The sequence below is a fragment of the Schistocerca piceifrons genome, chromosome 3 (assembly GCF_021461385.2).
Source record: "Schistocerca piceifrons isolate TAMUIC-IGC-003096 chromosome 3, iqSchPice1.1, whole genome shotgun sequence".
NCBI lineage: Eukaryota > Metazoa > Arthropoda > Insecta > Orthoptera > Acrididae > Schistocerca > Schistocerca piceifrons.
Genome location: NC_060140.1, coordinates 830,459,903 through 830,604,081, shown reverse-complemented (window position 1 = coordinate 830,604,081; position 144,179 = coordinate 830,459,903). Strand labels below are relative to the sequence as shown.

Sequence of the window (144,179 nt, the reverse complement as noted above, 5' to 3'; positions counted from 1 at the left end):
CTGCAACCTACGTTCCACTGAATCTCCTTACTGTATTCCTCTCTTGGTCTTCCTTTACGATTATTCCTCCCACGCTTCCCTCTAGCACTAAATTCGTGATCCCTTGATACCTCAGAATGTGTCATACCAACCGATCCCTTCTTCTAGTCAGGTTGTGCCACAAATTTCTCTTCTCCCCTATTCTATTCAGTACCTCCTCATTAGTTACGTTATTTACCCATCTAATCTTCAGCATTCTTCTGTAACACCACATTTCGAAAGCGTCTGTTCTCTTCTTGTCTAAACTATTTATCGTCCATGTTTCACTTCCATACATGGCTACACCCCATACAAATACTTCCAGAAAGGACTTCCTGACACTTAAATCTATACTCGATGTTAGCAAATTTCTCTTCTTCAGAAACGCTTTTCTACCATTGCCGGACTACATTGTATATCCTCCCAACTTCGGCCATCATCAGCAGTTTTCCTTCCCAAATAGCAAAACTCCTTTACTACTTTAAGTGTCTCATTTCCTAATCTAATTCCCTCAGCATCACCCGACTTAATTAGACTACATTCCATTATTCTCGTTTTGCTTTTGTTGATGTTCGTCTTATATCCTCCTTTAAAGACACTGTCCATCCCGTTCAACTGCTCTTCCAGGTCCTTTGATGTCTCTGACAGAATTACAATGTCGTCGGCGAACCTCAAAGTTTTTATTTCTTCTCCCTGGACTTTAATTCCTACTCCAATGTTTCTTTTTGTTTCCTTCACTCCTTCCTCAATATACAAATTGAATAATATCGAGCATAGGCTACAACCCTGTCCCACTCCCTTTCTCAACCACTACTTCCCTTTCGTGCCCCTCGACTCTTATAACTGTCATCTGGTTTCTGTACAAATTGTAAATAGCCTTTTGCTCCCTGTATTTTACCCATGCCACCTTTAGAATTTGAAAGAGAGTATTCCACACGACATTGTCAAAAGCTTAGTTCTACAAATGCTATAAACGTAGGTTTTCCCTCCCTTAACCTATCTTCTATGAGAAGTCGTAGGGTCAGTATCGCCTCGCGTAGTCCTACACTTATCCGGAATCCAAACTGATCTCCCCCGAGGTCGGCTTCTACCTGTTCTTCCATTCTTCTGTAAGGAATTCGTGTCATTATTTTGCTGCCGTGACTTATTAAACTGATAGTTCGGTAATTTTCACAGATGTCAGCGCCTGCTTTCTTTGTAATTGGGATTATTATATTCGTCTCAGGGTATTTCGCCTGTCTTGTAAATCTTGCTCACCAGATGGAGGAGTTTTGTCATGGCTGGCTCTCCCAAGGCTATCAGTGACTCTAACGAAATGTTGACTACTCCCAGGGTCTTGTTTCGACTTAAGTCTTTCAGTGCTTTGTCAGATTCTGCACGCAGTATCAGATCTCCCATTTCATCTTCATCTACGTCCTCTTCAATTTCCATAATATGCCCTCAAGTACATCTTCCTTGTATAAATCCTCTAGATACTCCTTCCACCTTTCTGTTTTCCCATCTTTGCTTAGGACTGGTTTTCCATTTGAGGTCTTGACATCCATGCAGGTGGTTCTCTTTTCTCCAAAGGTCTCTTTAATTTTCCTGTTGGCAGTATCTATCTTACCCCTAGTGATATATGCCTCTACATCCTTACATTTATCCTCTAGCCATCACTGCTTAGCAATTTTGGACTTCCTGTCGATCTCATTTTTAGACGTTCGTATTCCCTTTCGCCTGTTTCATTTATTGCGTTTTTATAATTCCTTCTTTCGTCTATTAAATTCAATATATTTTGTGTTACCCAAGGATTTCTAATAGCCCAAGACTTCTTTCCTACTTGATCCTCTGCTGCCTTCACTATTTCATCATTCAAAGCTATCCATTCGTCTTCTACCGTATTACTTTCCCCTGTTCTTGATAATCATCCCCAATGCTCTTACTGAAATGAAATTCATCCACGAAAGGTTTGCAAAATACTTATTCGCCCGATTCTTGAATACTGTTCTTCGATCTGGGACCCTTACCAAGTACTATTAACAAAAGAAACAGAGGAGGTCCAACGAGCAGCGACATCTTTCTTCACGAAATCATTCAGAAATCGCGAGAGGTTTACGGAGAGGCTCAATGAACGCAAATGGCATTGACGAGAGGGCTTGGGCTGTGATCACGGAGAAGGCTACTGTTGAATTACGTGAGCATATGTTCGGAGAAGAGTAAAGCAACACATTATTTCCTCTCAAATACTTCTCGCGAAATGACAACGACGTAAAAATCAGAGAAATTGGAGTTCATACCGAATTTTATCAACAGTCCTTCTTCCCACGCACCATTCGCGAATGGAACATAGAAGGAGAAAAATTATAGTATTGCTAGGGGTACCCTCCGATACACACCGTAAGGTGGCTATCAGAGTATAGACGTAGATGTAGAATCTCGATGTAAAACTCAGTACTCATTCTGACCGGAGAGCCGGCCGATGTGGCCAAGCGGTTCTAGGCGCTTCAGTCCGGAACCACGCTGCTGCTACGGTCGCAGGTTCGGAACCTGCCTCGGGCATGGATGTGTGCGATGTCCTTAGGTTAGTTAGGTTTAAGTAATTCTAAGTCTAGGGGACTGATGACCTCAGATGTTAAGTTCCGTAGTGCTTAGATCCATTTGAACCATTTCTGACCGGAGAATATAATGTGCGACTGAGGGTCCGTTTAAATCGAAGATTCCCATGCAGAATGTCGTAAACCGCTACCAAGTCTATGCCGTGGGTGCACGCAATTTGTTGACTGGTGCAGTTAACGTACTATCATCTGCAGTGGAATCTCATTGTTTTACCGTCTGCCGACTGGCTTTCATTCTCAAGTAAGGTTGCCATATCTAGCTCGGACCTCGTCGCGGCAGAGGTGTAGAAATGAAGTTCAAATGGCTCTGAGCACTATGGGACTCAACTGCTGAGGTCATTAGTCCCCTAGAACTTAGAACTAGTTAAACCTAACTAACCTAAGGACATCACAAACATCCATGCCCGAGGCAGGATTCGAACCTGCGACCGTAGCGGTCTTGCGGTTCCAGACTGCAGCGCCTTTAACCGCACGGCCACTTCGGCCGGCAGAAATGAAGTAAAAAATTTATTTAATGTAATCAATTTTTATTTAGGACACAATTACATGGAACTTGGTACGGCAGAAGTAGCTGGTACACCAAATTTTTTTGAAGATGTCACCTTTTTCAGCAAGTCTTTTTTCCCTTTTACGTATTTTTAAAACTCCATGCAAGTCAGCTTGTAGCAATCTGGCAGTGTAAGACTGATTCCACAGTCCCTGGCAGCACTCTATTTCTGCACCAGTCCACTGGGCCGACATCAGCGGAAATACTCTTCCCACAGTGGCGTTGTGTGCGGGAATAGAAAACAAATACTGATGTAATTTTAGCAGTTAGCATTTTCGTTCAGGATTTTCGATTTCATTAAGAAAGTAAATCCACCTCCAAACTGAGGCTGCATTTACATGTTGCGCCAACAGATCGCATTACCTCAATACTTCAGCCAAGCTTGCAATAGTATTTTGCAAATTAGGAACAAAATTGGGTCTTGCCGGGATGTCGGTTGGTTCAAATGGCTCTCAGCACTATGGGACTTAACTTCTGAGGTCATCAATCCCCTAGAACTTAGAACTACTTAAACCTAACTAACCTAAGGACATCACAAACATCCATGCCCGAGGCAGGATTCGAACCTGCGACCGCAACGGTCGCGCGGCTCCAGACTGTAGCGCCTAGAACTGCTCGGCCACTCGGGCCGGCCCGGGATGTCGGGACAGGAACGTCCATGACGGCGACAGTCCCGATATATCGGGACTGATGGCAAGTCTGTTCTCAAGAGAGTTTCTCTGAACTCACTGAACCAGCGGTAAACGGGTGCTTTGGAAGGCAAAGCGTTCTCATAAACCTCTTGCAGTTGATACGAAGAATCGGTCATATTCAGTCCTACTTTGAAATCGTAAAAGATCGACACGCGAAAATCCGCCCGTTTCAGCTCCATTGCCGCCTCAGCCTGAAGCACGTCGTAAATGAAACTAAGGACCTAAGCGGCCAAACCAGCGGGCGGGGAAGCCCGAAGCATGCTACCAATGGATAACGCGGCTACAGCCTTCCTCGAAAATTAAACAATCTGCTCTAATCTAAGAAGTTCAAATCTCTGAGAGTAACTGACGTATGCGAATGCTGGCACTTTCAGAACGCTTGCAGTATCGCCATAGTAACGGTTAAAAGCGACGGCTGTTGATCTTTCTCCTGTTACGTGCGAGGTAACGGGTGTGATAAGAGTTTTGAGAGCACATGAAGTGCCGGCGATTGAAATTCAACCTCAGCTCTGTCTGGTATATGGGCTAACAGATGCTGCGTTGTTGGTTTAGGCATATTTTCAAATTCGTCGAGGTCTCTGGCGATGAGGGCAGTGGGCAATTGTGCATCATCAACATCGGCTACGTCAGCTGTATGCTAAGATTAAGGAGAGATTGAATGCCGTCTTTGGTTTAGGTTGAGAAGCACTATGAAATGAAAAGTTCGTGTGCGCTCTCTCAGAACGGTTAAGCATTAAAAACAGTTTTGTGTGTAGCAAGAAACAAACTAAATTCACCAAAATAGGCCTATTGAACGATAATTCCACTGACACTGTGCGTCACATGAATTATCCGAATGAGTAGCCTCTCTTTTGGTCGATTCATCCATCGCATTACAATACCGTAATTGGTAATGTTTGCTAATATTTCAGAGGAATATCACCATATAGTTCTCAGGAGATATGTCCGTTGTTATTTAATATGAATGGAAATTCGGATCGCTGGCTAATCGCTCTTCAGTACACATTTAAATGGTTACGACAGAAACTGCAACAGGGGACCATAAGTGTTGTGGATGTACAAAAATTTTGAGATAACAGTGAATAAAATTTACATTTTCGGGGTCAGTGCGTGACTTTACCTACGCTTGGGATCGATAAATTGAAATCTGAGCCGTTGTTCGGTACATTTCATCGACTAATGTGATGAATTTGATGGCTAAAATCGATTCGAAGTCTCTGGTTCCGAAGTTCGCTTGTACTACCAGATTTTGTAACAATTTACTGTGTAAATACTGATAAAGGAAAACATTTCTTCATAGCTCAGCATTTATATTGTAAATAGCAAGTAAAAGACGCTCATGACTGACATCCGACATGTTTATGCACTTTTGCCAACCTGCATTTCAGTGTCATTCACAAAAATTAAAAAATATTGCAGGGCCACATGACCGATCACAACATCAACTCGCTTCAGGGGACAATTGGCGTCTATGCGATGTGTTTCGAAGAGGTCCCTCCTCTCACCGGATATGATGTTACAATACGCAGTATAAAAATGTATTTAATAATAGAATTAAGCTATTTTAAAAGTGTTTTCTGTGGCATGTTAAATTTATTTGAATATACAGAATTTGAGCAAAAATATGGAAACACCGAGAGAAATACACGCTTAAACATAAGTGGATATGGTAGGGAAGGCTGCAGGTCACGCCGTTGCGTCTGACAGCGAACGGCATACGTTCCAATGTCAGTCGTGGTCAGAGCAGAGTTCTGTGTAATTGGGAGTACATTATATGGTTGCCGTATCTAGTTGGGACCTCGTTGGGACACTATAAAAAGGGGGTGTAGAAATAACAAGTCATCGAAGTACTTGTCGCTATACACTTCACGCCCCATATACCCACAGTAAACACTTCAAACGCTGCTAACTAGCACTCGTTTTTCGTATTACGTTTAGAAAGAATCGTCTTATCAGATTGCTATTCAAATGGGAATGCCCGCTTCTTCCGCGTGGCGTTGCGTAAATACACTGAAGAGCTCAAGGGCTCATCACGCAGATGTATTAATAACTGTTTTCTTTCTGTGAAATTATTACAATTAAATACAATGAAGGTTAAAAAACGTGTTGCTACCTCGGTCTACTGTAACACCGAGATCCACCCTAGACCACACCTAAAGGAAAAGAATCAACCGATTTGCTCAGTTTGTCTGGGCAGGAGAAAGCGTGTAATATTTAAATTTTGGCCCTTTACTGTACATAACTCTGTAGTTCTCCCAACAACCATACAAATGGTGGCTAGATCGAGAGTTATCCAAAACAGTTGACCCCTTATCTCTGTGATCAATAGAACTCGTGATATGACATCTTGAAAAACCACATTTTCGCATGAGGCTTTTTAGTACAACATATTGGTTTCGTGCACTGTTGTGCACGGAGTGATTGCATTTGTGAAAATATGTTCAGTGTTTAATAATAGATTATATTTATTTAATATTTCATACCAGTTAGGATTTTTTGTGTTTCTCCAATACTGCTCGAACTGCATTAAGTTTAAATTATCAGGCTTTCTTTAAGATAACGATAAAATTGGACTGCTATATTTGGAGATGGATCCCACACACACACCTTGCCCTGGGCCCAGTCCTGGCTTTCTGCGGCCCTGCCCTTTGGCCCTGCACAGAGCCAGGCATTCGTGAAGTGTGGCGGACAAACCGACTAGTGTGATGTTACAAGTTCGTTGCGTGAGCCCGTATTTCTCGTGGGCCCTGCCTCGGGCTCTGTGAGGTCACTTAGTCTTTCAACATGTCACACCTGCTATTCATTGATTCTTTAGCAGCAGCGACCATGGCAGCCGTGCAGTGTTACTGCAGAAAATCTAGAGGCGCTGCTTGAAAGCCTACAGAGTTTTATTCATTTTCACTTTGCTTACTGTTAGAAAAGCAGATATACATACCATTTCATACCTCTTGACCATACTAGTCACATAAATGAAAACAGTGTGGGCATTAATGACCCATCTGTGTGCTCTAAGCACAAATTTGCAGTCATCGTTGCAGTAATTAAGTGAAGCTGTTCAGTGGTTAAAGTATTGGAGTCATTCAATTGAGGAATGGACTTCAAATTCCCATCAGGCCATTTGTTGGTTTCTAACCATTTTACATTACTTTCCCAGGTTTTCAATTGGCTCTTAGTCTGGTTCACAAAACGAAGGGGCTACAATGAACCACACATTTCCGTTGGAGCATTGTAAGGTGGCGTGGTCTCCTGACCTTCATTTCCTACATATTCCGACCTCACCACCGTATTCTGTGTATCAAGACATTTCATTAGAGCCCAAACTCGACAGGGTAGAGTCAACTTTACATTCCATTTAATCGATATGCAGATCTAATAAATAAATTGCAAGTGCGCACCGAGATTAAAAAGTCGAGGCTGGTACACAAACATTCAATACACGATGGTCGCAGGAGATTTTGTTCAGCGGAGGCAACCAGCCCGCTGGAAAGTCCGTAGGAGGGTGGGTTAGCAAGCAGCTGCACCGGCCAGCCAACCGCACAGGGACCAGAACAGTTTTTGCCAGAGAAAAGGGATAATGGCCTGCGTGTTCACCTTAAAAGCAAAACCCTCTGTGTTGTTTGGGAGAGCCCCAGTATATGCATTTTTGATGGGCCTAGTGCGCACTTTCAGAGTTCTCACAAGTGGTCAGTAAACGCCTAACGCAGATACTATATATTTCTGGATTTGTCGGCTTAAATGGAGCGCCATTCCCCCGTTTGTAAGAGTAAAACTGATTGGTGGACTATTTCTGACACAATGAGCCGAAGGAGTGAGGGAAATACAGGGGATGATATACCCTTTCGCTTTTTGCATGGAGAGAGGTCGTTCTGGTGATGCTCTTGAAGTGGGAACACACAGCGAGAGCGAGTGCACTTGTGCGTGTACGCAGAGCACGAGGAACAAAGTCTCTACTCAGTACTGCACTGAGAGAGCACTTCTGTCGCTAGCGAAACGGAGTGATACTCTATATTAAGTCGCTCGCGATTAAGCGTATGTTCACTGTGTTGGCCGCAACAACATGCGGTGTGAACACAGAGTATTAGTTAGCACCTGCGAGTGAACATTGAGTGGCATTGTGGTGGTCTGGTTATCTGACTGGTGTACCACACCAGTAATTAGACTAGGGCCAGGTAGGAGTCCTTGACTTCATCAAGGCTTAGTGAGAGTTCGATTGGCGAAGGTCAGTCCAGATAGAAAGAGATAGTTTTGTTATTTTTCAGCTGCGAATGATGCAGGCAGCAGTCATTGCATCTCACAGTATTGTATTCTACAGTGTAGGTGAGCCCCATCTTTTCTCCATTAGAAACAACTTACTTCATTCTGTAACACTCCGGTTTATTCTATTTACTTATCCCGCTCAATCGGGATCTGATAGCAGCCCAAATAGATAATAATAAATGTGACCGTGTACCTAATGGGGCTGGCAATCGGATTGGACTGCTACGGAGTTGTTACATTCCATTTTGTCCTTCTCAAATACTGTAATAATGTACTGTTTGGTGGCAAGAAGAACAACAAACACAGCTTCACTAAACAAAACCTATATTCTTATCAAAAACCACAAAGATAAGGAGACAGCCACTGCCTTCGTCAATACACTGTTAATAACGGCTAATCTCAGCACAGGCTTCCTCGCTATTCATAATCGTCACACGCAACATACAATCACTGTAATCCAACACTGTAATCCAAATAATGCCGGCGCGGTAGACGCGGAATCTCAATAACGGCACATAAATATCACTGAATCACTTTGTTAATTATACTTTCTCACTTTCCCGTATAATACTAACACAAAGGGGTTGAACCGCGGCGATGGCCACTCCCTTTGTCGGTAGTTTCTATCAATTGCTGGCTTCTGCTCAGCTCTGCCCGCCTCGCGGGAACCTACAACACGCAACTCACTTGACTCAACTCTCGCTCTCGCGACCCGACACACTAATCGATAGTTGCCCTGTCGACCTGTGTGAGTGCAAACCTAGTAGTAAGGGCCTGCGGACCCCTTACAATTCGCATCACTCCATTACATTTCTCACTCTACAACCTCGACCATACTTAGAAAAATTCAGTTGGATAATTATTCAAGTTGAGTAGGCATGGCTCTCAGCCATTCTGCTGAGTAAATAACATTCTTAAAGAAAATGGATGAAAGAGCTTTCCCACACTTTGTATATAAATTTCATTAACTGGATACCTATCCATAAGAGATAACCTCCTATTCTGAAAAGAACCGGGAAATTCGTGTATCAGTTTATGAATAAAAGTTTCGCTTGATTTTCTCAGATTTTGCAATAAATAATATTTTCCTTTCGTTTAGTGTTTTTCTTACACTAACTAACAATGCTCCAGTACCCAAGTATCCCACTAGTTACGTAAGAAAATAGAATTTTTTGTGTCTTTTCCTTATAGCGGAAGACTCCAGAAGATATTTATTGCTGAAAGTTTTTCAGGCATTTCTTTTTGGTACGTTAGGAACGTCTGTCTGACTTCTGTAGTCGTGTGGGATGGAAATCGCTTCTTGCAGGAGCCAAAGGGTACTTGTCAGATCAATCCGTTGCACAACTCGGCAACATAACACCTACACACATACAGCATTACAGTTCGACTATCAGATGCCTCCGTTTCCACATCTGTGCTGATAATGAACGGAAGGTGTTCGTTCCAAATCGTATGTGGGATAGCAAGAAGGCTGTTGTATTAGACAGCTTGGTACATGTTGACATCGCAAGGGGGACACTCCGTTATTCCCGCTCCAATACCCTAAAAGTACTTGTTTGATAAGTCTGGTGAAAATGCAAGAAAAATGTTTGTTTCGTAAACAACTCACTCGACACAGTCTCCTTTGAGATATATACTCGTACACTTTCGACAGCGATCTGTCAACTTTTTCTCCCCACCAGAAACATACAGTCTGTCTAACACAACTCACTCGACACAGTCTCCTTTGAGAGATATACTCGTACACTTTCTACAGCGATCTGTCAACTTTTTCACCCTACCGGAAACATAGAGTCTGTCAAACACTGCAAAATGCTCGTTGACTGCAACTATCACTTCCTTAACCAGTTATGGTTGTACCTTTTTCGAAGTAATCTATGAGGTTTATTCCTTGGGAAGCCACGAAAACTGAGCATCACCTTACTGGCTGCCAAAATCGTATTTACCTTTTCCGGTGCACTTTCACTAGCCTTTGTCCTTTGCTTTGACTGCGGTTTTGAGTCTGGTGTGGAAAGGTGGATCTAAGTTTCATTAATAGTCACAGATCGGAGCAAAAAGTCTTGCGGATTGCTTTTAAACATCGCCAGACAAAAGTTGTGCCAGATGCACTTTAGATCGAATGTGAGCAATTGCGGCGCCCACTTCGCATACAGCTTCTTCATAGCCAATTCTCAAGCAGAATATAACACACTCGGTCAGTTGAGATGCCTACAGTCTCGGCAATCTTATGAATTTAACATATCATGGATTTTGTCAATGATTTCCTTCAGGGTGACCTCAGTTGGACAGCTGGAGCACGTTTCGTCTTCAGTGCTCATGCGACCACGTTTAAATTCATTACTCCAAAATTAAATGGTATTCAGTAACGGTGCAGAGTCTTCGTGGACTTCATGCAATTCAGTTTTGATTTGTGTGGCAGTACAAAAATTAATTACAGAACCAAACTCGGTTTTCTCCATCTACAGTCGCATCTATTGACCAATTCAGACAGCTGTCAACAATGAACTGTACACCGAACATTGTTGAAATTCTTTGTACGTTCCTTGGCATAATTAAGCTTACCAACCGTGAAGACACAACAAAAATGTTCCATTCTTTCATAAAAATTAACATACTTATCAGTTCGCTCTCATAATACTGAATGCTGCAGTTCTTTTGGTACAATTGAGCTACAGTGCTGAGCCAAAACATTATGACCATCTGGTTAATAACGTGTTTGTCAATATTTGGAAGGCAGTACAGCAGCACCTGTTGGCACACTGTGCTCGCATTCGAGAGGACGACGATTCAAACCCGAGTCCAGCCATGCTGATTTAGGTTTTCGTTGATTTCTCTAAATCGCTTCAGGCAAATGAGGGGATTGTCCCCACCCTTCCCTAATCCAATGGGACTGATGACCTCGCTGTTTGGTTCCCTCCCTCCACCCTCCAAATCAACCAACCTATCAGTACAGGAACGAATCTGCATGGCATGGATTCTACCAATCCTTGGTACCTTTTCGGAGGTATCTGGTACCAGTTGTCTACGCTCAGGTCAATCAGTTTCCGTAAATTACAAGCCTGGGGGGGGGGGTTTCCCCTCAGTAATGCTCCACATATGTTCCATCGGGTTCAGGTGAGCCGAATTTGGTGGTCAAGACGATTCTGGTCCTGCGACATGTACAGTTATCCTACTGGAAGAGCCATCGTGGAAGATATCGAGCACGAAAGGGTACTGCTAGTTCGCAATGATGTTCAGGAAGTCAACAGCCGTTGTAGTACCTTCGATTACTTCTACAAGTTCCTTGGAAGCCGAAGTGAATATTCCCCATAATATAACACTCTCCGCCATTGGCCTGCGGCCGTGGCATGGTGAATGTTTCGAGGAGCCGTTTGCTAGGATTACAGTGTATCAGGAGACGCTTATCAAACTGGTGTAATATTCATCTGACCAGGCAACACATTTACGTCGGTCCACCGTCCAATATCGATAATCCCTTACCAAATACAGTCCTATTGGACAATGTCTTTGGGTTAGCCTGCCCACTTACAGGTCATCTGCTGCAAAACTCCAAGTTCAACAACGTGCGTTGAATGGTGTGCTCCGAAATACTTGCGGCTGCATCAGCAGTGTACTCTTGTCATCAGGTTTGCCACAGACAGCCACCTGTCCTTCTTTGCAGAATGGTAAAGCCTCAGACCTTCTCGTTCTTTGATAAGGCATAGACTTCGACATCTTGTCCCGTATCTGTGGTTTCACCGTCCTTCACTCGCAGCTGTAACACGCCAACAGCTGACTAGCTCCAACGTTTCAGTGACGCTTTTTCTCAGTCGCCGGGCGCTAACAATCTGCCCTTTGTCGAAGTCAGTGGCCTAGTGCCCTTTAGGAAGCACTAGAACTTTACATTACCAACAACATAACTTCCTTCTCTCCATTACGAGAGTTGTGTCACTAAGGGTAGCAACATTGCGGTGACCAAAGTCATTAGGTACCTCCTAATATAGTGTCGGACCTATCTTTACCCGGCCTAGTGCAGCATCCCGATGTGGCATGGACTCGACAAGTCGTTGCAAGTCCCTTGCAGAAATATTGACTCATGCTGCCCCTATAGCTGTCCATAATTGCGGAAATGTTGCTGGTGCAGTATTTTGTGCGCAAACCTACCTCTCGATTATGTCCCATAAATGTTCGATGAGGTTCATGTTGGGCGATCTGGTTGGCCAGACTATTCGCTCAAATTGTCCAGAATGTTCAGCTAACGAAACGTGAACAATTGCGGCCTGGTGACACGACACCATTGTTAGGGAACATGAAGTCCATTGACGGCTGCAAATGGTTTCCAAGTAGCCGAAAATAACCATCTACGGTTAGTGATCGGTTCAGTTGTACCAGAAGACCCACTACATACCACGTAAATAGAGTCCCACAATTATGCAGTTACCACCAGCTTGCAAAGTTCCTTGTTGACTACTTGCGTCCATGGCCTCGACGGTGTACGCCATACTCGAATCCTACCATGACCTCTTACCAACTGAAATTGGTACTCATCTGACCAGGCCACGGTCTTCCAGTCGCTTATGGTCCAACCGATGTGGTCACGAGCCCAGGAGAGGCGCAGCAGTCGATATGCTGTTAGCAAAGGCATTCACCTCGGTTGTCTGCTGCCACAGACCGTTAACGCCAAATTTCGCAGCACTGTCCTAACGGATACGTTCGCCGTACGTCCCACCTTGATCTCTGCGGTTATTTCACGCAGGGTTGCTTGTCTGTTAGCGCTGACAACTCTGCGCACACGACGCTGCTCTCGGTCGTTAAGTGAAGGCCGTCGAGCGCTGCGCCGTCCATGGTGAGAGGTAATGCCTGAAATTTGGTATCCTCTGCACACCCTCGACGCTGTGGATTGAATTCCCTAGCGATTTCCGAAATGGAATGTCCCAAGCATCTAGCTGCAACTCTGTTATTTCCCACTGTGTGGCCATAATCATATCAGAAATCTTTCCATATGAATCCCTCGAGTACAAATGACATCTCCGCCAAAACACTGCCCTTTTTATATCTTGTGTACGTCATACTACAACCACCTGCGTTTGTGCATGTTGCTATCCCGTGATTTTAGTGACGTCAGTGTATACCACGACGAAGAGACAGCCGTTAGAAGGTGGTACCAGCCGGTTATCCCGGTAGCCTTCTCAGAAAATGCTCGTCGAATCGTACGCGTAACTGATATATCGTAACAGAAGATATCTTTGATCTTATATCTCTTATCTCACGCAATGTTTGCGCTCTTAGGTGTTGGCTCCCTCCGATATCAGAGTTGACTATCTTGCCGAAGGACAGTGAAACGCTTTCTGTTCTGTAATGCGAAGATTTAATGGAATCAACTACCTAAACTTATTTCTACATTTACCTGTGTTTGAACTTTACAGTTCCTAGTGAATAGCGTTTAGCTTTAGTTACCCTCCGACCTGTCCCAATAACTTATGGGGCGAGATAAAAATATTCTTCTCTTTACGACTAAATTCCTCTCATCTCCCTACGTGAGGTACAGAACGTTTAAAAGAAATGTCATGTATTCCTATGTCAGGTATTCCCACAAGAGTTAGTATCGGTCAAAACTAGAATTAAAGTGCCTAAAATGGTATATCCAGAAACCAATACCTGTTGAAATACGGGCCAATCTGTTCTCTTATTCCCATCTATCTTTTACGTATAAGCACACACTATAGGCTGTGTTGCCACGTATCCTTCTTCGCCCTTCTTCCCAGTGAATCACGCGTTCTTTAAAATACACCTGGCTCCATTCGGATTGCGTCCCATGTATCGGTCACACGTTCCTGCACATTGGCGATAGGTTGGGCGTATATCCATGCTATTTAAATGTCTCCCTATCCTGAAATCCAACGAATTGTGGTCTTATGAACGGGCAGGCCATGCTACCAGAGCTGCACAGCCAAGACATCGTCCACGAAACGTTGCGGTGAGGGCCTGTCGCACTATCCGCAGAAAATTGGGTGGTGTACCGTTGCTCATAAACGACAATCGTTGTCAGAATCGACAATCGTTGACAATCGTTGTGTTTCTGGAGCGGTAAGGTTCTCCAATAGCGCTGGTAACTGATAGCTCAGTAATCGTTGGTACACAGCACCTGCTAGTCAGTTTGGTAAAGTACGCTGCCCTATGAGTCTGTCACCGACATTTCCTGCCCAGACATTCATACTTCAGCGAACCTGGTGACTCATCTCTATGACTGTTGAAGGGTTTGCACGTGTCCACACTTGCGCATTGTTGTAATCTACTGTACCGTCTCATGTGAATCCCGCCTACACCACCGAATACTTCACGTTGCTCGTCACAAGAAAAACGATCCAAATCTCAACATGCGTTGGTTTCTGGACGTATAATTATAGAAACGTTTATTCTAGTTGTGGCGAATACTGCCTCCTGCAGGAATATGTGACACTTCTTTTTACATCATGTATATAGTGGACCCCGTTAGCTTAGCCCTAATACCACCTCTGTAAATTTACATCTAGATCTACAAAGAGACTTCGCAACTCACCGCACTGTGCGTGGCGGAGGGTACCCTGCCCCACTATTTGTCATTTCCTTTCCTGTTCCACTCTCAAACAGAGCGAGGGAAAAACGACTGTCTGTATGACTCAGTATCAGCCATAATGTCTTGTATGTTATCTTCGTGGTTCTTACGCGCAATGTATGTTGGCGACAGTAGCATCGTTCGCCAGTCAGTTTCAAATGCCCGTTCCCTAAATTTTCTCAGTAGTGTTTCTCGGAAAGAAAGTCGCCTTCCCTTCAGGGATTCTCATTTGAGTTCCCGAGGGATCTCCGTAACACGTATTGTTCGAACCTAACAAATCTAGCAGCCCGCCTCTGAATTGCTTCGATGTCCTCCTTCAATCCCACCTAGTACGGACCCCAAACACTCGAGCACTACTCAAGAACAGGTCGCACTAGCGTCCTAACTGCTGTCTCCTTTACAGTTGAACCACTCTTTCCTAAAATTCTCCCAATAAATCGAAGTCGACCATTCGCCTTCCCTACCACTGTTCTCACATGCTCGTTCCACCTCATGTCACTTTTACAACGTTATGCCCAGAAATTTAACCGACTTAACTGTGTCATGCAGGACAGTAGTAATATTGCATCCGAATATTACAGATTTGATCTTCCTACTCATCCGCAATAACTTACATTTTTCCACATTTAGGGCTGGCTGCTATTCGTCACGCCAAATGGAAATTTTGTCTAAGCCGTCTTGTACCTTCTTACAGTCACTTCGACACCATACCATACACATTTATGTATGTAGAGAACAACAGCCGTTCTGCTACACTTACTAATAAAATTTCGCGAGACCGTTAAATTTGAAAACGAACTAATTCGCGGAATAATGTAGGTAGAGACGTAAAACTTGGCACACACGCTTGAAATGATATGAAGTTTTGTTGAAACAAAAAAGTGCCCCAAATGACCGACAAATGTCATTTCGTATGATACAAAAGGAATAATGAACATAATTGATTTTTGCAAAGATGATGCCAATTATAACAAATGCCCACCATGTCGGCAGTAGGTATGGTGAGAAACTGTCGTCTGAATTTGTCCTTTAGCATCCCTAATGAGGTCGGACGATCGCGGAAGAGCTGCGACTTCAGGTAATCCCACAACCAATAACCACATGGACTGAGATCTGGGGGACCTGGAAGGGCTAGCATGACGGACGTGGCGGCTCAGGACACGATACCCACCAAAAGATGTGCGCTAGGGAACTGTCACATGTGTGGCAATATGTGGTGGAGCGCCATTGTGCACAGAAGTCGTACCTCCCCCTGCTTAGCTGGGTGGTAACGTGCTCGTCTCCCATGCAAGCGGGCACGGGTTCCATTGCCGGCTGGGTTGGAGATTTTCTCCGCTCAGGGACTGGGGTGTTGTGTTGTCCTCTTTATCATTTCATCCTCATCACCGGCGCGTAAGTCGCCCAATGTGGTGCCGAACGACGTAAGACTTGCACTTGGCGGCCGAACTTCCCCGAATGGGGGCCTCCCGGCTAATGATGCGATACATTCATTTTCATTTTTTTTTTGTCGTACCTCCCAGCAGGTGTTTGTCAGCCAGGCTAGGGATGATCTGACTCATTCTTCTTTTTTTCTTTATTGTTATTTTAACACCTTTACGGGAAAGATAGGCCGGTAGCTACCTATCTATGCCGCTCTTTGACCACAGATAACACACACAGCATAATGAGAGACAAAAAAACAAAAAAAACATGGTGGATGAAAAACGGTAGTCAGACATATTAAAATACATGTAGCTGTTCACAAGCGCAGTGAGACATATTAAAATACATGTAGCCGTTCACAAGCGCAATGTCAGAATAAGAAAACGTTCAGCACTTGTACACAAACAGAGAAGACAGAAATTACACATGTGAACAATGGAGCACAAACGGAGGGACACTTGGCCACGATATTGGCGACGATCTCCGGCGCACGAAGATTCACTGCTCATGCACAAAGCCGGGGACCTGCCAAAAGGATAAGGTGTGGCTAGGAGGGAGAGGAGGAGGATGTAGATGCCATTGACAGAGGAGAAGGGAGGGGGAGGGAAGAAGGTAGGGGGGTAGGGGAAGCCCAGCGTGAGAGGAGGGAGGGAGGAAGAGAGAAGGGAGAGAGGGTGCCCTGGGGGAAAAACACAGGGGGAGGAGGGGGAGGATGAAGTTGGTAGGAAGGGTAGATGGAGGGGATGAGGGCATCATCAGGGAGGGGGAGTTGACGGAAGCCACCTTGGGCAAGGGTATGGAGTGTGGAGAGACAGAGAGCAGGTGGGATGTGGGAGTACAGGCACAGCAGCCGACTGGGGCGGGAAAGGATGGGAGAGACAAACGGGTGAGGGGGATCAAGTTTGCAGGAGGTGTAGAGGATCCGTATCCAGTCAAGGAAAAGGAGGACGTGTGGGAACAGAATTAGGTCATACAGTATCTGCGTGGGGGAGGGAGGTGGATGTGATGGGTGAGGCGGAGCGCATGGCATTGCAGGATTTGAAGGGATTTGTAGAAGGTAGGAGGGGCGGGATCCAGGTGGGATGGGCATAGCAGAGGATAGGGCGGATGAGGGATTTATAGGTGTGGAGAATGGTGGAGAGGTCTAGACCCCATGTGCAGTCAGAAAGGAGCTTGAGGAAGTGGAGGCGGGAGCATGCCTTGGCTTGGATTGTCCAGAGATGGGGGGTCCAGGAGAGGCGACGGTCAAGGGTGGCGCCAAGGTACTTGGTGGGGGTGAGGTTGCTAGGACGGCTGTAGGTGGTGAGATAGAAATCGAGGAGACGGAAGGAAGGGGTGGTTTTACCTACAATGATCGCCTGGGTCTTTGAAGGATTGACCTTGAGTAACCACTGGGTACACCAAGCGGTGAACCGGTCAAGATGGGATTGGAGAAGGTGTTGGAAGCGTTGCAGGGTGGGGGCGAGGGCAAGGAAGGCGGTGTCATCGGCGTACTGGAGAAGGTGGACTGGGGGTGAAGGCGGCGGCATATCCGCCGTATATAGAAGATAGAGAAGATGGGAGAGTACGGAACCTTGGGCCACACTGGCGGAGGGGTAGAAGGTGTAGGAATCCATGTTATGGATGGTGACATAGGAAGGACGTTTATTCCGCGAATCAGGGCATTTTCAAATTTTAAAGGACTTTTGTGTCACCCAGTACACTGAGCAATTCTATTATACTTTCCAACGAGCTATACCGACTTGTTACAATCTGGCTACGCGTCTGTGACTTCCTCACATGCCTCATGTTTGTGGTTGCCACATTTAGCTGAGACCTCGTCGGGACACAGTGAGATGGGGGTGGCATTTATTCAATATAATTACTTTTTATTTAGAGCACAATTACATGGAACTTGTTGCGGCAGAAGCAGTTGGTACATCACATTTTTCGGAAGATTTAACCTTTTTCAACAAGTCTTTCTTCCCTTTGACGTATTTATAAAACTCCACCCAAGTCAGCTTTTAGTTAAACTGGCATTGTAAGATTGATTCCACTGTCCCTGGTAACAGTCGATTTCTTTCGTCAGTCCACTGGGCCGACATCAGCGAAAATAATCTTTCCACACTGGCGTTGTGTGCGGGAATAAACAACAAACACTCGCATAATTTTGACAGTTGCCATCTGCGTTCAAGATTTTCTCTTCCGTTAGGAAAGTAAATCCACCTTTCTTCTATGGAGTGTTTAGACTTCCATTCTTCCGAGGCAGTTTTGCTTGTAAAAGCTCTTCTCTTACATACAGGTATATTCCTGAAAACAATTGTAGCCTGAAATCTTCGCACCATTTTTAGTCAGGTACGTCATAGTGTTTTCAATCATCACCCAATCTGGGGTTTCAGATAGTGTCATCGAGTCAAGCATATTTACTAAAGAAAACAACAAATTTCCCTAAATAATCAAATGTTATGGTATAGACCCATTGTCTCTTCCTCAAATGCAACGCCATTTGCGAGACGACCTTGTCAACATAAACTTGTTGACATAAATAAAACTAACTGAGGCTACTTTTACATGTTGCGCTAACAGACGGCGTTACTTCAGTACTTGAGCCAAGCCCGCAACAGCATTTTGCAAAATCAGGACAAAATTGGATCTTGTCGGCGATGTCGGAAAAAGAAGGTTGACAACGGTGACGGTCCCGATATATCGCGACAGATGGCAACCTTACTCCAGTCGGGCATTCTTTGAATTCCCAACACTGGGTGAACAATCCAGAATAGCTCGCATGCGCTTTTCCTGTCATATGTGCCGCGCTTTTAGAGCATTCACTATGCGGCTGGTCCCGGCGGAGGTTCGAGTCCTCCCTCGGGCATGGGTGTGTGTGTGTTTGTCCTTATGATAAGTTAGGTTAAGTAGTGTGTAAGCTTAGGGACTGGTGACCTTGGCAGTTAAGTCCCATAAGATTTCACACACATTTTTTTAGAGCATTCATTCAACAAACTAACACCTTTCATCCGTTTTCGCTGGTGTTGTTTTCAAGTAATCGTTCCACACCATCTTGCTTCATAGAATTGTTTCCAGATATTTAAGCTTGAGCTGGGATTGATATATCCTTAATATTGTTCGCAGATCCATAACTATTCCCGACATTGAATGTCTTTTTATAAGTACATGCTACCCTCTGTCTTTTGTTGCATTCCCTGTTCAGTTTGTAATTGGGACATGACATACTGTTAATAATCTACTGCTTGTCTTCATGTTGTCAAGCCCTACCTCGGCCATCAAAGTCACCGGATCTCTCCCCAGTTGTGGATGTTTGGTGTGTTACGGGCAGGGTTGTCCAGCCAGCTCGGGATATTGACGGTCCAACGCGCCAATTGGGCAGAATTTTGCCACGATATCCTTCAGGTAGACATACAAACCGAATAACTGCTTGCATAAGGGCCAGATGTGGACCAACGTCTTATTGACTTGCTCAATTTGTGAATCTATTTCTGTTTAAAGAATCATCCATTTTTTTAAGAAATTCTAACCATTTGTTTGTCTGTACATGTACATCATATTTAGCGATTGATGTCCTGTTACGATAATTCCTTCGTGGCGCGCTTCTTTTGTCTTAGAGTGCATTTCCAGGTGTTTTAGCTATGTGATAAACTCTGTAAGTTTATCACTAAACTTATAATGTGATGCTGTCGTTCAGTACACAAAGGAGAAGTAGACCGAGCGGTTCTAGGCGCTTCAGTCCGCAACCGAGCTGCTGCTACGATAGCATGCCTCGGCCATGGATGTGTGTGATGTCCTTAGGTTTAAGTAGTTCTAAGTCTAGGGGCCTGGTGACCTCAGATGTTAAGTCCCATAGTGCTTGGAGCCATTTGAACCATTTGAAAGGAGAAATACTGTTCGAACTGCTCTGCGTTTCCTTACAATCATCAGAAATAACAGTCTCAATGGACAAATTATTCGCACAGTCGTCGCTTTGGAGAGCAGCAGGTTGTGCAAATCTGCTACCAGGCTATCATGTAATTCTTCACCAGTGACGTAATAACGTAATAAGTCATCGCCATGAAGTATTCTGTGTGTGCCATTCGCTTGCATGGAATTAGCGTAGAAGTATGGATCGGCGTGGAGACGTGACAACATGTTGTGTTTGGACGTGTCCACAACCACACTTTGACTGAAGTTGCCCCATTTGATGGTGTATCAGTACCGACCGTGCACTGTGTCTACAATGAATGTCGTACTACTCGTAGTCATCTTACACATCGTAAGAACAGTGTTGGTAAATAAACTCATGTTCAAAAGAAAAACAGAACACCTTGAACGACTGGAGATAGGAGTTCATATTCAAAGGAGATGTGCATTAGTATGTTCTGCAGAAATGATTAGCATTTCAGTCACCTCGTTTCAGTACGTGTTCTGTTACCTTGTAGGCATGGGGTCCGCCATGGAGCCCTGATAATTTGTTCCATGCGCGACGACATCGACGCGTGTAAGTTGCGAATGGTGTCGTGTGATATAGCCTCCCACGCTGCATTCACCTGGTTTCAAAGTTCGTCTGTGATGGTCGGCATTGGGTCACAGTGCTGCACCCGTCGTTTCACCATATCCCACTCATTTTCGATTGGCGACAAGTCTGGTGATCTGGCGAACCAGGGCGAAAGGCTGACTCCTGTTACACCAAGAAGGCACGCGTTCGTGCAGCAACATGAGCTCGTTCATTGTCTTACTGAAAGTTGGCGTCTGGGGTGTTGTGCAGAGAGGGTATGACTACCGGCGGCAGGATGCCATTCAAGTAGATCACAGTGGTCACAGTGCCCTGGACACGCACCTGCTGTGATTTGTGGTTGTACCCAATAGCATCCCACACCATAAGGTTCCGAGTTGGCGCTGTATGTCTTGTGCAAGTGCAGTCACTATTTTCAAACAAACAGAACCTGGATTCGTCCGAAAACACTATCGATGCTATTTCTGACACCACTGACGTCGCTCCGTGCACCATTCCCGTCTAGCATGTTTCGTTAAAGTTAGGCGGAGAAGCAGACGACGCGCACGTAACTCATGACGTAATAAAAGGCGACATACTGTCACCCATGATAGTGTAAGATGTGTTAGACTGTTGCTCCAGAGTCGAGGAGGACGCAGATCTGTCTTGAAATACCATTCGGATGAGGTGTCGATCTTCTCGGAGGGGGGGGGGGGGGGGGGGGCGGTTGGTGCAACCTGATCCATCTCGTCGTGTTCTACCGCCTCTGCCTTCCGCGAACCATTCTGCACACAGCCTTTGCACTGCCGAAACACTTCGTCCTACAGGAGCAGCAATTACCTGGACGGATGCATCACTCTCTCGTATGCCAAAAATGCGCCGTCTTTCAAACTCACTGATTTGATGATGCGGTTCGCCCATACGTCTGCGAAGCACCTGCACATCTGGTCAAGTCAGACTGATGCGTTACCTTCGGGTTACAGCGATAACGAGAGCCGCAGTCGCATTTTACTGGTAGGTGGTGTTGCGCCACGATATCTACATCTGTATCTACATCTACATCTATACTCCGCAAGCCACACGACGGTGTGTGGCAGAGGGCACAATTGAGTACTTCTATCGGTTCTTCCTTCTGTTCCAGTCTCGTATTGTTCGTGGAAAGAAAGATTGTCGGTATGCCTCTGTGTGGGCTCTAATCTCTCTGATTTTATCCTCATGGTCTCTTCGCGAGATATACGTACGAGGGAACAATATACTACTTGACTCCTCGGTGAAGGTATGTTCTCGAAACTTCAACAAAAGCCCGTACCGAGCTACTGAGCGTCTCTCTTGCAGAGGCTTCCACTGGAGTCTATCTATCATCTCCGTAACGCTTTTGCGATTACTACGAAGCGCGCTGCTCTCCGTTGGATCTTCTCTGTCTCTTCTATCAACCCTATCTGGTACAGATCCCACAACGGTGAGCAGTATTCAAGCAGTGGGCGAACAAGTGTACTGTAACCTATTTTCTTTGTTTTCAGAATGCATTTCCTTAGGATTCTTCCAATGAATCTCAGTCTGGCATCTGCTCTACCGACGATTAATTTTATATGGTCATTCCATTTTAGATCACTCCTAATGCCTACTCCCAGATAATTTATGGAATTAACTGCTTCCAGTTGCTGACCTGCTATATTGTAGCTAAATGATAAAGGATCTTTCTTTCTATGTATTCGCAGCACATTGCACTTGTCTACATTGAGATTCAATTGCCATTCCCTGCACCATGCGTCAATTCGTTGCAGATCCTCCTGCATCTCAGTACAATTTTGCATTGTTACAACCTCTCGATATACTACAGCCTCATCCGCAAAAGGCCTCAGTGAACTTCTAATGTTATCCACAAGGTCATTTATATATATTGTGAATAGCAACGGCCCTACGACACTCCCCTGCGGCACACCTGGAATCACTCTTACTTCGGAAGACTTCTGTCCATTGCGAAAGACATGTTGCGTTCTGTTATCTAAGAACTCTTCAATCCAATCGCACAATTGGTCTGATAGTCTATATACTCTTACTTTGTTCATTAAACGACTATGGGGAACTGTATCAAACGCCTTGCGGAAGTCAAGAAACACGGCATCTACTTGGGAATGCGTGTCTATGGCCCTCTGAGTCTCGTGGACTTTGAATACGCGGGCCGACATGGTGCAAATGCTAATCATTTCTGCAGAACATACTAATGTACATGTCGTGTGAATATGAATGCCCTATCTTCAATCGTTCAAGGTGCTCTGGTTTTTCTAAACATGAATGTAGATTCCAAGAAGCAGGGCCGAAGATTAGTTTAGGGCGTGGTCAATCACAGTCGGTTTCAGACCTGACAGGAAATGCTACTGTCCGTGAATCTAAGTCCATCTCTACCAGCTTCGAGCGAACACTTCAAAGAGAAATGCGTGCAATGGAATTTGGTGTTGGGTGTATCGCAAATGGCCATTGCTCGTAAGAACAGGCAAAACTGTGGGCAAAAAATGTAGGGACCGGAAAGAAGCTGATTACAGTGATGTAATGTGATACGACTAGTGGAGATTTTGCCTCAGTTTACATTATGCGAGGCACCGACGACCAAATGTATTTAAACCCAATTCGCACTTTTGTCACGTGGTATCCTGAAAGCCGTGTATAGAGGCAGTCAGGTAGATGCAGTATATCCCGATTTTCGAAAGGCAGTTGACACCTACGACACAAGTACGATTGCACGGGGTGTCAGACTAAATACGTGACTGGACTGAGTATATCTTGGAAGAGACGACGCAATGTGTTACCTTGAATGGAGAATCACCGACAGATGTAGAATTAACTTCGATTGTACCGCAGGGAAGTGTGTTGAGTCCCCTGCTTATCATATTGTATATTAATGATCTTGCGGTCATTATTATTAGTAACCTCAGACTGTTCGCGAATACTGCAGTTATCTACAATGAATTACAGTCTGAACGAAACTGTACTGTTCAGTCAGATCTTGATAAGATTTCTGAGTAGTGCAATGATTGGCAGCTTGTTTTAAATGTTCAGAAATGTAAAATTGTGCACATCACAAAACGAAAAAAACATAGTGTCCTATCAGTATAATATTCGTGAGTCACAGTTCGAATCTGTAAACTCTTTCAAATACTTGGGTGTAACGGTAGCGACACGAATTGCAACGGTCACGCAGGCTCAGTCGTAGGCACAGGCTTCGGTTTGTTGGTAGAATACTAAGGAAATGCAGTCTACAAAGGAGATTGCTTACAAACCACTAGTGCAACCCTTCCTAGAATAGTGCTCAAGTGTGTGCGATACGTACCAAGTAGGATTAGCAAGGGATATTGAACGTATACAGAGACGGGCAGTACGAATGGACACAGGTTTGTTTGACCCATGGGAGAGTATCACCGAGATTTTGAAAGAACTGAACCGGCAGACTCTTGAAGATAGACCTAAACTATCCTGAGAAAGTCTACTGACAGAATTTCAAGAACAGGCTTTAAATGATGACTCTAGGAATATATTATCCCTACATATCGCTACCATAGGGGTCGTGAGCATTAGATTAGATTAATTACAGCCTGCACAGGGGCGTTTGAACAATCAGTCTTACTGCGCTCCTTACGTGAATGGAACGGCGAAAAGCCATAATAATCGGTACAGCGGAACGTACCCTGTAATTACAGTGGTTCCTATGGTACAGATGTAGATGTTTGCATTTTATGGAGGTGTAGTTCAGGCCGGGGGTGGTTCTGTGATGTTTTCTGTGCCATGACTTGGCCTATTCATTCAGTATATCGTGAACGTAAATCAGAATCCTTATTTCAGCATTATTTGTGACAACGTGTTGTCCTAACTTCTAAATCTTCGTTATGTGTATGCCGTTATCCAAGGATTCACACATATATTTCTGCCTTTCGAAGGCATCCTGTCGCATATCGACTAGTTCGGTAAATCGCTATGCCACAGAAAATGTCTGCACCTTCACAGACTGAAAAAAAGGAGCAGCTAGAAGTGGAGGAGGAAATGAAATGAAACTTCATGGACTGAGAAGTTGTGTAATGTTATTTCAATCATTCCAAAATCGAGTCAAATTTATAAACAAGTTGACAGTTCTCTGGCCTCGATGCACGCATTAGTGTCGTAAAGCTGAACAATCCTCACCTGAGGCAAACTGGTATAGAATGCATCTTGGATAATAATATACCGCTTCAGCTGTATTTAGTCCTTTGTTATTGGAGCACTTCAGGTGAACATCTGCATAACATTAAATCGAGAAGGAATGACAACCCTGAGATAGACAAAGGTGTGTTAAATTATTTCAAGATTTTAAAAATATTAAACATATTAAAAACATCAAAAATATCAACATGTTAGTAATCACATCACTAAAACATTAGAGCGGAGATACTCGGAACCTTTTCACCCAACATTCGTTGCCCGTTAGAGCAAAACACTGCTAAAAGACGGTATGCCATAGAATAAAACAGCCCAATTCCTGTATAGTGGATGGGTCCCAAACAAATCATATCATAGTGATCTATTGGTGAGGAGAAAATAAATAAAAACTATTAAGACCTAAATTTGGGCCATAATGAAAGATCAAGAAGTGAGTGAGACAAAATGGCGGGACGTTCTACCCGGACAAAATCATCAAGTAACCAGCTATTGACAGAAATGCAGAAGATCCCTCCATTTTGTGGCTACCGCAGGTTTTTCACTATAGCCCAAAACGAGGTCTTAATAGTTTTCAGTTATTGTCTCCTTACCGATGGATCACTACGATACGTCTTGTTTAGGATGCATCTATTATTTGGCATCCGGCTGTTTTATTTTATGACATACCATCATTTAGCGGTGTTTTTTCTGACGGACAACGAATGTTGGGTGAAAAAGTTCCGAGCTTTTCCGCTCTAATTTTTCAGTCGTGTGAGTACTGACATTCTCATATCCTCATGTTAAAGTTTTTAACGTTTTTTTAAACCTTAAAATAATTTACCATGCCAGTATATATCTCACGGTTGTCATTCCTACTGAATTTATTGTTAGACAGATGTTCACCTGAATACGTGGCTTTTAGTGCCACGAAACTGGTAGTGATCCAATAATAATGGATTAAAACAGGTGAAGCGGTTTATTAATACCCAAGATGACTACCCATAGCCGTCAATGTCAATTAAATTCACCCACAGCCGTGCAGTTTAAAATGTTATTTTATTTTATTTTGAAGGCTACTAATTTCAGCATTTCACTATGTCATCTTCAGGCCCCAGATGGATCTCTCCAAACAATCGAAAACGTCATATAGAGCCATAAATTTCAGTCCTTAAGTTACACAGCTGCTGGTGAGTTTCATTGTCATTGACAATTGCTCAACCAGCCGATGTTCCCTGTCCATGATGGACCAACAGAGACTCATAGTTGCGGTTGCCCTACCTACAAGATTGTCTGGTACAGAACTGTTGTAACTGGTCCTTGATATCCTGAAGATTGCCACTGGCATAGTGTTGACGTCTGAGCTGATTTCACACATGTTCTATCGAGGATAGATCGTGGGATCTTAATGGTCTTGCGAGTACCTCAACATCACGCACACTGTTAGCAGAGAGACACATGCAATGTGTGGACGAGCATTATCCTGTTGAAAGAATGCACCGTGATGCAGTGGCATGACAGGTAACACCTGAGGATGCAGGATGACCGTGGCGTACTGTTACTCAGTCAGAGTTCCCTCAATCGCTACCAACCGTGACCTGAAGTCATGCCCGACGGCTCCCCATACCGTGACGCCAGGAATAATACAACTGAGTCTCTCCAAAACATTGGAAGTGTGGGACTGCTCCCCAGGCCGCTGCCATGCTCGCTGACGATGGTCATCTGATGTGCAGAACCGCGATTTCTCGAGGAGCACAATGGGACACCATTCAACAACAATCCATCCTCTCCGGTGACAGCACCACTCTACATGTAGACTTCTGTGTTGTGGTGTCAATGGCAACCTATTAGTGGGACTGCAATCCCTAATCTAGCTATTGCTACTCTCCGACCAATGGTGCGGCAAGTCATAGAATGTTGCAGGGAGTCCATTACTTGTTCTTGGGTGGCGGGCATAGAAGTGAAGGGGTTACAGAAAAAACTGGAAATTTGTGGGACGTTCCTATGGGACCAAACTGCTGACGTCATCGGTCCCTACTTAATCTGCACTCGTGCTCATAAATTAAAGATGTGGTGCCACACAACGTGGCACTACAGGAAATTGGCGCTAATAGCAGAGCCACATAGAGAGCACACACGACACAGATATTTAAATCCACGGTATTGATGGTAAGTTGAGAAAACCGTCCCGAAACACATGTGCTATAAAACGGCACTGTTTCCTGTGCATGTACCCCGACACCAATATGGGATATGATCACCATGCACACGTACACAGGCTGCACAATGAGTTGGCATACTCTGGATCAGGTGGTCGAGCAGCTGCCTCCCATTCTTGCACCAGTGCCTGTCGGAGCTCCCGAAGTGTCGTAGGGGTTTGAAGACGTGCAGCGATACGTTGACCGGAGCATCCCAGATGTGCTCGATAGGGTTTTGGTCTGGAGAACAGGCAGGCCACTCAATTGGCCTGATATCTTCCGTATCAAGGTACTCCTCCACGATGGCAGCTCAGTGGGGCCGTGCGTTATCATCCATCAGGAGGAAGGTGGGACCCACTGCACCCCTGAAAAGGCGGACATACTGGTGCAAAATGACATCCCGATACACCTGACCTATTACAGTTCCTCTGCCAAAGACATGCAGGGGTGTACGTGCACCAATCATAATCCCACCCCACACCATCAAACCACGACCTCCATGAAGGTCACTTTCAAGGACATTAAGGTGTTGGTATCTGGTTCCTGGTTCACGCCATATGAAAACCCGGCGAGAATCACTGTCCATACTATACCGAGACTCGTCCGTGAAGATAAACTGGGAGCACAGTTCCAATGACCATGTACTGTGTTCTTGACACCAGGCTTTACGGGCTCTCCTGTGACCAGGGGTCAGTGGAATGCACCTTGCAGGACTCCGGGCGAATAAGCCATGTCTTTTCAGTCCTGTGTAGACAGTGTGTCTGGAGACAACTGTTCCAGTGGCTGCGGTAAGGCCCCGAGCAAGGCAACCTGCAGTACTCCGTGGCCATCTGCAGGAACTGATGGTGACATATCGGTCTTCTTGTGGTGTTGTACACTGTGAACGTCCCGTACTATAGCGCCTACACACGTTTCCTGTCTGCTGGAATCGTTGCCATAATCTTGAGATCACACTTTGTGGCACACGGAGTGACCGTGCTATGACCTGCTATGTTTAACCAGCCTCCAGTCGCCCTAGTATTTTACCCCTCATAACGTCATCAATATGTGTTCTTTGGGCCATTTTCAACACACAGTCACCATTAGCACGTCTGAAAACGTCTGCATACTTACTCGCTGCACCGGACTCTGACAAGCACCAACACACCGCTGTGTATGTGGACTGCTGCTAGCGCCACCGTGCGACGACCGCCGGTCAAATGCACTGCATGGTTATTTGTCATATTGAGATACGGTACAAGTGCTATAGATAATCGAATATTTTACATCATAATTATTTCATATATCCTCTCGGAGAGCATTAGAATACAATAAAGTTAGTATCATACAATAAAAATAAAAATACAATACAGTAAGGCACAGTGCCTAAAATACAATGCAGTAGTTTACTGTTTATGCTTTGAGGCGACTAATGTGTGTGTTTTTATTTAGTTTTTGTGGTGGTGCTTCATTTTATGTGTGTGAGTGGTGGTGTTGTTGTTTTATGTTACTACTTACCCGATTTATTTATTACATGTATATATAGACAGATATACTTTAACATTAATAGTGCCACTTTTCTTTATATTGTCCACTATAGGTGGGAGGCGAGGATAATTTGAAGATATACAGTTGATTTGATTGTTGAACTGAGTTTAGAGAGCAGTTGTCAATTTGGTGTTTAGGGTGCTCTCCTGTTTACATCAGGTCCTCCAATTACCTTAGGGGAATGACTTTCGTGGCAGTGGTGAACAGTTACATAATTTTTATGTCTATGCTACGTTTTATGTCTAGCTTAGTCCTATTTTTCGTGTGTGCGTGTTTATTTTATGGGGTTCTGATGCTGTTCAAACCATTTTTACACTCTAGCACACCTGATAATGAACAACAGTAATGCAGTCTGGTAGCTTCTCTAGCAGACGCGAAGACTTGCAATTCTACCAGGTGTAGAAATACGAAACCACAATTTGGTTGCAGTAATTACACGTCTGTTATTTGAAATTGATAGTCCGCAGCTCGTGGTCGTGCGTTCTCGCTTCCCGCGCCTAGGTTCGATTCCCGGCGGGGTCAGGGATTTTCTCTGCCTCGTGATGACTGGGTGTTGTGTGACGTCCTTAGGTTAGTTAGGTTTAAGTAGTTCTAAGTTCTAGGGGACTGATGACCATAGATGTTAAGTCCCATAGTGCTCAGAGCCAACCATTTGAAATTGATAAACAATATTTAGTTCAAAGTAATCTCCATTGCCGTTTATACGTTTCTCCCTATGATTGCCACGCCAAAAAGACATTTTTTCTTTTGAAACGAACCAGTCAGCGAGCCGTTTTCGTACGTTTTCATACGAATTGAAGCGTTGTCCAGCGAGAGCGTATCCCAGTGATGCAAATACATGATAATCGGACGGAGCCAAGTCTGGAGAATAAGCCCAAGTATTTCCCCACTGAACGCCTCGATCGTTTCCCTGACCCGTTTTGCTGTGTGTGATGGAGCGCTATTATGTGTGGCTTAAAAATGGTTCAAATGGCTCTGAGCACTATGGGACTCGACATCTGAGGTCATCAGTCCCCTAGAACGTAGAACTACTTAAATCTAACTAACCTAAGGACATCGCACACATCCATGCCCGAGGCAGGATACGAACCTGCGACCGTAGCAGCAGCGCGGTTCCGGACTGAAGCGTCGAGAACCGCTCGGCCACTCCGGCCGGCTATTATGTGTGTGATGGGGCGTTATCATGGATCAATATGACTTTGCGTTGCCTTTTCCTATATTCCGGTCGTTTTTCACGTAATGCTCGATTTAAATCGACTATTTGCTGTTGGTAGCGATCAGTGTTAACCTTTTTCCAACAGGTTTTAGCAGCTCATAGTAGATGACACCTTCCTGATCCCACCAAACACAGAGCAGTGTGTTCTTTCCAAAGTGATTTGGTCTTACAGTGGATGTCGATGGCTTGCCTGGATTCACCCATGATTTACGACGCTAAGGATTCTCAAAATATACCCACTTTTCATCACCTGTCACTATTCGACGGAAAATCCACTTTCTTTTGTATAAGGCGAGCGCCATTTCACAAGTGATCTTTCGATTTGCTTGCTGTTTTTCATCCAGTTCTTGCGGAACCCATTTTCCCACTTTCTGTACCTTTCCCATAGCTTTCAACCGAAGAGAAACGGGTTTCTGCGTCACACTTAATTGTTCCGCGAGTTCCTGTTGAGTTTTAGTATCATCTTCATCCAATAACAATTCGTTGTCTTTGAACTTTTTCGGAGGTTTCCCGCGCTCGTCGTTTCTCACGTCAAAATCACCACTTTTGAACTTTTGAACTACCCGAAAAATGGTATTTTCGCAAGAGCATGGTCGCCAAAAGCTTCGACAAACATTCGCTCAGATTCTGCAGCTGTTTTCTTCAAATGATTTCAGAAAACCAATGCTGTCCGCAAATCGTAGTTCGTAGGCACAAAACTCGGCATCTTTACGACTTTGAAACAGATACTTATGTATGGAACTTGGGTTAATGTGTGCTGACACTCATCGCCAGCCATTACAGGATGCAGCAGATGGCGCTGCAGACGCGGTCTCACGGGCCCTACACTGACGGCTAGCGCCATCTATAGGAAGTTCCAGTTTCATATCTGTACACCTGATATAGTGCGTCTAAAATTTGTTATCGCTTTTGACGTTTGGATCACTGTAGGGGACGTGACGCCGTTGTCCAGGTAACACCAATGGCTATCCGGCTTTCCCTACCTCGTCGTTGGAAGTTCGGCTGGTATATATATACATATGACCTAGTAGATAGTGTCGGAAGTTCCATGCGACTTTTCGCGGATGATGCTGTAGTATAGAAAGAAGGATCCTTTATTGTATGACTATATGATAGCGGAACAAAACTGGTAGCAGTTACTTCTGTAAAATATCTGGGAGAATGCGAGCGGAACGATTTGAAGTGGAAAGATCATATAAAATTAATTGTTGGTAAGGCGGGTACCAGGTTGAGATTCATTGGGAGAGTCCTTAGAAAGTGTAGTCCATCAACAAAGGAGGTGGCTTACAAAACACTCGTTCGACCTATACTTGAGTATTGCTCATCAGTGTGGGATCCGTACCAGATAGGGTTGACGGAGGAGATAGAGAAGATCCAAAGAAGAGCGGCGCGTTTCGTCACAGGGTTATTTGGTAACCGTGATAGCGTCACAGAGATGTTTAGCAAACTCAAGTGGCAGACTCTGCAAGAGAGGCGCTCTGCATCGCGGTGTAGCTTGCTCGCCAGGTTACGAGAGGGTGCGTTTCTGGATGAGGTATCGAATATATTGCTTCCCTCTACTTATACCTCCCGAGGAGATCACGAATGTAAAATTAGAGAGATTCGAGCGCGCACGGAGGCTTTCAGACAGTCGTTCTTCCCGCGAACCATACGCGACTGGAACAGTGGCACGTAAAGTTCCCTCCGCCACACACCGTTGGGTGGCTTGCGGATTATAAATGTAGATGTAGATGCTGCCACACGGTGGATAAACAGTACCACACAGCGTCGCGCATTAGGTACTTTACATCTACGTTCATTAGCTCTCGTAGTAATGTGGTATTCTCTGGCGTTGGTCGTTCAAGAACACGTTCACCGGCTGTGAAGATTATGTTCTGCTGCAAAATATTCCTTCGAATTGAGCGACTGTAACGGACGATGCTCCATACCATTCCACTGTGATGGATAATCCTCCGACAACGCTGTGGAGGAAAGCGGATATTTTGCTCTGGGTACATAGAAATGTTCCATTGTATAAAATTGAACCTAACATGTATAAGGCAGAGTTAGTGGAGCCTGCAGGTACGACGAACTGGGTAACGCTAAAGGGCAAGTTTAATCAGCCTTCCTGCGTATCATGCTCATTTAAATCTGACTGAAAATATATGGGCCTAGATGAAAACCAAAAACGCTAAAAACAATAAAAAATTTGCGCTCAGTGAGGTTGAAATGCTGACAAAAGAAGCCACTGCAAATGTTACGCCACAGGATCCGAGTTGTCAGCCATACCAAGAAGGAAGCTGAGGAGACAAGGATTCATGAAGGACTGTGACGAGTTTTGAGTAATACATAACTTCTCTTGTTGCCATGTTAAAATCTGTTTCTTTTCCCAAAACGCAGGAGAATTTACAAATATTCATCTTACTAACATTCTAACGCAGTAGAAATTGTGACAGAGTACTGAAACAGTAGTTTATTAAACTAGCAACAGAGGACAAGATAGGTCAACAGTTACGAAAAAGCCTATTCTCAGTATAAAAATAAACATGTACCTTCCCGCCTTATGTTGTTGCAAAACCCATAACAAATCTCGTTTCATCAGCAATTGATGATCGTAAAAAATTACATTTTTTTCATTTAATAAACCTGTAGTTGCTTGAATATCGCCATAGATATGGAAGTTTCGCATAATAATCATATGGCAAAATAATCTCCTCTTTTCATGCTATCATTTTCCAAAATCTTGTTTCGATATTTCAGCCCGTTTATAAGATAAGAGGGATTTATGAATATTTCATTCTGACTTTTTCGTTGGCGCGTGCGTTGGTGACAGAGCACTTTGCTTACATTACATTTTCTCGATATTGGAGACAGATAGCGATGTCCTTTCAAGTTTAAAGAAAAAGTCAATATGTTTTCTAAATTTCATATGCAACATGACCTAGCACGCACTAAATGTAAATTCGTAACGATCCCTATTTTTCACTGCAAACTTTAAGAATTCCTGCAGTAGTTACGTAATATGGAAATATCACAGTAACTATGGCCATTAACGAAATGATAGGCTTTCGTCATGAAGCTAACAAATTAAGCTATAAGATGTGCGGGAATCAGAGTTTATTACCGAATAGTTTCTTTCACATCGTTTGAGGAAGATTGCAGATCGGCCAGCTTGCATTTCACGCCGTCCATCGAGCCTGCCCGGTTTCGTGCCGAGAAGGTCTGGCATAATTCTATCTACTGGCGCGTTCAACACTCGCTGGTAACAACGATTCCCTCCACTCGTTGAGTACTGAACTGTCAAAAGTCGCAACTAATTTTAAACGCACTATAATCGTTTACATACTTGCTGGTGGTGTGTACGTGTACGAAGCTACATTGACATCCACCAATGTCATTTTAGTGCTTCACTTTTTTGACAGGCGTCGTATTTGCAACAGCAGGTGGAACGTAGCTGGTAACATACCAGAACTCTGAAGGATTCAGTAATCAATTAGTGGCTGCAACTGGATGTGGCATTCCTGAAGAACCTTGTGCATTTTCTTCCTCACTGAACTGACATCATTATCAACGCCTGTATTTGACGATATTAACGTGACGTCTCCTGGGGTAACCACTTTTTTGCCCGGTGAACTTTACACAAGAGCATCACCAGCGATCAGTTATAAACTGCTGCTGATCCTAACTGCACGTCGTTCACCTACACATTGAAAACACTTGCGGTCCTGCTACGCTACGCATCGTCTTATCCCCCCCCCCCCCCCTCTGCCGGCTGGAGTGGCCGATCGGTTCTAGGCGCTACAGTTTGGAGCCGCGCGACCGCTACGGTCGCAGGTTCGAAACCTGCCTCGGGCATGGATATGTGTGATGTCCTTAGGTTATTTAGGTTTAAGTAGTTCTAAGTTGTAGGGGACTGATGACCTCAGAAGTAAAGTCCCATAGTGCTCAGAGCCGTTTGTACACCCCCCTCCCCCCCCCCCCCCCCCCCCCGTTTTCACCTTCATCCCTCAGACCCGCCTTCATCACGTGATGTTGGAGGTCGACATTATCCTAGCCCAATACTAGTTATTAAGAAAAGAAACAATTAATTTTTAGAGAAAAGGTTTTCTTATCAAATACTAGCTTAGTGCCTACTGCTTCGCTCGCGTAGACTGTATAGTTTGCGCAGATTTTTTTCTTTTGCTTTTCTTTAACCGATTTGTTTATCGAGGAAACATGCAGCTTGATATCGTATTTTTTATATAAGCTTATAACGACTTTATTGCCTTTATCAGTACATGTTATGACGTTGAAAACTGACATACAACTATGAGTAAACTGCTGCTGTCCGCATTCGTTGAATGTAATATTTTTTCAGTAAAGATTTAAAGTTGTCCGATGATTTCATGTTGGACTTATTATAATATGTTTTTATAACTTTGACAGTCATAGATATTCAAGTTTGACGACTGTCAAAATTATATATATACATATATATTGAGGCACCGAGCTAGGTAGTACAGTGGTTAGAACACTGGACTCGCTATTCGGGAGGACGACGGTTCAACCGCGCGTCCACCCATCCTGCTGTACTGTAGGATTTCATTGATTTCCCTAAATCGCTTCAGGCAAATGCCGGGATGGTTCCTTTGGGACACGGCCGACTTCTTTCCCTAATCCGATAGGACCGGTGCCGTCGCTGTTTGGTCCCTTCCTCCACATCAACCAACCAACGTCTTGAGGCAGCGTAAGTGATGGCACGCATGTATCCCCCTACGTTTTTCATCTAGTATTTGAGAAGTAGGGCACTCAGCGACTTCCAACAGACTTTACACGTGATTTCAAACTTTACGAAACTTTTGTTCGCTGACTCCCCGTCCCCCTCGCGCTCAAAATGGCGAAAGGAAAAGTTTGTCGCTTATTACATTTTAGCTGTTAATGCAGTAAAACTTCGGCATCAGCCGTGAAATTTTAATTTATTGCTTGTTTACTACAGACTCTACTCGAAACACAGTTTGTAGACAGTAGCCACATCACCGAATGTACGTGCAGAATTACATCAGCGCACGGCATATAGTTTAGGAGATATCGCGTCATAAACATTGAGACGCGTGGAAAACATTATATTTATCCAGTGCTTCATAATGAGAACACTTAGCGACTTTCAAAAAACTTGAAGCATACTTTCAAACCTTTTCCAAACTTTTTTTCGCTTACATGCTTAAAGTATAACTCATTTGTGAAGTAAACCGACGTCTGAAGCTATTGTATACATGGGAGTTCGATTCTTTAAAGAATCAGCTATTTACTGTATGATTACTAACGCATCTCTGATTTAAATTCACTCTCTGGTATTAACTGTCGGCCACCGGCTTGCCTTCTCAAGCCAAACATCAACCATACAGGATGCGGGAACTCAGTCGTATAGCTTTCATAGGATACACGTACCAATGCTGACGTACTTGGCTCTATTGTTGACAAAGTAACGAGTGACAGATAATTCTCAGCTTAATGAGGTGTAATGTAATGAACATTAAGCGAAAAGATCTGGTATATTTGATTGCATCGTCGCCGGTTAGTCATTGAAATTAGTTGAATTAACAGAAGAAACAAACAATTTTCGATGAAGACCACCGCGTTTCGTAGTAGGTTGGTTTACTCAGTGCCAGAGGGCCACAAGAATTACCAACGCTCTTCGATAAGATACGCTACAGGAAATCCGTTGTGCATTATGTGAAGTCTTACCCGTAATTTTTCGGAAGTATACGGGTCAAAGTTTGTGTCTACAAACGTATTACGTCCGCTCACATGAACCTCGCGTATAATAATTATGCCAATAAATTTAGACAAATTTACTTACGTGCAGCAGTCTTTCGACACCCTACATGCCATAGGCCAAATATCGTATATCGGCCTGTAAATTCAGGCGTAGACGCAGACTCTACCAGTTCATTAACTTCTGTTATAATATAGAAGCGCATATTGAGGCACTGCAACACTGTCGTACTTCCGGAGGCACTGTATGCATCTGAAACAACACAAATAGGTGGGCAAACTAAAATCAAAGAAATAGAGAAACAAGAAAGGAAAATTCTCAGGAAAATTTTTGGCCCAATACAAGAGCAAGGAATCTGGAAGAAGAGACCAACATCAGAATTGTATAAATACACAGACAAGATTACGGATACAATAAGGAAAAGAAGAATGCAGTTCTATGGACATATCCACAGGATGAATGAAAACAGAATTTCAAAGCGAATTCTTAAAGTCATCAACTCAGGCAGGGGAAAAACAAAATGGATAAAAGAAGTTTAAGAGGACGTCAGACAAGCACACATAACAGTAAACGATGCAGAAAATAGAACTGAATTCAGGAACACCATCAAAAAACATAAATTTGACACCACAACACAGAAGAGATCAGGATGCAAATGGAAGCGGAGCGAAAGAAACAACACAGTTAACACATGAAGAAAATCTAGGCTCAGAAGAAACATAAACAATCATCATAAAGGAATTCAAGTTCAAACGATCTCTTAAATGGGAATAATCGAAAATAATAATAATAATAATAGAAGCGCATAGAGCAGAAAGTTAGTCTCTTTCCAAAAATGTCCCGCCAAATCCGTGTAACACCGCCTGTCGCTCGATAAAGTCCTGAATTCGGTAGGAAAAATATTCCACAAGTTTCTTTAGGTATACAATAACCAGCTGAAGCTACCACAATCTTGAGCTAGACAATGAAGCTACTTACTGATGCATGGATGGCAATGTAGACGTAGAACACTTACAACAAAAAAACAACAAAAAAAGTGTGTGTGTGTGTGTGTGTGTGTGTGTGTGTGTGTCGTATTTTATATTGGCGTGAGGGGGGTGAACGGGGTGGCCTCAGTAAATAAAAACGAGGCTATCTAAATATACTTTGCATCATCCAACTGCAGTACATCGCAGGCAGCATAGTGAATCACGTTCGAAACGGAATAGAGTTCAAACCCCTGTCCAGGCATCGTAATTTTTCTCAAATAGCTTCTATGAATCTGCCTTTAGTTGGCATGGAACACATAATATTTATATCTGCACTACAAAACATACCTTGTTAAGAACTTATCAGTTAGTGTGGCATACATGTAGGGCGCAATTGTCGCTTTTCCATGTGAATGCTGCCGTATGTTTTCGTAACTGACGTGGCTGACAGTTACTTTCTCAATGAAGGGTCGTACAAGAAATTCAGTCTCCGGTACACTAACATTTTTAGTCTTGTAACATACACGATTTGTAATAGAATACGAATAAATATTTAAGTCTCAACTCGTATCGATAGTAAAATAGCTGTGGTCTTAATTAATAAAGAAGCGGCAAAAACGGTCGTTCAGAGGCGACAAAAGAAACTGACCCGTTACATCAATAAAATTCGTATGTATTCTGCGCAAGTGACAATTCTTTCTCAATTACACGTCTCTGCTTCACCCGCAGATTCTCCTGCATACGTCGGCAAGTCTTCGAAAGAGGCGGTGAATGGTTATGAAGCTGTTTCATCAATTTCGTCTGCTGGCGCAGCTGCGCTGCACAGGGTTCCAAAGCCCATGTAACAAAGATGACCCATAGTGCAACACTTTAGAGCTTCTTCATCTTAATCGACATTGTTTGTTGCTATAATTATAAACATTAGCGACGTATCAATTAGTTTACCAGTGTTCTTTCAATGTCTGACACTCAGTGGAGTGAAGATGTGCAGTAAATTTTTTATCAGCCGTTATGGGGTGTGTGGTTCATCTTTATGTCGAAGTGCCGTACAGAAGCCCGTCGAAGTTTAGTTGGTGTGTAGCTGTGTTGCGGTGGAGGTCTTGTCATGTAAAAGCTAAACGCAGGTAGTGTGGTGAAGCCGTATCACTGAAAATGAAACATAGTAATAATACGAAGTATGAGAAACTGTCGCAGGCACGTGCCGACAAGTGCTATGAAGACTCGGTAGGAAGCCCAGAAAGTGGAAGTATAAATTTAAGTGAAGTGAGTGGTCTGGCAGAAGTAGGACTCAACGATATTGATTAGTGCATGTGAAAGTTTTTGCCACACTTATTGAAAATAATACTTCGTGCTTACATAATTTTCGTTTTATTGTTCGTTGACAAAAGTATCAGCTAGGGAAGCAGCGAAAAAGTGTGTCGCAAAAGTTATTGGTCTACATGCATTTGTAGTTAATCAATAACAATGCTGATTTATGTGTTGCATATGATTGACAGTAAAAATTAGTAGGAAGAGCACGAATCTAGGTTAATTTATCGAGCACATGCATGAAGTAAGTCTGTGTGCGGCATATGTAGCATTTTTGCCGAAGAGTAGTTAGCTTTGTTTTTAGCAATTTTTTTCCTAACTTTATAAGAAGTTTTCCCTTTGAGTACATGAATTTTTCAGTGCCGCACTCCGCAGCCAAAAGAAATGTAGAAGATGAAATTGCGCCTGAATCGTATTTTCTGGTAAATTCGTGCCGCTCCATGAATAAACGCGCCCCTCTGCTGCATATATTGTAGCTATTAGCATGAATTGGAACGTTACACTTACTGCGTTGACAGTATCTCATTCAGCCATGCCGTATGTCATCAACCGATTATCGAGAAGAATAAAATGTATGTATGTCATACGTACTCCTGTGTTTACAGTTTTCCGTCCTTTTCTGCTCTTCTCGAAAAAAGAAAAGAAAACGGACAGTAACAACAGACTTGCAACTGTTAGCTTTAGATACATTTGGATGTATCGATGAATTTTAGTAGTTAGTGCTATTCTTTCCTTGTCTCTTACGAATACTCGCCAAACTTGTACTGTTAGTTCCATTCAGTAACCATATTTATGTGACAGCTTTCTACTTCACACTGAATTTGAAAATGTATCATTGTGTGGCGAATATGAAGAATCTCATCTCTCCCATGTGTCAGCTTCATTCAGTTCTTACGTGATCCGGAAAATTTGCAGCTATGAGCGCTTTGGAAGTATGGCTTTCCAGCATATGCAGACAGGCATTTACTTCTGAGCTGTCCACAAACGTATAAATGTTTATTTCTGTTTTCATATTCCATCAATAGCGTCATCCTGGTATATTCATTATCATTTTACCAATGTATATTGAACTCTTCATTATTGCGAGACAAAACTAGATGTCTGGAAACTGCCACTTAATGGTAATCCAAGTATAAACAGCTTTGAATGTATGTGTAGAATAAATATTTTCATTTAGCAGATTCTATGTTATTTGAAAAATCATTTGTTGCTGTCTTTGTATGTGATATTAGGCCTATGTGGTTTACAGTAGGACAGTTGGATGCACAACGTAATTTTTTTTACTTTGTTTTTATGTAGGGGCCTAAACTCATTTGTGAATTGCAAAACATACATACCACTATGCTGTTGTTTCGTAGACTAGAAGAAATTGAAGGCAGTATCGTCTGTTTTTCATTCAGGAACTGTCAGTCTGTTTTGTGTCATTGGCAATGAGTCATACATTGTGCATTTTTGTGTTTTGAAACTTGAGTCTTATGGTGTTAGTAATTTCTTGTGTTTTCTTGCTCATTTGGTTGCTTCAACATGAGAAGGCAGACTTTCAGAGATGATGAATTTGTTTTTAATGACAATATTAGATAAGCAAACTGCATCCCAAATTACTCAAATTTAGTTATGGTGAAGATACTTGCAACTTGGCTGGAAATTGAGAGAGCAACCAGTGAAAGTTACACACAAGATAAAACACTCAGTACATAAGCTCTATAAGATATATGCATCGAAATTATCATTCTTATGCATTAACTCATCAGCATAAAAACAAAAGATGTTATAAGGTCTGTGAAGTGTACACTCTTCAGCGTCGTGGTTTTTGCTGTGAATGTCGCCTGCTCTTTATAATTTCATGTGTAATATGTTGTACTTATTCACCTAGGTTGTGTTTTTTAAAGTGTATATCAAGCTAATGTGTGGCTCTTGTTTTGGCATTTTTTGTCAACCTTATGAACATCTCTGCATGTTTCTCTCTTTTTGTAGTTTGTCTTGCCCGCACTTTTCACTATTTATTTCACATTGATCACCATTAATTGATATTAAATATGTAATGTTTGAGTTTTACCATTCCCAGTTTTCTTTTATGAATGGGAACTCTAGCTTCCTTGGCAATTGTAATTTTAAAGGGAGGTGAGCAGTTGAGCCTGAATATGAAGCTTGTGACTCATTTAATTGGTTTACTTGTTATTTCATTTAATTTCTTTGCATGAATAGTTCTTAATTCTTCTGGTGACAATGATGCTATTATTACCCCACTGCTCAGGTGGATGAGCACTACATGTGGCTCATAACAAATGAGGCGAGCACTCTCGGCACTGAGGAGGTGGCAGCACGGCTGCGCACCGACCTTCGGACTGGCCTCCGATGGCGGGAGGCAGAGCTTCGGAGGCAGCTGACTGGCTATAATGAACTGACTGTCAAAGAAGAGGAGCCTACATGGAAGAAATACATTGAACAGGTATGTTGTATTGCTTACTTCTTTATTTCCAGTCTTTATCTACTTGTACCTGGATAGTATTTTTATGCTGTGTATCGATTTTCCTCACCACCTTTCTATTCTTGCTTCTAACTTGGTACACTCTGAAGAGAGCACCAGCACTAAATCACTAAACAGTGACAGTGAAACTGAACCTGAAAGAGACAAAATAGGCTACTCAATTCGAGTTCATTTAGAGAAGTTTGGAGTGTTTCCATTTACCAGTTACAGCATCATTGTGGTACTAAAAGACCTAGAAAGAATAGAAATAATAGAATGAGGGAAAAGTAACCAATCATTGTACAATGGAAATGTTGTTGTACGTATACTGTATCTTCTAACTATGACCCAATAAGGTTCTGTGAGTTGTGTGATTGGGTCTCTCTCTATTAATTTCATACATATTAAAAGGAGTTATTGCAAGTAACCAGTGTGACACATCTTAGAGTATGCATTATGTCACTTCAATTATTGTCCAAAAATATAAAATGAATAGATATAAAATTTACTCAGCCAGCAAAGGGAGGAAAAAATACGGGTCGATAGAAGCGTCCGATCCCACATGTCGGCTTTGACCCGTGACGTAAGGGTGCTGTCGTGTGTGACGTCATGGCGGCGCGGAGTTTGGTTTGAGTGTGGCTGTCTCCAGTTCTGTTTTATCTTATTTTATTTACTTTTCTGATCTGTTCGTTCTATCTCGTGAGATTTTTTTTTTAATTTAAAAACACTTATTACTTATTTTAATTATCTGTTTCCTCCAATTTCTGTTTTAGTTTATTATATTTATCTTTCTGATCTGTTCATTCTATCCCGTGAGATATTTAAAAAAAAAAAGACAAAAAACACTAATCAGCTACTGAAGCATCTTTATCTTCTATGGGTTGCAGGGGTTACGACCCCTGGGGAGGTGGGTGGGTACTCATGCATGGCTGTCTTCACTTACACGTTGTAGTTACGCAAGGCATCTAAATTTGTTTATATTTAGTTTGCCCCCCACCCAAAACACCCCATTTCCCGTGCTTGTCCCGTTAGTGTCATTAGGCTTCTTGTGGAAAGTGTGTGTGTTTGTTTTTGTTTCCGCCATATTTCTGACGTCATGGGTCAAAGCAGACGGGCGGGATCGGACGCTTCCATATTTCCAAAAATACATATGAAAGGTATTGAAATATACAACGTTTTTGAGGCAGTGCCTCTTTCTGGCTGCAGGGTTGAAGGGAAAGGACTGGCAAGGTTTAAGAAATCTGGAGAGTTATGGAAAAGTTGCCCAGAACCCCAGCTCAGGGAAGACTTACTGGATGAGATGAGAAGGAAAGAATGATAGTTTGTCACTTCACTGGACAGTATTTGAAAAACTGAGAACATAAAGGTAAAAGGTAGGGTAATGAGTAAGACGTATTACTGAAAGAAACAGTGTGCAAGAGTGGAAAGTTACGTTCATTATACAAGGTAGACAGACGAGGGGGGGGGAGGGGGGAGAAAGGTATAGAAAAAGAAAGGGGAGCAAAGAAGAGGAATTGTTACTGAAAAGAAATGCTGTGACCACAGAAACTAATGTAAATCTAGACCAGTGACTGTCATGTTCTTGAATATGCTCTCGGACAGCATATTGTGTGTTACCAATATACACCCCTGTCTGTGTTCATTCATCCTAATTGATAAGTTGGTGATACTCATACCCGTGTAGAAGGGCAAACAGTGTTTACATAACAGCTGGTATATGATGTCATTTCACAGAAGGCTCTTCCTTTTATAATATGTTTTGCAGTACAAGGATGGTATAGAAGGCATTGGACAAGTTTTACAGTGGGGTCATAACAGGGATAGAAGCTACAGAGTAGGGTAACTGGTGGAGAAGGGACCACAGGGTCTGACCAGGATAGTGTGGTGATTGGGGGGGATCCAGGTGATGTGGGCAAAAATCACAAAGACTGGGCCTCATTTGAAGGCAACTGAGTAATGCATTCAAGACCAGGATATTACTGAGTACTCGTATGTTTTTTTTTTTTTTTTTTGGGGGGGGGGGGGAGGATCAGAAATACCAGGAAATCTCATTTTGAACCAGGCTGACAGTATAATTACATAGTGAGAATGGGGGTGTATTGCATAAAGAATCTGCATCTGAAAAAGTACATTGCCTTCAATGCCAAGGCTGTGTGGGAGGGAATGTTTGACTGAAAAGGATGACAACTGTCAAATGTAAGTACTGTTGTCTGTGGGTTTACTGTAAAGGTAAGTGCTAGCTGACCCTCAGTGGGGATGAGGTCAACATTAAGGACAGTGGCATGAGATTTGGAATAGGACCAGTGAAATTTAACTGTGAGAATGTAATTTATTCAGAGATTTCAAAAATTTCAACAGGTCAGTCTCACGAGCCCATATGGCACAAATGCCATCGGCATATCTAAACCAAACCAGAGGTTTATGGATGCCAGTAAAGCCCCCACCAAGTGAGCTATGAAAAGAGTGGCATAAGAAGGAACCATCGTGGTTCCCATGGCTGTTCACGCAATCAGTTTGCATGTCTACCCCTCAAAGGTAAAAGTAGTTGTTAGTATGTATGAAGTTGATAAAATTGAGCAGGTAGGACATCATAGGTTTAGAAGCAGGTGGACACTGACTAAGGTAATGTTCAACAGCAGACCATGTACATTGGGAATGTCGGCATAGCAGGAGGTAGCATCAGTGGTGAGAAGTAAAGTGTATGGTGGGAGTGGGCAGACGCAGATTTCGTATGATCTAGGCCAGTGGTTTCCAACCTGAGAGGTTAGAGAGATTTATGGGGGACGAGGGGGGAGGGGTGGTCCAGACAACACAGAAGAAGGCAGAAATGTGCTGTCAGACAGGTCAAAACTTTTATATTCTTATTACACTATGTGAATCTATTTTTTGTGGAGTTGGCAGAATCAGTTTTGCCTGACATGTTGCTGACGCAACAGTCTTCAATCTGTATTCTCCATTCTTAAGTCAATGTTAGACCTGTTGGGCTGTGTAGAAGTAAATTGTATTTTATTGGTTCTGGATGTTGATTGAAAATCACTGCTAAAAGAAGATTGTGTAATGAAGAATATAATAATATGGATTTGGGTTTATTGGAAGAGACATATCAAACTACCACAGTGTGTTGTGTGTCATAATGTCCTCAGTAACAACGCATTGTGGCCTGTGTCTGGAATGTCTCATAACATCTCACCCAGTGTTGAAAAATAGACCAAAAGACTCTTTAGTTGGAAAAAGAAATTTTTTATGTTGCGTGAAACAGGACTCTACTGAGATCTTTCAGCAGGAAAACAAGAATGTTATTGAAGCATTATATGAAATTTCTCTCTTAATACTATTGGTGAGATGTTAATGAAATCTTCCATTCTTAAAGCGACCAAAATTGTTTTTGGAGAAGGTAATCAGTGAAAGATGGACAAAACGTCACTTTCAAACACCAGGGTGCGTAGGACCAAAGAAGTGACCCTGAATGTGAAAGAACATCTAGTTGAAAGACTGAAACATTACAATTTTTTACCTTACAGTGTAATGACTCTACTGATGTAGCTTAACAGTATCACTTAATACTATACTACTGATTTGCAGTTGAGAAGAAAATAATGGAAGTACTATTGTTTTCTAAAAACATAGAAACGGCATCAAGAGGTTATTATGTATTTTCTGCTTTTAATGAATTTCTGGTTGAAAATCATTTGTTTTGGGACATTTACAGAAATTTGTTCATATCTTGGCTTCCTAAGTATTGCCAAAGAAAACCATTCTAACATTTGTGACTCTCATTGTGTGATCCATGGACAAGCCTTAGCTTTACGTGAAAAACTGAACACAGCACATAAAGTTGCTATTGGCATAGATAATAAAATTTAGTCAAGTGATATGATGTTATTGTTGTACACCAATCTTTTAATCTTTCATACACAAAGTCAGTGTCTTTTAAAGGGCAATATTATGGAAATGGAAGAGGATGTAGATGAAGATGAAATGGGAGGTATGATACTGCGCGAAGAGTTTGACAGAGCACTGAAAGACCTGAGTCGAAACAAGGCCCCCGGAGTAGACAATATTCCATTGGAACTACTGACGGCCGTGGGAGAGCCAGTCCTGACAAAACTCTACCATCTGGTGAGCAAGATGTATGAAACAGGCGAAATACCCTCAGACTTCAAGAAGAATATAATTATTCCAATCCCAAAGAAAGCAGGTGTTGACAGATGTGAAAATTACCGAACAATCAGTTTAATAAGTCACAGCTGCAAAATACTAACACGAATTCTTTACAGACGAATGGAAAAACTAGTAGAAGCCGACCTTGGGGAAGATCAGTTTGGATTCCGTAGAAACACTGGAACACGTGAGGCAATACTGACCTTACGACTTATCTTAGAAGAAAGATTAAGGAAAGGCAAACCTACGTTCCTAGCATTTGTAGACTTAGAGAAAGCTTTTGACAATGTTGACTGGAATACTCTCTTTCAAATTCTAAAGGTGGCAGGGGTAAAATACAGGGAGCGAAAGGCTGTTTACAACTTGTACAGAAACCAGATGGCAGTTATAAGAGTTGAGGGACATGAAAGGGAAGCAGTGGTTGGGAAAGGCGTGAGACAGGGTTGTAGCCTCTCCCCGATGTTATTCAATCTCTATATTGAGCAAGCAGTAAAGGAAACAAAAGAAAAATTTGGAGTAGGTATTAAAATCCATGGAGAAGAAATAAAAACTTTGAGGTTCGCCGATGACATTGTAATTCTGGCAGAGACAGCAAAGGACTTGGAAGAGCAGTTGAACGGAATGGATGGTGTCTTGAAGGGAGGATATAAGATGAACATCAACAAAAGCAAAACGAGGATAATGGAATGTAGTCGAGTTAAGTCGGGTGATGCTGAGGGTATTAGATTAGGAAATGAGACACTTAAAGTAGTAAAGGAGTTTTGCTATTTGGGGAGCAAAATAACTGATGATGGACGAAGTAGAGAGGATATAAAATGTAGACTGGCAATGGCAAGGAAAGCGTTTCTGAAGAAGAGAAATTTGTTAACATCGAGTATAGATTTAAGTGTCAGGAAGTTATTTCTGAAAGTATTTGTATGGAGTGTAGCCATGTATGGAAGTGAAACATGGACGGTAAATAGTTTGGACAAGAAGAGAATAGAAACTTTTGAAATGTGGTGCTACAGAAGAATGCTGAAGATTAGATGGGTAGATCACATAACTAATGAGGAAGTATTGAATAGGATTGGGGAGAAGAGAAGTTTGTGGCACAACTTGACCAGAAGAAGGGATCGGTTGGTAGGACATGTTCTGAGGCATCAAGGGATCACCAATTTAGTATTGGAGGGCAGCGTGCAGGGTAAAAATCATAGGGGGAGCCCAAGAGATGAATACACTAAGCAGATTCAGAAGGATGTAGGTTGCAGTAGGTACTGGGAGATGAAGAAACTTGCACAGGATAGAGTAGCATGGAGAGCTGCATCAAATCAGTCTCAGGACTGAAGACCACAACAACAACAACAACATGCTTAGCAGGCTGTATGAATTGAAATCAGACATAGAACTATTTCTTTTGAGTCAAGGGAACGATGAGCTTCATCATTCATTCACTTACGACAGCTTTATATTTTCCCAAGCATACCTTGCAGACCTATCTGAAACCCTGAATAATCTGAATTTGAAAGTACAAAGTAGAAATAACACCGTAATAGATGCCAATGATGCCATAAGTGCCTTCTTGGAAAAGACACAACTATTGAAGTGTCGCCTGGATGCTCCCATTACTAACTTTTCGTCATTCCTAATTCCGTGAACTTCTAGATAGGCAACAGTGATTCCAATGAGTGGAGAGTTATCATCAACGAACATCTGGAAAGACTTGAAACCTAAATTTCTCACTTGCCTTCAGTGGAGTGGCAGTGCAAATGAGCAAGGTCACCCGCCACCATTGATATGCATGGACTTTCTGATGAAATACAAGAGTTGAATTGAAATGTGGGTAGAGGTTTAGATAACAGTGTCAACAAATGGGGTTGGAAGAATTTTGGGCCCATTTCATTCTTATTTATCCAGGAATGGCGAGGCATTCGTAAAAGTCCTCATACAGTTCTCATCTATGTACCTATGTGAGACTGGATTCTCGATACTAACCATCATGAAAACAAAACACTGTAGTTGCCTGAATGTGGAGAGTGCTGTTAGATGTGTGTTAACTAGTTTTAAACCAAACATTCAGGAGCTGCATAGAGAGAAACAATGTCAACCATCTCACTGATGTTCTGAACTTTTGTGATTCCCATCACATAAAAAAATGTTTCATGTGCAAAGTGTATAGGTATTTAAGTAAGACATAAAGACATTTCTGCTGTATTTCAACTGCCAAGTCCTTTCAAACACTACGGTTTTGTATTATTCTACATTTGATAATCTTCTGTTACTAAAGTGAGGATTGCAGATTATTGTCAAATAAAGTTTTCAAAAGAAGCGATAAATAAAACTAAATAAATAAACAGACAAACATAGGGACATGAGATATTCTGAGATTGCAAAAAGGGACGCCCGGTAGAAAATGTTGGGAACCACTGATTTAGGAAATGGTTGGTCTCTTCAACATAGGAAGGGAAGTATTTGTACTATAGGTTGCATGTTTTGATCAACCCAGGTAGACAGAGACCTACAGTGAGTGCTTTGAAGCCAGCATCTATGGGATGGTCAAGGTTGTTCAGTTTGTGGATCTTAGGAAGAAGGTAAAAATTGTGTGTGTGGTTTGAGTAGGGTAAGAACTTATATGGATTGTGTTATTAATCCCTGTGATGGGCCTAAGGTTTTAAGGGGGGACTCTAGTTCAGTTTTCAGCTGAGGGATGGAATTTTGGTGGCAGGTGCTGTATGTGGAAGTGCCAGAAAACTGGTTTAGAGCCATGGTTACATACTCTTATTGGTCAGGTCCACAATGGTAGATCTCATCTGCCAGTTTAGAATAATGATGGTCATCAATTTTTAAGGAACAAAATGCCTGCATAGGACAGGTTAAGATCATACTGCAGGGACGTGAGAAAGGGTGGCGAAGCACCGTTGGATGTTTGAAATTCTCAGATAACTTGCACGGAGTGTTGTTGAGGTAATTGTGGTGGATCAAGTTGGGATCTTGAATGAAACTGTTCAAAGTAGGGTTCAGTGTCAGGTCTGCTGTTAGAAAGGTTTGAGATTGGGCTGCAAAGTGATAATTTCAGTTAATGTGACATGTGAAGGAAAGTGGGTTCTTAACTAAAGCAACAAATTAAATGCGGGTTTTGGGCTGAAAGTGGAACCTTTGGAGAATATGAATAATTCAGGAGGGGCTTAGATGAGAACTCACTACTATTGTGGCTGGTTAATGTGATTGTGGGTTGCCATTACTCTGCGAGGCAGTGGTGAAGGCTGGGGGATGTTCAGCGAGTTGGCCAAGCTCAGTTTGTAGGAGACAAGTGATGATTGATGATGTGGCTGTTTATGGCACTGGAGTGAGAACTGGGATGGAAACATCACTGTTGAAGTAGTTTAGGAAAAGACAGGATAGTTTTCTGAGGTGGTGTCAGGCCTGTTGTTGCAGTTTGTAGTTGGCTTGGCTGATGATCAAAGTAAACATGAGGGACAGATAACTGCAATATTTTATAGGAGGACAGAACTCTGGAGGAGGAAATTGACAGATGAGATATATAGCTCACAATTAGTTGGGTAAGTGCAAGAGATTGCTATATTTGAAACTGTAAAATGGGATATGAAGAGTGGGATTACATCCAGAAATAAGGACATTCTAAGGTAGACCTCACAATGTCCCTGTCAGACACTATGCTCCTTCTGCATCCATTTCCCCACCCTGTGACTCATAGATTTTACCCCTGTGACCATCCCCACTGTAAGACTTGCCCAACGCACCCACCTGCCACCGCCTACACCAGTCCTCTAACTGGCAAAACATACTACAAAAGGAAGAGCCACTTGTGAAATCACCTATCTCATGTACCAGCTGATATGTAAATACTGTTCACCCTTCTACATTGGTTTGACTGTCACCAAGTTATCAGTTAGGATGAATAGGGACGGGAGGGGGCGGGGGGGGTATACTGGCAACACAAGAGCACGCTCAAAACCACGACAGTCATACCCTCAATGCCTGTTTCACCACACGTGCCATCTCGATTCTCTGGTATCGCAGAACTGTGCAGGTGGCATTAAGACATGCTTGGTTCTCACCACCCACCTGGCCTAGATTTACATTACTTTTGTGTGGTCGCAGCATTTCTTTTCAGTAACAGTTCCTTTTCTTTGTTCCCTAGTATTTTACAATATCTTTATTGTGTTACCTGTCTGGTTTTTTTCTGTTCTCCTCGCCTGTCTACATTGTGTAATGCACATAGCTGTCCACTCACACTGACTCTTGCACACTATTTTTCAGTAATCTGTCTTACTTATTACCCTGCATTTTACCTTTAAGTTCTTAGGTTCTCAAATATTGTCCGATTCGGGCACAATCAGTCTGTCTTTATTTCTCATCCTGTCCAGTAACTCTTTCCACACCTGAATTCTGGGAAACTTTTCCATATGTCTCCCCATTTCCTAAATGTTGCCAGTCTTTCTTGTTCATCTGTCTTTCTTTCCCTTCAGCCCTTCTGCCAAAAGGAGCTATTTTCTCTGAAACTTGCACATTTTCATATCTTTTATAATTGCGTGTTTTTTCATGACACCTCTTGGTGAGTAGGTTGTGTGTCTGTCTAAATTATATTACTTTCAACATTTTTTGTATATTGCTGGATCCAATAATTGAAGTTCCACAATATTTCAGTGAATAACCACTCTGCCATCACTAGGTGGTGCTGTTGGAATGATATGTGTACTATGTTCTGACGATTGATGGTATTTATGCCTGCTGGTCCAGAGGTTGGGCCTTGATTGGCTTCTTGCTGTGCTCGGTGGGGGGAAGGGGGGGGGGTGCAGCTGCAGTGATGGGTGGAAAACTCGGTTGCCTTCCGCCCATAATCCCTGTGACATTTTGCTTCCAGATGTCGCATTTTGATGGAGTTTTGTATTGGCTTGCGTGCCTTGCTCATTTGGAAGCCCAGGTCCCTGTTGATAAAATTATCAGGTATTTGGCTTCTTTGGGAAAGGAGTCCCAAAATTTATCAGCGGTAGCATACATAGGGGCAGAAATCCATTCCAGTACGATTATGCCATAGGTGGTAAATCATTGGAAGCGGTAACGACCGTAAAATACTTAGGAGTTACTATCCGGAGCGATATGAAGTGGAATGATCACATAAAACAAATAGTGGGAAAAGCAGGCGCCAGGTTGAGATTCATAGGAAGAATTCTAAGAAAATGTGACTCATCGACGAAAGAAGTAGCTTACAAAACGCTTGTTCGTCCGATTCTTGAGTATTGCTCATCAGTATGGGACCCTTACCAGGTTGGATTAATAGAAGAGATAGACGTGATCCAGCGAAAAGCAGCGCGATTCGTCATGGGGACATTTACTCAGCGCGAGAGCGTTACGGAGATGTTGAACAAGCTCCAGTGGCGGACACTTCAAGAAAGGCGTTACGCAATACGGAGAGGTTTATTATCGAAATTACGAGAGAGCACATTCCGGGAAGAGATGGGCAACATATTACTACCGCCCACATATATCTCGCGTAATGATCACAACGAAAAGATCCGAGAAATTAGAGCAAATACGGAGACTTACAAGCAGTCGTTCTTCCCACGCACAATTCGTGAATGGAACAGGAAAGGGGGGATCAGATAGTGGTACAATAAGTACCCTCCGCCACACACCGTAAGGTGGCTCGCGGAGTATAGATGTAGATGTAGATGTAGCAGAATGTGGCATCTGGATGTGAGATGTGACAGAGACAACAGGCGCAAGGCTACTGAGACTCTCGCCACCATAACCCTCACCACAGCCACACGACCTCCCACCATTGAGCCTGGCATGGGGCCAGCGAGGCCCAAATTTGGGACCAACAGGAATACATAATGCTAGCACACAGTGGTCGCACTATTTTATCAGAACCGCGTGTTGATGGTGTAATGGTTATTTGCTGAAATGTCACGGAACTTTGGTGATAGGATGTAGCAGCACAGCTGAGAATCTTGGCAGCAGCATGTACATGGGGAAAGCCTAAAATCACATACAACCATTGTATAATTCAATTGTTGTGTGGTATAAATGTGGTAAGGGAAGTTCTGGCAGAATGTAAATAATTTGGAGTAAAGGAGACCTCTCACTGAATAGTAGCAGTGCTGAGTTGCTGACAGGCACACACAAAAAAGTGAATACTTTTCTAGTTCTCATGTGAATCCTTTAATGAGCTACAGCACATGTGCTAGTGAAGTTTTAATTCTTGTTTTTATTTGCCTATTGACAGCTCAAAGCTTCTACTATTTTGTGAGTGGTCTTATTTACTCCCAAATTATTAACATTCATTGGCTGAGGAGTTACGTAGGTAGAAATCGTCCATGCCTTAACTTCCAAGTGTGTCTTCTGCAGCAAGAGATGACATGTAAGGCAGAAAAATAGTCTCTTAAGCCACAGACTAAATCCCAAGAAACAGAAATCACCTAGCCAATAGAAATTGTCAAGAAAGCTTCAATTTTATGACATCTAATAATTGTTTACAAAATAATTTAATATTTGTAATCCAGCTTAAAATTGGAGGCATTGGGTTGTAGGATAGAAACACACAAAGTAAAGGTGACTGTTCCTGAACGTTCTTGGGTGGTTGCTATTCAGAAAATATTGAACACACATGCTTTTTATGCTGTAATGCCTGGTACTGACAACTTTGACAGTTGGAAGACCAGAAATCTGGAGGAAGAAATGTGATGGAAGTTAGTTTTTTCTTTCTTCTTCACCTTCTTCGTCTCCTGTGGATCATATTCATGACAGTTCATATTCATGACCATGATATGTGAAGTAGATATTAATTTAATTTGTTTTTACAACTGTCTGTTAACACCTTTAATTTACTAGGGAGGTGGTCAAATATGTTTATTGCTTCATACTTTTGCTCCTTTCTATGCAGGGTAAGGTTAAGTTGTGACTAGTGGAGGCTGAAATTGTTCCTAGTGTTATATTTTTAAATTCTAGTACTATTTTCAAATGATGCCTTATTCTGCACAACAAACTTCGTGAGTTAATGCATTGGGGGGCTGCTGTTAGTATGCCTAAGTTTTTAAACAACAGTCTTAAGAAAAGTATAGATTGCAACTCAGCATAAAGATAGCACATTGAGTTGCATACAAGCACCCCGCTCGAGCTGCTGTACTTTTGCACCATGTGAGTGTGTGTTTCTTCTTTTCTTTTCTAAAGAACACGATGATGAAAACTAAATACATAAGTCTTTTCGTTATGCCTGTCTGCAACTCATTGTGTCATCTTTATGGTGAGTAGCAGTCTATTCAATTACTAATATTGCTGATATTTCAGCCTGTAGTTTTCCATTTTTTAATTTTTTAAACAGTAGTCTACCTAAAGTTCAGGGATGGACACAAGGTATTACCATTACAGCACATTTTCAAGTGCAATGAGTACTTTGTGTCTTTAATAGAATTGCCCCAGAAAATTATTCCATATGACATAAAACAATGCAAGTATACAAAGAAAGCTAATATTCCAATGCTTTCGCTGCCAACATTAGAAATGATACACAGATGAAATGTTGCTGAACTAAAGCTTTTGATTACATTTACAACATGTGATTAAGTCTGTAGGCCTATACTTTCTGAGTTGGTAGCTGGCCATATAATTTACACTTCTGGAACTCCATAAAATTGCCGGACACATTCTTTTGCAGCCACATACAAAGTCATATGCTAGGCTGAACTGTAAACTTGCACACAACGATTTTATTCTCTCTTATTGTTTTTATTTTTGCTTTAGGACACATTGACTATACATCCAGAAGTGGTTATAGCTGTATGTTGTTGGCATAAAAACGTTGAGTAAAGCAAAATGACAGATTACACTTAGCTTTGTGAATAATCACAGTGCATTATTCTGACCAGGTTGTCGCCATAAAATCACTTGAGCCCTGTGGACCTATAGTACTAAGTTTAAATTTGTGCTGTATATCAGCTTCTTTTAAGTATGCTGTTATCAAATTGTACTTGTGTACATGGAATCTATAGATGAAAGATGTAACACCTGTAAGTAAGGGAAAAACCCCTTGCAACCAGTTTCCTATATGGTAATTCTTGTGCTTCCCTTGAACGAAGTGGCACTGTGGTTAGCACACTGGACTTGCATTAAAGAGGGTGATCGGGTTCAAATCCGGGTCTGACCATACAGACTCAAGTTTTCTGTTATTTCCCTAAATCACTGCTGGCAAAAGCCATGATTGTGCCTTTGAAAGGACACAGCCGGTTTCCTTCCCCCGTCATTGAAATCATCCTAGCTTGTGCTCCATGTCTAATGATCTCAATATCAACAGGATGGTAAACCCTAACCTTCATTTCTTCTTTCTTGTGCTTTCTTGTACTTAGTGCATGCCAGTAGTACATGATTCACATTGGCCACGTCTGATCCTGATCACAGCTTACAGAAATTATAATTTTTATACAATGCGATTATGTGGGGTAACATTCTTGTCTGAGTCTTATATGAATGAGGTACCACTTGTGTCATTTACTTAACTTCACATACTTGAACCACAGCTGAGGAGAGATGTCTGAGTAGCTGCTAAGTGTCTGCTCTTATGTTGCTGACACCATAACCTCCAGATGTCAAACACTCATATCAGTACCAAATGTTTGTGTGTGTGTGTGTGTGTGTGTGTGTGTGTGTGTGTGTGTGTGTGTGTGTTGATAAAGTATCAACAAAAACACCAATTTAGTTCATATTGTGTGCTGTTGTCCAGTAGAACGTGTGTAAATTGTAATTAAAAGTAAAACCAGAACTACGGAGTAGAGGAAAAGTGTGTATGTGAGGTGTTGATACGAAGATCTCTGGTAGATGAATTGGTAGTGTGTCAGATCATCATACTAAAAGTCCCGGGTTCGAAACCGCCTGCTGGCAAATTTTTTTTTTTAACGGTTTACGTGTGAAATTGTTACATGGGAGAAATTTTTTTCTGATGTGTAAAAGGGCATTCCGTAGTTCGTAGCAGTGTTCTTTTGGCAGTCTGCTTTTGTTTCATTAATTGAAAGTAGCAAACCTATTGCATACATTTGTATAGATAACACCACACCTACCTATGTAAATGTACCCAATAGGTTTGCTACTTTCAACTAACGAAGTGAAAACCTACTGCCAAAAGAACATTGCTACAAACTACGAAACATCCTTTTACACATCCGAAAGAATTTCTCCCATATAACAATTTCACGCGGAAGCTGTTAAAGATTGCCAGCTGGCAGTTTCAAACTTGGGACTTTTAGTATGATGATCTAATGATCTACCACAGATGTTCATCATCCTAGCTCACAGATAAGGTTTCATACTCCATAGTTCTGATGTTACTTTTAATTACCACTTACACGTTCTACTGGACGATAACACTCAGCATGAACTAAATCAATGTTATGGTTGATACTCTATCGACACACATCGTTTGGTGCCAATCTGAATGTCTGATGTCTGAAGGTTCGGGTGTGTGAGACACTTGCTATTCGTGGTTCCAGTCATGGTAAGCAGATATCTTGATATTAAGTTTGAAATCACTATGAACAATTGGTGGTAGACGGAATTGTCCTTCAGTAATCCGCTTCTTTGCTAAGTGGTAGACTATTTCATTTCTTAAAATTCTGTATTGTCCTTTTGTCTAGCATGTGGAGGTATGGGTCATCCGTAAAACATTGTGGTTTTTTGCTGGAGTGTTGTAGTGGCGAAAAAGAGGTGGAAAAAATTTTATGAGCAACCACTGGAAGTAATGAACGCTGATTTACTTCTGCAGGCAATGTAGAATATACTTTTGTAACTATCTGTGCATGTCCCTGTTTTCCTAAATTTAATACTTGATTGGAAAGAAAACCATTTGTAATAGACAGCGTTACGTATTTGAGGGTGGCTGGATAAAGAATCATCTGGGACATGGTTAATTGTAGTTTTTCTGCTGGTGTGATGGAGAACAACTGTTTACCCCTGCGGGTCCGGGGTAAGAATAGGCCCGAGGTATTCCTGCCTGTCGTAAGAGGCGACTAAAAGGAGTCCATCCCCCTCACGGGGGTAGTTAGCGCCTGCGTCCGGAGACGGACGGTTTCACGACCTATAATCGTGGTCTTTTTGGTTTTTCTCTTCTCGTTTCTTCCTTCCTTTTGTTGGTTCCTTTCTTTGCTCTTCTCTACTTCACTGTCTTCCTTACTCTTTCCCTTGACTTCTCCTTGCCTTCTCATTGCCTTCTTCTCCTTGCCTTCTCATTGCCTTCTTCTCCTTGCCTTCTCATTGCCTCCTTCTCCTTGCTTTCTCATTGCCTTCTTCTCCTTGCCTTCTCTGGTCTCCGCCTCGGCGTTTGAGACAGTCTGTCCTCTTTCTCCCTCTCTCTTCTTTTTCCTCTTCTTCCTTCCTCCCTGTGCGTGTCTGAAGGCCGACCCACGCGTTCGCACGCGTAGCCGGTGACGGGGTAACGCGTAAGTCCCCGCCCTGGGTAGACATGTAAGGCACGCGCGTACCCCCTGGTAAAGGCCAGGCCCGGGGAGGGGTGATTGCCTGAGCTAATACCTTCTGACCATGCCGATTGGTCCCTCCGTCTGTTTCTCGGGAGGTGTGACCTGAGGTGTAAACATTCACCTAAGGCGGGAGTGCCCTCTGAGAGGGTCCCCACAAGGAAGGAGCGCGCCATCGGAGACGCTGGCAATCATGGGGGATTCCTCCGCAATGGATTCTACTCCATCGCTTTCGACTTCGACCCACAAACGGAAACGTGACCAGCCAACAGTGACAAAAGTACTACCGCCTGCCCCACAGTTCCTCGTAGTTTCTCGATCTGAGGACGGAAAGGATTTTTCCTCTGTCAACCCTTTCGTTATCCAGAAGGGCGTAGATGCCATAGCCGGATCTGTCAAATCTTGTACCAGGTTGCGTAACGGTACCTTATTACTAGAAACTGAGAGTGCCTTTCAGGCACAAAAACTGCTTCGGGCCACACTCTTGTACACGTTCCCTGTCCGGGTGGAGGCCCATCGCACTTTGAATTCGTCTCGTGGTGTAGTCTATAGTAGCTCTCTCGACGGATTGACTGACGAGGAGCTTCAATCTTTCCTCGCTGAGCAGGGCGTGACGGCTGTCCATCGGGTCATGAAAAAGGTCAACAATGACCTTGTACCGACCCGGACACTTTTCTTAACCTTCGATAGTGTTAAGCTGCCATCGCGCATCAAGGCGGGCTACGAGGTTATTTCTGTTCGCCCCTATGTCCCGACACCTACGCGCTGCTACCAGTGTCAGCGTTTCAATCACACTCGACAGTCTTGCTCCAATGCGGCTAAATGTGTCACTTGTGGCAGGGATGCCCATGAGGGTGACTGTCCACCTCCGTCTCCTCGTTGTGTGAACTGTCAGGGTGACCATGCCGCATCCTCCCGCGACTGTCCTGTCTATAAGGAAGAACGCTGTATCCAGGAAATTCGAGTCAAAGAGAAAGTGTCCACCTCGGCTGCTCGCAAGCTATTGGCTAGTAGGAAGCCCACGCTGCTCCCAGCGGGGAAATACAGCACTGTCCTCGCCTCTCCTCGGACTACCCGGGAGGTAGCAACCCAGACATGCGATCTGACCTTCAGCACCACGGTCGTCCGTTCGGCCAGTGCTAAGATCGCGCGGTCGACGTCTCCCCTTCCTCCCATCACCCCACAGACACCAGCCACTTCCTCAGCTTCTGTTCAGTCGAAGACCCCGAAGTCAGATGCACGGGCCTTCAAGAAGGAACCATCCCGTGCAGACTTCCTCCGTCCCTCGACCTCCCAGCCTTCGACTGGTACTTCCACCAAACGTCCTTCTAAAAAGGCGCATAGGAAGCACAGTTCTCCTTCTCCGCCGCGGCGCCTTTCTTCTCCTGCGCCACCCAGCGGTTGCCGCCCCAGGCCGTCATCCGTTTCGCCTGGCCGCACCGCTGGTAGCCGTACATCTGGCCATTCACCGGCGGAGGAAGCTCCCCCTCCCGGCCATCCTCCCGAGATGGCCGATGACCCTATAGACCCCATGGACGATGACTGTCCGCCTCCTGCTAGCGGCGGCAGTGCTCGCTCGAAGCAAGGCCCTAAGCGGCCTTTGAGGTGACCCCTTCTCTCATCTTCCTTTTCTTACGATGGCACTTATTCACTGGAATATTCGCAGCATTCGCTCCAACCGAGAGGACTTGAAGTTGCTGCTCCGCTTGCATCGTCCGCTCGTCGTAGCCCTCCAAGAAACGAAGCTACGCCCATGCGATCAAATTGCCTTGGCACACTACACCTCTGTGCGTTTCGACCTACCCCCTGTGGTAGGTATCCCAGCTCATGGAGGGGTTATGTTGCTGGTCCGGGATGATATTTACTATGATCCCATCACGTTGCACACCGGCCTGCAGGCAGTTGCCATCCGCATTACTCTCCCCACTTTTACGTTTTCCTTTTGTACCGTTTACACTCCATCGTCATCTGCCGTTACCAGGGCAGACGTGATGCAACTTATTGCTCAGCTACCTGCACCATTTTTGTTAACTGGAGACTTCAATGCCCACCATCCCCTTTGGGGCTCTCCAGCATCCTGCCCGAGGGGCTCCTTGTTAGCAGACCTTTTCAACCAGCTCGGTCTTGTCTGCCTCAATACTGGCGCCCCTACTTTTCTTTCGGACACATCTCACACCTATTCCCATTTAGACCTCTCTATATGTACTCCCCAACTTGCACGCCGGTTTGAGTGGTATGCACTTTCTGATACATATTCGAGCGACCACTTCCCGTGTGTTATCCATCTCCTGCAGCATACCCCCTCTCCATGCTTCTCTAATTGGACCATCTCCAAGGCAGACTGGGGGCTCTTCTCTTCCAGGGCGACCTTTCAGGATCAAACCTTTACAAGCTGCGATCGTCAGGTCGCACACCTCACGGAAGTCATTCTCGCTGCTGCTGAATATTCCATCCCTCACCCTCCTTCTTCTCCACGTCGCGTACCGGTCCCCTGGTGGACCGCAGCATGTAGAGACGCTTTACGTGCTCGTCGTCGTGCTTTACGCACATTTAAACGCCACCCTACAGTGGCGAATTGTATCAATTATAAACGATTACGTGCTCAGTGTCGTCGTATTATCAAAGAAAGCAAGAAAGCCAGCTGGGCTGCTTTCACGAGCACCTTCAACAGTTTTACTCCTTCTTCTGTTGTCTGGGGTAGCCTGCGCCGGCTATCTGGCACTAAGGTCCACACACCAGTTTCTGGCTTGAAGGTCGCGAATGACGTCCTTGTGGCCCCTGAGGCTGTCTCCAATGCCTTCGGCCGCTTTTTCGCAGAGGTTTCGAGCTCCGCTCATTACCACCCTGCCTTCCTCCCCCGCAAACAGGCAGAGGAGGCTAGGCCACCTAACTTCCGCTCCTCGAATTGTGAAAGTTATAATGCCCCATTCACCATGCGGGAACTCGAAAACGCACTTGGCCGGTCACGGTCCTCTGCTCCAGGGCCAGATTCTATTCATATTCAGATGCTGAAGAACCTTTCTCCTGCGGGTAAAGGTTTTCTTCTTCGTACATACAATCGCATCTGGATTGAGGGACATGTTCCCGCATGCTGGCGCGAGTCTATTGTTGTCCCGATTCCTAAGCCGGGGAAGGACAAGCACTTGCCCTCCAGTTACCGACCTATCTCGCTTACCAGCTGTGTCTGTAAAGTGATGGAGCGAATGGTTAACTCTCGATTGGTTTGGCTGCTCGAGTCTCGACGCCTACTTACCAATGTACAATGTGGATTTCGTAGGCGCCGCTCTGCTGTTGACCATCTGGTTACCTTGTCGACCTTCATTATGAATAACTTCTTGCGGAAGCGCCCGACCGCGGCTGTGTTCTTTGATTTGGAGAAGGCTTACGACACCTGTTGGAAGGCGGGCATTCTCCGCACCATGCATACATGGGGCCTTCGCGGTCGCCTCCCTCTTTTTATTCGTTCCTTTTTAATGGATCGACAGTTCAGGGTACGTGTGGGTTCTGTCCTGTCCGACACCTTTCGCCAGGAGAATGGGGTGCCACAGGGCTCAGTTTTAAGCGTCGCTCTCTTCGCCATTGCGATCAATCCAATAATGGATTGCCTCCCAGCTGATGTATCAGGCTCCCTTTTCGTGGACGATTTTACCATCTATTGCAGCGCCCAGTGTACACGTGTCCTGGAGCGCTGTCTTCAGCGTTCTCTTGACCGTCTTTACTCCTGGAGTGTCGCCAATGGCTTCCGTTTTTCTGCCGAGAAGACGGTCTGTATTAACTTCTGGCGCTACAAAGAGTTTCTCCCACCGTCCTTACGACTCGGTCCCGTTGCTCTCCCAATCGTGGAGACAACCAAATTTTTAGGCCTTACATTTGACAGGAAACTTAGCTGGTCTCCACATGTGTCATATTTGGCCGCCCGTTGTACCCGTTCTTTAAATGTCCTCCGTGTTCTCAGCGGTCTGTCGTGGGGAGCGGATTGAACCGTCCTACTTCGTCTATATCGGTCGATCGTCCGCTCCAAGCTGGATTATGGGAGCTTCGTATACTCCTCTGCACGGCCATCCATCTTACGCCGCCTCAACTCCATACAACATCGGGGTTTACGACTTGCGATCGGAGCATTTTATACCAGTCCCATAGAGAGTCTTCATGCTGACGCTGGCGAATTGCCACTCACCTACCGGCGCGATATACTGCTTTGTCGGTATGCCTGTCGGCTACTGTCAATGCCCGACCATCCGTCTTATCGTTCCTTTTTTGACGACTCTCTTGACCGTCAATACGGGTTGTATGTCTCTGCCCTGCTACCCCCTGGAGTTCGCTTTCGTCGCCTCCTTCAACACCTTAATTTTTCACTCCCTGCAACCTTTCGAGTGGGCGAGAGCCGCACGCCACCTTGGCTCCAGGCTCAGGTCCGCGTTCACCTCGACCTCAGCTCGCTCCCAAAAGAGGTCACCCCCGGTTCGGTCTACCACTCCCGTTTTTTGGAACTTCGTTCGAAGTTCATCGACATGACTTTCATTTATACAGATGGCTCTAAGACCAATGACGGGGTCGGGTGTTCCTTTATTGTCGGGGCACAAAGTTTCAAATACCGGCTCCATGGCCATTGTTCGGTCTTCACAGCTGAGCTCTTTGCCCTCTACCAGGCTGTTCTTTACATCTGCCGCCACCGACATTCTGCTTATGTCATCTGCTCAGATTCCCTGAGCGCCATCCAGAGCCTCAGTGATCCGTACCCGGTTCACCCTTTCGTACACTGGATCCAACGCTCTCTTCAGCAGCTGGTGGACGTCGGTACGCCGGTTAGCTTTATGTGGGTTCCTGGCCATGTTGGTATCCCTGGGAACGAAGCTGCAGATGCCGCGGCCAAGGCTGCGGTCCTCCAGCCTCGGACAGCTTCTTGTTGTGTCCCTTCGTCCGATTTTAGCAGGGTCATTTGTCGGCGCGTTGTGTCGCTGTGGCATGCCGATTGGGCTGCACTTACCGACAACAAGCTTCGGGCCTTAAAACCTCTTCCTGTGGCTTGGACGTCCTCCTCACGCCCTTCTCGGCGGGAGGAGGTCGTTTTAGCAAGGTTAAGAATTGGACACTGCCGGTTCAGCCATCGCCATCTGCTGACGGCTGCGCCGGCACCGTTCTGCCCATGTGGGCACTTGCTGACGGTTAGACACATTTTAATGTCCTGTCCAGATCTTACCACACTGCGCCTCGATCTTAACCTGCCTAATACTTTAGATGCCATTTTAGCGGATGACCCACGAGCAGCTGCTCGTGTTCTTTGTTTTATCAATTTGACAAACCTCGCTAAGGACATTTGATGATGTTTTTTAATCCTATGCCTGTCAGTCTGTCTTTTATTGTGTTTTCCCTTTTAGTTGTTGTTGTCAACTTGTGCCTCGCAGTGCATTCTTAGAGTAGTCAGGGCGCTAATGACCATTGAAGTTGTGCGCCCGAAAACCACAAAAAAAAAAAAGAAAAAAGAAAAAAAAAAAGAGCAACTGTTGAACAGTGAAATTGTAATAAGTAGTGTAGGTTATATACTATTTTTTGACGTAATGCCGCGCAGTGTGGCCGCACAGTTTTGAGGTGCCATCTCACGGATTGTGCGGCCCCTCCTACAGGAGGCTCGGGTCCTCCCTCGGGCTTGGGTGTGTGTGTTGTTCTTAGCATAAGTTATTTTAAGTAGTGTGTAAGTCTAGGGACCAATGACCTCAGCAGTTTGGTCCCTTAGGAATTCACACGCATTTTATGACTTAATACAGTTGCAAAAAAATTATATGAAACCTGTATTTACTTCTATAACTGTGATCACATGAAAATGAGCCCTAAAAGCAAAAAAGGCAGCTGTTGGCATGCAAAGCAGCTTCCAGCCACAAATACAGGACCACTAGGGTTTTCAAGGTAATCTTATACCATTTTTTGTGCAAAATAGTGGCATGTTCAGATGCCGATAATTGAGGTGGACGCGGTCATGTACCCTTCTCTTCAAAGTAGACCACAAAGCCTCAGTAATATTGAGGTCTGGTGATTGGTGGCCAGCGGAGAAATGCAAGCTGTGCATATGGTGGTCCTATTGCCTCGGAGCACAATGTCACAATTGGGGAACTGGGAAGGTCATACATGGATTATGTACCATGGGATCGACCTGATCAGCCAAATTGGTAAGTCCTAGCAGTAATGTCACATTGCAGAGGAACCATGAGGCCCATCAAATGCCGCAGTATGCTTGCCCAAATTATCAATGAATCCCTGCCATGTTTGACATTCTCCATGTAAACTCGGCCAGAAGAACAGTGTGAAACAAGACTCAACACACTATGAGTAAATGACTTTCTTCCTATTCCTGCTAGTCAATGTTTTATAGCTTTGGCATGATGGTTTCCTGTTACGGGCATTTGCATCACTGATGTGTGGTTTTGGAATTCTAGCTTGCCGTACAGTACCCAACCCCTGGAGCTCTCTTCATATTGTTTTAGTGCTGACAGGATTCACGAGTGCGACATTCAGTTCTGCAGTGACCTTTGCAGCTCTCATCCTGTTACTTTTGTCACAGTCCTCTTCTATGCTCACAACACTGTCACTCAACACACACTTTCTTCTGTGTTGTGACTTAACAGATAATTTTTATGCTTTCCCAGTGTGCGGTATAAATCTTCGATGCAGTGTCTTCTGAAATATCAAACACTTCAGCAACGTTGATGGAAGCGCTCGCTATAAGAGCACCAACAATTTGCCCGTGTTCAAATCCACTTAGCTCTGACATATTGCACTTAGGACTACACAGAACACTGTTCTGATCATGATTAACATTTGCAACATATTGAGGATTTTGCGTTGGTGCCATTCTTTGTCAAATACGATGACACCACCTACAGGCTCGGCTATTATCTGCATTTATGTTCAAGTGTGCATTTCTCATAGTGTTTCCTATTCTTTTCCAGCCTCTATAATCACAGTGACGATTTTAATTTGTTGTTTACATTTATTTATTTCATGATAGCAAAGTGGAAGTAATCCAACCAAATCAAGAAAAAAGGCATGGATGGCCTGCAAAAACACTTTATGTTCAATTATGTTGTATTAGTATGTATACTGATAAAATTGCAGAAGATACCACGTAGTGTGGGCTTAGGTGGTAAAACAGCACTTTTTTCATTATCGAGTCTTTATCTCTTCCAGTTCAAGAATCCTCTCATTTTGCTGCTATTGGCTTCAGCGGGAGTTAGTGTGTGTATGAAGCAGTTCGATGATGCTGTCAGCATAACAGTGGTATGTAATATGTTGCCAAATGTTAGGTGCATTTTTGGTTCAAACATTCTAATGTGTACCTGTAGCAGTTGTATAATTGAGCTTACTCTATATTTTAGGCCATTCTCATCGTTGTCACGGTTGCATTTGTGCAAGAGTATCGCTCTGAGAAATCTCTAGAAGAACTAACAAAACTTGTTCCTCCATCATGCCATTGGTAAGTTATCTCTGTTCATTTTCCAGTTAAAACTGTAGTTTGTTTCAATGGAAATTTAAATTTTTAATTTTAAATGGTTGCATTTCCTTCTAGTCTCCGAGAAGGCCAACTGGAGACATTTTTGGCAAGAAATCTTGTACCTGGTGATATTGTTCATCTGAATGTTGGAGACAGAGTGCCAGCAGATATAAGACTCTTTGAGGTAAGTCTGTTTCTGTACCCGTAAAACTGATTGTCACACAGATTAAATCAACACTAAAAGTGAGATACAGAAATTTTCGGGAAATTAATTATGAAACCTGTATGGTAATAGGAAAGCTAAAGCCAAAGACAATGAAATTTATGTTCCATTTGTTCTGTCTGGTTATCCTTCAAAACCCATTAGCAGAAATACATGCATTCTGTCCCTGTTGCAAATTCTGATAGAATGATATGGAGGAGAATACTGTCATTACTCATCTCTCATCAGTTCTTTGATTTTTGACCATCATTTCCTTCTCAAAATAACATTTTAATTGACACAGAACTTTTGTTGTATCCTGAAACTACCCCACTGCAGTAATTGCCTTCTGGAGTCCGTGTGTACAGAATGGTAAATCAGTGATATTTTTTTTTTTTTTGTCAAGAACAGCACTGTGATTTCCTGCACAACCAGTGGGATATGTTTCAGGAAATGTTTATGCTAACGCAGGTGATAGTCTTCCTGACAAGTTTTCTCAGTAGTCAGTTAATTGCATCTTCTCCAATTCTGTGGTCTGTTGACTGGCAGAGAGGGTTATTTATTGTTAATTGATGGAAGTCACTCCTCTTCCTGAATTGCTGCAGCTGCAGTACTGCACAAGGTGTCGGGTTGTTTCATTCCTCACTGGTGCCGTAATCTTCTGTTCTTCACAGGTTTTCTATTTATGTTGTGACGTATCAGTGGTGGCACAGGCAGAAGTGTCTTTTGCTTGTGTGATCTGATTTTGTACAGATAAATATTGTCTACAGCCAGCCAAGTAATGAATAAAACTGCTCAAACAACAAACTCTTAATTTAAATGTTGTTGTGGCTGTGTTTAAAGGATTAAGTTAGTTCTACCTGGTATAAAAATCTGGGACCCTTAGTGGCCTTGGTTCTAAGGAGGTAAATTCGAATTTGGTCATCTTTCAGTGTGTTCCATTTGCATAATGAGCACAGGGAGAATGATTACCTAAATGCATCTGTACATGATGTAATTAATGTATTCTTGCCTTCATAGCTCTTAGAGGCATATTACATTTGGTGCTGTAGCATATCCCTAGATTCTTCATTGAATACTGCTTCTTGAAACTTTTTAGGCTGCTTTACTAGAATAGTTTGTCTATCTTAGTGTCAGCCAATTCAGGTTCTTCAACATTTCAGAGACATTTTACAGTGAGTAAAACCTGTGACTTTTCTTGCTGCAACTATTTGTATTTGTTGAATTCATACTAAATTCAAACTGACAAGTACTCCATCTTTGTAATTTCGTATAATCCTGCAAGCAAATTAGGGTAAGACAGAAATTCTCATCCTAGCACAGAGACAGTGAAGTAATTGGATAAATAAAAAATCTACTCACCAAGTGGCAGCAGTACACACATAAAAGGAGGTTATAGTGAGGCAAGCGTTCAGAGCCAGTGGCCCCTTCTTTCAGGCAGAAGGGTTGAATGGGAAAGAAGAGGAGTGAAGGAAAATGACTGGAGAGATCTAGGAAAAGGGGTAGATTTCGGAAAAGTCACCCAGAACTGCGGGGCAGGGGAGACTTACCGCGCAGGAGGAGAAGGAAAGCGTGATTGTTGAGGATTACACCAGATGAGATTTGAAAACCTGAGTTAGGCAGTGTTCAGTATTGGTTTTCAATTTAGTGTGATTGGTAGGACTGGTGGTGAAGAAGTGTTTCCACATAAGGATCAAGAGAAGGAGAGCAGGTCTTTAAAAAGCCCAATGTGACTGAATTTGTAAGTGGGACTGATGTTAAGTCCTTTGGAAAAGACTGATAGGTCTGTGGGACTGAGGCTTTTGAAGGACAGGTTCATGACTGTTTTGTGAGTCTGTTTAAGTTTTGGAATCTATGGTAGTGTTAGGGAGTTTCCGAGGGTGTAGTAAATGTAGTAGGTCTGTGATGCAAAATTTGGCAGCTATGTAGGGAATGTGAGGGAGGTTTGATGGAGGGGTGTGTGGTGGTAGTCCATGGGAGTATGAGGTGAATTGATTGGAGAGTTTTTTGAGGTGGTTGTGTGCATGCTGCTCTAGTTTCTGGATGGCAAAAGTTTGTCTGGCAGATAGGCTGTAGGAATTTGCCATTGCAGAGCAAGAGAATTTTATGAATGGAGAGGAGGGATTGCAAGGAGGTTTGGGTCTCAGTTATGTGGTTTTGCAGACCTGGGTTTATGAGAGCAGTAGATTGACTGAATTTTACCAGGGTTCTCAGCTAGAGATGAGTAATTTGATGGTCAGGTCATTTGGGGATTCCATAAGCTAGGCTACAATGCAGGAACAGTATGTAGGATTCTGGTTAGGGTTAGGGAAACTTTTCTGAACTGTCACAAATGGAAGATTAAAAAAACGCATGAAAATAGGTGAGAAAAATCACAAAAAGGACAAACAGATGAAGTATAGTGAAAAAAGGTGAAACACATGGGAGTAGTGCCTATAGTTAAATATGAAAATGAACGAAAATTCATGTGAAAACAAAATGAAATCAAAGAGAAGGTAATAGTGGGGTCCATTTCAGCGGGCTGATACGTGTGAAGAGAGGGGACTGCAGGTATAATTGGTTTGTACGATGTCAGTGTTAGAATCATGGAGGAGAGAGAGGAGGAAGGGGGGGATTAGGTTCAGGGTTCAACAAAATGTGTGTCAGTGGCACGTGAAAGTACAGAAAAACACACAAAAATATGTGGGGGTGAAGGATAGTAGTGTGATCAATCTGAAGGTCTAGGGACATAGGAATAATTATATCTGTGGAAAGAATATGCAACATGAGATCATTGCACTGACAATCCTTACAGTTACGTAACCGTGTGTTGTGTGTGGATGAGACCATTAGTACAAGGTGGCTCAGAAACCAGAGCATGTGCAGTTCAGGAAGTGACAATAAAGTCCTTTTGTCAATTAGTCAGACAAACAGTATCAGCAGCGTGTAAGCTATTGCATACAGATGAATATGAAGTTTTATGGTCTGTGCTTAGGATTTGTTGGAAGTGAATGCATGTAAAACACATTTTAGTTAGATTGTCTAGTACAGTTGGTGCACTGCAGCTTGGAGAAATTGCAAATGTCCACAATTAGACTGATAAAAATAAACTACTCTCAAGAAGAAGCTTACATCAGATACATGATTATTAATATGGCATTATTTGCGCATTACAATAACACATTTAAGCTCTTAACAAGGTGGGTTTTATCTATAATGTTGCATATGGCAAATTAATATGCTCTGCATGGATGCATGTAAACTAGTAATGAGGGAATGAGTGACACATCAGTGACATTTCGCTACAGCACAGTCATTCAGTGCTTGTGTGTACACTGTAGGTATTGAAGGTATACAGGAAATTCTGCCTCAGAACTGTGCCAAAGTACAGGTAGAAATAAATACTCTTGATACTTTTGATTATCTCGGTTGTTTCAGCTCACACACATCTCCTTTCCACAATATCAATTTCCAGACATGTCACACAGTATTTCCACATTGCTTCATGCTCAGTGCTTCATATTTGTGGTGCTACACAACCAAATAAGTGTCAAAACCATACTGCAACACAATTCATATATGATTTTTTTTAACATTGCGATTTTCAGGCAATCGATCTGGCTATAGATGAGAGCAGTTTTACTGGAGAAACAGAACCTTCAAACAAGATTACTGCTCCCATTCTAAAAAGCAATGGTCATTCATCCATGAAAAACATTGCATTCATGGGGACACTCGTAAGATGTGGAAATGGAAAGGTAAGCACTAAAATTGTATTTGTTTCCATGTGTACCTCAAGTATGTGTTTTGCCTTTATATTTGTCTAATATCTCTTTAGTTAAGAATACTTTAACTGAAAGTTGCTGAAAAAATTCTCAAGTTCCTTAACCACTACTAATTCAACTTTTATTTACATAGTGTGTCAGGTCTGTGCTTTAAATTGAAACTAGAGTTTTAATTATGTTTGATAGACTTGCCTCATAATGTACTTTTAATTTTACTTGTAGGGGATTGTAGTAAATACAGGTGAAAAATCTGAATTTGGAGAAGTATTTAAAATGATGCAAGCTGAAGAAGCACCTAAAACACCTTTGCAGAAAAGCATGGATATCTTAGGAGCACAATTGTCATTCTATTCATTCTGCATCATTGGATTCATAATGATTCTTGGCTGGTTTCAAGGCCGGCCTATTCTTGATATGTTCACCATTGGTGTCAGGTACAAAAAATTAATACAACCCATCTCTGTTGTAGTCTTTCAGTTTAATAGTTTACTGTTCTTATAAGAATAATGTATATCTTGCTAAGTGATCAGCTTTAGAATGAGTTGTACTGTAAGATCAATTGTAGGTCATTCACAAAGCACAATGCTGTGCATGCGTGCAAATTGTTTTAATGGTAAAATTTTGTACTCAAGAAACAGTAGTCAAAGCACTATTATTTCCTTATATATTTCATTTATGTGACATAAAGTCTGACAATAATTTAAAGAATAAGTTCTGGAAGTAATACTTTAATTGTGGAAAAACTAAACAAAAGAAGGCCACAGATAACTTTTTATTTTTATTTATTTTTTATTTTATGCATGATTCCTAAAGTAAACTATGGAAACTTCAGGTTGGAATATCAATAATGTAGGAAAAGATAGATTGTTACTTTCTGTAAATATGACACATTAAATTGCTTGCGGGTACATGTAAAAGACCCTTGCATAGAAGCTTTTGGCCACAGCCTTCGTCACAAAAAGAAAGAAGGAAAAACAGACCTTTCATATTCTTTCTCTCTCTCTCTCTCTCTCTCTCTCTCTCTCTCTCTCTCTCTCTCTCTCTCACACACACACACACACACACACACACACACACACGCACACACACACACACACACCTGCTTCAGCTGCTTGTGTGTGTAAGGTGTGCTTGATTGGATGAATGAATGGTGTGTGTTTCTCTTTCTTGGCTATAGCTAATATGGAAGTGTGTTCTAGTTGTGCCTGTCTGCAACTTAATGTGTCATCTTTACAGTAAGTAGCAGTCTGTTTTCTCCTATATCATTGATTCTTAAAGTAGTAAGGCCAAAACATTTTCTTTTACTTTGCCTGAGATTTTTATCGAGATATTGTACAGTTGTTTTAAGTAGTTAGCCAATATGTCATCTTGGCTAAATTAAATGAACAGAATTTTGTGAAAATCACTTCAAAAGTATTTAATAGTTTATTTCATCCTAGGAGGGATGACCTTCTAGATTGCTACTGTTTGGTTATACACACAAATAACAGATAGTAACTAGCCAATTCAAAGTGGGTGATAACACTTAAGAATTCATTGATATACATGCAGCTTCATTAACAGTGACTTGTGTGACTCAAGACACACATCAAAAACTTAAGGTTTGAAAGAGGTTACCAAAGGAAAAAGCATGTAATAGTCAAATCCAGTAACTGTACAGACCAAGCATTGTCTTCAAAATTGATAACAACTGTACCACACATTTCGTATAAACAACACTGCTACTCCTTTGAGTAATATGGGCTGTCAGTCCATTTTGTTGGAAAGCAGGAGTACTGTTAGTAAAAGTGGTTCAATTTAACACATCTATTTGGCAAACTGACATTCCATATCTAGAAGCATAGTTTTACCATTATTGAGTTTGAAAAAATTGGGCCTAAAATCCCAGTAACATTGACTACTTGAAACATTCATTTAAGGATGCTGCAATGATACTTTGTGCAGGTCCTTTGAGTTTTACTGGTGACTGTTATCACAATTTGTTTGCTGGCATGACCCGATAAGGTCTCGTAGATATTGAACAAATTGTTAAATTGTCCAGATTTCCCACATAGCAAACAGAGGATGGTGTTACTAAGGGAGGGAGTGGGGTAGAGGAGGCAGATCTTTGCTGTCTTGTTCCTCTTGCGAAGGTTTGAGCAGTTGACAGTTGTTAGGTTAAAATTTTAATTTTATATATTTATTTTAGTATTATACTTAAACTCATAACGGGCCGTAGCTCTTACCCTTTAGGTGAATATTACGTTTTGCTTTGATTTAATTCCAACAATAGTGCAGTAACAAAATTATGAGTGTTATCTTGTAATCTTCCAAAGATTGCACCAAATATTAGTGCAGGTCATGTGCTTCCTATTGTTTTTCTGCTCAGAATACACTTGTCTGCAGCAATGAGAAATTACTTCTGTAACTGTGAGAAGTAATACTTTATTACATTGTCAAAAACTGACTATTTTAATTTTTAAAATGTTAAGGCACATTTGATTGTATTATACTATGATGTCATAAGTACCAGTCCTTGTGCCATATTTTAATATGTCTTATTTTTGCACTATTCCAAACTGTTGCATTCTTTTTAACATAAAATGCAAGAGTACTGTCTCGCAGAATGTTGAAGGGTATGCTCAAAATACAGTGTATCCTTACATGCTGTTAGTTCTTGGTCGTGTGCATGCTTCATCTCTAACCTACAACCATTTTTTAAACAAACAAAACTGAGGACAGCTGCTAATCTATAGCAGTTTGATTAGTGGAACGTAGGCACAAATATTGTAGAGATTTATAACTATAGCTTTCAAGCTACTGTTCTTTTTCTAGCACTTATAAATTCGCATACTTAACACTACAAACACCCAAATGTACCTGTCGAGTGTTAAGTTTTTGATCAGTTGGCTACTGGTCACGATTTCTCATTTTTGTTTATTATTTCTGTGGTGTCACCGCCAGACACCACACTTGCTAGGTGGTAGCCTTTAAATCGGCTGTGGTCCGTTAGTATACGTCGGACCCGCATGTCGCCACTGTCAGTGATTGCAGACCGAGCGCCGCCACACGGCAGATCTAGAGAGACGTCCTAGCACTCGCCCCAGTTGTACAGCAGACTTTGCTAGCGATGCTATACTGACAAACTACGCTCTCATTTGCCGAGACGATAGTTAGCATAGCCTTCAGCTACGTCATTTGATACGACCTAGCAAGGCGCCATTACCAGTTTATATTGAGATTGTAATTAATGTATCAACAAGAGCAATGTTCTCCAATTATGGATTAAAGTTAAGTATTCAAGCAACTACGTTCTTTTCTTGATAGGATAATTACTTTACCTTGTTCCAGACCTCACGCCAGTCTGCGTGAGATTAAACGCGTGCATTTCGGCCTCCTCTAGCAACACGGTGTTGGCTCCTCTAGCAACACATCAATTTCACTCTTGAAATTATTATTATTATTATTATTATTATACTACCCATTTTCCCTTTGATCCCCCCCCCTTCTTCTTGTAACAGGTGGGTTCATATTAGGACAGGATCTGAGTGAACTACACCCCACCATCTTTTCATCTCAAAGCAAATTTTTCTCTCTTTCCTGAAGAAGGAATGTATTGTTCCTAAAGCAAGGAGACTACTGTTTTGAGTGTAACAGTAGTGAGGCCTGCACCTCCTAAAGTTAAGTACTCAGCAGCATTTCTGTCTTAGTAATTTTTACAGTTTCTTGAATTTAATTTGTCTTTTTCAGCAGTATCCAAACACTTTACATTTATTCTGAGGAGATATTCACACATGTCAATTGCTGTTTGTCTGATGCATGAAGGAACACCAGTTATTTTTCACATACTTAGTTTCTTAATAACATAAAACGGAGATAACATGATACTCTGCATGATTTCATACTCTCTGTTGTCCTCTTTGATGGAAGCATGAAAAAATGGCTGCATGTGCACTGTATTTGAATCTGAAATGTGTCAGTTGACTCAACACCATCCATTTGGAAAGATAACAAAATTTCAACTCTGAAGCTTGAAGAGAGAGGGTGGGACAGGGTAATGGAGAGAGGGAAGGGGGTGATTAAGAAAAACTCACAAGATAAGTTTCATTCTCTTTCACCTTCTGCCTTTTCTAATCCAGAGATGGTGTGACTTTTGCTTCTCACTGTAAATCTTAACTGTTCTACTGGTCCTTAGCTTTCTATCCTCTTAACAAAAGAATTATTTTTTAATGTTGAAAGCTAGAGTCGCAACTACTCCTTTAATTAATATTTCCACATATTACACAACAATGCTACAGTCCAGATATGTTTTGGCAGATATACACTTAGATGTGCCATTTCTGTCTCATTTATTGTTGTTGTTCACGTTTGAATTTTGTTCTAAATCCATGTATTTGTTTCTCATGGGTCTACAGCTTAGCCGTTGCTGCTATACCAGAAGGCCTCCCCATTGTCGTGACTGTGACACTGGCCTTGGGAGTAATGCGCATGGCGAAAAGAAATGCAATAGTCAAGAAGTTGCCTACAGTTGAAACCTTAGGTATGTAATTCCATTTGTTCTTATAAATATTTCTTATTATCACTTAGTTTCCCTCATACATTTTTGGTGCAAAACAATAATCTGTGATTTGAAAATGCAAAAGTGTCAGCTGGGGACAAGTAAAGCTAGTACCATTTTACTTTTTTTTGAGAGTTTCCTTCACTTTTTGTCCCACAAACCCTCAGTTGGCAGAAATGGGAAAGCGTTGGACAAATAAGAGGGTCACTCCGAAACTAATGCCTCCTATTTTTGTGTGCTGATTGTGGCTGTCTGAGCCGTGGTATCTTTGTATAGTACTATTTTTTTTTATCTTCCCACTAATGGTGTTGTAGTCCTGCAACAGATAGCAGCAGGAGAGTAGTCCAAAAGGGCACCTTACATTGTGGTGCTTACTAGACAGAGCTGTGTTATTGTTATTACTAGACAGAGATGTGTTATTGTTAATCCATCGAAGGCCACCAAAGTTGTACAGAGATTATACAGCAAACATGTATGATGTGGGATGGTGGTTACTGCATTTTAACTGTGGTAAATAGGATATGCATAACAAGTCGTGCTGTAGTCGACCTTCCTCAGCTGCCATACCTCGTAATAAACAGCTTCTCAATCAACTTTTTCGTGATGATCGAGAGATTATGCCCAAAAATTGTGTGCATAACTGAATGTTGGCTATAATTCCTTAGACAAGATGCGGGTCTGACAAGGCTTGCACGAGATCAAAAAATTTATCAGTTTGAAATATGTTGGGCCCTGCTGGACCAATGCGATGATCAAGGTGACAATTTTATGAACATCCTCAGCACCAGAGACCACCACTATGAGCTGGAATCCAGAATGCAGCCCATGTAGTGGTGACATATCTATTCTGCAACAAAAAAGAAAATCAGGAGGCAGCGATTTGCATGTAATGTAATATTCACAGTCTTCTGGGATCAGCAGGGTGGACTACATTTTTTTTTTAACATCTTGAAGCATTACGCAGTTTCCAATTCAGAACACAGCAAAATGACTCTAACTAGCCAAGAGCCTCAATTTCCAGAATCTGGCCGGAGAAGAAGACATCCTACCAAAGATCTTTCCCAGCCCTCCTAAAGTGGTGTTCCACCACCCACCCAGCCATGACAACATCCTAGTCCATCCCTGTGCCACTCCTAATCCCAAACCCATCAAACCCATGTGAGACATGCCCGATCCACCCATCCAGCACCTCCTATCTCAGACCTGTCACAGGCTTATCCTACCTCAGCAGAGGCTGGGCTACCTGCGAAAGCAGCCATGTCATAGACTAGCTCTGCTGCAGTTATTGCACAGCTTTTTATATTGGTACGATTACCAAAGAGTTGTCCACCAGGATGAATGGCCATTGTGAAATTGTGACACAACATGCAGCTGAACATGGTATGCTTGATTTCAATGGCTGCTTCACAATTGCGGCCATTTTGATCTCCTCCACCACTAGCTTTTTTGAAATATACAAATGACAGTTATCCTTACAACACATTATCTGCTCCTGAAGTTACCCTGGCCTCAACCGACAGTAACGTACCATTCTCACACCCTTTACCCAGCAGGTTCTACCCCCTCTGTCCTGTCACCTGCTCCCTAATTACATCCCACCACATTCATAGTGTGCCACCCTTTGCTAATGCACCTGCTTATCTTCTCCTTTCCCTGCTCCTCTCCTTCCCTGCTCACTGCTATCCACCCCCCCTCCTGACTGACGCACAGCCAACTTATGCTCCAGCTGGTAACAGTCTTGTCATACCACCATCTTACCCTTGCATACTCTGCCAGACAGCACTCTTCTCTCCCCTGCCTGTATCTTGCTGTTTTTCCCCCTTCCTTGCACCCTGCAGACTGGTACTTTTGTAGCACATGACAGCTGCATTCCAGTCCGAGCTGCCAGATATGGCGGACATGTGTGCATGAGGTGTGCTTGCTTGTGTGTATGTATGTCTGTATGTTCTTTTCTGAAGGACCCTTTGGCCAAAAGTTAAATATGTAACACTCTTTTCGTTGTGTCTGTCTGCAACTCTTTACGGTGAGTAGCAATCTATCCTTTTACATTTACATCTAATTTATATTCAGAATCACGCTAGCATTCACATAAAGTAAAACTCACACATTAAACAACAGAGCAACACACTGTAAATTACAATAATACTTTCTAAGCATACAGTGAAATTCGTGTAAGTTCTTTGGTTAGTTGGTTAGTATGCATTGTCAGTAACTTTTAACAAAGCTTCTATGCCTTGTTTAGTAGTGACAGTTTGTATTAAGTATGTGAATGAATGTTAAGTAGTTAAAACTTATGTTGTTGTTGTGGTCTTCAGTCCTGAGACTGGTTTGATGCAGCTCTCCATGCTATTCTATCCTGTGCAAGCTTTTTCATCTCCCAGTACCTACTGCAACCTACATCCTTCTGAATCTGCTTAGTGTATTCATCTCTTGGTCTCCCCCTACGATTTTTACCCTCCACGCTGCCCTCCAATACTAAATTGGTGATCCCTTGATGCCTCAGAACATGTCCTACCAACCGATCCCTTCTTCTAGTCAAGTTGTGCCACAAACTTCTCTTCTCCCCAATCCTATTCAATACTTGCTCATTAGTTATGTGATCTACCCATCTAATCTTCAGCATTCTTCTGTAGCACCACATTTCGAAAGCTTCTATTCTCTTCTTGTCCAAACTATTTATCGTCCATGTTTCACTTCCATACATGGCTACACTCCATACGAATACTTTCAGAAATGACTTCCTGACACTTAAATCAATACTGGATGTTAACAAATTTCTCTTCTTCAGAAACGCTTTCCTTGCCATTGCCAGCCTACATTTTATATCCTCTCTACTTCGACCATCATCAGTTATTTTGCTCCCCAAATAGCAAAACTCCTTTACTACTTTAAGTGTCTCATTTCCTAATCTAATTCCCTCAGCATCACCCGACTTAATTAGACTACATTCCATTATCCTTGTTTTGCTTTTGTTGATGTTCATCTTATATCCTCCTTTCAAGACACTGTCCATTCCATTCAACTGCTCTTCCAAGTCCTTCGCTGTCTCTGACAAAATTACAATGTCATCGGCGAACCTCAAAGTTTTTATTTCTTCTCCATGAATTTTAATACCTACCCCGAATTTTTCTTTTGTTTCCTTTACTGCTTGCTCAATATACAGATTGAACAACATCGGGGAGAGGCTACAACCCTGTCTTACTCCCTTCCCAACCACTGCTTCCCTTTCATGTCCCTCGACTCTGGTTTCTGTACAAATTGTAAATTGCCTTTCGCTCCCTGTATTTTACCCCTGCCACCTTTAGAATTTGAAAGAGAGTATTCCAGTCAACATTGTCAAAAGCTTTCTCTAAGTCTACAAATGCTAGAAACATAGGTTTGCCTTTCCTTAATCTTTCTTCTAAGATAAGTCGTAAGGTCAGTATTGCCTCACGTGTTCCAGTGTTTCTACGGAATCCAAACTGATCTTCCCCGAGGTTGGCTTCTACTAGTTTTTCCATTCGTCTGTAAAGAATTCGTGTTAGTATTTTGCAGCTGTGACTTATTAAGCTGATAGTTCGGTAATTTTCACATCTGTCAACACCTGCTTTCTTTGGGATTGGAATTATTATATTCTTCTTGAAGTCTGAGGGTATTTCGCCTGTTTCATACATCTTGCTCACCAGATGGTAGAGTTTTGTCATGACTGGATCTCCCATGGCCGTCAGTAGTTCCAATGGAATATTGTCTACTCCGGGGGCCTTGTTTCGACTCAGGTCTTTCAGTGCTCTGTCAAACTCTTCACGCAGTATCGTATCTCCCATTTCATCTTCATCTACATCCTCTTCCATTTCCATAATATTGTCCTCAAGTACATCGCCCTTGTATAGACCCTCTATATATTCCTTCCACCTTTCTGCTTTCCCTTCTTTGCTTAGAACTGGGTTTCCATCTGAGCTCTTGATATTCATACAAGTCGTTCTCTTATCTCCAAAGGTCTCTTTAATTTTCCTGTAGGCGGTATCTATCTTACCCCTAGTGAGATAGGCCTCTACATCCTTACATTTGTCCTCTAGCCATCCCTGCTTAGCCATTTTGCACTTCCTGTCGATCTCATTTTTGAGACGTTTGTATTCCTTTTTGCCTGTTTCACTTACTGCATTTTTATATTTTCTCCTTTCATCAATTAAATTCAATATTTCTTCTGTTACCCAAGGATTTCTACTAGCTGATACAGTTAATTTATCTGAGTCTGAACACAGCAACAGTCTCACCCAAGTTACCAAAAGCTACATGAAACCTTTTTGTCCTTTTTGTGTCACTACACGCAGCAAGCATTAAAAGTTTACATAAATAAGTTGTGCTCCGCAATGAAATTGTGGTCTGGGTAGTTTACTGTTTTAGTGTATATCTGGATCAGTTGATAGGTGTAATATTGTTCGTTGGATTGCAAGCAGGAACTAGCACTCAGTATTGTTAACTGTCAAAAGTACTCTAATAAAGCTAATAATCATTCAAAAGCAAAATTACGTTTCAGCGCATCAGAGTTTACTGCAAGATACGCAGAGCATTAAACTGAAGTGACCACATAAAGTTCTGAACTGTCTGTCAATCCACATTGTCAGCGTCAAACTATAAACATTCATTGCACTTTATAACCAACTTGTTCTGTACTGAGAGTTGCTACAGTGTGAAGTGTGCAGCTCCCATCTGACAGTCCATTGCAGGCAGCTACTTCTTCACTGTTTTTGTGATATCTGAAACAGTTCATGCAATTGCTTCCCACTGGTCCAGCACACCATTGTTGTAAAGACTCTGTGTGTGTGTGTGTGTGTGTGTGTGTGTGTGTGTGTGTGTGTGTGTGTGTGCGCGCGCATCTTGTCCTCTTACTAATGAATCTCCACAACAAATCATAACAAAATGTTTGCCCCCTTCCAATCAGACCTCCTTGATTGCTTATTTTCAAATTTCCTATTGCCCTAGGGGATGCTATCTTTGCAGATATACTCTTGTTTATATTAGTTATAACAACAGTTATTCTGCATACTCATTGAAAAGGGGGTCGTTGAAGAAAGTCCTGAGAATCATACAACGTAGGCTTTCACAGCTGGTGTTTACTTCAGTTAAAACTTCCAGAATGAGAAGCCACGGTTGATGTATAAAGCTATTGTCTGGCATTTTGTTTCCAACTATGGGAAACATCATCAGATGTAAAACAATGATAACGTGGAGGACTTGAGGAAGCCCTACATTTATAGAGCTGCTTAGAGAGCAGTCTGTCATCATATATTGCTGACTGGGTGATTATCTCTGGCTGACATCAGGAAAGAAGCAGGTGTTAAGTTAGATAACATATGGATGTTGACTTTTTGCCAACAGAATGACAGCCAATTGCTTTCAATTGAGAATTTTGTCAGTTGTGAACAGAGGCTGGAAATTGAGTGGCTATGCACTTCTGTGCATGATGAAAAGATCGGACATCTAAAGTTCTCTGGTCACTTAACTACATGTTCTCATGAGTCACTGGCTACTCACTTTTGCTGCATATCCAGATAACAATCTTGTCAAATTACCAGTGCAAAATCTTGCCATGTTTTGGTGTATTGTCATTGGTGTCTTTGTATAATATTAAATAATTTTTTCAGTATTAAGTTTTTCGGACAATGTGTTTTCAGACCTGACTACTTTCTTTTCCAGGGTGTGTAAATGTTATATGTTCAGATAAGACTGGCACTATCACCAAGAATGAAATGACTGTTACTGTCATTGTAACTTCAGATGGATATTTGGCTGAGGTGAGTAAAGGTGCTTGTTAATACATTTGATACGCACGTACTGTTTAAGGACACAAAGTGGAACCAAATGATTACCTCTTGTGTAAACAATGATGTATTTCTGGGAAGTAAAATAGGAACACGTCAAAGGGCCATCCGTCAACAAAGAACTTTTGCCCATGTAAGTGACACAGAATTCAAGTTTGAGTAAAACACATTACTGCTGAAAACGTGAATGTTGTGATGCTAGTCAGATGCTGGCATTTGTGTTTGAGGGAGGGTACATTGTGTACCACTGTCACTTCCTCCCATTTCTGTTCTAATCGCAAATAGTATGTGGGAAGAATAACTGTTGGTATGTATCCATGTGAGCTGCAGTTTCACAGATATATGTAGGAGGAAGTAATATATTCATTGACACTTCTAGGAATTCCTAAAGAAAACCACAGAGTGATGCAGAAGACAACCCTTGTAAAGTCTGCCGCTGTGTAACAAAGCAGGTGTATTCTTCCCCCCTGTTATGTTTTGTGGCCCACAAAATTTTATTTCTTCATTTATTTTAGCAAATATCTCCAAGATATCATTTATATGACAAAGTGCACAGTACCAGAAATCTTGAATATTAATACAGCACTTAGCCAACTTGACTTTATCAAGTATGTTCATTCAGTCAATTAGAAGCCATTGCTATAATTCATTTACCTAAAAACTGTGCTGATTGCAAGATACCAGTAATATAAAACTTTATCATCATTGTTCACGTGTTAACTTGTACCCAGTTACTAACTTTTGGATAGAGAAGAGGAAAAACACACACAACAATTACAGTATTTATAGAGCTAATGCTGGAAATATGTCAGCAACTTCTGCGCTCATTTAGTTTCAGAATAATTAGCATTTATAGTTAAAACATTGTTACTGAAATAGAATACCACATTTTGGCAAATAAGAGAGCACACAGTAGCAGTTACTGTTGTATCTAAAAGTTCACATACAGAAGAATCTTTCCCCACTATTTAGTTAATTGGGCATATAGATACTTAATTGTAATTTGTAAAAATACAATATCAACATTAGTTGAATCTATTGCTTATTATTGCGATACTATAAAAGATAGACTGCTGGAAGCCATTTCAATCAATCTGCGGAAGTGTATAATGTGAGCAAGATCTGTGTCCAAAATTATCACACAGTGTACTGTAGGCGAATTAGCATAAATTACAATTCGTACAATGTGCCAAGTTTTATCTAAATTTTGCATCTGCAAGGTATTTCTATAGTTTAGTGACTACGGTAAAGGATTGATTGTTGACTTGCAATTAATCTCTAGAACTGTGTTAATCTTTAATAATGCGTTCTGCAAACTGTGACAGTAGTATTGAACTGTGAAGTGTATTATTTTCGAAGTACGCTTACTGTGAACGTCGTATTTATTTTGAAATGATTATATACTTGGAAGGACTGTATAATTAGTGAATGTATTAGTGATTTACTTGTTGTACATTAATTATTGTGAATCTGCATTTATGTTAGGTTACTGCATTCAGACCATCGTCATCATTATAGGACGTCAATCGAGTGTAGTGTGTGGGTTACCCATTATCTGTGCATAAAGGATACTAAATGAGACTCGATCTGGCGATAAACAGTAGGTTATTTAATATCAAATCACAATTAAAGTGCTTTGGACCGTGAACCTGATATGAACAACATTATTTGAAATAACCTACTTTCACCAGTTGCTTTTCAGCCAGATCCGACAGGTGCAGCAACCAGAGCCGTATTGTCATACATAAACAGGGTAATGTTAAAAGTGGAATCCTATGAGCATCTTGCAGATAATTTTGTACTTACTAAATGAATCTGCGATGCAATGTACTGCTCTTATTTCCACAACTGGAGATGGACAGCTACCACCCCATTAGCCTCACCAACATTCCGTGCAAGTTGATGACACGCATGGTGAGCTGGAGGTTTAGTTGGCTCTGTCCCAGGATGGGTTCCGTAAGGGCCACTGTGCCACAGATAATCTGGTCTGCCTTGAGTCTACCTTCTGCACAGCATTTGCCCGCCGTCAGTATCTGGTTGCTGTCTTTTTCTTTTGTGGCGTTGTTCGTAGCGACAAACAATTCGCTGTAGAAACGGCTTACGAAGTCACCGCCACACTTTTAATAGCGGGCCGACCGGTCCGCTGGAACAGTGAACAGAAAGATGAAAACCCAAACACTCTGATTAAATAAAAGTCGGTACTTATCTTTATTAACGAAGATACAGACAGTAGTGAACTCCGTGTCTACAGAGATCTGTCTAGTTCGAGTCGGAGCGGATAGGTCAGCGTCAGCTGACTACAAACAACAACTCTGCTGCGATGAACACACAACTGACTAGCAAGTACACAATTCGGTGGCGAGTATACAACTGAGCGGCGAATACAGAACTGTCCTAGCGTTCGCGACTCGAGCGCTTAAGAAGCCAGAAGCCAGCGGTGGCGCGCGCAGACTTGCGGCGATTTGCTGTCTCGCTGGTGCTGCTTATGCGGACGGCGTCCGGACTTTGATGATGCCAACCTTTTGGCAGCGGGCTCGGGTGGCATTACTGGCTAGGATATAACACTCCTCCCCACCAAATCGCCGCACCGTCGTTGAATAATGACATGGCGAGCGTTGACGGTGGGGGAGGGGTCTGGCTGCAGGCATAGCAGAAGAGACCGGGACGGAGACCGTTATCGGTGGCAGTCCCCGGTCTGCACCCCAGCATTGGCTGCGCGGGGCCTCGGGAAACACCGTCTGTAAACCGAGGTCAGGGTGCACGCCTGTGACCACGGGCGCAGCTTCTGGTACTGGACGCGACGGCGCGTCGGGACCCACGAAGAGAAGCAGCGTCTCCTGACGCGGCGTCGACGGCTGCTGAGTGGGCGCCGGACAAGGTGCTGCGGTGTCAGACTCCTTGGGGGTGCCCAAGGAAAGCGGCTGCAGGACAGGCTGCACAGCCACCGCTTGGGAAGGCGGCCCGGCTGAGGGGACGACGTCCATCAGCTCCGAAGGCGGTGGTGACTGAAGAGGGACCGCAGGCGCCGGAGCGACCACCTGGGGTGCTCCTGGATGAAGCTGTGCGGGAGGCATCAACGGGACGGGCTGTCGGCGTGGTAGCGGCAACGGCTGCTGCTGCTGCCCTGGGGGCGGCTGCGAAGTCGGAAGGCGCGGCTGGAACCCGCCGCGGACCAAATCTGTGGACAAAGAACGAGCGGCAGAATCCGGGCGGCCAGTGCGGCGCAACTGGTTCTGATGCCTCCTGTGCACCCCAGTAGCACCTTGAACAGTATAAAACCCGCGACCCTGGACACTTATCACGGTACCACGTTCCCAACGACGGCGACCGTGATAAACTCTGAAAAAAAACGGCGTCGTTGCGCTGAAACGCGTGCGATGCTCAGAAGCGGCGGGTCGATCCGGGGGGTGCAACAACCGTAGTAGGGTGCGATGACGACGGCTGTGGAGAAGCTCCGCAGGCGAAGGGCCGTCGCGTGGCGTGGTCCGGTACGACGACAGGAATGTGATGAGGGCCTGCTGACGAGAGTGCGTAGCACGAAGGCGGTCCATATGATCCTTGAATGTGCGTACAAAACGTTCCGCTGCACCATTCGATTGAGGGTGGAACGGCGGAGTAAGAACATGGCGAATGCCATTGGCAGAACAAAAACTTTCAAATTCAGCAGAGGTAAATTGTGGACCATTGTCAGACACTAAAACTTCTGGAAGACCCTCAATACAAAAAATTGAAGTCAACACCTGTATAGTTTGTGCAGACGTTGTAGGCTGCATGGGCACAACAAACGGAAAATTACTAAATGCATCTATCACGATGAGCCAACGAGAATTCCAATATGGACCAGCGAAATCAATATGTACTCGCTGCCAGGGACCGGCACGGCGTGTCCACTCAAAATAGCGTTGAGGCGGAGCAGCTTGGTGTTTGGCACACGTCGAACAATCTGTAGAAATCTGCGTAATCTGCTTATCAATGCCGATCCATGTACAATGACGGCGGGCAAGCTGCTTGGTGCGGACCACTCCCCAATGACCTTGATGCAACAAGTCGAGGACCTTGGATTGGAGCACTTGGGGAACCACTACACGAAGCTGGTCATTCTCGGTGCGTAACAGCAAAACTCCGTGCGAAACAGACAACAGATGACGTTGCGGATAATAGCGACCAACCACAGGATCCGATATGTCCTTTGCCTTGGACGGCCAACCACGTTGAACAAAACGTAATAGTAAACTCAGATGAGGATCCGTAGCTGTTTCACGTGCCACCTGACGATAATCAATCGGAAAATCTCGGAGGGATTGATGCTCATCGGCGTCAATCTGATGGCAAGAGTCTTCAGAGGAATCGAAGACATCATCCGCAGCAATCAGCAATCGAGAAAGCGCGTCAGCGTTTGCATGCTGAGCTGTAGGGCGATACAGTATCTCATACTGGTATTGTGATAACAAAAGAGCCCAACGTTGTAGTCTCTGAGCTGTCCGCTGAGGAACTGGTTTAGACGGATGAAACAGTGACGTCAGGGGCTTGTGATCTGTCACTAAATAGAATGGTCTACCATAGAGGTAGTGATGGAATTTTGTGACACCGAACACAATAGCCAACGCTTCCTTGTCCAATTGGCTATAATTACACTGAGCTTTGTTTAGCAATTTAGATGCGAACGCAATAGGACGTTCGGTGTTACCGACGCGGTGAGACAACACAGCACCGAGGCCGTAAGAAGAGGCATCACAAGCTAATACCAGAGGCTTGTTAGGGTCGTAATGGACCAGACAACGATCATTCAATAAAGCCTCTTTAAGCTGCTGAAAGGCTGATTGGCAATCAGCTGACCACACAAACGGAACATTCTTACGGCGGAGACGATGCAACGGTGCAGCAATCTGTGATGCATTAGGTATAAACCTAATATAATACGTCAATTTGCCAAGAACTGCTTGCAATTCATTCAGATTGCGAGGGGCGGGCAAATCACGAATAGCTGCTAAATGTGACTGGGAGGGATGAATGCCTTGAGCATTAATAACATGTCCCAGGTACTCCATCTCCGTAAGGAAAAATGAACATTTATCGATGTTGCAACGTAGGCCTGCCTGAGACAACACTTTAAACAAACACTCCAAATTACGGAAATGTTCAGCAGGCGTCCGACCGGACACAACAATATCGTCTAAATAGTTGCAACACGATGGCACATTAGCCAGAAGTTGTGACAAAAAACGCTGAAAAACAGCTGGAGCTGACGCACAACCAAAAGGCAAACGCAGAAAACGGAACAACCCCAACAACGTGTTTATGACAAAATACTGTTGTGATTGCTCGTCGAGGGGCAATTGCAAATATGCTTCACGGAGATCAATTTTGGAAAAGAAACGAGCTTCCCCTAACTTATCCATCAGCTCGTCCGGTCTAGGCAAAGGAAAAGAATCAATGACAGTCTGAGGATTAACTGTCGACTTAAAATCAGCACACAAACGTAACTTGCCAGACGGTTTCTTTATAATAACTAAGGGAGAAGCCCACTGGCTCGCTGAAACGGGTTGAATAACACCGTTGTTTTGCCAACGACGAAGTTCATCTTCTACAGATGCCCGGAGGGCATGAGGCACTGGACGAGCACGAACAAATCGAGGCTGAGCATTATCTTTTAACGTAATATGAGCGGCAAAGTTCGCAGCACAACCTAGTTCGTCTTTAAATATGTCACTGTATCGTTTACACAAATCGGTTATGCTGTCTTGAGGAACAACAACAGAATTAATTTGCAACACATTGTCTTGGATAGACAGGCCAAACAAGTCAAAACAGTCCAATCCGAAAATGTTTACACTGTCTGTAGCGCGGAGCACTGTGAATGAAACTGTTTTTGTATTGCTACGGAATGTGGCTGGCACGCTACATACACCTAACACAGGAATTTGTTCTCCACTATAAGTAGCCAAACAACGTTTTGCCGCTGAAAGTTTAGGGTGGCCGATAGCCGCATACGTAGCACTATTGATGAGAGTCACAGACGCACCAGTGTCTAATTGAAAATTGAAGGTCTTATCCTGGATGCGTAGCTACACAAATAGTTTATTACACTGTCTCTGGATCGGTGCAGTGGAGGCGGAAGACACAAAATCAGCGCGTTTAGCGCGTGTTCGCTGCTTACGACAACTCGTGGGTTGGGCGGGTGGAACAACAACTTCCGCTTCACTTGCAGTCTGTACATTACTTTTTACAGCGTTTGAATTACGCTTGGGTCGCATAGCAGAAGGCTGGGTGGGTGGCTTATTGCGAACAAGTTTATTACCCACACGAACCGTGGAAGAGTCTTTAAACGCGACCTTCTGGGCGGGCTGGCTTTGAAGAACATGAATATCCATGGGCTGGGCAGCACTAGAATTGTTCTTGCGTTTACGCAAACAAACAGTCTGGATGTGTCCTTTCCTTTGACAAAAGTGACAAACCGCGTTTCGTAACGGGCAACGTTCACGAGGATGAGCAAGAACACACTTAGGGCAAGACTTAACTCTATCATTTTGCACACGCGGCTGATGAATGTGTTTAACATGACGTGGCCGGCTAGTGTTTACAGTCTGACTCTGCCGGTGGGGCCGCGGGCGTGACATAACTTACTTAGCACAGGCAATTTGAGAAATACATGGCTGATCTAACTCACACTCAGCATAGTCAAAAGTATCTTGGGCTTCAGTGATGTTCATCACAGTCTCTAATGACGGGTCAGGCAACTTTAAGATAGCAGCACGAATACGAGAATCTGCAATGTTTTGAGTAATAGCGTCTCGTAACATGACATCACTGTAGGAAGCTCCACACACACAATTAAATCGGCACTGACGGGTGAGGCCCCGTAAATCTGTTAACCACTGTTTATTAGATTGATGTGGCAGTTTCTTTAATCTGAAGAACTTGAATCTGGCTGCTGCCACATGAACTCGCGACTCGAAATACTCAGCAAGCTTGTTAACAACAACGTCATAGTCTAAAGCTTCTGGCTGGGATTCCGGAAACAACTTACAAAGGAGTCGATAGATTTCCACGCCTGCAGTGGAAATTAAATAAAGCTGCCGCTCAGTACCTGTGATTTTGTAGACTGTCATGTGCGCCTGCAACTGCGCGAAATATTCTCGCCATTCTTCTCTTGATGCATCAAAAGCACGGAAAGGTGGTGCTGCCTGTGCTTGTTCCTTTTGTGTTGGAGGATTAGCCGCTTGTTTGGCGATTGCTTCTACCAGACTTTGTATTTGCTGACTCTGTAACAAGATCAACTGTTGTAATTCGGCAGACATAGTGAACACAAATTAAACCAGCCCCCAAAATTTTATCGCTATAATTAGTATAACCAGAAACAAGTTGAACCAGCCCTGCACACGAGTTTGGCAGTCCTCGTCGCCAGTTTTGTGGCGGTGTTCGTAGCGACAAACAATTCGCTGTAGAAACGGCTTACGAAGTCACCGCCACACTTTTAATAGCGGGCCGACCGGTCCGCTGGAACAGTGAACAGAAAGATGAAAACCCAAACACTCTGATTAAATAAAAGTCGGTACTTATCTTTATTAACGAAGATACAGAAACACAGAAGTGAACTCCGTGTCTACAGAGATCTGTCTAGTTCGAGTCGGAGCGGCTAGGTCAGCGTCGGCTGACGACAAACAACAACTCTGCTGCGATGAACACACAACTGACTAGCAAGTACACAATTCGGTGGCGAGTATACAACTGAGCGGCGAATACAGAACTGTCCTAGCGCTCGCGACTCGAGCACTTAAGAAGCCAGAAGCCAGCGGTGGCGCGCGCAGACTTGCGGCGATTTGCTGTCTCGCTGGCGCTGCTTATGCGGACGGCGTCCGGACTTTGATGCTGCCAACCTTTTGGCAGCGGGCTCGGGTGGCATTACTGGCTAGGATATAACATTTTCGACATGCGGCAGGCATACGATACAACATGGCGGCATCACATCCTCACCACGCTTCATGGGTGGGGTCTTTGGGGCCTGCTGCCGATTTTTATTCAGAATTTTGTGTCGCTTCATTCTTTCTGCGTGCAAGTTGGTCCCTGCCATAGTCCCTCCAGAGTCCAGGAGAATGGGGTCCCGCAAGGCTCTGTCTTGAGTGTCTGCCTCTTTTTAGTTGCTATCAATGGGCTAGTTGCTGCTGTTGGAATGTCCATATAGGCTTCTTTGTATGCTGATGACTTTTGCTTGTACTACAGCTCCACTGGCATTGAGGTTGCTGAACGGCAGCTGCAGGGCGCTATCTGCTAGGTGCAGTCGTGGACCGTATCGTGCGGCTTTCAGTTTTTGCCTGCCAAGACTTGCGTCATACGTTTCTACCAGCATTGCTCTGTTCACCCTGACCCACGGTGTTATCTTGACGGCGAACCTCTTGCTGTGGTGGAGATGCATCGGTTTTTGGGATTGCTTTTTGATGCCCGGCTGACTTGGCTCCCGCATCTTAACACTCTACAGTGCTTCAGTCACACCAGCTGGGGTGCTGATTAGTATACCCTTCTCTGACTGTATCAGATGTTATTCAATCCCGTCTTGATTATGGGAGCCTGGCTTATGGTTCGCCATCGCCTTCCGTGTAGTGGTTGCTTGACCTAATACTTGACTGCGGCATCAGACTCACAACTGGAGCTTTCCGCACAAGCCCTGTCAACAGCATACTTGTTGGAGGCTGGTGTCCCTCCATTGCGGATCCGGTGCCAATGACTACTGTCCGCTTATGTTGCACATGTTCGTAGCTTGCCTGGGCATCCAAATTACAGTCTCCCATTCCCCAACTCGGTTGTCCATCTTCCAGAATGTCGACCCAGTCAGGGGGTAAGATCGCGGTTCGCGTCCAGGCTCTTCTCTCTGGGCTTGAGTTTTTCCCTCTCCCACATCCCTCTGGGCCCATATATGTATACCCCCGTGGTGTTGCCCCGCCCATGCCTTCGGCTGGATTTGGCACAGCCCGAAGGACTGAGTCCCTCCTTAGGCCTTCTGCCACAGCTTTCTTTCCAGCCTTGCTGTGTTACCGATGGTTCGATGGTTGCTGGTTGCTGGTCATGTCGGTTATGCTCTTACTCTAGGGGATCATTATGAACAACACTCATTGCCGGCTGGTCGCCATCTCTCGCGCCCTAGAGTGTATCTGCTCCTGCTCAGGTGAGTCGTTCATTATCTGTAGTGGCTCCCTGAGCGGTTTATGAGCTATTGACCAGTGTTTCCCTTGCTCTCGTCTTGTGATGTCTAACCAGAAGTCCATCCATACTCTTGCCTGTTGCAATCACTCCGTGGTTTTTGTGTGGACCCTGGGTCATGTCGGTATCCCGGGTAATGAACGTGTTGACAGGCTATCAGCGAACCAGCCCTGGAAATTGACCTTTCAGAATGTGATCTCCAGGCATTATTGCGGCAGAAAGTCCTTGGTACTTGGGGTGACGAATGGCACACCCTGCCTTTACCCAGCAAACTTCGGGTTATCAAGGAAACTACAGGTGTGTGGTGCTCCTCCACGTGAGTCTCTCACAAGGACTCATTTGTTCTCTTTAGACTACATATTGGCCATACCTGGCTGACACAAGGTTATTTATTGCGCAGTGAGGACCTGCCTCTGTCACTGTGGATCAGCGTTGACAGTTGTCCACATCTTGTTGACCTGTCCACTTTTAACTGCGCTCAGACAGACATTAGTTTTAAGTTTTATTCGCACAGGGGGCTTTTATTGCTCGATCTGAGGGTTTGTGTCTTTTTTGTGTTGAGTTTGGCCTTTGGCCTATGGTTTAGGTTGCGGTTTTTAGTGTGTCTCTTGGTGGTTGGCTTTTCCTTTTTTGTTTCCCTGGTCGGCCAACCACTGTAACACTGTGTGTTTTTACTTCCTTTTTTCTGGTCTTTGTCTATGTCTTTCTTGTTCTGCGTCATCCTTTGTCGCCTTCGTTGCTTGTTTTTCTTCCTTGTGGACGTTTCATGGTCGTGGAATAAGGGACTTATGGCCTTCGTAGTCTGGTCCCTTCAACCCCCACAAACCAATCAACCATCTTATTTCCATCTTCCCTGTGTCCTCTATCAATACTAGCTACTGAGGGGTACCTGCTTCATATGTGGACTGCCCTTTCTCCACATTCTTCCAGTGAATCTGTTCGGCATTCGAATTTATCACAGTTTTATGTGACCATGCCCAACCCCCTCCAGGTATCACTTGCCTTGCCACTATGAAGACAAGATTAAAGCATGTACAAAGGCATTTAAGTGGGTGTTGTTCCCATGTTCTTTATGTGAATCAAATGGGAAGAAGCCCTAACGTTGGTACTATGCTAAGTACCATCTTCTATACACTTCATGAGTAGCAGTTGTATTTTGTGTTGTTACAATGTTTTGTATTGTAAACTGACAGTGGTGCAAGTTGCATGTCTGCTAAATTCTACAGAGTTTCTTGTTGTAAGTATTTAGGAGTAATAGGTTGCAAATATTTGGGAGTAAAAGGGGTTCATTCACCGAATAGCAGAGGTGTTAAGTCGTCGAGTGACGGGCGCAAAAGAGAATGAAAATTTTGCTGGCTTCACACAACTGTGATGGACTGGGACTAGGGGTGAGGTTGTTAGGTTGGACAGGTAGAGGGAGAAAAGGAAAATGGAGGAAGCAGGAGGAGGGTTGAGTGATGTGCAACCAGTGGCTGGGAGGGAGACAATAGATGTGCAAGGTAGGAATGCGGGAGGGAATGTGGCAGGTGCATGGGCTAGGCATGTGATGCACGGGTAGAGGGGACAGTGAGATGTGTCACATGATGAAGGTGATATGGAGACATAGATTGGGAGGGAATGACAGGACACAGTGATGAGAAACTGTTGTGTAAAGATTGTGGGAACAGCGGGTTAGCAGGGGTTGAGACAGGCAGGATTATGGGAGTGCAGTATGTGTAGCAAGGATAACTCCCATTATGTAGATCATAAAAGCTGGTGTTGCAGAGAAGGATACAACTGGCACGGATTGTGGAGAAGGCATTGAACACAAGCATGTTGTGTGTGGTTAGTGGCATGTTGTGCCACTGGATGGTCAACTTCATCCTTAGTCACAGTTTGGTTATGGCCATTCATTCTGGTGGACAGCTGGTTGGTGGTCATGCCCACTTAGAATGCTGTGCAGTGATTGCAGCACAGCTGGTATACGACATTATTGCTTTCACAGGTGACCTGTATCTGGAATAGGATATGCCTGTGACAGACCAGGACTTTCCAACGTAATTTGTTGTTGTGTGTTCTACAGATAGTACCGTATTTACTCAAATCTAAGCTGCACCTGAAAAATAATACTCGAAGTCAAGGAAAAAAAAAATTTCCCGAATCTAAGTCGCACCTGAAATTTGAGACTCTGAATTCAAGGGGAGAGAAAAGTTTTAGGCCGCACCTCCAAATCGAAACAAAGTTGGTCCATCGTAATATGAGACACAATCTAGGTCGAATGAATGACGATACAGCTACAGTAGCTTGGTTCGAGTCTTAAGCTTAGCAGTTAAGCTTTATCAGGTAGCCATTGCTATGCGTCAGGTGCTCTGTTTGTATTTAATCTGATAAGTGCCGTTCTCTTTGTTATAGGTGTTTACGTCACTCTAAGCTGAAAATGCATTATTGTATTGTGTCATGCATTGTTTGTCGCATGCTGATAATGTGTGTTTACGCTCTGTCGCACCGCTCGTGGCAATGCATTGCTTTTGTGTGCGCTACCGTCGCTTACAATTAAAAAAAAGGGAGGAATTGTCTCATTAGCGAAACAGTGGCAAGAGACTGCTATTTGTTGTTACTTACACTGCTGCTTTCTTTGATAATGATCAACAAGAACCAAATAATAGACTGCATATGATAGATGATGTTCTGAACGAGAGTTTAGCTAAAATTTTTCTCCGTTTGAAAATCTTTGCAGACGCCTCTTTTGTAAATTACATTCTGCTCAGAAATTAGTCATCTTAGATTTAAAAATCTAGTCAATTGCCATGCTTCATTTCTGACTGTATCACTATTGGGCATAAGAATAATATGAATATAAACATGACATGAAATGTATTTTCTTCCACGTTTGCTGTTGTCTCACGGTAGTTTCGTAGTTTATTAGGCAGACAGGATTTAAATTAGATCAGCAAACACGAAAGAATACTGTACATGGCAAAATATTTATATTCGTATTATTCTTATGGTGAAGAGAACACTGCATGTGATTCACAATTCATAAAAGTTCCTATTAGCAACCATCTCTTCTCACAGGTAGGAAAAAATTCAGAACATAGAGTTGGCCATGTTGACAACCATCCCAAACAGTCTTGCCAGTCGGATTTTCGTAGTACATTGAAATTCTGCTACATTCGAAGATGAACAATACGGACTTTGTATTTACTTTGCTAGATAATGTATGAAAATCCAGTGGTCGAAACTCAGGGCGGAGAAAAAGGCTCGTCTTCTACCTTTTTTTTTTAATTTATTTATTGACACAGAGGTTTTGGTGGCAGTATTTATCTTTATGCCTGCAAAGCATTCCCGTGTAGCACTACATATATTCGACAGCATTACTTAGTTGTGACGGCACCTACCAACATGTTTCAGGACTTCCGCTTACTTTGCACTCGATTCTAAGCCGCAGATTTTTTTGGATTACGAAAACCGGAAAAAAAGTGCGGCTTAGATTCGAGTAAATACGGTAATACAGGAAACTGATATAAATTACAATGACCTGATTTCCACAGTAATATTTACTTTGCCACATTAGTGTGCCCAAAGAACACACTCACACTGTCTTTTTCTTTATATCCAAATTTCACTGCACAACAAAAGAGTTTGTTGTATTTTTCTGGTTTTGGCAGCTTCTTTCATTACAAATGACTAAATGGAATGTTTTAAGTGTGTGGGAAATAAAATCCAAAATGGTTTAATTTGTAGTTTCTTTTCAAATGACTCAAATAAACCAGAGAAACTGTTCGATCTTGTAAATTTTATTTGTTGAACAGGTCTCAGGTGCTGGCTACAATGATCAGGGAGAGATCCATATTCACAAATGTGACAGTGTAGATCGTGCCAGAGAATCCATATATACATTGCTGGAGGTAAGAAATAACTTTACTTTTATGTGGCATGTTTAGTGTATCACATAGGATAATCACTTTTTTTACTGCCTTTTTATTCATTTATCTATCACCTCTTTGTAATTTTTATTGTGATCTTAGCACTGTGAATTTCAGCCGTCACAAATTCATTAGAAAAATGCAGTTGCTGAAACATTTGTAGCTGTGTATAAGAGGGTGCTGACAGTGCAAAAGATTTTATCATCAAATATGCCTTCACAGTTATTGCCTACTGTGATGGAGAGTAGAGCAAATCAGCCTACTCATTTGATGACCACATGATTGTACTGGGTGTCTATATTACTAAATGGCTCTTAGTCCCAGCTCAAGTGTACCTATTTAATGGCTTCCAGGGAGAACAGAATTTAATTTTCAATGTTTTGTGTTGTAAATATTGACCAAACTTAAAAATTTAAGATGTTGTCTGCATATATTCATTAAGAAGTATAAGCTAACATTAAACTTTTAACACAGTAAGACAAGTATTACAGTTGAAGTGACACAACTCATTGTGTGCAAATATCCACATTATATTAGTCCAGTAATTGAGCATGAGAGCACTTAATGACTTGAACTAACTTTACACATAATTTTCAACCGTTATGACACTGTATCTCACTGAGCTGCTGTACAAAATGATGGAAGGAAAAATGTATGCCACTTTCTACATTTTCACTGTCCATGCAGTAAAATGCTGCATTTTAATTTATTACTTCTGTACTACAAATTATGTAATTGTGCAGCTCATAGTTCAGGAGATATGATGTTGTAATCAATGAGATGCTTAAGACTATCTTTTGTTCAAAATAGAGTGAAAATTCCCCAGACTATACCCATCCAGTGCTTTAACAAGGACACACATGATTTAACATAATATAGTGTTTTATAGAGAAACACATAAGATGCAGGTTGTGCATAGCACTGAACACTTTGACTGGACAGCAGTAATACAGCATCGTGAATAGGCCGAGCGCATGTTTGCGATTGCTTCAATAATGTTTCTTTGGTAGGGCACCAGAGTGCTCCAGGAGGCCGTCCAAAGTGGCCTCTATAAACAGAGAAGGGAACTGTATGGACGTGCACTCTCTGAAATCGGCACATCATGAGTGAAGGTACCTAACTCCTCCCTTCTAGGGGCAGGAAAACCACATGCATACACACATACAAAAAAAGCAGTAGGTGCAGATAAAATGCTCTGGCACTGAAAGTGCACTGGTATCGTGAAGAGGAGAAAGAACAAACCATTCCTCTCACAAGGCTCTGAGATTACGAGTCACGGAAAATGCCAGTGATGGCACTGACGTTGATTTCTTTGCCCAGTGATGGAGACTGCTGCTGCAGCATGTGGCAAGTAGTCACCGGCTAGTGGTGATGGGGGAGGGGGGGGGTGGAGGGGGCGGGGGGGATGGCCAACCATCCCTCCTCTAGCGAGAGGCCATAGGGCAGGACTGGAGAGGGCATCTCCATAGTGACTTCCTCGTTGAGGTCAGTGATTGGCATCAGAGGCATCACCAGGGGCGTCGGAGATGACGGCCGCAGCACAGGACCCCAGGACCCATCAACTGAGGTCACCATGGTGGTGGCCTTGGCATCATGTGCAGAGAGGGCTGCACCAACGAGGAGAGGGGGGGGGGGGGGTACCCCGGACAGCGATCTGCTAGCCAGCGACCCTCTCTGCGGCACAAACCAGACCGTCTGTGACACAGGAACAGGCACCAGTGGCAGGGGAGGCAGTGGGACCTCTGGTCTAGCCTCGCCTTGTGCGGCCACAACTAGTCGGGACGTCCACCCATCGGGAGTGCAGATAACACACAGGCGCCAGCCTTGGTGATGCTCAATGATGCAGGCACCCAGTTCAGCCAGCAGCTAAAACCATTATCCCAAACAGGTGCAACCAACCGGAACTGTCGTGGAGCTGGTGATGCCAGCAGACGTGGCATCAGATACATCAGTTGAAGGAGGGTCTGTGGTTGGCATCCAGGTAGCAGCTCTGCCAGGCTCTTGTCCCCCACCGGAGTGAAATGTTGCAAACTCAAAAAAACTCTCAAAAACAATTTCAGGGAACATACCAGATACATACTTCTGCATCTGAGTTTTAAACATCCGAACTAGGCATTTAGCCTCGCAGTTAGATTGAGGATGAAACGGGGTAGCTGTGAGATGGTGAACACCACCATCCTGACAAAAAGATGTAAATTCTCGAGAAACAGCTTGAGGGATCGTTGTCAGTAACCATGGTATAAGAAAGTTCCTTAGTTGCAAAAATCTTAGTCAGGGCCGAAATTGTGGCCGCTGCGGACATGAATGGACAAAGCACCTTGTAGGGGAAATTCGGGATAGGCTACCAGTACAATGAGCCAATAGCTATTTAGGAATGGCCCACCAAAATCAACCTGTAGATGCTCCCAGGGGTGCTGCGGAGTTTGCCAGGTGAAAAGAGATGCCCGCAAGGCCACCTGTTTCTGAACGCAGCGAGGCAAGTAGTGATACACTGTGTAATGACTCCATCTATGGCCAGCCTATACATATGCTAGTGAGCCAAAACTTTGGCGCGAGAGGTCCTCTGTGACCGACATGCAGAAACTGCAGTACACTATGACTTACGGAAGCAGAAATCGCAACCCAGGGGGCAGCATCCTCTGTAGCTAACAAAAGAACCCCATCAAACACAGAATGGCAGTGCTGGAGGCAGAAGGAATTATGCAAAGGATTAGAGACATAGCTTGGGGGGTTTCCCTGCCAACTGTGGTGCACAAAAGGGAGGACTCGACTAAGTACAGGATCCACAGCAACGGCTGATGCTATCGTGGCACTAGAGATGGGAAAAACCATCAACTGCGTTCTGGTTCTCAGTATCTAAATAGAAACAAAGTAACTTGTCCTGAATGAACGCCGGGTCTAGACTGGCCAGAACACAAGATAAGGCATTGGCTTGTTGCATTTGTCAGCCGGTAGTGTATCTGATAATGATAGTAGAAGAAGAGGAGAGCCCAACACTGCAAACGATGCTATGCCTTGTCCAGCATGGAGGCCGAATGGTGGAAAAGAGCAACCAGTGGCTTGTGATTCATGATTAAATGGAACTTAGAAACATACAAGATGATGTCAAATTTCTTGAGGGTGAACACTATAGCAAAGCCTCCTTTTCAATCTGAGAATACTGCTGCTGAGCAGGTCTTAAAGTCTTAGAAGTGTAAGCAATAGGCCATTCAGACCCATCCCCATATTTGTGTGCCAACAATGCGCCGAAAGGCATCTGTAGCAAACATGAAATGCTGGCCCAAGTGAAAAGTGGCCAGGCATGGGGCAGATTGAAGCTTATATTTAAGGAAAGTGAATGCTCAGTTACAAGCTGGGGACCAGAAAAAGGCACATTTTTATGCAAAAGTGCATGCAGTGGCTGAGAAACAGTGGATGCATTTAGTAAAAACTTACGGTAGTATGAAACTTTACCGAGAAATTGCTGCAGCTCCTTAATGGAGATCGCCTGCAGCAAAGCCACAATTGCATCAGCATGGTGGTGCAACAACTTAACCTGTGTGTGAGAACCCTCGAAACATAGGTACTCAATTGACAAGTGAGAAAATTGAGATTGGCAAGTTTGCATTTGATACCCACAGATTGCAAAACAGAGAACAGTGATTGGAGATGGCTAAGGTGGGCTTCGGTGGAAAAACCCAAAACTATATCTTAGAGATATTTGATGCAGCAGATACAGACAGCAAACGGCAAGCGTTGATATTGATATAGGCCGAAGGTGTATTGACAACGAGAAGCCACCTAGTGGCCTCGTCCAAGGAGAACTGGAGGTATGTTTCTGACACATCAGTCTTGGAAAAGTAGTGCCACACAACAATTTTGCGAGCAACTCATCAGTGTGGGACAAAGGGTATGTATCATGGATTGTGCATTGATCGTGACACTGAATCGCCACAGGGGCGGAGCTCATCCATCGGCTTCTTAATGATGACCAGTTGTGTCTCTCATTCACTGGAAGAAATAGGCTGAATGACACTGAGTGATGTCAAATGGTCTAATTCAGCCTTCAAACAGTCACGCAATGTGGCAGGTACCTGTTGGCCCGAAAAAAAGAGGGTACATGACACTTTCATGGTAATGTGGACCTGAAAACTTATCCCAGGGGAAAACAGAGGCGGAAACTCAGCGCAGAGGGACTCCATTTGCTGATACATGATGAGAGAGCAAACAATACATTCGTAAGAGATTGGAGTGGAAAACTGACCTAGAAACGGAATCTGCTGTTCATTGTATCTAACCAACGTCCGTGAAACATGTGAGGAGAGGAGAGCCCAAGTCTATGTATGTTTGTACGTTTAGTAAAGTCACTGCAGCTCCTGTGTCCATTTGCATTTTTAGCAGTTTATAAAAAATGCGCAAGTCAATGAACAATTTATTTGGGAAAACAGTCATTGTAGAGATACAGTTTATATCCTTCGGTACTATTGTATCTGTCACATTTGAAGAGGAGCTACAAACCGATGAATTGTGGCCTTTCTTTTGAAACTTGTTGCAAACTACCCAACACTTAGGGCATGCAGTGTGCTTGTGTTGGACGAAGCTGTACAGGCAAGACAGAAGAGGGGCACGTGGCCACTGCTGTAACGCAGCTGTTGCTGCTGTAGCCATAACCAATGCGACACTGATACAAAGGTTGTACTGCTGCAAAAGCTTCCCTGCCTCCTGAATACTTGCAGTGTGCCTAACAGGGACTGACTGAGCACCTTCTGAAACCTCCCCCCACACAGCAATCTGATCACCTGCGGCCCGTGACACTTCAAAGGACTGTACTGTGTTGAGCACATCAATAAGTGCCAGATTCTCGCATTGAAATGTTTTTCATGGACTTCCCTATCTGGGGCCAGATGACTAATATCATGCTGCGTGTGATCAGCTTAGGATTCATGATGGGTACTAGGGACAAATTTACGATGATGGCTCAACTCGTGTAATTCTGCAGTCCAGGCTTTGTAAGATTGGTTTGGGCATTTCTGACTGTGGTAAAATTGTACATGCATCACAATGCCCCGCGTTCTGTCACAGTAATAGATTGAGAGAAGCTTGCACATTTTGTCAGATGATAAGCCGGCCAGTTCTTGCAAAGACACATGTTGCCGTAATAACTGATATGTGCCAGGCAAAAGCCAGGAAAGAAAGAAAGAAAGAAAGCATCACCCACCTGGAAAACCTGGATGTATTGATCTAACCATGTTTCGTAGGAGTCCCAATCTTCAGCCAGTTCATTATATGCCGGAAATGGTGATGGTTGCACTGACTGGAGAGTAACCTGCTGTGAACATGCAAGTGCCACTTGATCAAGAGCAGTAGCAATAGCTTGACGATGTTCTGTGAAAGCTTGCTGCTGGGCAATGAGTTGTTCAGTATTTCTTCCATTGAGATGTTTGTTGGATGACTTGGCACTGGCACTAACATGCAGAGGAAACGTAACCCTCACCTGTTGCCATTTTGTTATAGCAAGAACAAACACAACTTATGGAACATGGTATTTTGTTGAGCAACACATAAGGTACAGGTTGTGCATAGCACTGAACACATTGACTGGATGACAGTAATACAGCATAAAGAATAGGCGAAGCACCCTTTTGCAATCACTTACATAATGCTGTTTCTTTGATGACCCGTCAGAGCATGCCAGGGGGCCAACCCAGATGGTCTGTGTAAGTGGGCCTGTGAACTTTATGGACGCACACTGTCCGAAATTGGACGTGTCACGAATGAAGGTACATCATACAGTGTCTGAGACTGAGAGCACTAGTGCCTTGCAACAAACTTTAAACATAATTTAAAATATTTTCTAAACTTTTTCTCCTTTATACTCTTAATGTGAAATATTTACCACATCAACTCATTTGTAAAGTAAGTTGAAGCTGTTTTATGCATGAGAGCACAATTCTGTAAAGAATTGGGGTTTTACTGATTGTTCTCTAAGCCGAGAGTCATCTAGTTATATGGTGCAACCCCAAAGCTCAATTTGGAATCCAAACCACAGCACAAATTGATTTTTTTTCACATAGACAAAACATTGTCAGACATAAGTTTGTTAGTGGCCAGGAAAGGTCTTGAGAACAACTTGGAACAGACAATGGGTCTTTGCATTTTTAGCTTGATGCTTGTCCAGACTGCAGCTAACTTACATTTTGATAAAGTAACCAACAAGAAATTGTTCTAGTTTCTGAAAACAGGTCATCATCATCATAAGTAGTAATATTTACAAAATAGTTCCTAATTTTAAAAGTTTTTAATCAGCGTTATGTCCTCTTTATCGTAAAGACAAATTGACTGATAGGCTCATCAATCTCATTGTTGAAATTTGCTGTTAATTCTTATTTTTGGTGGGACTAAGGCTGTATGAGGAATGGGGAAACTGGACTTGCATATTTTGACAACTTGTTTCCTAAACAACATAAATTTCGTTCTGATTTGTACCTTCAACAATTCCTGCTTTGAAACAGATCAAACTATAAGTGTATGTGCTTGTTCAGTAAAACAACATATTTGATAAATTCTCTTGTCTTTTAGCAGCTCGAAATTATTCTAGTGTGTTTGCCAATGTTTGGATTCTATGCTGTCCTGAAGTCCACAAATGCAGTTAGTGGTTTGTTTGATATTTTGAATCAAAATAATGTTTTAAGATTAAGAGCAGGCTCTTTGTGTGGTCTCCTCCTTCAAAATTCTGCTTGAAGTATTCCACCCAAGTTTTTGAATATACGTCTTTCTGTATGCCTCCCATATTTTCAGTATTACCACATTGTTTTTCTTAGTCTAGCCTACATTCAGCAATGTGGTGTGAATGATAAAACAAACTGGTCTATACAGTGTGAACCAAAGTTCCACCAACACTTACAGAGGTTGTTAATGGATACTTTCTGACTGTTTGAGTCTAAGGGACCCACAGCCTGTGGCAGCTCATTACAAAATAATAATAATAATAATAATAATAATAATAATGTCCTTATGATTTATTCAGTTTGTTAGCACAATTACTCTTGTTTCTGTGTTAATACCTTCACAGCCGTGAATAATATATCCTCCATCCTGCCCCACAGATCTTGTGTGTGTGTGTGTGTGTGTGTGTGTGTGTGTGTGTGTGTGTGCGCGTATGTGTGGTTCACAAGGGGCCCCAAGCTATTGCAGCCTTTCTTTTCTCCTGGGCTGCATTCCTTCCCCATATCCACTCCTTCCCACCCTACCTCCTCCCCCTGAATGCACCCTCCCTCTTTCTCCCTTGGTATTTCCCTTTTTGACAACCTAGCTATTCCCTTGGTTCTGCTATTCCTTTTTGGTTTTGAGTCTTATACTTCCATTTCCCTTGTTTTTCTGGCATTTCCCGGTCCCCTGTGGGGTTTGACCTTTCTTACTAAATTCTGTTTCTGAGTGTGAGCCATTGGGGGAAGAACTCCCTCCCTAACGTCTCTGGTGACGACTTCCTCTCCCCCCATCCTCACCCTCTTTCCACGCTTCCCTCCCTAGCGTAGACCCCCACCCCTCACCTCTGCAATGCATCACCAGCACTTGTAGCCAGTCCATGTGGTGGGGCTGTTATGTACCCAACTACCCATCTGGCTGAGATCACACTTCCGATACCCGGACTGCCATTGCCAAGTGTTCGCTAGGAGTGGTTGCTTATCTTTTTGGGGCATCAGAACTCCTAGCAGTGACTGTCATGCCAGGCAGCCCTTACTAAGGTAAGGGCTGCCTGGAGGGAGGCCAGGCCTGCAGGCTTGCATATAACCCTGTCCCCGTTACTAGGTTTATTCCATGACAGGAGGGGAAACTTTCGCCGCTGCCAAGTCCTCTTTTCTGTAGAAAATATCTAAGGTAAGTGTGACGGATTTGAATCACTTAGTAGAATGCAATCTGGTTCCCTACTGACCAAAACTTCTTCTGCCAGTCCCTCCCTCCATCCTTCTCCTTGGGGATTTTAATGCCCATAACCCCCCCCATGAACCATGGACCTTGCCGTTGGTGGGGAGGCTTGCGTGCCTCAGCGATACAGATAGCTGTACCGTAGGTGCAACCACAACGGAGGGGTATCTGTTGAGAGGCCAGACAAACGTGTGGTTCCTGAAGAGGGGCAGCAGCCTTTTCAGTAGTTGCAAGGGCGACAGTCTGGATGATTGACTGATCTGGCCTTGTAACAATAACCAAAACGGCCTTGCTGTGCTGGTACTGCGAACGGCTGAAAGGAAGGGGAAACTACAGCCGTAATTTTTCCCGAGGGCATGCAGCTTTACTGTATGATTACATGATGATGGCGTCCTCTTGGGTAAAATATTCCGGAGGTAAAATAGTCCCCCATTCGGATCTCCGGGCGGGGACTACTCAAGAGGATGTCGTTATCAGGAGAAAGAAAACTGGCATTCTACGGATCGGAGCGTGGAATGTTAGATCCCTTAATCGGGCAGGTAGGTTAGAAAATTTAAAAAGGGAAATGGATAGGTTGAAGTTAGATATACTGGGAATTAGTGAAGTTCGGTGGCAGGAGGAACAAGACTTCTGGTCAGGTGACTACAGGGTTATAAACACAAAATCAAATAGGCGTAATGCAGGAGTAGGTTTAATAATGAATAGGAAAATAGGAATGCGGGTAAGCTACTACAAACAGCATAGTGAACGCATTATTGTGGCCAAGATAGACACGAAGCCCACACCTACTACAGTAGTACAAGTTTATATGCCAACTAGCTCTGCAGATGACGAAGAAATTGAAGAAATGTATGATGAAATAAAAGAAATTACTCAGATTGTGAAGGGAGACGAAAATTTAATAGTCATGGGTGACTGGAATTCGAGTGTAGGAAGAGGGAGAGAAGGAAACATAGTAGGTGAATATGGATTGGGGGACAGAAATGAAAGAGGAAGCCGCCTGGTAGAATTTTGCACAGAGCACAACATAATCATAACTAACACTTGGTTTAAGAATCATGAAAGAAGGTTGTATACATGGAAGAACCCTGGAGATACTAAAAGGTTTCAGATAGATTATATAATGGTAAGACAGAGATTTAGGAACCAGGCTTTAAATTGTAAGGCATTTCCAGGGGCAGATGTGGACTCTGACCACAATGTATTGGTTATGACCTGCAGATTAAAACTGAAGAAACTGCAAAAGGTGGGAATTTAAGGAGATGGGACCTGGATAAACTAAAAGAACCAGAGGTTATACAGAGATTCAGGGAGAGCATAAGGGAGCAATTGACAGGAATGGGGGAAAGAAATACAGTAGAAGAAGAATGGGTAGCTTTGAGGGATAAAGTAGTGAAGGCAGCAGAGGATCAAGTAGGTAAAAAGATGAGGGCTAGCAGAAATCCTTGGGTAACAGAAGAAATATTGAATTTAATTGATGAAAGGAGAAAATATAAAAATGCAGTAAGTGAAACAGGCAAAAAGGAATACAAACGTCTCAAAAATGAGATCGACAGGAAGTGCAAAATGGCTAAGCAGGGATGGCTAGAGGACAAATGTAAGGATGTAGAGGCCTATCTCACTAGGGGTAAGATAGATACCGCCTACAGGAAAATTAAAGAGACCTTTGGAGATAAGAGAACGACTTGTATGAATATCAAGAGCTCAGATGGAAACCCAGTTCTAAGCAAAGAAGGGAAAGCAGAAAGGTGGAAGGAATGTATAGAGGGTCTATACAAGGGCGATGTACTTGAGGACAATATTATGGAAATGGAAGAGGATGTAGATGAAGATGAAATGGGAGATACGATACTGCGTGAAGAGTTTGACAGAGCACTGAAAGACCTGAGTCAAAACATGGCCCCCGGAGTAGACAATATTCCATTGGAACTACTGACGGCCATGGGAGATCCAGTCATGACAAAACTCTACCATCTGGTGAGCAAGATGTATGAAACAGGCGAAATACCCTCAGACTTCAAGAAGAATATAATAATTCCAATCCCAAAGAAAGCAGGTGTTGACAGATGTGAAAATTACCGAACTATCAGCTTAATAAGTCACAGCTGCAAAATACTAACATGAATTCTTTACAGACGAATGGAAAAACTAGTAGAAGCCAACCTCGGGGAAGATCAGTTTGGATTCCGTAGAAACACTGGAACACGTGAGGCAATACTGACCTTACGACTTATCTTAGAAGAAAGATTAAGGAAAGGCAAACCTATGTTTCTAGCATTTGTAGACTTAGAGAAAGCTTTTGACAATGTTGACTGGAATACTCTCTTTCAAATTCTAAAGGTGGCAGGGGTAAAATACAGGGAGCGAAAGGCAATTTACAATTTGTACAGAAACCAGAGTCGAGGGACATGAAAGGGAAGCAGTGGTTGGGAAGGGAGTAAGACAGGGTTGTAGCCTCTCCCCGATGTTGTTCAATCTGTATATTGAGCAAGCAGTAAAGGAAACAAAAGAAAAATTCGGGGTAGGTATTAAAATTCATGGAGAAGAAATAAAATCTTTGAGGTTCGCCGATGACATTGTAATTCTGTCAGAGACAGCAAAGGACTTGGAAGAGCAGTTGAATGGAATGGACAGTGTCTTGAAAGGAGGATATAAGATGAACATCAACAAAAGCAAAACAAGGATAATGGAATGTAGTCTAATTAAGTTGGGTGATGCTGAGGGAATTAGATTAGGAAATGAGGCACTTAAAGTAGTAAAGGAGTTTTGCTATTTGGGGAGCAAAATAACTGATGATGGTCGAAGTAGAGAGGATATAAAATGTAGGCTGGCAATGGCAAGGAAAGCATTTCTGAAGAAGAGAAATTTGTTAACATCCAGTATTGATTTAAGTGTCAGGAAGTCATTTCTGAAAGTATTCGTATGGAGTGTATCCATGTATGGAAGTGAAACATGGACGATAAATAGTTTGGACAAGAAGAGAATAGAAGCTTTCGAAATGTGGTGCTACAGAAGAATGCTGAAGATTAGATGGGTAGATCACATAACTAATGAGGAGGTATTGAATAGGATTGGGGAGGAGAGAAGTTTGTGGCACAACTTGACCAGAAGAAGGGATCGGTTGGTAGGACATGTTCTGAGGCATCAAGGGATCACCAATTTAGTATTGGAGGGCAGCGTGGAGGGTAAAAATGGTAGAGGGAGACCAAGAGATGAATACACTAAGCAGATTCAGAAGGATGTAGGTTGCAGTAGGTACTGGGAGATGAAAAAGCTTGCACAGGATAGAGTAGCATGGAGAGCTGCATCAAACCAGTCTCAGGACTGAAGACCACAACAACAACAACAACAACAACAACAACCACCCTCTGTGGGGTGATACTGTGACCACTGACCAAGACAGGACTGTTGAAAACCTGATGGCAGGGCTTGATCTTTGACTCCTCAACAGTGGTGTCCACACACACTTTAGTGTCACAGACAGCACTTTCTTGGCCATTGATCTTTCCATCTGTAGCTCTGGATTCCTCCCTTCCATTCAGTGGGGAGCTCATGACAATTTGTGTGACAGCGATTGTTTTCCGATCGCCTTATCTGGTCTTCACCATCACTCGCCTAGAGGCCCTCCTAGGTTGCCATTTACTAACGTGGATTGGGATGCCTTTTCTTTGGCTGCCATCCCAGCTGTTTCACCACATAACGGCACTGAGTGTCCTTAAGGAGTTTGAATGAGGCCATCCTTTGAGCAGCTGCTTTGGATATTCCTTCTTCCTCAGATTTATGTTGACGTATGTCTGTCACTTGGTGGACCCCCACAAAATTGCCGGTTGCTAAAGACCGCTGTTCTGCCCTCCAACACAACAAACGGCATCCGTCTCTTGAGCACCACCTTGCTTTTAGACAGCGTCATGCTTGGGCCCATTATCTTAGAAACTAGAAATGGGTTTATTGGGAATGATATGTCACTGCCACAGGGCCGAAGACTCCCTCTTCGCAGATTTAGGCAAAGATCAGGCACATTTTTGGCCTCCGTTGTCCTACAGGCATCCCAGGAATTTCCCTGAATGGTATTATCCTCACCAGTCGGGGCTCTATCACTGAGCATTTTGCTTGGCATTTTGCCGAGGCCTCAACATTGATCCACTATCCACCCATGTTCAGTTTCTCAAACACAGTCTGGAATGACTTCCTTTATCTTCACTTCCCCTCTGCCTGGAATTTTATAACACTCCATTTAGCGTGTAGAAATTCGCCAGCACCGTTGCACTCCGCTCTGACATGGCTCCTGGACCACATGGAACGTCTCAACACTTATTGATGGCTTGCCAGTGCCATATACCTGCCTTTTTTAACCATCTCTGGACCAAGGGGAATTTCCTTACCCGTGGTGAAAAAGTGTCGTTATTCTAGTTGTGAAATTTGGTTAACGACCTCTTCAGATGGAGAGCTGTTGTCCAATCTGTTTAACCAATGTCCTTTGCAAGGTACTGGAACATATGATAAGTCGAAGGCTGTGTTGGGTCCATGAATCCTGGGACCTTTTGGCTTCCACTCAGGGTGGTTTTTGCTGACGGCACTCAACTGCAGGTGATTTAATCCCCCTGATGTCTGCTGTCCATAAGGCTTCTGCCTGACATCAACACCTTGTTGCAATCTTCTTCGATCTATGTAAAGCTTATGATACCACATGGCACCAAGACATCCTTGCAATCTTATATGAGTGGGGCCTCTGTGACCTGCTCCAGATTTTTATCTGGAACTTTCTTTCATCTCACTCATTTCAGGTACATGTTGACACCTCCCATCTGCAGGAGACTGGGGTTCCGCAGGATTCTGTTTTGAGCGTCCCTCTCTTGTTACGTCTCTGTGGTCTGCTGGTAGCTGTGGGGCCTCTTTGTATGTCGATGATTTTTCATTTATTTTTGTTTGTCTGCGATGGGCGTTGCTGAGTGCAGACTGCAGAGAGCAATACACTGAGTGCAGTCTTGGGCTTTCTACCCTGGCTTCCATATTGCAACTGCCAATACCTGTATTATGCATTTCTGTCATCGGTATACAGTCTGTCCCCATCTGAATCTGTAACTTGATTGCCAGGCCCTCAGTGTGGTGGACTCTTTGTTTTTTGGGACTTGGTTTTGATGCCCGGCTGATGTGGCTTCCCCATCTTCAACTAAAGTGAATATGGTGGTCGCACTTCAGTACTTTTCGATGCCTCAGCAGCATCAATTGGGGTGTGCACTGCTCTACTCTGATACGGCTCTACATAACATTGATTCAGTCCTGTTTAGATTATGGGAGTCTCGTGTATGGCTCGGCATCACCTTTGATATTACAGATTCTGGTCCAGATACACCATTGTGGGATACGATTGGCAACTGGTGCTTTTCAGACAATGACCATGATTAGCTTCCTAGTGGAGGTAGGGATTCCACTGTTGGAGGTTCTGTGCCATCATCATTTGATGACTTGGCATTATGCATCCACTGTTTCCTGGAACACCCGAACTACCATCTCCTCTTTCCAGATACGGACATGTACCTCCCGCAATGGCAGCCCATGTCTAGGGTTTTTCTCCATTCTTGGCATGTTTCGGGGTTCATAAGTAATCTGTACTGATGGTTGCTGGTGATGTTGGCTTTGATTAAGTTCATGCAGGATGTAATTAACTCTGCTCCTTGCCTGATGGCCACTATGTTTTCACTGTGGTGTTGGTAGCCATCTATCGTGCTCTTGAGCATATCCGTTCCTGCACCAGTGAGTCCTTCGTCATCTGTAGCTACTCTTTGAGCAGTTTACAAGATCTTGACCAGTGTTACTCTCGATGTCCCTTGGTCCTGACTATGCAGTATTCTCATTTTTCCCTCAAACAGTGTGTCACATTGGCATCCTGGAGAATTAACTTGTTGACAAATTGGCTACCGGCAAGCCACCTCTTGAAATCGGTATTTCGGAATGGGACCTTAGAATGGTATTACACCTTAAAGTTCTAATGATTTGGTGCATGGAATGGCACACTCTGACTTTGCTGAACACATTATGGCAATAAAGGAGACCATGAATTTGTGAAGATCCTCCAGGCGGTCTCTTCCAGGGACTCCATCATTTTTTTTGTTGGCTGCGCATCAACTATACTTGGCTGACTCATGGTCATCTCCTCCATACAAGGATCTGCCCCACTGTCATTGTGGTGCCCACTTGCCCACTTGACAGTTGTTGACATTTTGCTGGACTGTCCTAATCTAGCCGACCTGCTGCAGACCCTTAATCTTTCAGACTCGCTTCTGCCTTCGTGTGTGTTCTGTTTGACTGTGCGTTCTTCCTTTGTTTTCCTGTGTTCCTCTCACCCTGTCTGTATCGCTAGTTTTTCTGGGTGTTGTTGGGTTGGGGGTCTGTCCTCCATCACACTTTTTGCCCTTCGGGGGACCCTCTTATTTCCCCCTTTTCTTCTACCTTGTTCCTTTCTCTAGGCTTTGTTGACATTTGGTAGACCTTGGGGTTTTCTTTCCTTGGACGTTGCACACTAGGCCCTTCTTTAGTGTGCAGTTTGGTTGACTGTACTATTCTAGTTAGGGGGCGGGGACTGATGACCTCATAATTAAGTCTCTTTAATCATTGAACTAACCAACAATCGTACAGCACACAACACAGAGTAATGCCACAAACCTCAGATGAAACAGTGTGCTATGATTAACTGCCTTCACTGTACAAATAAAAAGATAGTCATTGTGCTGCGCTTCCATTGCATTCAGCGAACCAATGCACCAGGTGCATATCAGCCAATTCTTCATCACTAAACCTATCCATACAGTTGTGTACCTCTGTTAAGATACAGTTCACACTGGTGGAAAAACAAATGCAAAATGAAAGTGACCAGTACTGAATGCAAACTGGAAGGCTAAAAGTAAAACGAGTACTACTGTTGTTAACAACTGTGAGCAAGTGGAAACAAAACACATCGCGCATACCCTCTACATTTAAACTGTTGTGTCCTGTTTTCAGTGCAGTACAGATGCAAAGCCAATTGGGTGGAGAAACAAAATGCAATAACTTTTATAACGCGTTGCTGGAGATAGTGGTGGCCTTATACTGAAATCGTTCTTTTTCACTCTGTATTCTACTCTCACATCTTGGGAATGCTTGTAATTTGCTCACCTTTTATGGTCAGAGAATAAGCTGCCAAATCACATATGAGTCTCATTTTAGGTGACTTTGTTAACTGAATTGTTGGGTTTACCATTTGTTCTCCTACAACACTTACAGTATTCCAAGGACTTCATGAAGCTTAACCATGTTTATCCTCTTTAGTACATGTTCTAGGATTCATTATTGTTGCTAAAAATATGCAGAAGCACAACATTTCATCTAAAAAAATGATCTTTAGTTAATAATAATTTGTGCTCATTTTTAAAATTTTTACCACAGAGGGAAACTGTCTTAGGTTTCTGAGTAGATATTCTTAGATGAAACATTGTTTAGTACTCGCAAGTCAACTCTTGTCCAGTATTTTAGAAATCTTGTTGTATTGTTTGATGTAAGTAACAAATTGACATTTAATTTGTAGGATTATAATGACTGGGATATTGATAAATAATATCAGATATATATTTTTTGTCTAATTTCCTTCATCCCCTTCATTTCTGAAGTACTTGGTAAGTTCATTGTACATGCACAGTAATATTTCATCAGTAAAAAAATTTCTGTTTTCAGGTTGGCTGTGTATGTAACAATGCTGTGATACATTCTGACACACTTCTGGGTCAGCCAACAGAAGGTGCCCTGCTAGCAGCGGGCATGAAGGTGAAGTGCATTTACTCTGTTTAATTATTTTTTCTTCATTTTTAGTTACAAACGAGTGTAGTTATGTCTTTTCCAGGAAAAGGATTCATAGAAGGGACTGGTGGTATTCTTTCTTCATTTTATACCTTAAGTATGTGTAATAAAAAACTGCAATTTTAGGATTCTGATAAGACATTCGTATATCTACATCTACATTGACATCTACATGATTACTCTGCAATCCTCAGTTGGGCGCCTGTCACAGGGTTTATCAAACCACCTTAGAGAAGCACAAGCTTTTTTTTTTTTTTTTTTTTTTTTTTTAAGTGCATTATCTGAAAACTGCCTTGAGCAGTTCAACAGAGAAGTGACTCGTGGCGATAACATATTAGATCTTCTGGTGACAAACTGACCCGAACTATTTGAAACAGTTAATGCAGAACAAGGAATCAGCGATCATAAAGCGGTTACTGCATTGATGATTCCATCTGCAAATAGAAATATTAAAAAAGGTGGGAAGATTTTTCTGTTTAGCAAAAGTGACAAAAAGCAGATTTCAGAGTACTTGATGGCTCAACACAAAAGTTTTGTCTCAAGTACAGATAGTGTTGAGGATCAGTGGACAAAGTTGAAAACCACCGTACATTACGCATTAGATGAGTATGTGCCAAGCAAGATTGTAAGAGATGGAAAAGAGCCACCATGCTACAACAACAGAGTTAGAAAACTGCTGCGGAAGCAAAGGGAACTTAACAGCAAACATAAACATAGCCAAGGCCTTGCAGACAAACAAAAATTACGCAAAGCGAAATGTAGTGTGAGGAGGGCTATGAGAGAGGCATTCAAGGAATTCGAAAGTAAAGTTCTATGTACTGACTTGGCAGAAAATCCTAAGAAATTTTGGTCTTATGTCAAAGCGGTAGGTGGTACAAAACAAAATGTCCAGACGCTCTGTGACCAAAAGGTACTGAAACAGAGGATGATAGACTAAAGGCCGAAATACTAAATGTCTTTTTCCAAAACCGTTTCACAGAGGAAGATTGCACTGTAGTTCGCTCTCTAGATTGTTGCACAGATGACAAAATGGTAGATATCAAAATAGATGACAGAGGAATAGAAAAACAATTAAAATCGTTCAAAAGAGGAAAGGCCGCTGGACCTGATGGGATACCAGTTCGAACAGATGTGCAGAACTATAGACCTATATCTCTAATGTCGATCAGTTGTTGAATTTTGGAACACATATTATGTTCGAGTTAATGACTATCGTGGAGACTAGAAATCTACTCTGTAGGAATCAGCATGGGTTTCGAAAAAGACGGTCGTGTGAAACCCAGCTCGCGCTATTCGTCCACGAGACTCAGAGGGCCTTAGACACAGGTTCCCATGTAGATGCCGTGTTTCTTGACTTCCGCAAGGCATTCGATTCAGTTCCTCACAGTTGTTTAATGAACAAAGTAAGAGCATATGGACTATCAGACCAATTGTGTGATTGGATTGAAGAGTTCCTAGATAACAGAACGCAGCATGTCATTCTCAATGGAGAGAAGTCTTCTGAAGTAAGAGTGATTTCAGGTGTGCCGCAGGGGAGTGTCGTAGGACCATTGCTATTCACAATATACATAAATGACCTTGTGGATAACATCAGAAGTTCACTGAGGCTTTTTGAGGATGATGCTGTGGTATATCTAGAGGTTGTAACAATGGAAAATTGTACAGAAATGCAGGAGGATCTGCAACGAATTGACGCATGGTGCAGGGAATGGTAATTGAATCTCGATGTAGGCAAGTGTAATGTGCTGCAAATACATAGAAAGAAAGATCCTTTATCATTTAGCTACAATATAGCAGGTCAGCAACTGGAAGCAGTTAATTCCATAAATTATCTGGGAGTAGGCATTAGGAGTGGTTTAAAATGGAGTGATCATATAAAGTTGATCATCGGTGAAGCAGATGACTGACTGAGATTCATTGGAAGAATCCTAAGGAAATGCAATCCGAAAACAAAGGAAGTAGGTTACAGTACACTTGTTCACCCACTGCTTGAATATTGCTCACCAGTGTGGGATCCGTACCAAATAAGGTTGATAGAAGAGATAGAGAAGATCCAATGGAGAGCAGCGCGCTTCATTATAGGATCATTTAGTTATCGCGAAAACATTACGTAGATGATAGACTCCAGTGGAAGACTTTGCAGGAGAGATGCTCAGTAGCTTGGTACGGGCTTTTGTTGAAGTTTCAAGAACATACCTTCACCGAGGAGTCAAGCAATATATTGCTCCCTCCTACGTATATCTCGTGAAGAGACCATGAGGATAAAATCAGAGAGATTAGAGCCCACACAGAGGCATACTGACAATCCTTCTTTCCACAAACAATACAAGACTGGAACAGAAGGGAGAACCGATAGAGGTACTCGGAGTATCCTCTGCCACACACTGTCAGGTGGCTTGCGGAGTATGGATGTAGATGTAGAGATATTTCTCTACCATTCCATTCTCCGTGTGTGGGAAAAATGAACACTTAAATCTTTCTGTGCAAGCTCTGATTTATCCTATTTTCTTCTTCTTTCTTTCTTCGTGTGGGTCATCTAAGGACCACACACCAGTTTCAATGCTTTCTTCTTTGTTGTTGTTTCTTTTTCCTCCAGTATTCTTTCATATTTTCACTATGTATCCTTTTTCTCTCCTCGGATCATTTTGACCCCTGCCTTCTTCTTCCTCTTGCCTTGCAAGTCTTCCATTTTTAACACTTTCCTCTTGAAAGTCTCTCTTTCTGTTGCATCTTTTTCACTTATGTTGTTTCTTTGCAAATCTTTCCTAACTTCTTGAATCCAGGCTATTGTTGACTTCTTGCCCCAAAGATATTTAAAAATCTGTTTGGTGAACCTGTTGCTGTTCCTTCCGTATTAGTGTCCAAAAAATAGCAGTCTCCTCGTTCATAGTGTTTCATTTATGTTTTCCGTGTTGCGTATTTTATTATAATGATCACTCTTGAACAAAATATTTTCACACTCTGAGGAGGAAGCTGGCAACCGAAGTTTGATGAAAGCATTCTACTGCAACAAAAAATGCCTTTGGTTTAGTGATTGCCACCCAGATTCATGTACCATTTCTGTGGTGCTCTCTCCCCTATTTTGCAATAGTGTTAAATGAGCTGCCTTTCTTTGAACTTTTTCAATGTTCTCTGTCAATCCTTGCTCATGTGGATGCCACACCACACAACAGCACTCCAGAAGAGGACATACAAATGTAAGCACATTCTTTAATAGACCTGTTGTTGTAGCCTTTGGTTTGCTTTATCCACTACTTTATCTGTGTGATCACTCCAATGTAAGTTATCTGTAGTTGTAATCCCTAAGTATTTAGTCGAACTTACAGTCATTAGATTCATCTGATTTATCATGTAACTGAAATTAAGCAAAATTTGGTAGACTCTTGTTAATTCGAACCTCAGCAATAAATCAAATTTCTTGATAAAGCAAAATAGTTGTTCATTCTCTTGATTAAACATCAATAAATCAAAGAAATTGTGTAGGTCAGATAACAGACTCTCTACATACACACTATAGTTTGAAGTTAGCGCCTGTCAATACTCGGTAATTTGAATTGTTTTGTCATTCTTGTGTCATCTTTCAGTTCTGCATGACAGTCTTCTGCTTACTCAACAATGTGTAATGTACTGCAGTATATAGACCAGTTATAAAAATTGATTCTCACACAAAATGATGAGAATATTGGGGTCTTGGAAACTGGGGTGAAACAAAAAAAGCGTAGCAAAATCTTTTGAGTTTCCACCATCCTTACTTAAATAATCCTGAAGCAGAAACTATGGATTGCTGGAAACATATCACATGGAGGGATGAAGTGGACTCCCATCTGCAAGGAGAGTCAATGTAAAGGACAAAATATCCCTGTGAGGTGCTATATTATTAAGGAAAAGGCAGGAGTCATCCGCTGTTAATCTTCTAGCATAAATGGTACCTCTAGTAAGCAAGTATGGAGTGTAGCCATGTATGGAAGTGAAACATGGACGGTAAATAGTTTGGACAGGAAGAGACTAGAAGCTTTCGAAATGTGGTGCTACAGAAGAATGCTGAAGATTGGATGGATAGATCACATAACTAATGAGGAGGTATTGAATAGAATTGGGGAGAAGAGGAGTTTGTGGCACAACTTGACGAGAAGAAGGGATCAGTTGGTAGGACATGTTCTGAGGCATCAAGGGATCACAAATTTAGCATTGGAGGGCAGCGTGGAGGGTAAAAATCGTAGAGGGAGACCAAGAGATGAATACACTAAGCAGATTCAGAAGGATGTAGGTTGCAGTAGGTACTGGGAGATGAAGAAACTTGCACAGGATAGGGTAGCATGGAGAGCTGCATCAAACCAGTCTCAGGACTGAAGACCACAACAACAACATAGTAAGCAAGTTGCTTGCAAACTATAAGAAAAGACTGAATCATTTTTAAGATGACTGTGGAGAAAGCACAAGTTCTGATGACATTGTTTGGCATGGAAAAATGACCTAGAAAGCCTGCTGGCAAGTTGCAAACCATGTGACTTGTGCAGTACTGACAAAACTTCCTTTTCTACAAGCTTATAATCTTGGCCACACATTTATTTTTTAAAGATAAAAAATGTTGTTTGGAAATCATAGCAAAGATGTAGTAATGCCCTTGCTTGTAGTGAACATGGACAGGTCTGAGAAGCAAAAACCACTTTCGATAGTGAACTCTACTATCCCACAGGTCATTTCCTGTGGCCCACGAGCCTCAGCAAAGTCATGGATGACAGCAGAATAGGTCAAAGAGCAGCCATTGAACCTGGACAAAACATGGAAAATGGAAGTGAAAATGCACAGTTCACAATTACCCATTGGCTCTGGAAATATGGAATAAAATTTTTTCTGGTCAAGTGCCCTTCCAGAATTACTATCACTTGACTGGGAATTTGGAATTTTAAAACTTTGTACTGCAAAGCTTGTTGATCGTCATGCCATCTCTCCTGTCTCCCACCACTTCCCAAAGTCCCACCGTCCAGCCACAGAGGAGCATTCCACTTGTGACTCAGTACTACCCAAGACTGGAGCAACTGAATTACATTCTCTGCCAGGGTTTTGATTACCTCTTGTCGTGCCCTGAAATGAGAAATGTCCTACCCACTACCCTTCCCCATCCCTCCCACAGTGGTATTCCACTGTCCACCGAACCTACACAATATACTCGTCCATCCTTACACAAACCCTGCTCCCAATCTCTTACCTCATGGCTCATACCACTGTAATAGACCTAGATGCATGATCTATCCAATACATCCTCCCACCATCACCTCCTACTCCAGTCCCAGACACTTACATCACGTATCCCATCAAAGGCAGGCTACCTGTGAAACCAGTCATGTGGTCTACAAGCTAAGCTGTAACCACTGTGCTACATTCTGTGTAGGCATGACAACCAGCAAACTGCCTGTCCACATGAATGGCCACCGACAAACTGTGGCCAAGAAAAAAGTGGACCACCCTGTTGCTGAATACGCTGCCAAACATGATATCCTTCAGCTTTTCTGTATTGCAAGGTGGGAACTTCCCCTGCAATACATCCAACAGTCCCGTAACCCTCCTGGTCTCAACCTTCGTTAGTCACTGTCCTCACCCATACAGCCCCTTCCCTGTTCCCATTCCAGCATTACACAGCTGTCATTCCACCACCACACCTAGTCTTTTTATTTATCTCCTTTTCCGCTGTTTCCACCCTCCTCACCACCTCTACCCTGCCCTCCATCTAACCTGCAGCACTTCAGTGTCTGTCACTCCCACTTTACTATCCCTTCCCTTCCCTTCCCTTCCCTTCCCTTCCCTTCCCTTCCCTTCCCTTCCCTCCCCTCCCCTCCCCTCCCCTCCCCTCCCCTCCCTACCCTGGCCTCCTCCTTACACCCACCCAGTCGCCACTCCTATTGCGCACTGGTGCTGCTGCTTGCGGTGTGGTTTCAGTTGCCTGAGACTACAGTTGTGTGTGTGTGTGTGTGTGTGTGTGTGTGTGTGTGTGTTTCGATGAAGGTCAATGGCCGAAAGCTTTAATTGTGACAGACTTTTTGTCGTGCCTATCTGTGACTCCACATCACTGCCTTCTATTTGTTAGTTTTTAGTAAAGTTTTCTCTCAACAATGTAAACAAGTAAGTTGAATGTTGTACTGTTGCAATGGAATGTGCGGAACTATGGTGTCTTCATTCTTGAGTATATTAGTTTTTCTGTGTGCTGTGTTCTACTTTACTAATCACTGAATGAATAGGTTTCACTCTGAGGAGTGTTTATTAAAAATGTCTTTTCTGTTTTACCTTGCAGCATGGGATGTATGGAGTGGCAGACAAATATGTTAGACTCCAAGAGTACCCATTCAGTTCTGAACAGAAGATGATGGCTGTGAAATGTGTGCCTAAGTATGGTGATGTAAGTGCAAGAAATTATTTTGTGATATTCAGTGGTGATTTTCATGTGTATTTAATGTGAGAAATAAGGTCTACAATGACTAACTGTGCTTACCTTTTCAGAATAAAGAGGAGACATACTTTGTGAAAGGAGCTCTTGAGAAAGTTCTGCAGCAATGTACAAAATACTTAATAAATGGTACAGTACAACCCCTCAATGCCAAGAAAGAGCAGGAATATCTTGCTGAAGCATATGAGATTGGCAGAAAGGGTCTCAGAGGTAAGGTTTACTGGATGTGGCTTGGAGTGCCTTATGGATTAACAGAGAATTATTTTGAATACATTGAATGCAGGTGATGACTGAGAGGACTGTGGAGAATACTTAAGGAAAAAGCAAACAATTTTTATAATAGTATGTTTCTGTATCTTGCAATATTTTTGCAAATTATTTTTGTACATTTCATATAAAAAGCTGCATGTAATATTTGCAACAACAGATGTAAGTCACATACACAATGAGTGATTTTTGTGCTTTTCTTGCACAGGAGCAGGAAAAAAGTTTAAGAGTTGACAGTTGAGTTTCATTTCCCATCTGAACTCTGTAAACAGGAATCTCTGTCTTGTGTAACTGCTGTATGCTCGGAGTATATTATTAAGCTGAATTCTTAGCTTTTTGCCCCTTCTTTTTCTGTCTCAGTCCCAATCTTAACATATCATTTTGTCTGCTCATGCCTAGGGATTTGTTTTCATGGTTCTTCGTTCATGCATGTGAGCTCACTTTATTTGTACTTGTTGGAAAAATGCCATTGCCCCCCCTTCATCCTCTTGTCTCCTTGGAAACTGTTTACATTTAGTCTGTTAATATCCTTTGTCAATGGATAACTGTTTCACTTTAAGATTTTATGATGCAGTAACTTGTTAGTTAAGATTATTTTCTTACTGCTTCTCTAACTCCGAATACAGAACTTGCTTCTGCCGTGTGTATACCACATCCTCCTCCTTGCTTCCCATCTTGTTCTTTCTTAAGAGTTCAGAAGACTAGGGATACAACTTGAAAATAAAAAAAGTTCTGTATCTAATAGCACTGTTCCATTATTTCTGTTTCAGTGAACCACAAGTAAATTCTCCTCTTTTGTTCAAAATAATTTATGTTTTATAAACAAATGCAGTGTGTACAAAATTTTGTCATGTTTTCACCAAATTACAGTGATTCTGAGAAAATATCATTGTATGTCAGAACGAGACCTTTCATAAATTAACTGCTAAATTCTTTTCATAACTCTAATTAAAATTGTGCTCTATCTCTAATGACCTCAATGTAGATTGACTTAAAGTTTAACTGCTGTTCCATTTTCATTCTCGTTAAAGTAAGGTGCATTTCTAATGTGGCTGTCAGTAACTGTATTGTAATGACCTTTGACAGTTATGTGCTTATAAGTATTGTTTCAGATAACTGTGTAGTTGCTAAAATAAATGTTTTGTGCAATATTTTTGTGATAACTCTGTGTTAATTTAATGATATCATTCTGAATTTTTCCCAGTGATGGGAATGGCAAGAGGCAGTTCACTTCAAGATTTGGTGTACACTGGCCTAGTGGGCATCTGTGATCCACCCAGACCATTTGTACGAGAATCAATACAAACACTAGTGCAGTCTGGTGTGAAAGTAACGCTAGTAACAGGAGATGCACAGGAAACTGCAACTGCTATAGGTAAGAAAGTGCTCTAGCAAGAAGTCTTTAAAGTTATCTTACATTGTTTTAATTATTTTACTTTCACTGCCCCAAAAATTACAGCTTTCAGTCATGTAATTCTAGGTGCAGTGTTTATCCAAATGCTCATCATTTAAATAATTCCATATCTTCTGTTAAATGACTTAAATTATTTAAAAAGTTAAAGGCTAAACTCATAACAGATCAGTATGTGAGGAAAATGTTCTTGCTCCCTCTCAGAGATGATGCTGAAATCAGTGACACTTTGTTATATTGATATATGTTGCCCAAAATAGAAGTGTCAACTGGAACTGACAAATACTTTATGTGGATTTTTAAAGTAGATAAATCATGTGTTTCATTCACAAAGACTGACTGGAATACCAACCTGTCATAGAATTTTCATTTCAGATAGTTTATCACCATGGAATTCAATCCAAACATGGTGAATATTTATCAGAAGTGCTTTCCTTCTGTTTCAATGACCAAGAAATGTCTGGCACTCTTCAAGCATGCCATACTTGCAGATGATCCTCATCAAGGACATACCAAAACTGCAACCACAAAGGAAATTATTGATTAATTGCACAGTAGTGAAGTGGAATTTTAATGATGAAATAGCTGATGGCATGTACATGTCAGGAGATGAATTTTTTCAGCATCATGTAAATAATTCTCTCTGAGAAAATTTGGTGCTTGAAGAGTGCCTCATTTACAGAATGTTTACCAAAAACAATTGCAATAACACATTTATGAGCTGTGTTGTGATCATTTTAAAAAGAATCCCATCAAACTGTTAAGATGGATGAGGCATGAGTTGTGAAATAAAATCACTGGGTTGAAACTTAGTCTTACTTACACACACACACACACACACACACACACACACACACACAGATATGACCAGTCTCTGGTTGCCAACAGATTTTGTGTCTTACATCACTCACTGCCAGAGACTGTAATTGTGTGTGTGTGTGTGTGTGTGTGTGTTTTGTCTAATTCTGATGAAGTCATTTTTGACTGAAAGCTTACTTGTTTGACAGGCTTTTTGTTGTCCGTATCTGTGACTAAGCATCTCCACTATATGGTGAGCAGTAATCCATCCTTTTCATAAAATTGTCATTAGACTCAGTTTTTTGTATCCATACATCTCCACTCATGGACAGCTTGTTGTACACCATTTGCGTATTTTAATATCTTTTGTCTTAGTCTCCTTTGTTTTTTCAAAGTGTTTGTAATCTGATGATAGGCTTAAACAGATAATTAGTGACGATGTTCATAAACCCTATGCTTGAATATGAACTACTGAAGAATGTAACACAGTAGTTAAAGCACAGGGCTCACATTTAGGAGGAACATGGTCAAATCATCATCTGATGAACTGTTTTTAAGTTTTCTGTGATTTCCCTAAACAAGTTAACGCAAATGCTGTATTGGTTCCTTTGAAGAGGACCTGGCTGACTTCTGTTCTCATACTTGCCCAGTCCAAGTATGTGCTCTATTTTTAATTGCTTCATTGTCAACAGGAAATTAAATCCATTTCTCCATCTTCTTCCAAATTCAGCCAGTTTTATTTTTCTGAGTCAGTATTTGTAGAAGTGTGTTGTTATGCATCACATGCTTTCTTAGGTCACTTTCAAATGCTCATCTGTTTGTTTTTATGTAACATATGCTTCAGGAGGTAAAATCAAGGTGTATGGTTTACTGTTCCATGGTTGGAAAGTCAGTTGACAAAATTCTTTGCATTTTATCACCCATTGCCAGATTTCCCTGCACATGTCAGTAATGACCAAGCCTATTCCAGCAAAGATTGCCACATTGCAATATTAACACCTTCCTTCTGTGCTGCCTTGATATTCACAAGCCAGTGTTGTTTAAAGAGATGTTCACAATTATACAGATTCTTTCTAGAGATCTCTTCATGCTTCAGTAGCACCTTCTATAGAATAATTTATAGAACATAGTGACAGAAACATTCATAAAAGAGATTAGAAATAGATCCAATTAAGTTTGTGTGGTGTGGTAAATTCTCAGTTTTAACATCTAAATGCTTATATTTGCAAATATTGAACAGTATCTCTCTAGCTGGTAAATTGCGTAACTGTATTCTGGAATAAGATTTAATTCTTTGTTTGCAGCTTCAATGATTGGCCTAGATACTATCCACAGCCAGGTTCTGTCTGGAGATCAGATAGACTCAATGACTGATCATCAGCTGGAACAGATAGTGAACAGTGTTAGCGTGTTTTACAGAGTCACTCCACGCCACAAACTATGTATAGTTAAGGTAATTCAGATTGTGCAATATTTCTCACATTATTTATTTCTGCAGAAACTGCAAGCTTTATCATTTTATGTTGTTTGTGATCAGGCATTTCAGAGGAATGGCATGATTGTTGGAATGACAGGAGATGGAGTAAATGATGGCGTAGCTCTGAAGAAAGCTGACATTGGAATTGCAATGGGAAAGAATGGGACTGATGTGTGCAAAGAAGCAGCAGACATGATTCTTGTTGATGATGATTTTCACACCATTATGTAAGTAGCATTATATGTATTAAAAACTAGGATAAGTTAATTTCCTTGTGAACATATTTTTATGGAAATAGTACTTTAATGATGTACAGAAAATGAGATTTATCTGGAAAGACCATGAGCCATGTTGCTCTTAGTAAAGTTTTACTCAGGGGTGGTAGAAAAGTGGTTTCACATGATCAGTGGTATTTTCTTTTGTGTGAATATTTCTATTATAAGAAAATGGACGTAATATATGTGGAGCAGAGGTGCCCTTTAATATAGAATGCTTCTCTTAAAACCATCTTGGCCCTTTACTCATCTGAAAATCTTTTTTTTACAATTTATTGTTATTATTCATTTATTGCTCTAAAATGGGTGTTTGTGATGTGTGGTATTATACGTGATGAGTTCTAAACTTATTTTGTTTATATAAATTATTGAGTTCTATTATCAGTCATTTGTACTTTCCAGTACATTGAACTTTTTGCTTTTGGTATGGTTGCGTAAAAATGAGGCAAGTGTGATTCTGAAATATCCTGGCTGATTAAAACTGTTTGCTGGACTAAGAATCAAACCTAGGACCTATGCCATCTGTGGACAAGTGGTCTACCAATGGAGTTACCCAAGCACGACACATGACTTGGCCTCACAGCTTACATGTGCTGATACCTCTTCATCTGCCTTCCAAACTTCTCAAAGGTTCCAGGTTAGGGTCCTGATCCAGCACACAGCTCACATTTGCCAGGAAGTTTCATATCGGTGCGCAGTTCACTCCAGAATGAAAATTTATTCTGAAAACAGTCCCTTAAGTTTTGACTAAGCCATCTCTACACAATATCCTTCCTTCTAGGACCTTCCTGCAAGGTCTGTAGGGGAAATTCTGCAAAGTTTAAAAAATAGGAAATGAGGTACTGGTAGAAATAAAGCTTTGAGGGTGGGCTTTAAGTGGTGCTTTGCTGGCTCGATCAGTCGGGTGCTTGCTCATGATATACAAAACTCTCAGGTTTGAATCCTGATCCAGCACAGAGTTTTGCTGTGCTAGGAAGTTCCAAACTGGCACACACTTTGCTGCAAAGTCAAAACTCACTGTGGAAGGAGGATATCCATCAACATGTCCAGCTGTGGATTTTGATACATGTGAAAACTGTAGTTTTGACAAAAAATATGACATGGCTACATCCTGTTGAGATTAAAGTTTTTGAAGAGACAGTGGATGTGATATAAAGTGGAATAAAAGTAATGGGAGGAGTAATGGCCTTATAGTTGAGTTGTTGATAGTCACACAAATAGAACGAAAAAGTTTTTCAGGGGACATTGTATGTCCTATTCTGCCAATGTTAAATTATCGAAATTTGTGAACCAATATCTTGGAAAATTTTTAAGACACCAACTTACAATTTTCCATAATTATTGAATGCACCTTTCCAGATACACTGAACTAGAATTGTTACTAAAATTGTAGTAAAACATTGTTGTGTTTAAACCAACTTTTGGATTGATGATAGATTTTCCTTTGTTGTAGTGAATTCATTCACCTAGAGAGCAGTTATTTAATATTTTGTTTTACATTGTCTTAAACCCATATAAGTATTAAAAAATATGATTTTTTCCTCAACTTTCAGATCTTCAATTGAAGAAGGGAAGGGTATATTCTACAACATCAGAAATTTTGTCAGATTTCAACTGAGTACAAGTATAGCAGCTCTTTCACTTATAGCACTTTCAACTTTGATGGGAATACCAAATCCCTTAAATGCAATGCAGATTCTGTGGATTAATATTATTATGGATGGCCCACCAGCTCAGAGGTTAGTTGCTACTTATCTAGCAATTTTCCAACAAAAACTAGTTAACTCTTTTTTTATAGCTAATATAAGGAATAGAGATATTATTAATTTAATGAGCTGCTTTTTATTACATTATTTCCTTCAGTGATGGCTACTAATGAACTGTTTTTCTCCTAGTCTTGGCGTTGAACCAGTAGACAAGGATGTCACCAAACAAAAACCTAGAAATGTTAAGGAGCCAATGATCACCAAATCACTTATACTGAATGTGCTGTTGTCAGCTCTTATAATTATAGCTGGAACCTTATGGGTTTTCAAGAGAGAGGTACCGTGAAAATGTTCCTAGTAATTTTCAGTTCTCTGGTGATAAGAGTTTGTCTTGTGTTGCGCTATTTCCCTCTGGACTAACACATCTCCTGCTTTTACAGATGAGCGATAATGTTATAACACCAAGGGACACAACAATGACATTCACATGTTTTGTATTCTTCGACATGTTCAATGCCCTTAGCTGCCGGTCACAGGTCTGTATTTCATTTTATAAATTTAGTTTCATAGGAAAAAAAAAGATTTAATTTTATTGTTCAGTCTTAAGGTTCATGTCTTTTTAATTAAATCTCTCTCTCTCTCTCTCTCTCTCTCTCTCTCTCTCTCTCTCTCACTCTCTCTCTCTCTCTCACTCTTTCTGTTTCTCTGTCTTTTTCTGTTTCTGTCTCTCTACTTAAGAGTCACTATTATTCCAGTGTAAAAGATTTTAGTTTAGTTTTGTTTTTAGTACTCTGTTACTGCTGCAGAATTAATTCAAAGATCAGAAAAAAATTTTTATTTGCTAGTTTCTTTTGAAGTCTGATGTAATAAGCTAATTGTCTATACTTCATATTTACTCAATTTACTGACTGAAAAGCATAAATAAAATAGTTTACATTATTAATATGATAACAAAGTCCTTGGTGGAATATAAATAATTTGAGGACTTAAGGTTATTGGTAACAAATAGTTAAGGCCCTAAATTGTTGGAGGCACATAAATAACACTCAGAACTTTCCTATATTTGAGACAAATCCTTCTTTGTAGTTATAGAGTACATATACATACAGAAAGGTATTTCTGTACAGCTGCATTGTCCTGGCTGAAGAGATTGCCCTTGCTCTACAGTCAAGCTGTTTCATTTCCTGTCTTTAGTACATCTTGTCCTCGTCTGAAATGAATCAGTGACAAAAGTGACTTTAAAAATGCTTGTTGGTTGCTGCAAATATCTCGTAGCTGTTTTTTATTTTTTATTTTTTCCACATTCGGAACATGTTTCTGACTCAGCCCATGGTCTAGTGATGTGCCAGCAATAAAAATTTGGCCACCTGGCATTGTGCTAGCGCAAGGTGCCCTACATTGGCCACAGTGTGCATTCACTGCAGCTCTGGCTCTGGTACAGTTGGTTTCTGTCTTTGCAAGTGGGAAGTTATTCCACCTGATATACCAAATGCATTTCTTGATGTGCAGCATTTACAACAGCCTCTTAAGCTTATATAATTCCATGTAGTATGCACATTTTTGCCTATTTTGACATATTCGATTTTTTAAAATTATTTTTGTATGTTTGTGAGCCTTGCAATTGTGTGTATTTGCATTTGCATTATTGGGATGTTCATTATTTGTATTATATATTGTTTATTATATGTATTATTTGTATTTATTATATGCTATATTATTATATGTATTATTTTTAATTGGATAGATAAAAAAATCTACTCACCAAGTGGTGGCGGAACACACACATAAAATAGGTTTGTAATTAGGCAAGCTTTCGGAACCTGTGGCTCCTTCTTCAAGCTGAAGGATTGAAGGGAAGGGAAGAGGGGTCAAGGAAAAAGACTGGAGAGGTCTAGGAAAAGGGGTAGAACTCGGGAACTCAGGTCAGGGGAGACTTACCACATGGGATGAGAAGAAAAGACTGATTGTTGGGTATTGCATCAGATGTGATTTGAAAACATGAGAACTTAAAGGTGGAAGACAGGATAATATGCAAGACAGATATCATGCTTAAACATCACACATGAGTTCGTAAATGTGAAAAGCTAAGTGCATTGTATGTAACAGAGGTGGGACAGGGACAGTGAAAAATAGACGGGTAAGACAATGACAAGTGTTGGAAACTAAAACAGAGTGAAGAATAGTTACTGTGAAGAAATGCTCAGATGGAAGAAATTAACATAAATTGTAATTGTAATCCCAAATTTTAAGTGCTGACAGGTCACCAGATTATGGGCTGGGTCCAAAACATGTTGTGAATGTGGAAATTTAAGAAAAAAAGAAAAAGAAACCTGCAAAAACAGCTATGAGAATTGTTTTCAGCTACAAACAAGCATTTTTAAAGTCATTTATACTATACTATACTATATTATGTCATGGTTGCCTATCTCTAACAGGACTTTCAGTGTGAACTAAATGAATAAGTGATTTTATTTGGAGTAAAATAAAATTACACGTTTCCCTTTGAAACTATTAGTCGGATAAAATAATCATATATCTTAAGGAAAGCAGATACCAACTCCAGAAAAGGTCTTTCACTGATAGTCCTCAGCAACTTTCCAATCATGTAATTTCACAATATCCTATGTTTAACGAAAAATGATAGTGTGCATTTTGTCATATCATTGAAATCAAGAATGTCATATTGGTGCCATTCAGCATTCTAAAAAATATGGTGTCCCTGTCTGGATTTATGTGAAAATTGAAGGTGGTGAGTTTTGCATCGTGCTCCTCTTATATAGGGGCCATGGACAGGAGGGTCATAGCAGCAGTCATGACGCTGATGTTTGTAGATATAGAGAAGACAGTAAATGATGTGTAATGAAATTTTTGGTGACCTAACAACACATTTATAATACAGTATCTACAAAAACCAAGTCTAATCACTACAGTCAAAGTTAATGGTACATCATATCAGCTTCACATCATGCTATACAAACCATGTATACTGTTTCACACCTCACCTCAGTATTGTATATCATCAAGTCACATATTCTAATGCAGCACATTGATTAAATGATATTCCATAATAAAATGTACACTTATCCCCAGGTTAATGTAAAAATTTGGAAGTGCAAGCACACGAGGAAATAATCATTAGTTTCTGTTTGTTGCAAGTATTTTTTTAGTGTTACTTTGTTGATGTGTGATCTTTTTTTTTCTTTTACAGACTAAATCAGTGTTCACAGTTGGTCTCCTGAGTAATAAAATGTTTCTGCTTGCTGTGTCACTTTCTGTGTTAGGTCAGATGCTTGTTGTCTATTTCCCACCCCTTCAGAAGGTGTTCCAAACTGAAGCTCTTACACTTACAGGTAATAATAATCATTATCCATAAGTTTTTTTCACAGTTTTAAATCAGAAGTCTAAAACTGAAAGCCATATGTCACTTTTAAAGATATTAGATGAAATTCCAAGTGTAATTTCATTCACCTTGTGGAACTGCGTGTCTTATGTAGACAGGGTTTCTGTTCCTGTTGTACGAATTTTTCCCTTCTAGTTAAACTTCATAAACCTAAGAGTCACAGTTTAGGCAGAATGGAAACTGAAACAAAACAATATATGTAGAGGCGCTTAAGAGTCAAAGAACATTTCAAAATTGTTTTTCTCTTATAGCCAGATGCGTTCCCAATTCCGTTGTCACACTGTAATTACTGACACCTGATTAATACTGTATCATCATTTATCAAGGTATGGGATACACAACTGTGTGGGTACCTTTGAAGCAGTAGGTGAGTGTGTATACAGTATGTTTGTTTCTTTATGTCCAGCCAAATCGAAGATTCTGCTTTTTTCACACAATCTTTGAAAGTGACATTGTCACATTTACTATGTTCTGTGTGGTTTGGTCTTGTGGAGAGAAAAATGCCATTTTAGTTTTGGTCTTATGTGCATGCTTATTCTTTGTCATCTAGAGCGTGCAACCGCCTCCCCTCCCCCCCCCCCCCCCGGCCCCCCCCACTGCCCCCCCCTCCCCCCCCCCCCCCCCCCCCCCACACACACGTTGTTACTCTCTCAGCACAGGAAGATGATAACTGGGTTAGCTGGTTTTAAATATTGCATAGAAAATTAGAATTGTCAGCCCAGCTGGACACACAAATACATGCTGTTGGTCACTCTGGGAAAAAACAGTAATCACAGATTGCCATAAAATTCAAATGATTGGTATTTATAGGTGGATACAGAATAAGACATTGGGAAAACATTTCTGTTTCCCATTTTTAATTGTATTTATATGAAGATAGTCACTGTTCTCGAAAGAACAGATACCATTGATGACCATGCAGCTTCTCTAGAATAAATGATAATTAATTGAAACCCTCAGCTGCCGACAGGTGTTGTTGATATACCTCGATGGGGACAGCCGAAAATGTGTGCCCCGACTGGGACTCAAACCCAGGATCTCCTGCTTACAAGGCAGACACTCTATCCATCTGAACCCCCGAGGATGCAGATGAATATCGTGACTGCAGGGACTTATCCCTTGCACGCTTCCCATGACACCCACATTCCCAACTGCCCGCATTCCCCCACAACACCTGTCAGCAGCTGAGGGTTTCAATTAATTATCATTTAATTGTATTGTTGACTTCTTAGCAAGTGGGCAAAGTGGAAGAGTGTGGTAAGATATAAACAATAATTTTGTGAATTTCTTTGTTTCTCCAGCAAAATGATGCTATTATGCAATAGGATTTCTTTTCACATGTTCATCAAATTAAACAATACCATTAAAACTACAGATGAAATCTGTATAGAGAAGTTTTAAAATATTCTGCTTTCTGTTGTATACATATCTGTAACATTTATATTTAAAATGAAGTTAGAGAGATTGGACATAAACAGACATTTCTAGGCCTTTATCCCCATTTCCTTGTGTTCTAGTTTTATGTTGAGAGTGGTGTTTTACAGTTCATAAATGTGGAAATAAGAGTGCATCTGAATAAATGAAGAAGGCAGTCCTTTTGAAATGACACTTTCCTGTAGAAATGGCATGCACACACAGACTAGGTTATTGAATTAAGAATTTGTAAACCTGCATAGTTTAAGAAAGTCTTTTGATTTTTATGAGACTAACCTTAATCTACTTGACTATGTTTAGAAACAAAGATGATGTGACTTACCAAATGAAAGTGCTGGCAGGTCGACAGACACACAAACAAACACAAACATACACACAAAATTCAAGCTTTCGCAACAAACTGTTGCCTCATCAGGAAAGAGGGAAGGAGAGGGAAAGACGAAAGGATGTGGGTTTCAAGGGAGAGGGTTCCGCTCCCGGGATTGGAATGACTCCTTACCCTCTCCCTTAAAACCCACATCCTTTCGTCTTTCCCTCTCCTTCCCTCTTTCCTGATGAGGCAACAGTTTGTTGCGAAAGCTTGAATTTTGTGTGTATGTTTGTGTTTGTTTGTGTGTCTGTCGACCTGCCAGCACTTTCATTTGGTAAGTCACATCATCTTTGTTTTTAGATATATTTTTCCTATGTGGAATGTTTCCCTCTATTATGACTATGTTTAGATAAGGACTTGTTGATTTTTTTCTGTGAAAAGAAGGAATTTGTTCTAAGCAGTTGGACGTTTGCTCAAGGACAACTTTAACATTGCTACTTTTGCATTTCTTTATTTTCATTTCTCATTTCTGTGTCATGTACATGCATCATCTGAAAGGACTGACACAGATACAGTATTTTGGCCATATCTTTATAATGTTGGTTAAATACATTTAGCGATTGATGTTGAGGAATGTTTCTTGATTATTTATCTGCTGCCTCTCTTATCGTATCATGTACAGCAGAGCTGTGTTCTGAGTGCAGGACCTAATTTTGCTTTCATTTTTGTGCAGATATTTTGTTCCTCGTCAGTCTGACGTCAACGGTGTTTGTTGTTTCTGAGCTGAAGAAGTTTATGGAGAGGCATCTGGAGAAGCGTCAGAAGGCTTTCAAATCTGAACTTGACTTCGTATGACAGTTAAGAAAAACCAGAAGCAAGGCCCGAGTCGACTAAAATATACAGTCACAGAACTGGTACTGTCAGTATACAGCCCAGTCTCTGTCTTGAGGTGGTCTCTTCTGGTACAAAAATCAAAATGAGAAAGACTTTATTGGTGAACCATTCAGAAAATCCATAATAGTGACTAGAATTTTGTGGCATTTGTTGGTGACTAAGGGAAACTTCAATTATTTGTATATTTATTTTTCATTCATCATTTTGCATTATTTATATTTTTATAAGCACTAGTTAACATTCATGCTGTCATAGAAGTTATTGAAGTTTCCTGTGGTAATGCTTTTGATAAGTACCATTGATGCATATTCTACATAGTTAAAGGATGCATAAATTATTTACATTTTTTGAGAGTAATGTGCTTTTGCATTGAATTTTTCTTATTAATTTGTACTTTATTTATTAGATACAAGCAACTGAAAAAATAACACTGCAGGTGGAGCTGTGATGGAGGAATGCAAGAATTGACAGTTACTTACTTGAAACAAAAGCAAAGTGAACTGTTACATCATTGAACAGTGGTGTGTCTCTCTTGCCCATTTTTATTGTGATATACAGGGGACACTATACAGTGGTTGTGTGTGTTTCCTTCCTTTGAGTATTTTTTCTAACTTTGTAAATCTTTAATGAACATTATAATCTTATAGATGGTAGATGATTCTGAAAAGTGATTGGTGCTTTCTGTAAATATTTGCAGATGATAAACTGTGAATGAAGTTTTAAGGAGCTAGCTGTGCAAGACATCTGTCACCAGCTTAAAAATTGCTTAATGCCACTATAATGTTCTTTGTAAAAGGATGTTTCTATAAAGGGCCAAGCCCTAAATAGATGCAGCCTTATATAGCGTGACCAGGTCCTTATTGAGGAGAGCTGGGAGAACAGTGTTATACCTGTATGTCAGTTTTCTTCTTTACCATGCTTAAAAATTTCAACATTAGTATTTTAATATCATTCCCTATAACGTTGTCTTCTTAATTTCTGTTCTCAGCTGTGATAAAATGATTTAATCTTAAGAAGATCCATCTTTGCAACTCTAGGTATTTGTGCCTATTGATTTTATATCATATCAACCTACAGTTGAATTCATTGTAATGTGTATTAATAATTGCACTTTCCATATTATTGGCCTGTGGAGTTCTGGTTTTGCATTATAAATGAAGATAATCATAACATTTTATTCAGTCTCATTTTCAAAAATATATTTGCACAAGAATGAATACTGGCCAGCAAATTCCAAAATTGTAGCCGAAGATTACTGTCTAGCATAATGTGCAGAAGAAAATGGTTAGTGAGCTCCTGTTATAATATGTGTTTCTTGCAGAATAATAGCCAAGTGTTTTAATCGCAATGAAGTTCACTGGTAGTTACCTTACATAGATCAGAGTTGCAGAACTGTAGTTTCTAGTGCATTTCTTATAAAACACAGATGTGAAATTTCATGTAGTGGAAGAATTCAAAAGATTCCTGTATTGCAGTTTGTACTGTAAGACATTCTATAAAACTATCCTGTGGTTATAGAAGTACGTCACCTTAATGTGTGGCCAAGGCACTACTAATAGAAAAGTAACTGATTTCCACTAGTTAAATAATAGTAAACTGCATCTATGCTTTAGAACTTTTCTAGATTACACAAATGTGATAACTGAATATATTATGTTGAGAACTATTGACACTATTTAGAATCATTTAATGTTGTCAGTATATGTGTGGGGTGACAACTGTGTGTGATATAGTAAGATAGTTTTTGTTGACATTCATTGTTCCATGTGTTGTGTGTAGGCATAAGTACAGAGCGCCTTCTCAGTATTTCTATTCTTCTAATTGATCTTTGCACTGTTACCTGATGTTACATCTTTAATAAACTGTTGTTCTGAGAAGTAGGTTATACCATAATGATTCTTTTATAAATACAATATGTTTGACTCTGGGGTTGTTTTCTTGATTTTCTTAAAATGCATTTATGAACTGTGGAACAAATCCAGAAATTTAGTTATAATACTGTAATTTCTTGTCACAAAGTGAAGGCTACGACAGTGTTAATATTTTAGTTGGTCACGAGTACTTAACTAGGTCTTTTGATAAAACAAGACTTACTTGTGCGTGAGACAGATTATTGATTCTTAAATTTAATATTTTAGATTATTTCATATTTACAGAAGATTGGAAGTAAATACATTTCTTTTATGTAGAATTTGTTGTCCTGGATGATAAGAAAAACAGTAAATAGATCGAAAAACTCAAGAATCTGTTGCTAAGTATTGGTTGACATGTTCCATTTTACTTTATGTGAGATGTCTGTGAAGAAATTTTGCGTCTTTTTCAGTACTATTCAGACAAAGAATTGTGTACCTTTTAATAACTGATCAGATTATTGAATAGCAGTTGTAATTGTAAAAGTGTACTTACTAGAAATAAATGTATAGCATATTTTTCAAAAGTACTATAATTTACAGAGTGCATGATGTAGTTCTGACCATAATGGGTTGTATGGAAGTATTATTCAAATTACAGCATTTGTAAATGCCAAAGTTCTCTCTTCTTGAAATACTGAAGTATGTTATTTAAGAAAAAATTAGTACTTTTCCATTTGGACTTGAATTAAAAAGCGGGTTTCTAGGAAAGTGTCCATAGCTAATTTAAGAGTAATAGCACTTGCTTGATAAATTATCAGTTTTCCATAGCCTTTTTCTTATATAAATTGTAGAAGCTTAGTCTGTATCTGTTTCTTTTTGTATGTGATGTTTTCATGAACAGTGTTTGTTTGATAAATATGCAGCAAATTTTCTGTAATTTTCTTTTTCAAGCCTGCTATTGACCTGAAACATTGTACTGTTCATTTGAGCTGTTGAAGTTCCTCATGGAAAGTGGCTCATGATACACCAGGTCTGTCTGTTGTTGTGGTCTTCAGTCCGAAGACTGATGCTGCTCTCCATACTAATCTGTCCTGTGCAAGCTTCTTCACCTCTGAATAACTGCTGCAACACACATCCATTTGAATGCCCTTACTGTATTCAAGCGTTGGTCTCCCTCTACAAATTTTGGCCATCCCAGACTTCCTTTCATTACCAACTTGATGGTTCTTTCATGCCTCAGGATGTGCCCTATCAAATTATCCCTTCTTTTAGTCGAGTTGTACCATAAATTTCTTTTTCCCAATTAACTTCAGTATCTTCTCATTTGGTATTTGACCTACCCACCTGGATCTTCAGCATTTTTCTGCATCACCACGTTTTGAAAACTTCTATCTTCTTCTTGTCTTAATTGCCTATCGTCCACATTTCACTTCCATACAAGGCTACAGTCCTGGCTAATACCTTCAGAAAAGTCTTTGTAACACTTGAATTTATATTAGATGTTTACAGATTCCTCTTTTTCGGAAATACTTTCCTTGGTCAGACAGTATAAAACATAAAAGCCACAAAAGCTGAGTTTTTTTCCATTTTCTTCCTTTTTCAATTGTCAGGTGTGTCAACTTATCATTAATTCTGATGTTATATTTACATCTTCATTTCTGTGCAACATGCTGTAGAGGAAGTAAATCAATGCAGCAATCTGTAAGTGGTACATACAATGGGTCTGGTCACAAAAGACTCTGACGTTACTGGTGTACTTCATGAAAAAGATGCAACTAAATTCCAAACTTTTCAAACCAAGTTTTATTACTGTATCTCTGTAGCCTCTGAGAAATGAACCTGTAGTTCTTATTTTGAAGCTTGAGATTCAGTATTTTTGCAAAGTGGGCTTTCATTTTTACTTGAATTCACTTGCCTTGAATTTTTGTTCTTCGAATTACATTTCTACTTTTGTAGCTGCTAATTCTTATGAATTTGTTCTATGTATTTATTATTATAAAATCCTATCAAATTGCTCCAAAATATTGTAGGGAATCCTGATATTTCTAAAGTTAATTTTAGCTTCACAGAACTGGCACTTCAGTTCCTTTTGTCAGGAAACCATATGTAACCTATAATTTCAGTAACCATTTGCTTGAATTAACACTGCTTGCTTTTTTGGCAACAGTGGAAAATGGAAATGAGCGTTTGGCGTAATTGGCTGGGAGGCCCCTTACAGGGCAGGTCCGGCCGCCTTGGTGCAGGTCTTATTGATGACCATTTGACTGTTTATGATGGATACTGTTGTGGAAAAATTACATTTCTTCATTGGAGTATGCTTAGCAGTTTTAATTGTAAACATAAACTGCTTGAGCTGGAAATGTTATCAGATTGTGCCTACAAAATTGTAGAAAGTTTGGGTACAAAGTAATATACAGACTTCCTTTTAGTAAAAATTACATTTGTATGACAACTTCATTATTTCAAGTGAAAGAAAGAGGCAAATGAGTTTGTCTGTTATGTTTATTTTTTAAACAAAATTTGTGTTACCTGCCAACAAAGAGTGAAATGGCATTGTAAACTCTGACCCATTATCTATTTTCAGCAAAGAAGCGTGTTGTTGAAGATATTTTACTTTATTGTACACTTATGATACCTTCTAACTGATAATCATGAAGTCAATTTTTTGTTTCTTTTGTTGTTAAATAGGCATTTATGTGACTGTAACTTGGTTTTAGTTTTACGCAAGAAGACAAATTTGATGGTAATATTCTGATCTGCAATTGGTCACTGCATTTCAGGAGTAAAGCCTTTCCCACCCCCCCACCCTCCTCCCCTCCCCTCCCCTCCCGAAGAAACAGAACTTGAGAATACTGTGACAGCCTTCTGTATATTACTGTATAGAAATAAGTAGTTCTAATTTGGTTCACCTCAATTTTGTTGACAGTACACAGTTATCAACACTTTTTAATTAATGTTTCTTTTTAAAATCTTCTTTAGTTTATATTTCCTGTTTAAAAAAAAGTGTAAGGTTTCTTATAAAAGTACCTTTACAAAATCTGTATAATAGTAGAAAGTCCTTGGTGGAATGCAAACAGTGGCATAAGGAGAGGGCGGTATAATTGTGGGGAGGGGGGGGGGGGGGGGGGGGAGTGAAAACATTATATTCCCCTGATTCTGTGTCACCTGATAAGCTTACTTCTCAACACAGAGAGAATGTAGCTCTGGGTGTGGTACTGTTAAAGTCCCCATTTGTGTCTCTAAGCAGTTTATTGTATTCCCCATATGTTGGTAATTGTCTTGTTTGCCTTTCACAAATTTATTTCCGTAGTATTTATTACTCCGTTTGAAAATAAATCACGATTTCTCGGTTATGGTGCACGAATAATAGGCTGCTTCATAAGGAAAAAGTATCTGTTCTGATTACTTAACACAATAACCAGTTCTGATCAAAATAGTAAAGCTAATTTGAAACAATGAATGAATTTATTAGTTCTGTTCCTGCAAATCATATTAATACAGTGAAATTCTCAGTTGTTCTCTGGTGTGGTTGAGAGTTTAATCTTGAAGCCACTAGCCAACAGTGTGTTTCAGCATGATTGTGTAGTACATGAATGTGTAAATGGAAATATTGGTGCATGATCAAATATGTGTGTATGTATTTGTTGTCAAGAATAGTTTCATTGATAATGTTCTATTTTTATCCTTGGTGCTGAGTTAGTGTGTTTTGTTTGACTGTTGCTAGGTGTGTATAATGATATTATTTTAGGTAAAGGAAACAAGACACTAGTTTTTATAATGAGGAAACACAAGCAGTGACAGTATTTGATGTGTAGTACTTGTTACCTCATGAAAACATTCTTACATAGTGGTCTCATAGGGTATAATTAATAATGTTTAAGAAAATGTTGTTTTGTTTACAAACCATTAATGTTAAAGAATTTGTTATACATTTATTTTTTTACATTTGTCAATGGTTTGGTAGTTTTTATTTTTAGCCATATTAATGTTTCAATAATTTTTAGAAATTTGCTGTCTGTGCAGCTTTCTTTTGCTTTTTAAAATCACAGTATATCTGCAGTGTTACTTTAATTTTGTTCTTATTTCACGTTCACCAAAAGCATTTTTTTCTCATTTTGAATTTTAATTTTGTATAATTTCAATGTACCAGAAAATATATTGCTACCTCTTTGTTACTTTTGTTTTTATTTATATCTGTTAATGCACCCACTGTCCACCCAAATTAAGCCTCAGTTGGCTACATGTGTGACATGATATGTATTATTTGTCATAACCACTTTCTTGAAGAAATTTCTTATTCAGTGAAACTGTTTGAAAGTTGAACACTCTTTGAGTTACACAGACAATATACTGATATATTCTATTGTACATTTTTGCTGACACTGACATATATATAAAGGAACTTTAGAACATCTTGGTACCAGAGCTTCACCTGTTGATTTTGAATTGGAACTGTTTGTATCTTCGCTTTTTTATCAATCTTGTACAGTAAGCTTTGTGGGGAAGAGAATAGCTGGCTGCTAAATTTGTTAAGAACAAGCATTTATTGTTTCAGCTATTTCTACTTGCCTATGTCCTCAGTTATGTCAAGTATTATATCCATAATTACTCACTGAAGAATCAGTCTTCAGTTTTTGTGCTGCTTTTGCATTAACAGTCACTGCTATGTAGTGGGATTTGCTGTCATTTGTCAGATTGTGTGATTTTGCATAAAGGTCTTCTAGCTCCTCGTCACATAGGTTGTTGTGTGGACATGAAATAATTCTACGTAGATATATTTTGTTTATTTTTAAAACTAATCTTGATATCATTCTTGAGAGTTCTGAGATCCTGTAAAGTGGTTTTCAGTTTCTTGTTTACAACAAAGGCTGTACCTGAATTTTCATTCCACCATGTTCCTCAATAATAAGGATGTCCTGTTTTTCGATTTTACACCACATTCTTGATAACATTATAACATCCAATTTGGTTTTGTTTATTCTGACTCTAGGAATCTATCTTTGGGTCCCTAAACAAAAGGTGGTAGGGTTCTAAACCCACAGTATTGTCTGTTCAGCCAAATGTAATGTACCAAGGAGTGGGGGCCGAATAAAGTGTGTGTGTCCCATCATCTTCACCCACTGCATTAGTTCCCTCAGTCCACAGCCCCAACCTGCTTTCATCTGTGTTGAGGTATTGTCATGCTGGGATCTTTCACACTGTAGCAAAACCTCCAACAACTGTATCCTTGCTACACTGCCCTCTGGAGGGCTTCAGCCCAGGCCTGAGTGCATCCAGATACCAATCAGGGGATAAATATGACTTGTTGACCAAATCTTTGTTATCTGTAATGTGTTTAGTCCAGAGGAACTTTAACTCACTGCCCCATGTGCAGGCGATGTTGGTGAGCAACTCATCCATATTTGTTTCCCAAATAGTGATCCATAAAGGTTGTTATGTCATTGGCAGTTATAATTTGTAATTTGCGTAAAAGTGTGGATTCCCTTAATCACTTATATATAGTTAACACCACCCCCCCCCCCCCCCCCCAACTTTCTAAGTCATGATTTTTCTGTTAATGGAAAACACATCAGACACAACCTTAAGTGCCTTGTATATCCTGTTTTTAAGTGTACGTGTTCTTGAATGGATCTAGAACACGAAAATTTCACTTCCATTCTCGAACTGGAAGTACACAAGATTGTTTTATTTTGCTGTAGATGTTAATTGTCATAGTTGTTGCCATTATCTTTGTCATCAATACCAGGGAGCTCTTCCAGCAAGGAATGATTTGCACCAGTCTGTTTCTGTCTTGGTAGATTTTCTCCCTCGTCACAGCTCTCCTTTCCATTCAAGGTCTTCTTTAGTTTGGTTCAGCCAATCTTTCTTGTACTTTATCCTCTCGCATTTCTTTCCAAGTACAGGTGAATAATTCTGTTAGTCTGCATCTGTTTCACACAGCAAAAGTGCTTCAACCTTTCCTGCATTGTCACTTCCACTTGCATATCTCTCATTATGTGCTCATTTTTGAGCTTGCCTCCCTGGTCTTTTGTAGAACCGATATAAGAAATTTCACATCATAAGTTTATAGTGATTTATGTGCCTTGTTTTTATGACACAGTTCTCCAAACTAGAGGGCATGATGGGAAGAAGGAAAGATGATCATGGTCTGTGTACGCAGGAACAACCTTATCCGAGACAAGTCTTTGTACTAAATTGATGAATTCAGATCTTTTGGTTATGCTGCTCAGAACCTCAAGAATGATACTGTGATCACTTGCCCTAACAGTATGATGATATGTGAAATTATTGACATTCTGTCTTCACACTCCAGAAATATATTACTTGGAGTGGGTGTTCTGTTCATTCTCATTGCTGTTGTCTTGTTTTTGCTCACAGTTAACACAAACTCTTAGAACTTCATGTTCCGCATGTCCAATTTCCTCTGTACCTCTATCTTGGTTTCACACCAAATATGGTATCGTATACAAATAGAATGTTTAGGTCTATTTTTACTTTCTTTATGTCCTTACAGTATCCATGAGTGTGATGGGGAGTACAGGTGGAGAAAGAACTGCCCTGTTGCACACCTCTTTGTTTTAAATCGCTTTGACTGTCTGGTTCCTATTTGTTCACTGTTCTTACATGTACCATACAGCATCCGAACTTCTGTCATTAAAGTGATGGAGACACTCTTTTTCTTCCCAGGCAGTCTCATATTTTGTACCTCAGCACAATTGTCATATGCCTTCTCCAAATCTAAGTACACTGTTATGAAATCTTTCTCCCAATATCTTTAAGATACCGGGCAGTGTGATAATAAGGTGATCCCTGTATAAGTTAACTAATATCCAGGTGACTGCACTCTTTTCATTTGTTTCAGAGCAATTTCTGTCCAAGTAACAGGTGATTGTTCTTCTTTGGGCAGGTTAATGTCTTCCTCTCTCCCCATTCAATATAATACAAAATAAATCTCTTCTCAATAGATGTTATGTTATGTTGTTTTGTTGTAGCTATGGCAACTGTAAACAGATTTTAAATCATCCATTTGTTTGCTTCTCCCTTCATTTTGCACACCATTATTTATTCCTTTTTGCATGTTGGCACTATGTTTCCCAGTTTGTTTAATGGTGCAAGTAGTGTTTATTTGTGTAAATTTTTTTAGAATTTCTTTACAAGCTACTAAGTTTAATTTAAAGTGCAATTATTGGTAGCCAAATAGGAGAAACAATTGGGTTCATGCCAAATGACTTGCTTAAGAGTTCATTCATTCATCATGTTCCATAGATCCTGTCAAGGAGAAAAACGTTCAGGGATGCAGAACAAATAAATGTATACATGGACAAAAGACAAGAATATCATAGAAACTTAATTTATACACACATTAACAATAAAACTATGACTATACTGCTTAATAGTGCTCATGATTATGCCAGCTAAATTTAATCAAGTAAATTAGAAAGGAAGCTGCTAACTTTGAAAGCAGCTGCTGTTATACAAACTGGTTACTGGTTGTCTTGTTGGCATTTTTCTCAGAAAACGTTTTCCTACATCTGTACATACAAGTTCTGTTTACAGTATGTTACTATGTGTTATGCAGCTGTGCAGAGTGCCATGGAGCTAAAATAACTTAGTCCTTGAATGTAGGTATTGAGATAATTTTGTAGAAAGAGTGACAAACGAGGTGTATGTTTTAATATTCTGCTGAAAATTTTTGCATAGTGGTGGATGGGAACGTGTTCAATACTTCTGGACTAGAGCACATAACTCTGTTGTGAGCCCTAAATTGGGAAGCAAAGTGTACATGTAAATTATTTTTGTATTTTGCCTGATTCATCATACTTCAACTGAAACTGAATTTTATTGTAAACTATGAAAATAAGTTAGAAGTAAATGTATTGGGAGGTGGGTGTCAGAATTCCAGACCATGGTTTAAGCATGAATAACATTAAACTGTATAGGGACAGTTAAATTACTCCACCTGGATTTCAGAGTGTGTTAATGTGTCCACTTCTGGGACACAAGGAGGTGTGCCGGACGCAGATAGAATTCTCCTTGCAGATTAACGATGAGGGCCAATGTGCCAGCTGGCCTGGCTCTAGTTTTAAGGTGGTTTCCACATCCATTTAGGTAACTACTTCGTTGGGTCCCATATCACTCCTGTGAAACATGTCACATTTGACCATGCAGTGCACACTAAACACTAGATGCAGAAAGAAAGGGTGCATGGGTTCCACCTGGAGGGCTTGTGGGTGAGGGTGGCAGGTTGGGGGAGTTGAGGGTAAAAGAGCTGGCAGTACCGTTAAAATGCCTTTGGGAGTGGCAACTCCCATTTTAATAATAGCCTGTATATGGGTATTGTTGGTTCTCTGTGAAACTGGATAAGTACCGTACCAGTCATGACATGTCATTGGCTGCATATAGGGCACAAGGTTGAACGAATGGATGGATGGATAAATCAAATGACAGTTCACACATTATTTTGATTATATATTCAAATGCGATTTACGAATGTGCATCAGAATTCTGCAACAGCTCATCACACAAATGCAGTAAAATTCATGTTGTGAATGGCACATGTGGTCTCATCTTGGTGTTACAACTTCTGTAGAAGATTTCAAAAGTTGATCTAAGCTTTCTTGCATTCAGCCAAAATGTTAATACGCATGGTCCATTTCACATAGTTTGTTAATTGTCAAATAAGGAGCTGATGCACCCCCAAAGGGTACTCTTCTCATCAACAGTGTCCTGGTCTAGAATGAAATTTTCACTCTACAGCGGAGTGTGCACTGATATGTAACTTCCTGGCAGATTAAAATGGTGTGCCGGACCGAGACTCGAACTCGGGACCTTTGCCTTTCGCGGGCAAGTTCTCTACCAACTGAGCTACCCAAGCACGACTCACGCCCCATCCTCACAGCTCTAATTCCACCAGTACCTCGTCTCCTACTTTCCAAACTTCACAGAAGCTCTCCTACGAACCCTGCAGAACTAGCACTCCTGGAAGAAAGGATATTGCGGAGACATGGCTCAGCCACAGCCTGGGGGATGTTTCTAGAATGAAATTTTTACTCTACAGCGGAGTGTGTGCTGATATGAAACCTCCTGGCAGATTAAAATGGTGTGCAGGACTGAGACTCAAACTCGGGACCTTTGCCTTTCGTTGGCAAGTGCTCTGCCTGGAGTGCTAGTTCTGCAAGGTTCGCAGGAGAGCTTCTGTGAAGTTTGGAAGGTAGGAGACGAGATACTGGCGGAATTAGAGCTGTGAGGATGGGGCGTGAGTCATGCTTTGGTAGCTCAGTTGGTAGAGCACTTGCCCGCGAGAGGCAAAGGTCCCGAGTTCGAGTCTCAGTCCGGCACACCATTTTAATCTGCCAGGAAGTTTCATATCAGTGCACACTCCGCTGTAGAGTGAAAATTTCATTCTAGAAACATCCCCCAGGCTGTGGCTAAGCCATGTCTCCACAATATCCTTTCTTCCAGGAGTGCTAGTTCTGCAAGGTTCGCAGGAGAGCTTCTGTGAAGTTTGGAAGGTAGGAGACGAGGTACTGCCAGAAGTAAAGCTGTGAGGATGGGACGTGAGTCGTGCTTGGGTAGCTCAGTTGGTAGAGCACTTGCCCGCGAAAGGCGAAGGTCCCGAGTTCGAGTCTCAGTCCGGCACACTGTTTTAATCTGCCAGGAAGTTTCAGTGTCCTGGTCTGCTGTAAAATGTTCCAGGAATTTTATCCTCAGATGCAATTTATACAGCGCCTACATGTGGTGTCCAAAATACTTTCATGAATATGAGTCACTCAATATAGAATGCTTGTGTGACATACAATAAGAAAATTGGGATGTAACACACTGGCTGAAACAAAAAGTGCAGCACTTGGAAGGATAGGAAGAAACAAAATGAAACTGTAAAGGCTGAGACGGTATATGTTATTTTGGTGACTACAAAAATGAGTGAAATTTTAGAAAGAACTTGACGGTACGAGCCCACTAATAAGTATGATGTTGCATCCCTTCTGATGCTGGCATTGATTCAGTTGGGAAGGGTGTCAAAGCTGTTGTATCCTCTGATGAAGCAAACTGGCCTCCAACTGTTGTAACTATTCCTTGATTTCCCAGATGCTGACGGAGAGAGATATGCTGTCCAGGCTGTTCCCATAATGTTCTGTTGAGGACAGATCTGGGGATCTTGCTGGACAAAGGAGTACCTCAAATCATACAGACAGCTCATTGAGTCACTGTTCATATTTGGAAGAGTATTGTCATGTTGAAAAATGGCACCGTGATGCTGTTTAACAAGAGGTAACTTATGAGGATGCAGACCTCCATGACGTACTGTTGTGCTCAGGGTTCCCACAATCCCTAAAATCTGTGAGCTGGATTTATACATGATTGATCCCAACACCACTTAATGAATCTCTCTAACATGACACACTCAAGCTACCATTTAGTCTCTAAATCAAAGGCTGCCCAATCCACAGAACAGAACGCTTTGACCACAAGGATGAGCAATGTGATACCGGTGCAATGTAAATTAATGTACAATGAAGAGGATGAGCATATAATGTTAGCGAATACCTGTATCTTTTGCAAATGTTCCAGTAATGCAGCAGCCGCATTATCATTTCATGTACACTATGTGATCAAAAGTATCCAGGCAGCTGGTTGAAAATAACTTACAAGTTTGTGGCACCCTCCATCAGTAATGCTGGAATTCAATATGGTATTGGCCCACCCTTAGCCTTGATGACAGCTTCCACTCCCGCAGGCATATGCTCAATCAGGTGCTGGAAGGTTTCTTGGGAAATGGCAGCCAATTCTTCATGGAGTGCTGCACTGAGGAGAGGTATCGAAGTCTGTCGCTGAGGCCTGGCATGAAGTCAGCATTCCACATTATTACAAAGGTGTTCTATAGGATTCAGGTCAGGACACTGTGCAGGCCAGTCCATTACAGGGATGTTATTGTCGTGTAACCACTCCACCACAGGCCGTGCATTATGAACAGGTGTTCGATCATGTTGAGAGATGCAATTGTTATCCCCGAATTGCTCTTCAATAGTGGGAAGGAAGAAGGTGCTTAAAACATCAATGTAGGCTTGTGCTGTGATAGTGCCATGCGAAACAACAAGGGGTGCAAGCCCCCTCCATGAGAAACACAACCACACCATAACACCCCTGTAGTAACCAAAACCAACTGCAGGAACGCCTTGGGCTGTGGATTGGAGCTGCCAGGCGGGGAAGCCGCTGGCGGTGGAGCACGCATCACCGGGTAAACACAGGATGAGTCGGACGACAGACCAACAACTGACCACGACCGACTATGACTGACACAAAAAGGTAGAGATAAACAACGGAGGCTTGTGGAAACCACAACACCACACACCACACACCAACAGTAAATCCACTCAGAACCAGAGCCAGGCAAATGTCAACAACGAGCAACGATCAAAACGCAGTACCGCCGAGATAGAAATGAAATCCAGAGCGAGTACCAGACTGACTGGACTAGGGCAGAGCGGGTCGCTATATACGAAACCGGAGGGAGAGGCTATTGGCCGCTGTCTGCACGTGGCATAGCAGTGGTGCCCTCGCTGCGCGAGAGCCGCTGCGCGGAATAGCCACCACAGAGACGGAGCCCTCTATGGGCTGACCACGTGCATTTGTTCTGGCGCGTGTTCGACTTCCGCGGTGGAAGGTACTAGAACCCCCACCTCCAAATTTTACTGTCAGCACTACACACGCAGGCAGATGACGTTCACCAGGCATTCACCATACCCACACCCTGCCATAGGATCACCGCATTGTGTACCGTGATTTGTCACTCCACACAATGTTTTTCCACTGCTCAATTGTCCAGTGTTTACGCTCCTTACACCAAGCGAGACACCTTTTGGCATTTACCGGTGTGATGTGTGGCTTATGAACAGCTGCTCGACCATGATATCAGAGTTTTCTCACCTCCTGCCTAACTGTCATATTACTTGCAGTGGATCCTGATGCAGTTTGGAATTCCTGTGTGATGGTCTGGATAGATGTCTGCCTATTACACATTATGACCCTCTTCAATTGTCAGTGGTCTCTGTCAGTCAACAGACAAGGTTGGCCTGTACGCTTTTGAGCTTTTGTGTCCCTTCATGTTTCCACCTCGCTATCACATCAGAAACAGTGGAGCTAGGGATGTTTCGGAGTGTGGAAATCTCGCTTACAGACATACGACACCAGTGACACCCAACCACCTGAACACGTACGAAGTCACGATGTCTAATGACTACTGAGGTTGCTGATATTGAGTACTGGCAGTAGGGGGCAGCACAATGCACCTAATATGAGAAACATATGTTTTTGGGGATGTCCGAATACTTTTGATCTCGTAGTGTATCTAGCCACTTGAGACATGTTACATGCACCACTCTCTACTTTGAGTCACCGTGCCTTTCATTTTCTCTGTGCCTGAAGCTAACTCTTCTGGCCAGCTTAGCTTCTGTCAAGTAAACACCAGCACACTCGCTTGATGCCATGCTTTCTGTACGTACGCCCAGGCTTCTTCCGTCTCTGTGTGCCCATTCTCTCTCTCTCTCTCTCTCTCTCTCTCTCTCTCTCTCTCTCTCTCTCCACCACAATCATTCTCTCTCCTTTCATAGCCTGCCCATTCCATCAGAGGAGTTCGTCATACATATGCAGGGCTTTACTGCCAACTCAGGTCGGCAAGTGCCAACCTAAATCATCATGCCATCCATGGTACAAAGTGCAGATGCGTGTTACAAATTGCAACTCGTTTTATCATTTACATACCTTCCAATGGCGTGGACATGTACAAAGGTACATTGACATCCAGCCTATTTTTCTGGGTGCTTTACTTTTTATGTTTTGTTAGGCAGTGTATATCAGTTTCTTTTACCTGCCATGCTCTGCTGTAAAAACTATACTGGTGTTGTGAAGGCCACTTTGAATGTGGCTAATTCTTCTTTGAAACCAAGCCTCCCACACCCCTTCCCCACCTCAACCTTTCTCTCTCTAGTACAATTTTCAGCTAATTAGGCAATGAGTGGATCATAGCAGAGTAGCAAAATGAAGCTACTATTTAACTTGCACAGTGTAATTGTGATGTATGGTAAATACTCACCACTCTACAAGAAAATACCAGTATAGCTTAAAATTACATGGTAAACAGAAAACCGTGGATAAATGACAAAAAGTTACAGGCACAATGCATGCTTCCTTCAGTTGATCTTGGAAAGGCACATCAGTGCACTGAAGGCCTACAATCATTCGTGCACAATAGCCTAATTTGCAAGTTTTCTTTCACATCAGCACCTGACTCAACCTTGTCCTCAAACTAGTATCTTTTGTAAGTCGTAAGTAACACTCCATGCACTGCACAGGTCAGGAATACTGAATTTACACCATAGACAAAACACTAAGCAGACTATACACAACAAGACACAGCAATAAAATATGTAATACAATGCATGCAATAGTTGCTCTGTGCAACTTCGTCTGTGACAATGAAAGGAATTGCTTATAGTCATTTAACTTTAAATGTAAGCACTTTCATGTGACAAAATTCAGCAGTTCTTTTTATGAGGTTTTATTAAAACTCAGTTTGGACACTCACAAGAATTTACCTCAAAATTTAGTAGTATTCAGCCTTTACAATGAGGTTCATGATGCTATATCAGCCAAAATATTAAAATCTTATGCTAACTTGGTAGCACCATCTTAGTGTTATCTTTGTAACCAGATCAGTCAAGGTGTATTTACTGAAAGACTTAAATATGCAGTAGCTTTTGGTAGATTATAAAGTTATGCTAGGGAAACTAAAATGACATGACATTAAAGTCTTCCACTTGAATGGTCACATCTTGACAACAGAAAACATGGGGTCAGGTCAGCAAATGATATGAAGAGAATAAGATTCAATTCAGGCTGGGAAAACATCATGTAGGTGTCAGTCAGAAAGTTTATATTTGATGAAATTTCTGCAGCATGTGTGCAGTGGAGTGTGACTCATATGGGAGTATAAACAGTGATATTTAGGGAGGGGATTAGTGTTGCATTTGTGTCTTTCCGACTTGTGTGGTAAATGCGGAAACATAAACTGTGGCAATTTTATTACCACCAAACAGGAGAAAGATGCTGTTATTTTTGGCTGCTGAAGGACAAACACCAATAGACATCCATCAGAGAATGAAGAATGTCTATGGGGCAGCATGTCCATCAAAAACCACCATTGTAAAGTGGTGTACCATGTTCCACGGTGGTCACTATTCAACACAAGACGCAGAAGCTATGCCAACTGAAGTGGGAGACACTTGAGCATCCACCCTATAGTTCTCATCTCTACTTATATGATTATCATGTCTTCAGTCTCTGAAAAAGGCCTCAAAGGGTTGATGATTCCTGTTGGACAAGGATACACAGCAGGCACTAATGGACTTCTTCATGCCACAGGACATGGTGTTTTACCAAACTGGTATATATAACTTAGTGCATCAGTAGGATGATTGCCTCAATGCTTGTGGTCATTTTGTCTGATTCATGTACTGATTTTGGACTCTTCAGCTTTCAGAGAGTAATTTTTTGATCATCCCCTATATATGGTGTGCAAGAATGTTTGATGCTTGCCTCCTCTCCTGTTCTTGGTATTCATAAATGATTTGCCCTGGACACTCAGAGGGGTATTCAAAGACTGTAACATTTATTTATGACACAAATATATTGATAAACACATCCACACAAGACACAGCCAGGAGAACAATTTAAGAGGATTATGAATGGCTTACAACTAAAGATTAACACTTAATTTTACAAAACCCATATTATGCAATTTTCAAACAAATAAACCAGACTTCACAGAAATAGAGATCAATGGGCATACGTTGGATGGCACCCCATGTGTGAAGTTCCTGGGCATCAGATGGATAATAAACCAAAGTGGCATCAGCATGTGGGTAAGTTAACCAAAAAGCTGAGGTCTTCCTGCTTTGTATGCAGAAATCTCTTTCACTGTGTTGTGAAGGCAGGTCTTGTGAGGCATTACACTTTAGGTGAAAAAATTATTTATCTTATACTCCCTAATAGTATTTGCCATTAATAACATCTACATCTACAACTACACCTATATGATTACTCTTCAGTTCCCACTTAAATGCCTAGCAGAGGGTTCTTCGAACCATCTTCAGACTATTTCTCTACTATTCCCCTCTCTAACAGCTCATGATGAAAAAGAGCTGTTTTTCATATTTTATTATGATGATCATTTCTACTTATGTAGGTCACTGACAAAGAAATATTTTCAGATTCAGAGAAAGAAGTTGGTGATTGAAATTTCCTGAAAAGATCTCGATCCAACAAAGAATGCTTTTGTTTTAACAATTTCCACCCCAACTCGTTTATCATATCTCTGACACTCCCTCCATTATTTTGCAATATTATAAAAAGAGCTGCCATTTTTTGGACTTTTTGATGTCCTCTGTCAGTCCTGCCTGCTAAAGATCTCATACCACACCATCGACTACCTCTCATGATGCCCTGAATTGAGGAATGTCCTACCCACTACCCTTCCCACGCTTCCAACAGTGGTATTCTGCTGCCCACTGAATCTACCCAATATCCTCATCCATCACTACACAACCCTTGCTCCCAACCCCTTGTCTCATATCCCTGTAATAGTCCTATGTGCAAGACCTGCCCCAAATATCATCCCACTACTACCTACTCCAGTCCGGTCACAGGCATCACCTGTCCCATCAAAGGCGGGGCTACCTGGGAAACCAGTCATGTGACCTACAAGCTAAGTTGCACCCACCATGCTGCATTCTGCACAGGCATGACAACCAACAAGTTGTTTTTCCAAATGAATGGCCACCAACAACTTGTCAAGAAATAGCTTCACTTCAATGACTGCTTCACAGCCTGTGCCATCTGGATCCCGCCCGCCAACACCAGCTTTTCTGAACTGCACAGGTAGGAACTCTCCATGCAATATATCCTATGTTTCTGTAATCCTCCTGGTGTCAAACTTCATTGATCATTGTCCTCACTCATCTAGCCCCTACGCTGCTCACACTCTAGTAAACAGTACACAGCTCTCTATTCTATCAAGACACCCACAGTCTTTTTACTTCTCTCCTTTTCTGCTACCCCTCCTGGTCTCCATCTAACCTCTGAATACACCTAGCCTCTCACCACCTCATCCCTATATACTCCTCCAAGCAGCACTTTACCATCCCCCAGCCCTACCCTGCGGTTCCCGCTCCCCACCCCAGCCGCCTCCTCACCCCCCCCTCCCCCCCCCACCCAGTTGCCTCTCCCCTCATGCACTGCTCCTCGCAGTCTGGCCTCAGCAGCCAGAGACTGTGGTCATGTGTGTGAGATTCATTTGTGTGTGTGTGGGGGGGGGGGGGGGGGGGGGGGGGGGAGCACACGCATATGTTGTCTATTTCTGATAAAAACCTTGTTGGCTGGAAGCTCACTGCCTGACAGTCATTTTGTCATGTCTATCTGCAAATCAGCATCTCCATTATGTGGTCAGTAGCGACTGTTCTTTGCATAATACTGTTATATTCCATCCTGGAATTTCCGTTGCTTGATAAAGTTAGTAAAGTGTATGAGGAATGAGGCAGTGAGTTTGGAGTCTGAAGGACAGTGGGAAAGGTAGTATTCAATAGGAATAAGACCATGGGACAAGGGATGTTGGTGTATAGGGAGGTGATGTCACCAGTGATGAGTAGGGACCCAGGAGGTAAAGGGGTGGGGATGGTAAGAGTGCTGAAGGAAGTGGTTGGCATCTTTGATATGGGAGACTAGATTACAGGAAATTTGTTGGAGTTGTTGCTCAATAAGGGCCAAAATTCCTTCTGTGGAGGCACAATCACCACCCACAATGGGAGAAGTGTTGGGTTTGTGAATTTTGGGGAGCATATAAAATGTGGGTGTGCAGGGTGTCATAGGAGAGAGGAGGGAAATTGATTCAAGGGAGTGGCTTTGGGAGGAGATTAAGGCTTTGAGCAAGGAGTGGAGGTTACAGTGGAGTTCTGGGATGGTATCAATCCAACAGAGTTTACAGGTGGAGTCAGATGTTGTTGTTGTGGTCTTCAGTCCTGAGACTGGTTTGATGCAGCTCTCCATGCTACTCTATCCTGTGCAAGCTTCTTCATCTCCCAGTACCTACTGCAACCTACATCCTTCTGAATCTGCTTAGTGTATTCATATCTTGGTCTCCCTCTATGATTTTTACCCTCCACGCTGCCCTTCAATGATAAATTTGTGATCCCTTGATGCCTCAAAACATGTCCTACCAACCGATCCCTTCTTCTAGTCAAGTTGTGCCACAAACTTCTCTTCTCCCCAATCCTATTCAATACCTCCTCATTAGTTACATGATCTACCCACCTTATCTTCAGCATTCTTCTGTAGCACCACATTTTGAAAGCTTCTATTCTCTTCTTGTCCATACTAGTTATCGTCCATGTTTCACTTCCATACATGGCTACACTCCATACAAATACTTTCAGAAACGACTTCCTGACACTTAAATCTATACTCGATATTAACAAATTTCTCTTCTTCAGAAACGATTTCCTTGCCATTGCCAGTCTACATTTTATATCCTCTCTACTTTGACCATCATCAGTTATTTTACTCCCTAAATAGCAAAACTCCTTTACTACTTTAAGTGTCTCATTTCCTAATCTAATTCAGAGTCACTATGATTCCTAACAACAGTGGTGGAATCTGCTAGCTAACATCTCAAAGATGTTCAGGCTCACATGCGGCTCCCCTTCATCGAAATGTCTTGGCTCAAATTTGTCTAGGGGTTGAACCACATGTGTCACATTACACATCCTAAATTAGATACTTATGAACCTTTGGTTAAATTGTCTGGCTGATGACAAGCTTGCAAAATACAAAGTTAATATAACACATAATAACAGTAATAATAATATCGGGAACTAAATTAATGGCTCATAAATAATGTAGGCTGCACAATTGCGATTTGTTTAGAATAATGTTTATTCAGAAAGGAAACTAATAGCGAAAGTGGTCGTATTTAGAGTTACTGTTACATTCGAGTACATATCCATTTACACAGTTTGATCATTCACAATCTCATCGTGAAATGCAAGTCCGATACTCCACCTCATCGTTTACATAAAAAGTTATCGAGTTCACATTGGGTGCGCGGCTGCTCACAGCTCAGAGACTAAGTCACGTGATACCGCACAACGCGAAATTTTCTAAGTCGATTCACTTCATAGCTGCCTAAACACCAACTGTCTGCTTTCGCATCTCAATTCAAACTGTTCCCTTTTGTATGTCAACCAGAACTGTCCACTTTCATGTCTTCACCAGCACTCTTTCCTCAGTCGCACTTCCCGCTGGCCGAACATACTCGCTCAACTAACTAGTGCAGTTCCCTTTCCTGAAGCCATCCATCTTATTGGCTACAGATCATTCTATATTATTTTACATTTTAATATATTTAAATAATCAAAGCATGACCACTTTCACGTTCTAAATAAAGTAACAATAATATCCATTACACA

At 42.0% G+C, this 144,179-nt stretch overlaps 1 protein-coding gene across 3 annotated transcripts; it reads left to right on the top strand.

Moving 5' to 3' along the window:
- Positions 1-37,452: 37,452 nt before the first annotated feature.
- On the top strand, positions 37,453-128,789 carry LOC124787856 (calcium-transporting ATPase type 2C member 1). Of its 3 annotated transcripts, none has more exons than XM_047254818.1 (21): positions 37,453-37,497; positions 39,936-40,130; positions 61,952-62,041; positions 62,140-62,237; positions 62,331-62,439; positions 66,045-66,194; positions 66,444-66,655; positions 70,616-70,740; positions 76,435-76,532; positions 89,546-89,641; positions 105,272-105,361; positions 111,684-111,788; positions 111,890-112,046; positions 113,308-113,478; positions 115,617-115,765; positions 115,850-116,016; positions 117,618-117,803; positions 117,960-118,107; positions 118,211-118,306; positions 120,979-121,120; positions 123,648-128,789. In XM_047254818.1, exons 2-21 carry the CDS (start codon positions 39,951-39,953, stop codon positions 123,767-123,769), a joined length of 2,691 nt encoding a protein of 896 aa, XP_047110774.1. In that variant the 5' UTR covers positions 37,453-37,497; positions 39,936-39,950; the 3' UTR covers positions 123,770-128,789. The 3 variants fall into 3 exon arrangements, with proteins under 3 accessions (XP_047110774.1, XP_047110772.1, XP_047110773.1); XM_047254816.1 differs by having other exon boundaries at positions 37,459-37,636; XM_047254817.1 differs by having other exon boundaries at positions 37,465-37,597.
- The last annotated feature ends 15,390 nt before the right edge of the window (positions 128,790-144,179 follow it).

Excerpts from the sequence above, each read along its gene's own strand:
- LOC124787856 (XM_047254816.1), top strand. The coding sequence starts at position 37,526 with ATGAAACATAGTAATAATACGAAGTATGAGAAACTGTCGCAGGCACGT. Across the intron at positions 40,131-61,951 it reads GGAAGAAATACATTGAACAG|TTCAAGAATCCTCTCATTTT; the intron begins GTATGTTGTATT and ends TATCTCTTCCAG. Across the intron at positions 112,047-113,307 it reads TGGCAGAAAGGGTCTCAGAG|TGATGGGAATGGCAAGAGGC; the intron begins GTAAGGTTTACT and ends AATTTTTCCCAG.